The 129,925-nt window shown below is 42.5% G+C and overlaps 2 protein-coding genes across 6 annotated transcripts; both read left to right on the top strand.

The window, feature by feature from the left end:
* Positions 1-37,374: 37,374 nt before the first annotated feature.
* LOC132369563 (uncharacterized) lies at positions 37,375-105,807 on the top strand. 4 transcript variants are annotated; one of them, XM_059929265.1, is made up of 5 exons: positions 37,375-37,633; positions 99,282-99,417; positions 99,535-99,579; positions 101,316-101,407; positions 105,589-105,807. In XM_059929265.1, exon 5 carries the CDS (start codon positions 105,601-105,603, stop codon positions 105,805-105,807), a length of 207 nt encoding a protein of 68 aa, XP_059785248.1. In that variant the 5' UTR covers positions 37,375-37,633; positions 99,282-99,417; positions 99,535-99,579; positions 101,316-101,407; positions 105,589-105,600. The 4 variants fall into 4 exon arrangements, with proteins under 4 accessions (XP_059785248.1, XP_059785225.1, XP_059785244.1 ...); XM_059929242.1 differs by lacking the exon at positions 99,535-99,579; XM_059929261.1 differs by lacking the exons at positions 37,375-37,633; positions 99,535-99,579 and adding an exon at positions 69,834-69,854.
* A 10-nt stretch (positions 105,808-105,817) lies between these two features.
* On the top strand, positions 105,818-120,750 carry BCL9 (BCL9 transcription coactivator). 2 transcript variants are annotated; one of them, XM_059929230.1, is made up of 7 exons: positions 105,818-105,901; positions 106,870-107,186; positions 108,390-108,579; positions 109,478-109,577; positions 113,360-115,601; positions 116,786-117,046; positions 118,383-120,750. In XM_059929230.1, the coding sequence occupies exons 1-7, from the start codon at positions 105,849-105,851 to the stop codon at positions 119,498-119,500; spliced, it is 4,281 nt and encodes a 1,426-aa protein (XP_059785213.1). In that variant the 5' UTR covers positions 105,818-105,848; the 3' UTR covers positions 119,501-120,750. The 2 variants fall into 2 exon arrangements, with proteins under 2 accessions (XP_059785213.1, XP_059785218.1); XM_059929235.1 differs by having other exon boundaries at positions 106,870-106,964.
* Positions 120,751-129,925: the final 9,175 nt, after the last annotated feature.

Consider the following 129,925-nt stretch of genomic DNA (forward strand, 5'->3'; position numbering starts at 1 on the left):
TTCTCAAAAAACCATTTTACCTGCCTGGGATGGGGGTGGGGACTGTGGAGGGCCAGCTTCCCCTCTACAGCTAATACTTATCAAGGCCTCTAAATGTGCCAGGCACTGGACAGAAATGATCTCAGTCTTTGCAAGAGCCCTAGGAGAAGGGTACCAGTTATCACCTCATTTTATTGGTGGTAAAGCAGAAGCTTAGAGATCTAGGTCAGTGCACTCATTCAAGCCAGGTGCGTCCAACTACAAAGGTGACCACTCTCAACCACCCGCTCTGTCCCGTCTCTCTAGGCTTAGGGCTATCTAAGAAGCTGGCATTATCTGGACTTGGACCACCTTCTCCCCTCTATAGCACTGGAGACTTCTGATTGATTTTTGCTTACATGTTCCCTTTTGCGGTCTCTATGTAAGCCACCTATCTGGCTGCATTTGACGTTTATATTTTTGTTTTAAACTCTGTGGTAATTAGAAAAAGAATTAAAAGTCAAGCCAGAAAAAATACATATATATTAAAAAGAAGTTGGGGAATGCTAGTAGAAGGGTGGGGAGGGAAGAACACAAATATGCAGATACTACATTCTTTCATTTGACAACAAATCTGTGCTGAATACCTACTGGGTGCCAGCTACTGAGTGCTTAGAGCTGACAATAAAAAGAAGAACAGGACTAGGCTATGTCCTCGAGCTTCCCACAGTGTAGTAGGAGTGGGAGTGGGAACCGGTAATGATCCAATGTTCAGGGTATCTGGAAGCCAAGGAAAATACATGATCTGACCTTGCCAAAGTCTCTGGGTGGAAAAGAGGGCTGAGAAGCCTTCATAGTGCTTTATAAATTATATAAAATATCTTCTATTAATTCACTGATAGCATCATAAGATCAATTGAAGTTCCTTTTTTAAGTCCATGTTCAGGACAAAAACATCTTAATATGACAAATATCTAGAAATACTGGCTTAATAAATAAATAATGAAATATGCTGAAGTGGAATTAAAAATAATAATAATAAACAAGCATTTATTAATTCGGGTACTAATCTAAGCTCTTTACATGTATTAACTCATTTAGTTCTCACTAGAACTGTAAGAGGTAAGTAGCAATACTATTCCCATTTTACAGACTAAAAAACTGAGTCACAGAATAATACAGATGTCCAAGTAATACTTATTATCTATGATGTACCTGGTACTAAGGTTAAAGCAAGGAGAAGAGGGAGAAGAATAAGTTTTAATTAGAACAAGACTCAGCCACATACTAGCTCTGCAGACTTGGGTCTTCATGGGTAAAGTGAATGGGTTGGTAGATAATTTCTGAGAGCCTTTCAAAGTCACACCCTGAAAATCCTTCTTAACTTTGTTTCCTATGGAGTAAAGTAAGGAAAGGCAAGAGATGCGAAAAGGAGGAAAGTAGACTAAGGCCACCAGGAAGATGTCGCTGCAACTCCAACAGTTAATACCATAGAACCTGCACCCCGGAGGTAATCAAGAAATATTTGTTGAACGAATAAGTGTATACAGAAATAATTTGTAGGGGAAAGATAAAATGCTCACTCAGAGATGGAAAAAGATTGAGCAGAAAAGAAAGTATTGAACAAAAGCAGGTTCACGAATGGCCAGTGGCAGTGCTGGGGAGGAAGTGTGATATACAGACATCGATAGAGAGGCTTCATGGTAGGGTTGTCAGGAGTACCAGTTCCGATATTAGACTACTTCAAGTTCAAATCCAAGCTCTGCCACTCCGAAGTGTGACTTTGGGCAGCTCCCCCAACCTCTCTGTGCCTGGTTTTTCTTGTCTATAATTTGGGGATAATATTGGTACCTTCCTCATAGAGTTGCTGAAAGTTAAAATGAGATAATACATGTGTAGCCCTGGCAGATGGTCAAGTGCTCTATGAATTTAGCCATTGTTATTAATCCTAAATTGGTGTGAACAAGACAGACGAGTAGCATTCCAGTTTTTTCATCATATCCAGCCTGATTATTCCTTGAGTTGTGATGTAAATAGCCAGTTAGTACGATCCCTGGCAAACCCAAAAGGAACTGAGACTAGCTGTCAAGGAGAAGACGAGGTCACAGCATGAGTCATTACACATATACGTGCATAAGGAGGGTCCTTAAAACATGCCAACAAATGTACCATTCCATCTCGTCTGAGGACGGATTCAGAGGAAATGAGCTTGCTTCATATAGGAGGGAAGAATTTCCTGATAAGGGATGAGGTATTGAGTTCTAAGGGAGCAGGAGGGGTTCCTGTTTCCTACTTTTTAGAGGTTTAAATTGTAGAGAGATACGTCCCCTGCTCAAGTGGGGACTTAACCAAGGCCCAGGGGTGACTAGAAGATGATTCATTCCAAGTCTCAGGCCTAAGAATCTAGCATTTGACCCATTCTCCTGGTTGCTTTGGCTCTGTTTTTTCACATTTGACCACTACTTGCTGAGCACCTACTGTTTGCCAAACCCCCCTGAAGGTCCCACACTTCATTGCTGTTCTAGGCCTCTCCTCCCTGCCAGGCCTTTCTAAAGCGCCACAATTGTGCACGTGTGCGTGCAGGTCCCATTCAACCTCAATTCTTGGGCATTCTCCAGGAGCCTATTTCTGACACACACGCTCAAGTCAGCCATGACGACGATGTGCCTCCCTGGAGCGTGCGTCTGAGGATGGGCTGGAGGAGGCGGCGTGGCGCTGGTTCAGACGCCGAGAGCCTCCTGGGCTCCGGCTCTCCGCAAGCGCACCTAGCAACCAGGGCCTTAGAAATCATTAGCGCGATGCACTGACTTCTCTTGATTTCTAGGGTGCTGAGTAATGGGGGTAAATTAAAGAGAAGGACCATATAAATAGACCACTTTAACAAGTGATCATATTCACACATAGGAACCGCAGTGGCAGATCGCAACAACAGGGAAACACAGTGCGCTAATGAGAACGGAAGGCTGTTTTAGTTTCTGCGCTCTGCTCTCCTGTGTTTTGAAACTCAGCTGCAGGAATGTCCTGGGGGAGAAAATTCCACCAGGACAGACTATTATCAAGCTGTCGTGGAGGAGATGGGAAAAGCTTGCCAAAGAGAAACCGATTCGCAGACTGCTCTCCAAAGGAGCCGATGCTGGGTCTGATCAGAGCTCATTCTCTTAATGCTGCCTGATTTTTTGAGAAATAAATGCCCAGGGTTACACTGCATCCTTGCAAACTCCCCAGCCAGCCAGCTCCAGTCACGGCTAGTGGTAGGGCCGGGTTAGAGAGTGTAATCTGACCCCACCACCTGCTGGCTGGCTGGAGGGCTGGCTGGAGGGGAGTAGGGAAGGAAGGCGGGCTTCAGGAATCTTTGTTGAGGGCTTTGCTTCCTCCTCCTCCTTTCCCCATCCTCCCACAGAATTGCTTATTCCTCTGGCAAAACTCTGATTCTCAGAGCCAAGGTTCTCCATGCATAAAGGAGAGATGATAACATTTGTTATCCACTTTTCCAGGGTCTTAGGAGGCTTCCTATTCTAATATTTATAAAGCATCTCGAACTTCTTCAGCAAAAGGTGACCATCTGTAATCACCTTGAACTGTCATTGGCAACTGATATTTATGGAGCATTGACTTTGGATCAGACTGCGTGTTGGATATTATGTATGTATTATCTCATTCAGGCCTCACAACAGGCTGGCGAAGAAGGTATTGCTAGCCCTGGCTTTCTGGCAAAGAAAAGGAAGCCCAGAAAATTAAATAAACTTGTCTAAATGTATACAGATGAAGAGTTAGGTTTGAGTCTGACTTCGAAGTTTTCCCAGTATGTGGCTCAGCCTTTCCCATATGCTGTGGATTGTGTCTCCTTGGATTTTCTGTTCATTTATGCAATGAGTACCGACTATGTGCTGGGTATTCTTCTTCATTCTTTTTTTTTTTTTTTTTTTGATATATTCTTCTCTATATCTCTGTGTCTGTTTTTCTGTGTCTCTCTGTCTCTTAGTTTCCCTCTGCTGTCCCTCCACCCACCACCTCCCAAGCCAGGTGGAGAACAGCACTCTCATCTACAACCTAATTATGGACCAGTAGTTCTGGGCCTTACCCCACAAAGACTTGTTTCCCTGCACTCCTCTCCGCAGCCCCATTCTTATCACATAATTCCCAGAAACCTCAGTACCTGTCCCCTGCTGACAGGGGGCCAGTACATCTAGGTGAAACTGGCAATTTGGAACTCTGCCTTCACTGGGTGAGCCTTCCTTGGAAAGGTCTGAAGAAGTTTGTTCATTCACGGAATGCTACAGTTCATTTGACAATAAATCACATATTGCTTGGGGACGGTTCTTCTATTGTTGCCTTTAACAACTGGTTTAGCCCTTACATCTTTCACATGTTTATGTCTTGTTCCTGGAAGCGGGAGTCATGTCTTATGTCTTTTTTTCATCAACAGTCCTCACATGTTTAACACATGATAGGCATTCAATAAATATTTGTTGATTTCATAACCCCTTCCTGGGAATGGGTCTGCCTAATTACCCCTCTTGACACATTCTGTCCCTTGATGGATACTCCCATCACCCCCTCTCCCATCTTTTCTTTTTTTTTTTATTTTTTTATTTTTTTTTAATGCTATTCTTGTCTGCCTACATTCTTTTTATGTATGCATGTATGTATGTATGTATGGCTGTGTTGGGTCTTCGTTTCTGTGCGAGGGCTTTCTCTACTTGTGGCAAGCGGGGGCCACTCTTCATCGCGGTGCGCGGGCCTCTCACTATCGCGGCCTCTCTTGTTGCGGAGCACAGGCTCCAGACGCGCAGGCTCAGTAATTGTGGCTCACGGGCCGAGTTGCTCCGCGGCATGTGGGATCTTCCCAGACCAGGGCTCGAACCCGCATCCCCTGCATTGGCAGGCAGATTCTCAACCACTGCGCCACCAAGGAAGCCCTCCCATCTTTTCTTATTTTTTCATTCCTTCCCTTCCTCAGTTAACTCAGCACAAGTCATGGAGTCATGTTTACTTACTAAATCACCTTCTTTGAGTAATACAGGTGGAAAGCAAACCAAATTTGGAGTCTCATGATCTAAGCTTTGGTCATTATATGACAATGGGGTTTACTGGCTGCATGATCTCGGCTAAGCCACCAGACCCTTCTGAGGATCCGTTTTTCCCCCAGTCATTGTCTCCAGGTCTTTCCCCTCTCATACCATGCCACTGAAACATATTGCAAAGGTCATCAATGTCTTACCTACAGCTAAATACAGTAGACCTTTTTCAGCCTTTTAGTTTTGACCTCTCATCACATTTGTCCCTATTGACCAGTTTTTCCTAAACACTCTTCCCTCAGCTTTTATGATATCACCTTCATCTGATACTCTTCTGACTTCTGTAGCTGCTGCTTCCTCTCATTGTTATCTTTCTTATTTTTCTTATTAAAATAGTTAAAATAATTGCTAGCATTAATTGATGCTTACTGTGTGCCAAGATTATGCTAAACTTCCTAGATGCTGTTCCATAAGGGTGGTACTATTATTACCCAATTAAAAAGGAAGAGATCAAGGCTCAGAGAGGTAACATAACTTGCCCAGAGACATATGGCCAGAGTTGTCTGATTCCAAATCATATTCTCTCAACAAAAACAATATGCTTCTCACTCTCCTTTATAGGCTCTCTTCCTCTACCCATCTCTTTACTTTTAGAGTTCCAAGGAGCTCTATGCTGGACCTGTTTCTCCTCTTTCTGTCAACTCTCCCTGGATAATCTCACCCACTTCTTTGTCTTTAATAACCATCTATGAAGAAATACTACTATACTGCTATCTTCAGCCTATGGTCCTCTCCTGAGCTCCAGACCTTTTTCTCCAACCGCCCAAGGCACAGTGACATATGATGTCTCAAACATGACGTGTCATCTTTCCCTCAAGACCTGGTCTTCCTCCCAGACTTCCTATCTCAGTAAAATCACACAACTATCCACCAATTGTCCAAATCAGAAAACTCAGTGTCATCTTTTTCACTTCTCATTTATCCTCCTTAACACGGCTTCCAAGACCCTTCAAGACTTGGTTCCTGCCTCTCTTTCCAGCTCTGTTTCTCCCATCCCCTGACATTCTTCACCTTGCTGTGATCACACCTTTGCAGTTCCTAGAATGAACCAGCTCATTTGCTTTCTCTGTCTTTCCTGTCTCTGAGTTTGTTTGTTTTCAATCGTACTTCTAACTGCAATATTTTCCATCCCTTGCCCTGCATCTAGCTCAACCTTGCTTACCTACCATTCAGTTCTCATCTTAAATGTCACTTCTTTTGAGAATACTTCCCTAGACCAGATTAAATCTTCCTGCTGGCACTCTTATTTTCCCCAAACATAATCTAACACTTCACTGCAATTACTTTTCAACTGTAGATGTAGTCTTGTCTGTTGTAGTATCTTGAATATCTAGCACAGCGCCTTCTGTATAAAAGACTCTCCAAGTATATTGAATGAATGAATGAGCCACAAAATAGAGTCAATTATAACTACTTCTCAGGTATATTGGGTAATTGTGGAAATTGCATGAGACGGTTTTTGTGATTATACTTTGTAAGCTGTGAAATTGTAGAACAAACCCCCACAAGAATAAAAAATTATGCATGGTTGATCTCCCCTGCTTTTCCAGATTCCTCAACCTCTTTCTGGACCCACCATCTCCTCAACAGTTGAGAGGTCATGATGTATCAGAGTCCCATCAGCTGAGACTTGTCCTGCGCTTTCTCACTTGGGCGTTCCTTTCTGATCCAGGAGCTGCTCAGGTTGTCTTCCATATCATCTCTGTCAGTTCCATCTCCAGCTTGGTTCAATCAGCAGCTGGGCCAAAGCCTTACACTCACCCCTGCAAACCTATAGCTCCATGCTGGTCTAATCCAATTCAGTTCTTTAGGCTGATTCTCCCCACCCTTGGGAGTCTTAGTGATTGCCTTTGCACTAAGGATAAGTATCTCTGTTCCTAACCACTCTAACAATCCCTCTTGCTTTCACTCACTCCAGAAACTGTTGGAAAGGGGATATTATAACCCGAGGTCATCCTGGCCACTGGAGAAGTTGATGTGGAGAGGAATAGAATGCTGAAAGAGTTTTAAAGCAAACTCTCAATCCATGGATTACAGGGGAGAGAGATTGGAAATGATATGAGAAAAGGAAGAAAGAGAAACAAGGAGTATATGTGAGGGTAGAAGAGTTGTTGGGTGAACAGCATAGTAAATCCATCCTCCCTGGTCATACACTGTTCCCTTGACAACAGCCCATCTCACCAAAGCAGGATAATGTCTCTGGCTAGCTCCAAACAGAGGTGGGTGTCCCATTCTCATCTAGTGCTACCCAACACAGGACGTACATTTGATCTCTTATGATTTAATCTGGAAGCAGAGTTGCTTATTCAGAACAATTCCTGAGCTTAGAGGCCAAAAATCAGAGATAATGTCAAGTGATTTTTTTTTTTTAAATCACCACCAGGTGTATGTTGTGGGAAAGTCAATCACTGTATCAGTTGGCAGTTTCAAATTATAAAAACAATTACAATAGCCAAAACCCTATTGCTTCATTCACATAAGAAGAGGTTATAGAAGTAAGTGCCTTCTTCTCCACGTCAACACCCCCTCCTTAGACTAACACCCTTTGTGACTTCTTGAAAACTACCCTGGATATTGATTAACCTGACTTTACCTGTAGAAATGTGTGAGGAGAAAGCAGTTAACATGATCTCCCTGCACCATCCATATCAGGAATGGACAAGCTTTTGCTACCACAGATGATTGTTTATCTGGCAGTCTAAACACTGGAAGCATCCAAACACTGTACATATGCTAAATGTCTTTTTTTTTAAAGGTTATATTCATTTGAAATTAACATATCTAAACTCCACACACAGTACCAGTTGGATGCTCCAGGTGAACACTCCTCTCCTATATTCACATGAATGCAGGCACCTTCCCTCAGTCCCTTTATGTCTCTCTTCCCCCGCTCCCCTCTGGCTTCCCTGTGCAGAACCTCTGTCCACCCCCGAACCCCATCCTGGGCCCAGGAGCAGCATTGCTTGTATAACACTCAGAGTGCTAAGCTTACCTTCACCTTTTTCTGTTTTTACCCTGTAATTTGGGGAAGTGACAGAACTGTCATAATGTGTATGTTTAAGTCTCTGAGTTTTAAATTCAACAGAGAAGAAAAGGAGGGGGCTCGTGAAGATGAGAAGGGGAGCAGGTGCATTTTACAATTTTTCAAGATATTCGTCCCAGAGCCTCATTTTTTCACCCCCGCCCCCCAAAATCCCTGCATAACAACTAGATAGAATGATAAGCAGTGACAACTTGGAAGGCAGCCAGTCTAACAGTATTAGAGAGAGAATATAATTTTAGAACTGAAGCGGGCCTCAGACCTGATTTAGTCCGATGCTCTCATGTTAAGATAAGGACAGTGAGACCCAGGGAGGTGTTGTGACTTGCTCAAGGTCACATAGGGAGTTTGGTCTATTACCAGCCCTCTGGACAGCCAAGGCCACACTATCCACACTCAGGTGGGACTTGAGTAGCAACAGCAGCGTCTGTGCAGAGGGCTGGAAGGAGGCAATGGTAAAAGAAGTGAGGGTGCAGGGTACTGGAAGAAAAGAAGCCAGGAAAGGTTGCAGGGGAAGATGCTAGAGAAGCACAATTTCAAACCGAATGGTCAAGCTTGAGACATCTGGGCATGAGAGGTACCAGATGGGCCTGGAATGGGCAGCAATCAGGCACTGGGAAATTCACTGGGAGTCAAGGCAACCGGAAGAAGCTGAGTCAAAGAGGCTGATTTGCAAACAGCATAGGGCTCTGCATACAGAAGCTGCAGCTGCAACTCAAGGACAGCATTTAGATTTATGGAGTGTAGATAGGACTTTTGGTCAGCATCAGTCACCTCAGCCGGGCCTGTGAATCACAGCCAAATCTAGATGAGTTGTATAATTGACCATGATAATGGGAGGATGAATGGTGGCTGTGATTGCCTGTACCGCAATCAACCCTTAAGATGGCTAGAAATTTTGATCTGGCATCCCTTGGCCCAGATAACGATGTCCCAGAGACACAATGATCACCGTGAATGGAAGCAGCTTCAAAGACAAAGGCCACGATGCACAGCCCTGTGATGGAGGAGCCCACTTTGTCATGGGTCAGAGACCAGGTTAACACAGACCTTAGTTGGGAAGGGGTAGGCAGAATGAGGAGAGCAAAGACCTGGAGAATGAAGAGAACTGAATTGACTGTTTTCATCTCACGGATGCAGAAGCTATCGGTAGGGCAGTAGCAAAACATTGGTGCTACAGATACTAAAACGGCAAACCTCTAAACAATTTTACTGCCAGTATATTCAGAAGATTTTGTCACAGGTCTTGAGAAAGTCACTTAACTTTGCTATGTGTCAGGCTAAATCAACACAATGCAAAAACATCTGGATGAAAATGAAATGCCTCTGTCAGTTGTCTGGGTGTTTTGTCTACCTGACGTCAAACAGCTGGATTCTTGTAGACATTTGGATGACGCACTGAATTTTTCATTTTTCATTCAGATCACAAAATCATAAACTCTCCAGCTTGGCAGGAACTTAAAGGTCATCTAATCCCCGATATTTGGCATAGCCTCAAATGACCTGTTTTGTATTATTGTGCACATCAAACACTAAGATATGGGGACGTGTTATGTCTAATTATACATATTGTATTTTATTTAAACACATGTTTATTTTAACATTTTGTTCTCCTTGGCTGTTTAATTGAATTGCAAATGAATCATTTACAGAGTAAACTAGATTATTATATGTATGAAAATACAATGAAATTCTGTAATTAGCCCAGACTTGATTAAAAAAAAAAAAAAAAGCTGCAGGTGTGCGTAAATGTGCGTGAACCTGGGTGCCACACTCAGCACAGAGCCAGGAGGCTGCCTGAGTTACCTTCCCTCCTAGAGCTCCCTGCTTAGTTTCAGAAGGAGAGTGGTTTGCAGAGAAGTTTGCTTCACCTCTGTTTCACTTCCTTACTTACTCCTGCCACTTAACGAGCTCAAACCAGGTGTCTGTTCCTAGACTGAGACTGAAAGCAAAGTGAGGGCAAAGGACTGTGAAGTTCATTAACTCCAGAGATCTGTTTCAGTGTCTGAATCTTTCTCATCCAGATGGCCAAGGCTTCATCCCACCCCACCCCCCCTCCATATTCAGAACATTCCTTTGAAAACATTCACCCAAATACAGCTTTACAGAAGAGCTAAGCAAGCTTTCCCTCTCATAGATTCAGCTTATGGTCTAAAGTATGTGTTTAATTTCCCTGACAGTCTGCATGGAGCTTTCCATTTTTTACAAGTGGCTCTTGGAGCCATTGTCTCATTTATACAGTTAGGCTCCATAGAAATGGGTACAGCCAAATTAAGACACAGGAGCAAATGGGAAACATTTTCCACAACTAAATAATGTGTTCATTGACTTAAAATGATAGTCTGGGGAGAAAAATGAAGTTAGAAGGTCCAGGAAAAGGAAGAAAGGGTGAAATGAGATGGTGAGTCAATGAGGCAGGGAGATCTAGGAAGACTGTTCTGGATGGCAGGAGATGTAGATAAGGAGGTTCTTCTATTTGCAGTGATGAAAGCTTATAATGGGCTGGAGGGGAGGTGACAGCAAATCACTCAGTCAGCCCGCCAGCAGCCTTTGCTGGGTACCCACTGTGCACAGAGCATTCTTGGTACTAATAAGTGCAGGGAGTTAGCCAGACTGTAAAAGACCTTCTAAGATGAGCTTGAATACTGGTGGAAGAGACCACCGCAGAAAAACAACAGCTCTGTGAATGTGAGAGCAGAATCATATTGAATAGTGAAGATAGCTGTAATCTAAGCAGGCAGCAATACAACCACATGCACAAAAAATAACTCAAGCAATCTAGATAGTATAGGTTTAATATCTATGTATGTCAGAGTTAACGTATATTGAGTGCTTGCTATGTGGCAGATATAGTATTAAGCACTTTATACACGTTACATCTTATATATGAGAAATACGGACACGCCGAAGAAATCTAAACATCAAGTAATATGCCTGTTCATTTGGTATGAAATGAAGTAAATGCAAGGATATGGATTTGAGGTATAAGAACTTCAGCATTCAAGGATTTGACATAACCAGTTGTGACTATTCATGAGCAGCCCTTGAAGTGGAGGACATGGATTAATTTGTAATTTACTCAGATACCAGAATGACTTATGCTGGGCAATGATTCTCAGCTTTTGACAGACAATTGTTCACTGCCCACTGTCTACATCTCAGTACAACTTGGTTGTTCTATATGTTTCATTGAGTTTGTCATCATTCTTTTGAAATGATGCTTTACTGCATTTTATGGGGGGATAGTATAAACTATTGTTTTAACTGAGAGCTTGAAGACTTGCAAATATCTTAAGAAGTATAGTTCACAAAGGCAAAGGGTTTCCCGATTTTAAAGAGATGTGGAAATACCCCACAAGTATAGATAAATTCTCCAAAGTCTTTTTATTATCTAATTCTAGGGTAGGATGGTGATGGAGTCAGAAGGGCCTGTATGTGCAGTTATTTTAGAGCAGCTGCTGCAACAGCTTTGCCCTTCTTAAGTCTCCGGGGGGAGTAACATCTCAGTATTATTCAGAGTTTGGAATGGAGAATTATAAAATATATTTTGGATGGGTCAATTTTTTCTTCAAAGGACAACTGGCTTCATCCTTCCATTCCTGGCTGTGCTGAAGGAAGAAGGCCCTGGCTGTGCCTTGAATGAGGATGGCCGTGTTCTCTACCATGAGAGCCTTCTCTCTGCCCTCTGATCGAATGCAGAGTTGACTCCTGATATAAAGTCAGGCAATCTGAATTTTGTCAAGTAACCCCAGTAGTACACGAAGTTCTGCAGCAACAGGAATGATGATTAAATAGGGCAGTAAAGTTCTTTCAGGAATTTGAACTGGGAAACTCCCCCCAAAATCAATCAGTACCATGAGATGCATCAGATGAACACAGAATGAACACAGAAGAGCCGCTGGAGAGAACAGCCTGGTCATGCTTGTGGTGAACAGTACAGAGATGAAGGACCACCTCTTGGGTTAGTCCTCCCACTGCCCATATGGCATTTCACTCACTGTTGCCAGATGCTCCTATGATGTGTCTCTCTTCTTATGGCCACAGGTATGCCTCAATAATCTCCCACTGACTGAGGTATGCTAAGCGAGTGCTGGTTCCTGGAAAACAAAAAATCCCAAGGCTGTCAGAGCTGGTTAGGAATCACCTAGTCAGTGCTACTCAAAGTGTGGTCCAAGGACCAGGGGAATCCACCACCATTCCAGTGTGTGGGAACTAGGAATAGAAACTGAGTAAGCATTTGAAAACTTTAATAGCAATTTGACCTTGCCCCAACATCCAATTTTATGTCTGTTGAATCTAATAATAAAAATTTGAGCTTGCATTTTGTAAATCTGTGGGGATTTTTTCCAGTTCATTTTTCTAGTAATTTACTTTTCTTGTGTTTTACAAAATTATCAGTGTAATTGACCTTTGAGCAACAGGAGTTTGAACTGCGTGGATCCACTTATATGCTGATTTTTTTCAGTAAATACGACGACAGTACTACACGATTTGGTTGGTTGAATCCTCAGATGCAGAACCACAGGTAGGGTGGGCTGGCTATAAAGTTATACCTGGATTTCAACTGCGTTGAGTTGGCAACTTTAACCTGGACATTGCTCAAGGGTCAACTGTATATGAAGGACTGGAAATTGTAAAAAGAAAAAAAATTCAAAATGAGTTCTTCACAACAGATAGTTTGAGGAGCACTGATCTGGTCCCCTGTTTTCAAACTGTGAATCTTTGATTCATGAGTGGGTAGCAACCCATTGATGAGTCATGAAATTAATTTGTGTAGGTACCAGCATTAACATGAGAATAGAAAATATCAGGATGCATTGCACGTAGTAAGGCTAAGTATTTACTTAAACATTTTGTTAAACTTTTATTTATATGTAAACACACGTGCACGTGTGTGTGTATATATATGTATGTGTATATATATATATATATGTATACATATATATATGCAACAGGGAAAGGATCCTGGGATCCCCATGTTTGTTTGTGAAATGTGTCTCTGCTTTCCTCATAGGTGTAGGAAAAATTTTTCGCATCACTGGAAAACTGTATGTTGTCTACAGCACACCATTTTATGTTATCTGATTTTGATTCAATGGAAGCTGTATGTTATACAACTCTGTACATTATAGATAACTGATAGCATTGCAAATATAATTCTTGTCTATAGACATGCAAATTTCCATCACTTCTGGTAGAGGTTCAAATGACTCCCATGCCCCCTGAGGAAGAAGCTAGTTTTGTTTCTTTTTACACATTCATGTCAATATGCCTGATCTAGAAATGGGTCTGTTCCCTTTCAGATTCTTTTTTGAACCAGTTGTAACATCTACCTAGTTCCCTCACTGATTGAATTAAATAAAATCTCTAATGAGTGTTCATTCTAAATCTGTTAAGAGTCATGATTCTACCTTTCCTTGAGAATCATGTTTTAAACAGAGGACATAGTAGACCTTTCATACCACCATCAGGCTGTGGTATTTGTTCAAATTTAGGTCATTTCTAATGAAATGGGATCCCTTGACAGGAAGGAATGTCTGGGTCCTAAGCAAGGCTGAGGGCCTTTCACCTGGGTTAAGTTTCTGCTGCTGCCCTGATAGGAATCGAAAGGGGTTTCAGCTGTGAAATGTCTTTCACTGTGAACGACCACGTGCCATCAATGATTTTGATTGCTACACCACAAAAATATTCCTCCCATGCGGTATTCCTGTGATATTTTAAAGTACACACCTCTTTTACTACAGTTCAGAAAAATCTAAAGGTACAGTTTGATGCGGACTGGGCACATTAGAAGTACAAGGTTTCAGATACAGCAAGAAAGAACACTAGCTTGAGAATCAAGAATCTAGATTCTAAGCCCGGCTTGACCCCTAATTAGCTGTATGATCTTAAGCAAATTCATCTCTCTGGCCTCGGATTCCTTATCTGTATATTGACCTAAGTCAACAGCTTTTTGCTTTGTTTGTTTGTTTGTTTGTTTGATACAACAGTTTTTTCCAAAGAAAGCTTGCACACAATGTCCCAATTTCCAAACCAATGACGGACACTCTGTTCAATAGAGGGTGTCTGCTTGGTTTCAGTTCCCCACACTGTGGTGGCCTCTATTTACGAGGGCCCCTCAGAACTCTGAGAGGCACGGAACTCAAGAGCACTAAAATTCTTTCTGATGTTGTGACGATGTTACAGTCAATTATTTCGTCTCTGAGTTAAGTGTATTAAAAAATACCTTCCAAGCTGTTCCACCCTTTCCTTCCTTGCCCCGCCTCCAACCCCTTGACTGTCTCCAGTTTTAGTTCTGACCTTTGGAGTCATCTCCCATCCTCAGTTCCTTCATCCCCTGGGATCCACCCCATAGCTTCAGTTCAAAAATATATCCATTGTATTGTAATAACGTTTAATTATCTGCTTCCCCCACCAGACTGTGAGTTCCCTGAGCTGCAAGTCATGTGTCCTCACCTTTGCTCTTGGGTCCAGCACAGTGCCCGACCCTCTCTTCTGTCCTCAGTACACACTCTACCCACCACTGCATCTCCTGTTCAGAGCTCTCTCCTGAACTAGACAACTACTTGCCAGACATTTCCACTTTGGGTATCTCACAGACTCCTCAAAATCAACACGCCCAGAACTAGCCTTAGCTTCCATTCAGAATCCTTACCTCCTCCTGAAAAGTCTCATCTCTATGAAGGATGCTGCAGTCTGCTGCCCAAACCAGAAATCCTCAACACCTTTCTTTACTTGATTTCCACATCCAAACAGTCACATGTCCCTTCAATTCCTCCTCCTCCCACAATTTTTAACTCCATCTACTTCTCTCTATTCCCACTGCTTCTGCCCTAGGTCAGACCACATGGATAATAAGAGATAGTTTTGATGGTGTTTTCATGGTGCCAAGCGTTATAAAAAAAATAATAAAATCCTCTTCATACATTAGATCCCTCAATGTTCATGCCTACTCTGAAAGTTTAGTACTGTTAATAGTCCCATTTTACAGTTAAGGAGATTGAAGCTCAGGGAGAATAAATAACTTGCCCAAGCTGGGAAGTTTTGGCACTGGAATTTAAACCCCTACCTCTCTAATGCGAATGCTCTAGCCCGTAACCATTACGTTAAAACTGCGATATTGACTGGTGTTGCGTCCCTACCATTAGCCTGGCCCTTTTAAGTTCTTTCTCCATTCTACAGCCCAGGAATTTTTTTTAAAAAAATGGAAGTCTTATCATGGTGTATCCTCTGCTTAAAACACCTCATTGTTTTTCCTTTGCCTGGGTACAGTACAGACTTGTTAGTAGCTCACCAGGCCCTTCATAATCTGGACCCCCTTAACCTCTTGGGTCTCTTTTCTTGCCTCGGCTTCAGTCATGCTGAATCCTTTGCAATCGTGAGGCTGAACCTTGCAGTGTCTCCCATTTGTACCTCCATGCCTCCTTTTTCTTTTCCCTGGCAAATTCTTTTTCCCACCTCTTTACCCAGCCAGCTCAGAGTCACACTCCAGTTCTCAGCTTAGAAATTTTCAACTCTCAGAAGCCCTCTGTGAGCACCTGTATTCCCAGAACACTGTGTATTTTCTGACGATATCACCGTTACTCTACACTGGTAGTACCTTTGTCGGTATCCTCTAGCGAAACAAGCTCCCGGAGTGTGGAGACTGCTGCCGATCTATTCAGTGTTGCTGTTTGCCTTCGGTCGGGTTCCTTAGAAGCACAGTCTGAGACGAAGATTCTTATGCAAGTGATTTATTGAGGGAGTACTTTCAGGTGAGACCGTGGAATGAGGGTAACAGAATAGGGCAGGGGGAGATCGGCTGTGGGCTCAGCTGAAGTCTAGCTTAAGTCTGATGGGGGGAGGGGGGATGGGGTTCTGGGTCTTGAATAACAACACAGAGTTGTCCCACCTTGAGGCAAGGGGGTGAGTTTTCACTACTCCCTCCCAAACATCAGTCATTTCATCATCTGCAGGCTGCCCGCTGAGTATGTGTAGGTGGGGGTGGGAATGAGGGGGCATAACCTCCCAGGTATCACTGCGGGCAGTGCTTTCCACCTACGGTCTCCAGTAAAGGGTGCAGCTGTGGGTCCTCAGTGGCTGGCAGATGGGTACACCCTCCAGGTGACGAGGATCTACTACCCACCCCAGCAGCTAGAACATATCCTGCCCCATCACACTCAGTAAATGTCAAAGGAGTAAATGATGGGACTTTCTCATTCATCTCTCAATTTTTTCATTTATTCCTGGCTTCATGATTTTTCTAATGAATTAAATCCCCTAATCTTCCCAGTCTTGATTTTTTTTAAAGGTCTCCATTTCTTTTTTTGTCAAACTTCTCTGAACTCTAATTACTTTACAGGGTTCCCAAACTTGGATAACTCTAGTTTCTCACTTAATGAGTTTTGTTACATATTAGCCAAACGTGTTCATGACTGCATATTTCTACAACTTAATTAGTTGTAAAAGGTCTGACTGGTCCCCAGTCAGAATGTACATATCTTCTCAAATCAAGTAGGATTTGTGGGGAGAAAGTTTCAGTCATACCAGCAAATTTGATTTTTAAACCATTTGTCTAGAACAGTTTGCTCCAAAATATCTACATATATCCTATTTGGGGGCTACCCAAATATATCTGTCAATTCTGCATAAGTTGTATACACATTATCGAGGTTTGGGGTCCCTCACCTAGTGGTTAGCTGCTGCCCATTCAGATGGCCTAACATGGGCAGCCCCCTCCCTGGCTAGGAAGCTAGAGAGACCCCCATGGAGGGAAGAAGAATTATTCCACAAGAAGGTTTGCTTCTGCTCAAGTGGGCTGGGGCCCTGACTTTGTTCCTCAAGGACATTTTTCTCTCTGGGAGAAATTTAGCCCCATCGGGCTCAGCCAAAAATTTAAGAGCCTTAAAGGTAGAGACTGGGTCTTGTTCATCTTTACATAAAAACTAATAATACTTCAGACTCAACTGTTTAAAAGTACTTTCATATATAATATCTCACAAAAATCCCAGTGAACAAAAAATTATTGTCCCCATTTTACCCACGAGAAAACTAAGACATTTGGAGGTCAAATGACTCACCTAAGGGCACGTAGATATTAAGTGGCAGAGCCACCATTCAAACCCAGGAATTCTGATACCAAATATGATGGTCTTTTCAGAGCACCTTCCTGTATAACACAAGGCCTGGCACGCCATACGGTCTCATTAGCTGTTTGTTGAGTTGAATTACCTATGACTTCTATTATTCATGTCCAGGGCTCCCCTTCTTTAGTATAGATAACAAGGAGTGTATGATGGACTAGCCTGTGTCAACTAAGGCATTGTGCCAATGAGGTCAAGGTCATTGGTTCAATTCTCAAAAGACCAGTTACCTTTGTCTCAAGAAGTAGCAATCTTAGTTCCAGTGATACAGGCCACTCCCCTAATCTGCTATTTTGCCCACTAGTGCCTTGGTCAACAGCAAGGAATGGGCAAAAGAATTTGAGTAGAGCAGAGCAAATCCTTCACTAATTCTAATTCTAGGAAGCATGGGGAAGAAAATCTTGTTATTTTTATTTTTTTCCCAGGAGAAGGGACAGAGAATCCATGGAGTTACCTATAGAAGGCTCTGGGTCAATATTCAGGGACTTGAGTAGATCTAGCCCCAAAAAGGCTTTCCGAAGGAGGGAGGGAGGGAGGGAGCCATGCTGAAGTGATAGCAAGGGCACAGGAAGAAATGACCAGCTGGGACATTCAGTCCAGCACATGTCATGTCTTCAAAGAGGAGGTCACAGGGTACATTTTCTGCTAGAGATAAAGAATTTGAGGAGTAGAAAAGTGTCACGGTTCCAGTGGCTAAGTTTATAATCTAGAGCCCTAAACAAAACCTTCACCCACATTCACCTCCTCCATCCCTACAGCTTAGTCTATGATGCCAACAAAAAGCAAACGCTTTTAAACAGATGCTTGAAAACTGCAGAGCTCTTATTGCTAATAATGTTTATACCATTCAATTCAACGGACACTGATTGACAGGCCTGTTTTACATCTACTACTCTAAAGGCCCTAGGAGTGGGGTGAATTAAGTCTCTGCGTTCAAGTTATAATCCAAGGAGTGAAAGCTTTATAGTATATAACATAAATCAAGCAAAAAAAAAAAAAAAAATGCTAATTAAGTGACTGTGCTCCGGGAGATTAAGGAGAAAAGTTGGCTATGATGAGATTCCTTTGGAAAATCTTCATGGGAGAGGACTGAACCGAACTTTGAAGGATTTGGGGGATCTGAATCTGAAGGCAGAGGGAGTGGAAAGAGAATTCCTCCTCTGAATTCAGTGCCCCCACCTCCATTTCTGGACCCACCTTACTATTTCAGCCATCGCTGCAGCAACCAGCTGCAAGCCAGAGCAATCTGGCAGTGTTGTAGCTTCGGGTGCCCTGAGCAGCACTGGCTTTCTCTTCCTGGCTTCTCTGCTCCCGCCGCCCACAGGAACCTGCTCAGCCATTCTGATACACAGGCAAACCTGGAAGTGTGTGGATGTTAACACCAAAAGAACAACACTTGATCAACAGGGAGCAGAAGCTTGTGGTCTAATACTTCCTTCTTCCACCCTGCAGGCTGCCAACTCTGAGAGTCATTGTGCAAGGGCTCTTCAGAGGGTCCTATGTAGGACTGAGCTCTGGTTGCCCACAGTGATGATCAGATAACAAAAGTCTCCATGGATTGGCTTCTCTTTCTTCCCTGTTTCGATCTTCACAGACCTCCCTATCCCCCAACCCCCAATCCTATTCCTTAGCATCACGTCCCCTAATTAACCACCAGTACACAAGCCCTGGTCTTGGAGGGAATCTGGACTAAGAGTGAACTCGGTGCTATTTTCTGTATATCCCTGCAAAGTAGCTGTTTCAGAGACAGGAGTAAGTCACACAATATGACACAGGGAGGGGGCGTGGATTCTCTCTACCACACCTATCAGGCCTCTGACCGACTTCCTCTTTTGCGTTAGTCCTACAGGTACTTGACTTAGAGTCACCAGGGATCTTCAGAGAGCTCCCTGAGACCCGAGTAATGGGGAATACCACATCTGTGGCATACAGGACACTTCACTGAGGGCAAAGCAGCCAAGCCCTGTTCCCTCCCCTCTCCCCAGATGTCTGTGAAAGCTGAAAGGGGTTCTTGTATTCCCAGGCCCAGGATTGCAGGGAGGAGTAAAGCTGAACCTCAGCCTGCCTGCAGTACCCTTTGTGGGACTCCTGTACATCCCTCCTTCCCTCTCCAAGTCTCCAGATCTCAGCACTCAGGAAGGAAGGCTGAGATCGCTCCAGGACCCTCAGCCCATCCTCAGATCAGCACTCGCTCGGGCTACAGACAGCCAGGCTTCCCAGACCCCTGAGCCCTATAGCATCCTCACCAGAACGTGTGCTCAGAAGGGCCATCAGACCAGCTTCCTCTGCTCTTGGCAATAGGCCCGATTCTTCCTGAATGCAGACCATGTTGAGTTTTGTGCCTCACAAGTGAAGCGTGATAATAGGAACTTGGAGCGGATGTCACAGGGATAGGAGTTTGAGAAACAGATCTAGGCTGGATGCCTAGAGGAGCAGGAGTGATTCAACTTAGTGAAAAGGAAAGATGCGCAGGGACACCAGCTGTCCCAGTGACTCAGGCAGACTGACTTAGACCAGCGGAATGGGACAGCGTATGAGAGACTGAGGTCGGATGGAACTTCTCCCTTGTAAGGACCATGAAGGTCTTGAATTTGGTGGGGAGGTGGGGGTGGGAAGATTGTCAGGAAGACTGAAGAGAGGAAGATTACTAAATAGTGTTTCTGGTCATATTAAAAAGAGAAAAGATAGTTTAAAGGTGAGAAAAGCAATACCCAGAGTCAGCAGTGGTGCTGGGCTTCTTCTCCTCAGCAATCTCTCTGGCCCTGAGTGCCTCCATCAGAGGTAAATTCTACCTTTGTGCACTTGAAGGTGCAGGAAAGTGATAAGGAGAAGGAGGAAGGAGAGAGGACAGTGGGAAAGGAAAGGTGAAAGTGATCGCTGTGGGTACAGCTCAGTGTCACCACCCATTGCCACCTCCAGTAATCCTTACAAGGTCCTCCGGGCCATTTGATATGGACTCTGTTCAGAAAAGCAGTGTTGTCTAATGTTAAGATCATTGGCCTTAGAGTCAGACCCAAGGGTCCCAGCACTGTTGTATTCAGCCTGAACAGCAGTACTCGCTCGGCAAGTGCTTCCCAGCCTCAGTTTCCTCATCTAGAATGGAAGCCCCATGAAGACAGGGACTTGGCCTCATTCACTGTAATATCCCTAGAGCCTGTTAGGACACCTAGGAATACCTATTTGCTGAATGAATAAATAAACCTATAAAATGAGAATATTAGCACTACTCCATAGTCAATAAACATAGTAATGAAGAACACGGACAGTAGAGCCAGACTCCCTTAACCTGAATTCAAACTCAGCCACTTCCACCACTGTAACTTCAGCAGGCTAGTAAATCTCTCTATGCCGCTCTGTACCGGTTTCCTCATCTGTAAAGTGAGGATAATAATAGGACATCTACCTCAACAGATTATGGTGTGGCTTAAAATAAGTTAATATATGTGAAATGTACAAAATAGTGCCTGGCTATTTATTAGTTAGCTATTATGATTGTTAGGAGAATTACTTGATAAAATCCAGAAAAAATGCTCAGCATTTGATCTTTTTTTTAATTAAAAAAAATTTTTTTAATTGAAGTATAGTTGATTTACAATGTTGTATTAGTTTCTGGTGTACAGCAAAGTGATTCAGTTATACATATAAATATATATATTCTTTTTTAGATTCTTTTCCATTATAGTTTATTACAAGATATTGAATATAGTTCCCTGTGCTATACAGAAAGTCCTTGTTGTTTAGCATTTGGTGTTTTATTCTATATACTCCTAAACGACACAACTCTCTTATGATGAAATAGAATCAGATATTATTATTAAATATTTTTAAATATAAAAATATTTTAAGCAGTTAGCTCATCACCTGTCATGTCATATCGCAAGCTCTCACTAAACGGTAGCTATTATTATTGTTGTTGCTACTGTTTTTGTTATAAGAAAATCATTCTGATCTCACCAGGCCTGCAGGCTGATGATAAGGCCACAGGTTCATCTTCAGGGTTGACTTTGAATAGGAGCAGGCAATGGCAGGCATTAACTGAGGAAGGATCCCCAGGAAAACTGCTATCCGGTATTGAATAGGGCGAGAGTAGTAGGAACCAAGCTGGTTGTAATGTTTAGCCGCAGGCTAGAGAAACAGACTTGAACAAGAGTGGAACAGGAGAGAAACAGTGATGTGAAGAAGCATGACACTGGGTAGAACATGTTGTAATACACCAGACCAATTTCTCCTTCTGTACAGTCTGTTACTTCCATTACCAGTCAGAGGGGCTGATTCAATTCCTCAAGAAGTATTTACGAAATTTGTACCATTTTTTTTTCAGCACAGTGATCAGGGTTACGGGAAACAGAAAAGCAGTGTAAAGCAGTGTGAGTCTTGGGCTTACAATCTCTTGCAGAGAGAATACATGAGATCATGTATGAATATATCCCCAGATGTTTCAAAACAGGTAACTGCTACAATATGTTAAGACAGGGGAGACATTAATTCATTTGTTCCTCCTTGCATACATTCATTTACTGACTCATTATTTCATGGACACTGAACACCCCTTGTGCTGAAGGCCATAAAGGATAAGGAGCTCAGGAAGCTAAATGCTGCCCTCAAAGAACCGATACTTTAATAAAGAATTGGTGGTGATCTGTATGAGAATGGCTCCAATACAGGGCAGAACACGGTCATGCCCAAGAGGCCTGCTTGGTGTTAACCAAGGGGTCTAGTTGAATAGTCTCATGTGGCTTTCTGAGGATGGTGAGACTTGATTTGATTTGAAGGCTTAGTATCATCTAAACAGATGGGGGTACGGGGTGGTGTGCCAAGCAGGAAGTCGCTAGGAGGAAACTCACGTTAGCAGGGATGAACACGGCTTTTATTTTGTTGATTCATCAATTCATAGAACAAAACTTTTTGGAAATATCCATTATGGGTCTGAAAGATGAATAGGACATTATTCCTTCCCTCAAGCAGTTTCTGGTCTAATGGGGGAGGCCCACACATGAAGAACAAAAGTATATTAGAGTGTGATGAGTGTAACGATAGAGGTCTATGTAAAGTAGGTGCAGAAGGATGTCATCCTCCTGGGGAATGAGGTGGGGGCTCAGTGGGTCACAGGGGAGCCAAGGCCCTGCATCCACGAGGGACAGCATGTAAAGGCTCTTTAGGAAGGACATTGGAGGCCAGGGTGGAGGGCGGATAATGACTGATGACAAACAAGGTAGTCAGACGGGTAGAGATCAGATCTTGAGGCATTTAGAGGACATTCTATGGAATTGGGGCTTTATTCAGAGGATGAGGCAATCAGTGAAAGATTTCAGAGGAGATGACATACCACATTTGCACTTTGGAAAGATAATGAGAACAATGTCTCACAGTATTTAGGGCCAACTGCGGTTTATAAACCTCAACCTCACGATGACCTTTATCACCTCCAGAGGTGGGTACAAACTTGCTCAAAGTCACTCAAGCAGTAGGAGCAGTAAGACGATTTTTGGTTTCCAAGACCAAACTCTTAAACCCTACGCTCTGCTACCTCTCTGTCTGCGGGGTGGGAGGGCTGGGGAGGGGGGGGGGGAGGAGGGGAGGAGCCAGAGTCATAGTCAGAATAAAAGATAATGCGGCCAGAGCTTAAGCGGTGGGGGTGGGAATGGAGAGAAAGAAACAGAGTCCAAAACCATTGAGGAAATAGGTCCTACTGGGTGTTGTGATTAATTTGATGTGTAGATAGATTAAAGACGAGAGAGAACTAGCATGACTCCCAGAGCTCTGCTCCTATAGCTGTATTTCTTGTGGGGCCATCAGCAGTGACAGGACCCAGAAGAAGGAAAGGAGGAGTGTATGAGATAATGCATTGAGGACATCGGGGTGGAGACCCTAGTGGGTAGTGGCTAGACTCAGCAGGAGCTCAGGAGCCAGGTCTGGGCTGGAGGAAATCTGACGGACTGGCTAGGATGCGTAAAGGGCTGATTAGACAGTAGAGAGCCTAGATGACAGGATGACATATGGACTTGAGTGTGAAGAGAGTAAGAAGTTACTGAGGCCCTTTGATTAGGGAAACAACATGGTCAGCAACAGCTTTTTTTTTTTTTTTTTAATATTTATTTATTTATTTTTGGCTGCGTTTGGTCTTCATTTCTGTGCGAGGGCTTTCTCTAGTTGCGGCGAGTGGGGGCCAGTCTTCATCGTGGTGCGCGGGCCTCTCACTGTCGCGGCCTCTCTTGTTGCGGAGCACAGGCTCCAGACGTGCAGGCTCAGTAGTTGTGGCTCACGGGCCCAGTTGCTCCGCGGCACGTGGGATCTTCCCAGACCAGGGCTCGAACCCGTGTCCCCTGCATTGGCAGGCAGATTCTCAACCACTGAGCCACCAGGGAAGCCCAGCAACAGCTTTTTAAATGTCAAGCATCAAACTAAAATATCCAAGAACCAAAACAGAACTTTTATTTCCAGCCCCCCGTTCCACCCTGTGGTGCAAATAACACCTCAGCAAGGATGGGCCAGCACGGCCATGCGCAGGGTGGAGACCAAGTTCTGTGAGGCTTAGCAAGCCCTGGGGATGGCAGCTGATCCTCGGCTGTTGTTACTCTCCATGCTGGGGCCGCTGACACATCTCCATTCCTGAGGTGTGCAGGCCCGCTCCACGAGGCGCCCGGCCACATGCTCCTTGTCAAGGCTGTGATGTGTGTCCAGGTTTGGAGATGGTGAAAGGCTAGAGGAGTCCCAGCTTGTCTCTGTTTTTTCTTGTTCCTCATACCACTTAGTGACTGAAAGGTAAAGGATGAAAAGAAATATTGGGAGACGAAATGGAGTAGGAGAGATAATATCTTGAAATATTACCCTGCCACATAATAAAAATCACATTTTGGGAAAACCAGTTCACAACAGTGGACAACATCTAATGGAGTGTGGAGAGGATGGAAGAACAGGGGACCGATCCAGAGGCCACCACAGCACCGGGTGTCATACGGGCTGGTGTCATTTACAATGCACTCTTACCTCTCATTTGATCTGCATGGTGACTCTGTCAGGTAGTATTCATTATCCCCATTTTACAGATAAGGCACCCAAGAGAAGATAATCGCATTATACCAAATCACCTAGCTAGCAGACAGAAGAGCTCAAACTTAAAACCTCAGTCTTCTGGGAATTCCCTGGCGGTCCAGTGGTTCGGACTCGGCGCTTTCACTGCTGAGGGCCCAGGTTCAATCCCTGGTAGGGGAACTAAGATCCCACAAGGCTTGAAGCCAAAAACAAACAAGCAAACAAAACCTTGGCCTTCTGATGAAAACTTCTAAGACAGAAGGAATCCCTTGCGCATTCATCACTCACTGCACATCGCATAACGTCAAATTGCTTCTCCAGGAATAAGGTGCTCTAAACATCAGAGCCTAAAGGTGCGTTTGGAGGGTCTGTCTTGAGAGAAGGTCCCGCTGGGAAACAAGGACACACGGCCTTACAGCATTCCTCTGGGCTTCGGGAGGGACTTCCCACAGAGAGCTGCTTCCAACCACACCGTCAGCCTTCCGCGGGGCCCTGTAGAACCTAACTGTGAGGCTCAGTGAAAAGCCGGCTCCGACGACCGTCCTCTGATTCATGCTAAATGAATCCCTGGTTCGCACTATCAGAATCTAAGAGGCAGGTGTAGCTCCCCTGACGCTTTCAATAGGAACTTGTTCAAATCATGGAGCCTCTTTAGGAACATTTTTTCAAAGGAGTGGTTTATAATTTCTCATCTGTAGCAGGAGTGAGGGGGCGGATTCGGAGGAGGAAAGAGGAAGTACTGATGGGGAGGCCGGGAAAGAGACCATTCTGGATCAGAGCAGCGAAGATCAAAGGAGGGGGGCGAGTCTCTCTTCTGGAGATGAGACGCTGGGAGAGAATGCCTGTGAAGGTAAAGGGGAGAAAGAAATGGGATGTGGGAGGTGGAGCCCTGTCTATAGAGAGAGCCAGAAGAGGTTTCTATTTCCCCACAGGAGAGCTGTGTTTAAGGCTCCCTGGCCCCGCCCTCATCCTCTTCAGGGACCTCCCCTGCGGCCCGCCCCCACCTTCCTCTTCCACCATACCCTCTCCCTCCAGCCTTTATGTAGTTTATGTATTCCAACCCCTATACTTTCACTCACCCGGTTCATCCTTCCTGGATCACCCTCTACCCTTCGCTCTGTCTCATTGAATCAGATTGAAGTACCCAATGCCCCATGAGTCTGACCTGATCCTCCAGACCCAGGGGTCCCTGTTGCCTACACCACTGGGTCTCTAGACTCTGCATCAGGATCTCCTGGAGGGCATTTTATTAATTATTAATTAATTAATTAATTAATCTCTAACCTGTTGGTTCCATTTGGCTTAAACTCAGGTCCCACTTACTGTTGGACAAAATTCGAGCTATTACAGAGTGGCAGCTCCTGCTCCCACACCAGTCATCGTGTACCCGTGTCACACACTAGTTTATGAGTATTGTTAACAATCAAGTTCCCAATTCAATTCAGATCCTTCCTGCTCTTCAACCAGCAGAGAAGTACGATTAAGTTTGGAAAGGATCTGAAATTGTCTACTGGTTTACTGGAGAGCATTTTAAAACACAGATTGCTGGGATCCCCAGTCTCTGGCTCAGTAGGCCTGGAGTGGAGCCTGAGAATTTACCTTACTAACAAATTCCAAAGTGATGCTGATGCTGTGGTCTGAGGACCACGAATTTATATCATTCGTTCAGCCTTAATCACGCACTGCTGGTATTGATACCTTCATTGAGTGTGTATATCCTGCCTCCCAGATGAAACTGTGAACAATCCAAAGGCAGTGATGTGGTAAGTATTACTAGACGGTATCCCCGTCCTGTACCTAGGTGGCATACTCAGAAAAGGTGCCCAGACCACTATAACTTGTTTGTTGGTGTGAAGGGTTAGCATTGATTTTAGGTAAAAGTATGGAATAGGCAGTTTGCCCACAGGGACCTCCCACTTTCCTCTCCTCCTTTCCTCAGCCTATTTCTGTGCCACTTACTCTTCCTGCTCCAGGATGAACCAGGTCCCCCAAAACATATGCCTGCCCTAAAAACCTGGAGTTCTGTGGTCTGCCCCTTAGAATTTATAGACAATTCTCATAAGAAGTTTGGCTGAGAAGGAAAGAAGCGAGGTAAGGCAGTAGTAGTTAAGAGGGGTATGAGGCCCAGGAGGCTTTTTATTTCATTTTATTTTTTAAAATGAGGGAGACCTGAGCTTATTTAAATACTGATGGAAAGAAGCCAGCAGAGGGGGAGGGGTGGCGGTATGGAAAGGGAAGGTGTAACGGATAAAGGGAGGTCTTTGAGAAGGAGGGTGGGTGGGATTCAGAGTACAGGGAGAAGGATTAGCTTAGACAGGAGCAGGGACACCTCTCCCATTGTAGAGGGAAAAAGAAAAGAATGGGTTTAGAGGTAGGAACAATGAGGCTTTAGACCCTACGAGGCTCCTAGCTCTAACATCTTATGATTCCATGAAATTAAATCGCTACGGTGTCAGTGGCTTAATGTGTCACCTCTCCTTGGCAAAGCTTTAACCCAAAGGAATGAATCTTTCATGAGAGATTCTCAGGCTATGGGAGGCCTGCCAGTAGGGCAGCAGGACCTTCCCCAGCGGCCTCGAACACCTACCATCCTGCTACACAAGGGGGAATTGGAAAAACAGGACAAATATGCCCAACTGTGACAATGTAAGGCCTAGAACAAGATCACAGAGCTGAAAAGTAGATGCTGGAATCAGACTAGAACACTTCTTCACTGGACCCCAGCTGCCATTTGGTCCACCTGTATATACCTGTTCATTCCCAGGCCACTTAAAATGGCAAGGAAATGGGGGAGGTATTAAGAACAGCTTCTCCCTAGCCCTTGGAATGGAGACTTGTGATGTCACGCTCCATCCCAGACCCACACAGCCCCAGCCCATCTCTGGGGCTCTGAGAAACACCTGGTGGTGATAGGAATAACAAATTATCAAATACCTCCTCAATTAAATTAGCATACAAAGTGCCTGGTACATTGTACCAGAACCTGGATCATAGGAAGAGGTCAATAAATGTAAGTTATCATCATCATCTCCCTCCTTATCATCATCGTCATCGTCAGCAATCACTATGTGCCTAGGCACCATGCTATATATTTACATATTTATTTATAAAGTATGTGTTTTTCCTAATTACAAAAGTAATAGATGGTCAGAGTTAAAAAGATCTAACAAGAAACACATAGCAAAAGAAGTGCGAGTGTGGTGTGCTGGAAAGAGGGAAAGCACTGGATTCAGACTGCCTGTGTTTATGTTTTGGCTCTACCAATACTAACTGGGTGATCTTGGACGTGTTACTTAACTCTTCTGTGCCTCAGTTTCCTCATTTGTTAAATGAGGGCAATAATACTTCTCATAACATAGGGTTCCTGGGAAATTTAAATAAGATATTATATACATAAAGCACTGAGCACGCTGCTTGGCACACAGTAAGCAGTCACTAAAGGTGATTATTATTGATATTATTAATGTTGCTGTTTTTATAAATAAAGTTCTCCATAATTCACATCTCAGAAGTAATCAATATCGATAGCTCTTTGCATATTTTTTTCAGTTTTTTTCCTATCTATACCGATATCTCTATGTCTATGTCTGTATATAATATGGGATCCAAAATACGTAAACTATTTCACATCTCTTTATTCACTTGACAGGTATTATGGATGATTCTCAAAACAACCCTACAAAGTACATACTGATACACCATTTTGTCTATAAATGGATATTTGATGTACCCTCTCTGAAGGCTCCAACTTCACATCCCAGATGTTCAAAGGAAACCTCTGGAGGCTGAGGTATAGGACATGGGTCCACAGCCTTTTTCTGCAAACGGCCAGATAGAAATAGTTTAGGCTTTGCAGACCATATGGTTTCTCTTGCAACTACTTAACTCCGTGATCGCAGTGTGAAAGCAACTGTACACAACATGTGGAGGAATAAGGGTGGCTGTGTTCCAATAAAACTTTATTAACGGAGAACAAAATTTGAATTTCATATGATTTTCACATGTCGTGACCATTATTCTTCATTTGATTTTTTCCAACCATTAGTTTAAAAATGTAAAAATCATCCTTAGATTGCAGGCTGTACTGTACAAAAATGCAATGGGCTGGATTTGGTCCACAGGTCATAGGGAGCAAACTAGCTTGCCATTCTGGAGCCTGGTTGAAAATTAGAGAGGCAGTGAAGCGTAGAAGTAATATCTTAATACAACCTTCCTGCCTTCTCAGAAGGAAGCACCCTTTCCTCTGCTTGAAATGCATTATTCCACCACATCCACTAAAATCCTACTCAAGGTTTAGATCACGTGCTCATCCTCTGTGAAGGCGTCCCAAAATTCCCTTGAAGAAATGAATGCTGTTCCCCTCTCAGATTCTTTTAACACTTCTTTTATAGCACTACATACTGTACTTTTCCCCGCTACCAGAATCCCTACTAGGCCTCAAAGTCTTGTGAGTTCAATTTATTTGGTGTGCATCTGGAACTCGTACAGTGCTTGCCAACTGAGAAGGATTGAACCGAATTACTGAGCTTCACTCTCACTCTGTTGGGTGCAAGAAAAAGGAACTCATTAGCTCTAGTCTAGGAGGAGGGAGGGAGGGGGGTGATTTAGAATCAGGAACATCTTAAGGAACCTAAATTCAGGAAGCCGCCACCAGAGCTAAAACCATGGTTTCCAAAGCTGACAACCAGGGATCTTCTTTCTTTCTCAGGCCACATTGACTCCCATCTTTACCGTTCTGACTAGGCTGATTTCATTACTTTTCTTTTCTCAGCAGTCCTCTCAGTTCAAGAGCTCACAGATCAACTCTCTTCTGAGAGTCCTAATTTTAAATTTCTGGGGGAGAGGATCTTTTGGCTGGGGGCACTGGTTGCATGGTATAAACATAAGTGCTGAAGCTTATCTGAGTGGGTAGTCCAGGAGCTACTCGCCAAGAACGGAGGGAATGTGTTGGGCAGACACCTCAGAATGCCTGTGATGCTTGCTGACTTCATTTATCGCATGATGGCTTGTGGTTACTTGTGTGTGTGTCTCTCTTTTCCATTGTCTAGACAGCGTGCTCCTTTAGAACAGGGGCAGAGCCTCACTCATTTTGGGGTCCCCAGTTCCAGTACAGTGTTTTGCACACAACAGGTAATAGCAACTGCTATTGAATTGAATTGAAAACATCACCTTCTATTCAGTCTTTAAGCATCTTTCATCTTTATGAAAGGTACACATTCCATTGCTAGGCGAAAGACTTGTGGCGTAAAAGATAAATTTTCTTTTCCTGGCTTCTGGTTTTTTTTTTAATTAAATTGTCTTTAGCTCAGGTAATTGCATTATTTCCATCCCAGGTTTTCAGAGGTCAAACAACCTCAGGTCCAGATGTACTATGAATGCAACTGTAATAGTTTCAGAGCAATTATCTCCTTCCAGCTCTGCGGGGCGGAACAACTTGAGCGCTGGAGCCAAGGCTAGTAAGAAATCCTGTTATATGTACCCCTCTCAGAGTCAGCCCAAAGTGAACTCAAGGCCAGTTTGAGCAGAGAATTACTTAGCTGTGGCTAGTGGCCTAGGTAGCTGCTGCCTATGCTGGCTTCTAAGCAGGCCTGGGAGCAGCTGAGTGCCCCAGATCTTACCTGAATCCCTCTGCCCTTTTACTGAGGCCAGGGAAGCTCAGCCGCTGCAGCCGCCAAGGTCAATCAGGAGAGGCGGCCCTTTCCTGGCTGACTTGTAACTGCTGGAGAGTTTCTCTCCACCGTTTATTATTTCTCCTCTGATCTGCTCCCTTGGGGGAGAAGTTGGCTCATTGTTTACCAAACCCAGTTGCTCCCACCCGTAGCTCCGCTGCCTCTTTCTGCTCTGATGAGCTGCAAGCTTCACGCAGAAGCTGATCTCAGGGAAGAGGCATTACAGACACAGCCCAAGGCAAATGCACCATGTTCTAGTTTGTGCCTTCCTTGCCTTGGCTGACATTGATTCTTGAGGCCTTTCTCAGGCTCTTCTAAGCTCCCTTCTACGTCCTGATTAGAAGGGAGAGGAGACAAGACAAAATGGATTTTACGTCCCACTAAAATGCCAGTTGTATTATTACATATATACTTTGTTCATAACGGACAATTTAAGACTTTCAATGTTGGGGTACTTAATGTAGTTCAAGGCTGATCTTTCTCCCAAGAGGACTGTGTGTGAGTGTGCACATACATATGTGCCACATCTCATGAACTGCATAGAACTCAGTTTATCATTAGTTACCCCACTTAAATAACAATTATAAATAAAATCAAATACATATGAACTCAAGCAGATCTCTGACTATCCTTGATCACCTAATCAGACTCCTTTAAAAGCACCCATGGGTCTTTGGCAACAATTAAAGCTTTTACAGAAAGTTGCCTGGAGAAAAATAAAATAAAATAAAATAACTGTACTTTAAAAAAATGGGGGCTTCCCTGGTGGCGCAGTGGTTGAGAATCTGCCTGCCAATGCAGGGGACACGGGTTCGAGCCCTGGTCTGGGAAGATCCCACATGCCGCGGAGCAACTAAGCCCGTGAGCCACAATTACTGAGCCTGCGCGTCTGGAGCCTGTGCTCCGCAACAAGAGAGGCCGCGACAGTGAGAGGCCCGCGCACCGTGATGAAGAGTGGCCCCCACTTGCCACAACTGGAGAAAGCCCACGCACAGAAACGAAGACCCAACACAGCCAAAAATAAATAAATAAATAAATAAAAATTAAAAAAAAAAAAAAGTTCAAACCTTTCCTTTAAAAAAAAAAAAAAAGTTTAAAAAAAAAAAAATGGTGTTAACATCCTGATCTGATTCACAGGCCAGTTCTCATGTCTGCCCTACCACAGCCAGAGTCCTCTGAGAATGGTATAGATAATTTCTTCTGCGATTCATAGTTATTTTGAAAGGTAGTGTTTTCACAAATGTTTATATACAACCTTTGGTAACTATAGCAAATAGCATGTAAATTATGTTGTCCTTTTTGGTGTGCAACATCCTTTTTATAGTCTCAAGTATAAAATCTGGTTGTATTACTCTCCTGATTCTGACAATTAAAGTTTCTAATTCATTTAGAAGGACAAAAAAAAAATGCCGTTAAGACCTTGGGGCATTTAATCTGTTGGTCACTTCCAGAATGGTTATCCTCTCAGCGTACCCACATGTGGGTCCATTCTTCTGATTTATTGTTGTTTAAAAAGAATGAAGAAGCTATATTCATTTATTCTGAAGGAGAGAGGAATTTCTATTTCCCACTACAATGACGGTCTATTTTTACCTGCTATCTCTCTTCAGAGTTCAATAATGTGTATCTCTTGTTAATACGTGTATTTCAACTTGTGTTCCTTTAAACTTTTTTTTTTTTTTCTGGCCTGTAAAAATTGTAGTTCTCAATTTTCTACCCATCTCTTAAAGTTTGGGGGGAGGCATATTATAGTTTGTGGATTACCTGGATACCTTATTTTTCTTTCTTCTATACTGTAGCTTTTGGCCACTAAATGCTCTTTATTGACCTGAAGCTTAGCTAAGAAAAGATGATGAGGGAATTCCCTGGCAGTCCAGTGGTTAGGACTCCGCACATTCACTGCCAAGGGCCCAGGTTCAATCTCTGGTCGGGGAACTAAGATCCAGCAAGCTGCGTGGCACGGCTGGAAAAAAAAAAAAAAAAAGAAAGAAAGAAAATTTTAAACTAATAATTTTTAATTTCTAAAACATGATTTGTCACAGTACTTTTCTGAGATGCTTGAACTCTACTCTGGATTACTTTGAGGGATCTTTTCAAGTAGTATTTTTAAATGATAACATTATTTCTCTAAGATGTTCTGTCTGGAAAATATTTTCCCTGAGTGCTTATGTTTGCAGACTAATAGTTCAAGTGGGAAGCTAATAAAGGTAAAACAAATGATGATGCAATTAGTATGTCCTTTCAATTATCTGTGGTTCAAAAAAGTCGATGGTGAGAGAGACAATATAAAAGAACAGGAGCTTTGGATCAAACAGAACCACATTTTGGGCCCCTTATATTTATGAGCTGTGTGACCTTGGGCAAAGCACTTAATCTCAGCAAGTCTGTAAAATGAGAACTAATATAACATCTAACATTTGTTGATTACTTGTTATGGGCTGGGCACTGTGCTAATTATGTCACATGCATTCATTATCTCATTTCATCCTCAAAATAATCCTATGAGGAAGGTACTATTAATATCCTCATTTACAAATGAAGAAATTGAAACTCAAAAAGGTTGAGTAATTTGTCCAAAATCACAGAGTAGCAGAGTCTGTAACTCAATGCCATGTCTGGCTCTAGAGACCAAATATATAAACACCACACTATATTGTGTCCCTATCGTAGAACTCTACTCATAAAGTGAGTTATGAGGATTAAATGCGATAATGCAGGAAAAGAGCATGCCTGGCACATAGTTAGTTCTCTTATTCTTATTACATGTTATTACATATTACCAGCAAAAATTTGTATAGCACTTTACTCGTTATAAAGCTCATTGACATAGTAGATCATTACTTCATGATATCATGTGAAGTATCATAAAACTGTGGCTCAGAAAGGTTAAAAGACTTGGCCAAGGTCATTTAGCTTATAAGCACACTGATATGGGAACTCAGATCTTTTAATGCCAGAGCACAGAAACTTCACTGCCTTCTAATCATGGGGGGGGGGGTATATTTTTATATAATTAATTTAAATTATTATTAGAAGAGGTGGCTATTTCTAGATTGAGTTCTAAACTTTCCTGCCTCTAAATTGCTGCTTTATCTTAGTAAATCTTGAAACTTGTTTCTTGATTCTCTCCTTTACGTCAGACAATTCACCTTTGAGAAATGTGAAGAGAAAATCCTCTTTTTCCTGACTCCCACATTTTTTTCCCCACAGTTAAATGTATTGATAGATATCATGTAGATATCTATTATGAATCATACACATATAGATAGATATCAAATTATGAATGGGCTGGGTGTTTTAGGGTGAATTTGTAAGTTGGATGTTTGGAAAGCTGAGCATTTTTCCTTCATAAAAACCATCTTTTAGATGGAACTTAAGCCCCACAATGACCCCAGAGGAACCTATCATAAGTATGTGCCAGATGCAGGGAAAGGGGGGTAAAGAGTGTAGAGGGAGATAAAGCAAAGTCCTTCTCCCTCCTTTAACTCCAGGCTTGCCCCAGAAGTAATTTTGAAACAGACTATTTGCTTTTAGTATTTCCTCTCTTTCTCATAGTTTATGCCATCTCTTCATGCCCCTTTATCTTCTCTTGCTCTGAGCAACCTCCAGATCAGGCCTTCCTTCCACCAAGGAGTCCTCTAAATTCTAAAACTAACTACCTGCCCCTCCCCTCGTCTTTCCACTTCACCTTCCAATCTAAATGGCTGTTGGATATGAACTAGGTGTTTGGAGGAAAGCAGCCTAATGAAATAATTCACACTGAAGTATAAGAGACTGATTTTCCTTATTCCCTCTAGAGTTTTGCTTTTTAAAAAGATTATTAGTTTTAGACTCACAGACGTAGAGATCAGACTTGCGGTTGCCAAGGGGGAAGGGTGGAGGGAGAGGAATGGACTGGGAATTTGGGGTTGGTAGATGCAAACTATTACATTTAGAATGGATAAACAACAAGGTCTTACGGTATAGCACAGGGAACTATATCCAATCTCCTGGGATAAACCATAATGGAAAAGAATATTTAAAAAAGAACGTACATATGTATAAAATCGAGTCACTCTGCTGTACAGCAGGGATCGGCACAACACTGTAAATCAATTATACCTCAATTAAAAAAAAGATTATTAGTTTTGCATGTACATTTGTAATTGGTGGAAATTCTAGCAATGGAACAAAACAAAGTGAAAATAGATACTATGTAGAAGGTATTTTGGAAGTGATGTGCCATAATATGGGGAGACCAGCCCAACAAGGGTCTTTCTTGCCCTATCCTTTTATGCCACCAACCTCTCCAGTACACATACGCACACATGCACATAAACACACGTCTCATCAGCTACCTTGGCTGCTAATCTTTTCCTCATCAACTGGACAATTATTAGAATGATGGCATTTCAGTGCTGGAGAGGGTTCTAGAGCTAATGTCATTAGCTCATTTTATAATTGAGGAAACAAAGCTCAGGGACAAGGGCTTGATGAGTGGTAGAATTGGCACGAGGTCTTCTGCCCAAGAATCTAGGGTAATTTCTTCTACACTCCATGCTTAACATTCAGAAGTCTTGCAGAATAAACTTAGAAACACTCATGATTGACCTTGTTCACTTATCCACTTGGATTCTCTTTTCCCTCTTTGGAGTTGGCAGGTAGAAGCCATCACTGCTGGGGGCAAGAGAGTCTGACCTGCTCTTCCTACCAACATGCTCTGACCCAGAGGCTGGAGATTCTCTGTCCTCTGCCAAGTGGGACTGTGGAGGAATTAGAAAACTGGGGCTGTTTGGGGGCCCTGGTACATGCTTTCTTCTTCATTAGCTACTCATGGAGAACATGTGAAAATATGAGGATTATTATTGCCTCTCTCCTCTTCCTCTCACTGAGCGCTTAGATTTTCACTCTAATAATTGGAACTACTCTTTTCACTCCCTCAGCAGTACAGCAGAGTGGGGGAGAGCACGGTCTCTGGGGAGGCAGGCTGCCTGGGACCATAGCTCAGCTAGCACTTCCTGACTGAGCGAACGTAGCAGGTTACTGAACCTCTGTGCCTCAGCTTCTTCTTCTGGAAAATGGGAGCAATAATAGTTTATACTTTATGGGGTTGTTTAATATAGATACCTGCTTAATACATGTTAGCTCTCGTCATCATCGTCATTACCATCAACACCTTGTGGGTGCTCTTAGTTTGCTTTGTAAATTTTTTTAAGTAAGGGAAGCCTTTCTGGTCTTAGCTGCCTTTCTCCATTGCCTGGCAATCCGTAAATCATACAGTCATTAAAGGTCAAGTTGACCCTTTGTGCAATTCTTGACTAGGAGGCCTCATTGTATATAGTGAGTCACCACCACTTGGAAGTGGACGGTGAATCAGTAGCCCATTAAGGAGAGGTCAGAAGGTCCCCTGGCTCAAAGTGAGAGGATCCAAACCTAGCTCTGGGGTGCAGAAAGAAACCGTGCACTTATATGGCTGAGTGGACTTGGGGTGCCATGGAGAACCTGTGCTACTCAGGTCAGAGGACATAAAATGGTGGGTAAATGCTGGAGCTTTAGAATCACACAGACCTGAGTCTGATTTCAGCTCCATCTTTACCTTGCTGTGGGACCTCAGGCAAGTTATTTAACCTCTCTGTGCCTCATTTTTTATCATCTGTAGATAGAGATGGTCTTAATAGAAACGACTTCATGGTAAAAAATGCTTGGAAAATGCTGAGAATCAAGTAAATACTCAATCAAAAGGAATTATTTTCATTATCATCACCATTATTATCGTGAATATGGGTCAGAACAGATAGTTCTAGGCATCAGCCATAATGGAGAAGCAAACTAAGGGGAAAAGGTAGCAGGAACAAGGATGTGTCTGATGTGGTGAGTTTTAGGTAGTGACGAGCCATTTAGCTAGTATTAAATGTAAAAAGTCATAATTTATTCTTTATTGTACCCCAACGAAGGAATGAGTGTTGTGTGTTGACATAATTTGCATTTTGTAGAGGAAGCGTCAGAGGACTGGAATATAAATAACCTTCCTGCAAAACACAGATCTGGTAGCTCCACTTAGGAGCTGAGCTTCCATTCAGGTCTTGCTTGTAGAAGGGTAACCATCCCGGCCCAGGCGAAGAAGACCTTGTCAGGTTTATAACTCCACAACTGGCTAAAAATATGAATGTCACATAATCATCCCGTCCTTCTTCTTGATCTCGATTGGCCCTCCTGACTTCATGCCATCTGCAAATTTGCACATCCTTTGTGCTCCTTTTTGCTCACGTTTTATGCCTTCTTTTGCCATCTCATTTACTCCGCATGTTTCAATCTCTGGGCTGCCATTTTTCTTCTTCATTTTTAATGCGGTGGTTATTCTCCTCCTCTCTTTCTCTTCCCTCCTTTACACCCCCACCTTCCTCCTCCCTCCACACCAATCAAATTCCTGCTTGCTTCTTGCCATGTTCATTATCCTACCTCATTCCCCCCTCATTCCTCGAAAACTGCTCACAGAGACTCACCCTTCCCCCCTCCAACTCTCAGTGCCCACCCTCCATAAATTCCAGCAGCCTGGCAATCAGTAACTTTAGTATCACACTTCACAGCTCCCAGAGTTTATACTACTTGTTACTACTCTCCTTGCTACTGCTCTCTAGGGTTCCTGCTAAAAAAAAAAATTTTTTTTTAATTCCACTTAAAAATATCTTGGGTACAAGTTGAACCCACAGTTAAGTTTACTCACACATTTACCGCATTTCCTGGTTTTATTTTAACTAGTAGCTCAGTTCTAGACTCCATTATGCAGTGAAGAAAGACTAGATCCTTAGGGAACACATTTTTTTTTCTACTGTGAAGAAGAAAACCACCTAAACATTCAACAGAAACCCCAGCCCTGGGTCCACCCACTCTCTTATCTCCCCACTCCCCCAAGCTGCAGCTGACGGGACAAGGCTTTTTCCTTTGTGGAGTCATTGATTTCACTCTTCCTGGAGCTCAGACTGCCTCCCAGTGTGTGTCTGTGTGCACACGTGAGTGGCCTCTGCTGTTTTTGCAGAGGGCTCACCTCTCTTCTGCCATTTTACCAGGACACAGGAGGCTGCTCTCCCGCTCTCCCTCTCGCTTTCTCTCCCTGCCCCCAACTCAGCCTAGGCTTTTTCCTGTCTCTTAACTCCACCAGTGCAGCAGCAACTAGCTGAGCTGCTTGCGTGAGAGAGAGAGAGAGAGAGAGAGAAAGAGAGAGAGAGAGAGAGAGAGAGAGAGAGAGAGAGAGAGAGAGAGAGTGTGTGTGTGTGTGTGTGTGTGTGTGTGTGTGTCTGCGTGCGCAGCTAGGCCAAGCCTGCGAGCCTGCCTGTCACTGGAGAGTTTTAGTTTGCATTCAGAAGAAAGGAGGAGGGGAGACGGGGGTTGGGGGGGGGGGGGGGAGGAAAAGGTGGAGGGGGGAGGAGGGGGGGCGCGGAGAAGGGAGGGAGAATGTCTTGTTTGTGGCTTGTCAGCAATTGCTTGAGACAAGCTTCCATGTGTGAAAGCTACTTGGCATGAATGCCTGGGCCGTACCAAGTGTCACCGCAGCAAGAGGGGGAGTCAGAAGAAAAACAGATCAGACCAGAGCAGACAATAGGCCCCTAAAGTGTTCCCCCTAAGTTGCTTTGATGTTGTCCTAGTGTCTTGATACCAGGAGGCCAGGGATTGCAGGAAAAGGGTCTTTTTTGTCTTCATTCACTTTCCCCCCTCAGTTTCTGAAATGATTCTCCAGAATTTCTCCTCATAAAAAAGGTAAGAGCCCTAACAATTCCTTCTGCTGTGGCAGGCTGGTTCGCCCGTGCCTGGAAGTCGGGGTCTCATTTCTGCGCTGCTCAGGACGAGCGCTGGGGTCCTGCAATTGGAGCTCTAGCCTTGCCCCTGGAAGTCTTCGCAGGCACTCAGGGCTGGGGATGGCCCCTCTTTCTAGGGAACCCCAGTAACACGATCTGTGCCTCTGGGTTGTTGGGGGAGAAGGGGTGGATGGAGAGGGATGGGAGGAGGGTGTGAGGGTGGAGGGTGTGAGGGGGAAAAAAAGAGAGAGAGAGCAGCCTGAAAGAGAGCGAGAGAAGGGCAGAGCCCTCGTTCAGAGCAGCCCCAGCCCGGAGCCCAAGGAGGCCTCCTTGCAAGCTTGAGCTGTGCCTTCTCAGGCTGAGCAAGGGCCGTCTGAGGCTCTGCCGAGTGCCTGCAGAGATTGCACGGAGCTTTGTGTGTGCGAGTGTGCCTGTGTGCGTGTGCGTGTGTGCACTTCCCACACCCTGCCCTGGCGTGGCTCGTCGTGAAGGGGAGGTACCCCAATCCTTACCACCCGAGCCCAGACGCTCCGAGAAAGAGCGGCATGGCAGGCTAGGAGGGAGGGCAAGAGAACTCTGCCGCCAGACAATCCAGAAACTTTTCCCGTCTCAGGGATTTCTCTGGTGGTAGGGACCGTGAAGCAGCTGTGGGCTGCCCCGTGCCTCAGTTTCCCCGGCTGTAAAATCCAGAGAGCCGACTGGGGATGCTGCATGCCTCCCTGGGATTTGGTAAAACGGAACACATAACCATTCTGTCTCAAACGCGTGGAGAAAGCTTCGAGCTAGAAATGCTGTGGAATCACAAAGTAGAAGTGTTCTCATTGTTCTTGATCATCATCATCACGATAATAAAACCATCATTAAGACACCCTGAGACAAATAGACCGGGGAACACAGATCAAGTGTCTGAGCATTTCTAAGGAAACAAAAAGCCTTTTTCCACCTGTTGGCTTCTGTCCTTTTCTCTTGTGTCTTTTCGTTAGATTTATTGGCCGATTTGTACAGAGAATGGGGTGGGAGGGGTTGGGTTTTCCCCTTTCCTCCTCCTTGGTACATATTTTTTTTAAAAAGAAGGTCAATGTAAGATGCTTGAGACAGAAAATATGCCTCCCGTTATAGGAGTTTATTCAAGACCTTGTGTTTTCTGGCGCTGGCAGGGCATACAGGCACATCTATAAACTCTACCTTGGAGGTTAAAGATTTTTATTTTGGCTTTTAGAGATTAAACAAGATTTATTTACAATTGCTGTTTATCAGAGAGTAAATATCTTACTGTGTGCGTGAGGGTAAGAATGTGAAGGCTGTTTACTCGCTGGTGGTTTTGTGGATAAAACCTTTGCTTTTTAAAGTGGCATCTTGAGAGATGGGAGTAGAGGACTAAAATCGGTGCCTAATAGTCAGATAAAAAATTTTTTTAAGAAAAAAAAATGTCTGCTTATTTTCTTGAATTGTGGGTTTCCCTTCCTCAGTTCTTATAACAGTGATTGTTTCAAGGCTCTCAGTTGTAGCTCTCTTTGAATTCTCTGAAGGAATTTTGCTTTCTTACCTAATTCTAGGTTTTCTGTGACTCTGCTACTTGTCCAAAAAAAAAAAAAAAAAAAAAAATCTGTAAAAGTCTGGGAGGCTGTGCTTCCTTCCATTCTAACTGCAAATGTTTATCAGACCGACTCCCTGTGATAGCTAGAGATTGAAGCAAAGCGCCAGCCCTGGTTGAGAATATTTATGTTCTTCCCATTGAGGCCTAGAGAACCTGACTTCTGGGTGTGGGAAAGGATGAAGGGAAGGTATTAACCGGCTTGGATCTGGCAAGAAGCCACCCCTACCCCCAAAAAATGTTTCATTGAACAAGAACGGAACTTCATAGTTTAGAAATTGTTTTCTACTTTGTAAGCAGAAGGTCTTACCATGGTTTGTCTCTGGCAAGATTTCAGGGTCCAGATATCTTCCTAAATGGTTAGAATTTCAGAACTGCAAGGGAAAAGAAAGGTTATTCCTCAAGTTTTAAATGAGGGCACTAAAGCCCGGGAAAGATCAGCACCGATCTGAGGGGGCTCAATGCAGCTGTGGTTGCATCTGGATCACACCCTGGGGTTCAGAGTGCCCTGCGTGTCAGTCGTTATGCCAGCCACCCTTACCTGGCCTCCACACTTGACTTTGCCTACCCCAGCATTGGGCCAGCCAAAGATAGGCACCTTTTGGAGTTCTTTTTGCTGTGCTCTGTTATAACAGCACACTCAGCCCTGCTCAAGGCACAAACGTGGCAAACATGTGTCACAACATGAATTTGCATGAATTCATTCGTGTATTCATTTGTTTATTCAAGTAGTATTTTAGGAGCACTTGCTATGTATCAGGCACCTTGCTGAGCCCTGAGGATGTAGGAAAGAACAAGGCAGATGCACCCTTGCTCTCAGGGAGCTTGCAATCTTGGTGGTAGAATCAACGTTAACTGCATAAACAAATTAGTAGTTATAAGATTGATAATATACATTGAACAGCATGCAGATACGATAATGCAGGGCATAAAGTTGTATAAGTCATTGACCTGAAGTTTGTAACTAGGCATAAGCTAACTGTCTTTTTGCCGTTGTGGTTGAGTTCTTCTTGCCCTGGCCAACTTGCATTCCGCTGGTAACATTCCTACTCACATGGAGTCCAGTGTTTCCAAAGACAGCAGAAAATTCCCTCTCTCACTTTCCCCCCACCCTCCTCCGCACAATACAACAGAGACACAAATAACGTCTGCTAACCCTTTTACACTTGTACTATTAAACAAGTTCACACTCATTGTGAGCCAGCCTATATAACTGTCATTATCTGGGTGATTCACGTTAGCTATAGCCTCTGTGCACTGTTAAACCAGATGCGCATGGGCGGGGGACATGTGGTTAGTAAGGCTCTTGTCTCACTGTACTTGTTCCATAGTTCTTCCAGTTGATACGAAACACTTAGCTGCAGGCCACTCCACCGTTATCACTGTCATCTTGGAATTGCAAAGATAGTAGTGTAATGAAATGGCTTTGCCCATCCCTACCAACAAGGACACATATCTATAAAGGGAGAACATTTTTAAAATCTCTTCCATGGGTCGCCTTTTGGTTGGGTTATGAAAATCTTACTGGTTTTATGAGGTCAAAGGTAGGAGCACCCCGACACCCCACTTACGGTCTTGTTTGGAGAGAATATTTGATTGAAATGCCAGTTATTTCCTTGCAGGCAGATTTGTGTTAACGCTTGTATCACTATTTTCTACATCGTGTCTTTCTCAGTACTCAGAGGTGTTGTCTTCAATGTTGTCAATCCATTTTTTTTAGATTAATTTCATAGTTTAAAAGGAGGACAGATATGCACCCCCCCCCCCACATAAATCATTAGGTCTGGCGCCTATACTCTGAGACCACACACAGGTTGTGTGGTCAAGTCGTGTGAATAAGAGTCATTTCTACGCACCCAACATTGTTACGCGGTGAGGTTGCTGACCCACATTGTCGCAACTGCCCTGTCCGGCGCTTGGGGAGTCGCCTGCATTTGGCACCTGTGGCCACTGCCTTCTCCTGTGAGCTGTATGACTTCATCTGCATGTATTTGATCACTTCCGAGACACTCCCCCCAACCCCGCTTGTTACTCACTGGGGAGCTGCCTTTAGGGGAGGCGCTCCGAGTTGCCTTGGAAGAGTAATCCAAAGAGAGGGGTAATCTGGGTGGGGAGTTAAGAAGTGAAGAAAACACGAATCTGGTTGGGGAAAAGATTGAACAGAACTGGGGAACCAGGCAGGAGTGATCCCAGTCATCCGTAACTCGGGGGGAATAAGAATGAAGACTGTGATGCTATTGTAAAAGGTACAGCGTGTGGATACTTGTATAAATAAAAGTGCTAGAGCCTCTAGTCCTACTGAAGTTAAAACCAGTACAACATGGAAGACAGTACCAAAACTCCTTGGTTACAAGCACTGCTTTTGCATGTAGTTTTACTGAAGGAAATTTTGTGGCCCCGCCCACTCCCAAAGAGACATACATATAAGATGTAAAATGGAAATTTTCTACATTTCCTTTAAGTCTTGACATTTTAATGCACTTTAAAATGGTATCTGCTTAGTCCTTTCTTGTAATTAAATAACATTGTTTAGTTAAGTATATTGTTATCCTTCTGTTATATTTGAGTAAGGTTATGTGTCTCATCCAAGGACTCACAAGAACATAAGGGGCAAGATGGCCAACTGATTAAATCTCCCCATTAGGTTAAATCCCTTCAAGAGTTGAGAAGCAAAGGAGTGAGGCAGTCACCAAATCACCATGATATTCGGGTCAAAAGTATTGTGTGGACATGGCATTAAAATAATTGCTTTAGTTTTGGCCCCCTTTTTAAAGACTGAGATTTAGAATGTTGATCAGAAGAGAGGGATCCCCAATTCTTATTTAATAATTACATGTTTTCTCACAAAGTACATTGGACCAGTTTCTGGTTTTGGTTTTGCCGATCTATGACCTAGGACTCCCCGTTCTTCTCCAGACCTCTTTTAGAATGAACGGGTTGGACTAAATCCTCTCTGTTTCCTTCCAGCTGCATTATTGAGTATTTCTCTGATTCTATGCATAGGATCTTCCATGAATCTGGTCTTTTGGTCACCTTACACAAGGCCCAGTTCAAGAACTATGGTTACTAAAGGGGAAATGTGACTTTTGTGGATATATGGGATTAATTCCTCTACACCCAAACTATGTTGACATTTTGAAGTGAAAAGCACAATAGGAAAAAGTGGGATTTTAACTTATGGATTTTAAGAGAATTTGCCAGTCAGCATGCAGGCACATGTGCAAGGAGACTTAAGAACCAATTTCAAAAGAATCAACGATTTTGAATGCATGTCTTCCTGTATAATAAGTATGAATTTAAAATGGACGGGCACTGGGTACATCTCTTAGCTTCACCATTCTCACAGCTTTTTCACAGAAATTGTGCTGTTCCTTTTTGCATTATGCTTACATGTTGTTTTGAGGATGCAAGGGACCAGTTTAAGCAATTATAGTGTTTATGATACATGCTGTATGTTTAATGTTATGCTTTTGGGGATGACAGGACTGTTGATGATCTTTATGATATGCAACTCCTGAAGGATATTGCTGAAGACTTGCTGATAGAATGATAAATAAATAAATAAATGTATGTGTGCATATATATATATATATATATATATATATATATATATATATATATAATGCCTTTAGGATGTGAGTAATAAATTGCTTCTGAAATGTGGCCAAGAGTGGGACAAAGAGCATTGAGAGTGAATGACATTTTTATTAAGCATGTTTTCTATGCGTAATTCCAAGCACTATTCATTTGAAATTGGCTAAAGCTTTGAAAAGATATAATTTAAAAATTTTACATGGTAGCTTTTAATGCAATTTTTAGAACCCCAGAGTAAATTCTTCTGCCGTGTTTTAGAAATATCATCTTCCTTGTAGCAAGGGGGATCAGTTCAAGGCTGCTTTGACAATTAGTAAATCACTGACTCTCTTTGAATTGGTCTTATTTCTATCTGGAAAAAAATAGTATATAATATATAATTACTTTCTAACTAGGGAAGAGAATTTTGAAAACCACATATAATAATTTTTTCACTTATATTGTTCTTTTATTCTTGATAGCTTAAAATTTCTGACATTGGATATCTTACTTAACCTTATATAACAATCCTTGGAAGGAGATACATAAGAGAAAGACATTATTGACTTTAAAGATGGGAAACAGGAATAGGTTTGTGAAATAGTATACCGGCACGCTTTTTAGAATGTAAGAATATACTCTCTAGAAATATGTGTAGTGTTTGGTTATTGATAAATGATAAACTATGATGGAAAGTAATACTCTACGTATTATTGCTGTCAATCTAATTTTTAATGATATAAATAATTATCAAAAGCATTTTTATGCTATTCACTTAAAGATTCAACATGCCTCTAATCTAAAGCTCTGGAGAACTGAAATGATTTCCATGAAAACCAGAATCACTCTTTTTCTTGAAAAATAAATTCACAAACTCAAAATTAACAGTAATGGTGGTTGAAAGAAGCCAAGCCATCATTTGCTCAGAAGAGAAACTTGTGAATCTTGAGGTAGCTTTATCTTGCCTAATACTAGATATATTGGACTGTCTATTACCCTTGGGGCTTGTGTAGTCAGTATATGTTTGAGGAGGAAAATTTCACTGAGGGTCTGTGGACAAGGGACTTTTTGAATGCAGGTCAAGGGCACACTTGCTCTGAGGAGTGGTGATTTATTGTATAGAAATCCATGACATACTGGGCTGTTTAAGGCAACCATACTCTAAAGAATGCAGGATTTTAGCTCTTGTGCCGGTGCCCAGGCACCTCTGCCTGCAACATTCTTCTGCCTTGTCTTTTCCAAGCCAACTCCCGCTACTCCTTTAAAACTGATCCTGGGCATTTCTTCTGGAAAGCTCCTTAGACCCAAACCACCCTACCTCTGCTCCACTGTTCCTGGGCTAAGCATTCACTTATGTGGCCCTTATCACGCTGCACTGGAATCATCTGGCTCCCACTCTGGTCTGTGGCCCCATCAAGGATTGGGGCTGTCTTTGGCTTTTGTACCCCTAATGCCTAGCATAGGGTGAAACAGAGCAGGTGATCAATAAATGTTGTTGAATGAATAAACAGTTTATATTGAAATATAGCTTCTTAATAAATTTAAATACAAAAAGAATGACAGGTAAAAATCTTAAATTATACAATCTTATGTCCCACATTTTAAAAAATGGAAACTTCTTATATTAGGGTATTCACTCTTCTCCCCCTTTGCAAAGAATAAGTTACACATTCATAACGAAGTATTTTTATACCCTTGAATCCTCCTTTTTCTGATGTCCAGTTTTTCTCCCCTACAGCTTATTTGTCATGTTTCCCATTCTTGGATCTTGTGCTTCCCTTACCTAAGAGTTTATTTTTTGTTTCAGAGAATCAGGTGATAAATGAGTTGGTGAAATTTGTCTTGATATTTAGGTAGTAGCTGAAGACAACTTTCTTCTATCTCAGAACAGGGAAAATATAGAAATATTTTGAGGAAGTCAGGAAAATCAGGATAGTAAGGTGAGTGACTGACTTCTAGGAATCCGCAACTGTGACCCATCTGAAACAAAGAAGGGGAACAGTACAACTTAACTTTCATCTTCTAAAAAAGGTTTTAAGTGCTGAACCCTCTAGAAAAGGCATGCTGGTTGCAAAGAACTGACTCACTGAAATTTCTTCAAGAAAAGGGGCGTTCATTGTGAGGATGCTCACAGATGGAACCTGGAATCAGAATTAGAAATCTTTCAGCTACTGAAGCAGCTCTAGGGACAACTTTCTGTCTTCTATCCATCCCGTCCTCTCACTGTGTGTCTGCTTTACTTGGGCTCCTTTTGCTACCTGCTGGTTTGGTCTTCTAGCTTTATTCTGAGTAACCGCTCTCAATCTCATAGCTTTTGCTTACAAAGAATTGTTGCTTCTTTGACTTGCCAAGATCCCCCATGTCCAAAACCCTACCATCTCTACCTTACTTCCTTCCTGGCTTCTTCCTCATAGCTTCTGTCCTTATATTCTTTCATTTGTAGTATTTCCTGTTAATTGCTTCATTCTCTCAGAATTCCCTAATTCAGATTCCCAAGAAAGAATCCAACTTATCTTTCCATTGTCCTTCCTTACAGGACTTTAACCAGCCTGTGATTGGAGTTGCCCAAGGGTCAGAACTACATCTCTAGTCCAGGGTGTTATAGCAAAGGGAGGTGGGTGGGAACGGAGGATTGTCGTTCGGTACAAAACTGGATTGCCTTTTAGTAGGAACTATGGAAGGGCCATCTTCCCTTCCATGTAGCTGTCAACAAATGTACTTGACATGTCTATTATGAGTCCATTATGGAAGTCTAAGAAATTAAGGATAACCAGATTATTAAAAATTAAAATGTTTCATGGATGATGATTATTATAACGGAAATAAGAAGACCGTGGGAACAAATAGCAAATTTATAACCAGGAAAGAAATTGAGAGAGGGAAGTGTATTAGAGTTAGTTCTTAATGAGTGACATCATTTCATATATTTATTAAAAACGAAAGTAGGTGAATAGTGAAAGGGAGACTATATTGGTATGGATCCCAGAGGCTAGTTTAAAAAGCAAGCATCAGGACTTCCCTGGCAGTCCAGTGGTTAGGGCTCCATGTTTCCACTGCAGGGGGCACAGTTTCCATCCCTGGTCCAGGAACCAAGATCCCGCATCCTGCATGCTGCAAGGCATGGAAAAAAAAAAGCAAGCATCATCCTGGAATTGGGGGCTAGACGACAAATAGGAATACTAAGGTTAAGGAGTTTCTGCCTATATTCTCTTCCTGTATTTTCTTCCTCTACTTCTCTGTTCTGTACTTGATTCCTCTTATCTTTAGCTTCTTCTGGAATAATCTGTCATCAACTAGTGATGTGACCTTGGGCTGGTTATTTATTCTCTCTGAAACTCAATTTACTCATCTGTAAAATAGGGCTAATGATTATTATTTCAATAGCTTATTATATGAATTAAATTAGATGGCATAATATATTTAAAGTGACTGGTACACATTACCTAGAATGTAATAGGTGCTCAGTCAATTGTAGCAATTATTCTAGCACACAGGAAGGAAGGAAACATTGACTAAACAATGTGCTGGGCAAAATTTTGCTTGTCATATCATTTATTCCTTATAGCAGTCCTGCAGGTCTTGTATTATTATTTCTATTTTTTATTGAGGTACAGGTACAGTATTATATAAGTTTCAGGTGTTATTTCTACTTTATGAATGAGGATACAATAATAATACTTAATGGAGTATTTGCTATGTGTAAAGCACTGAGCTAAACTCTTCCATGTGTTGTCATATTTAAACCAAGATAGGTGCTATTCATGTCTTCATCTCATAGTAGAGGAAACTAAGGTCTAGAGAGTTTGACTTGCCCAAAGTCATACAACTAGTAAGTGACAAATCAGAGCTTGTGTGTAAGTCTATCTGAACTTAGGTCAGTCTGACTCTAAAGTTTTCCAAAATCACAGAGTTGATGAATGTGAGTGTGACTAAGTCAAGATTCAGGTCTGGTTTAGGGCAATAATTATGCAGTTCAGTACCAGAGAAACATGCTGATTGATGAAGAATAGTGGTAGCCATACACACACTTATGCTGCATCTGAATCTGAGTGCCGTGATTAGACAGCAAGGGCAAATTTTGGAAAGGGTTCAAAGGGAGAATTTTTTTAATAATTAGAATATGTCAAAATAAGGTCTCTCAGACCTGGTGAAATGATTTAACAAACATGTGTTGAATGTCTATTGTGGGTCAGGCAGTGAAAAATAGTCTTAACACTGTGGGAATGCAAAATGCATAAGGCTGAATCCCTCTCTTTAAGGTGCTTTCATTCTGGTGGAGGGAGATAGATCCTCACGCAACAAATGATAAAGCATATAGCAATGGATCGAAGGACTGTGGAATCAAGAGAGAGAACATTAATTTGGTGGTGAAGGGAATGGTGGTAGAAGGAACTTGGGAAGGCTTCATGATGGAGATGGCATTTGCAATGGTCTGTGAGGCGACGAAGTACTAGATCAAAGTACTAGAAGGCTTCTATAGCTTCCTTTTTCTTCACGTCAAGGGTTTTATAAAGGGTGGTATAAAGTAGCTAACTACTGTGGTAATATATTGTCAGACAATAGAGTTTTCAAAGATTAGGCTCTTTGACTAAAAGTGGAGAAACATTTACTCTGATTAATCATAGAGAATAAACAACAAGGTCCTACTGTATAGCACAGGGAACTATATTCAGTACTCTGTGATAAACCATAATGGAAAAGAATATGAAAAAGAATGTATCAATATATATATGTATAACTGAATCACTTTGCTGTACAGCAGAAACTAACACAACATTGTAAATCAACTAAACTTCAATTAAAAAATGTTTTAAAAATTTAAAAAATTAAAGGAAAAAATCAGAGGCATATTGGCATTTTTGTGGTCTATACTTATCTATATTTTTATTGAAGGAATCATAAAATGGAATCCTCTATTCTGTGCATCCTCAGTTGGGGATCTGTAGTTGTCCAGCAAACCAACAAGGGCCTGCAAATCCCTCCAATGGCCAAATGGTACACCAGTATCAGTTCTCAGCTGTACTGAGTGGTATTAAGTAGTACTAAGGTACCGGCAGATAGGTCATTTATCCATCTACACTTTGATTGGAGATTTTTCTCTGTAATTGGGACTTCCCAATTTTCCTTACGTACAATACCAGGGTTTCTGGAATTTTTTTGAGACATCCTAATTTAAAACATTCTGTCTTGTCTCCATAAGTATATTCATGATTGGTAGTCTATGTGTTCTGATTGTTATTTCAGGTTGTTAATTAAATGGAGTTTCCCCATCTTAATCCTGTTTATAGAGGCCAAGTAGACATCTTCTGCATACGTACCTTATCCACTTGCAGTGAGAATGTCCATACTTGTCTTTACTCTGTGAGGTAGAAACCCAGCTAAGATCTATTGTTTTGATTTATTTTGGTTCTTTGCTCAAGTCCCTCTTTTCCCAAGCTCTGTCAATGGACTTTATGCTCATCCTTTTTTCAAGGCCTGGCTCAAATGTCACCTTCCTCACAAAGTCTTTCTCAATTCCTAGAGCCTGAGAAATCTCTCCAGCTCCATGGTGTCCATGTTACTTGTACTTTTCTTGGAATGATCATAATAGCTATACATATGTGTTCACTATCACAAATCCCTTAACAGGTAATAAACAAGAGGACAGGGCCTTAGGTTCTATTCACCGATGTGTCCCTCAAAATACCCAACAGGGTCCCTGCCTTACAAGTGGTTGGTGCTCAGAGGTGTTTATTGAACTGAACTGAGTCGAATTCTTGGCTTCGTTGGATTGGCTTTGGGTATGGTTAACATTGATGTCCGAGCCCCAGTTCCCTTTTAGAAAAGAAATGTTGCTTTAAAAAAAAGTATCATCTTACTGATTTTAGAATGAAAGAAACCATGTAATGTAAACAGTTATTGTAATTATTATTAATAAGCATTATTAAAATAGCATGAACTGATAGGATTACTTCCTTCAGGCTTGGTAAACAAACTGGTCTTTTCCATCTCCAGTATCTGTGATTCTTTGAAATTTTATGTAGACAAGTACACGCTAATGTACACTGGAAGGAACAATTGAAACAGCTCATACTCACTGATGGGCTCTGAATTACTCTACTTGTAAGTGCTCAGGAAAAAGATCTCGGATTCATTGTGGATTGCTCAATGGAGACATCTGCTTGCTGTGCAGCCGTAGTCAGAAGAATGAATGAGATATAATAGGCTGTATTAACTTTGAGAATGGGATAAAGAATAATGCAGAAAATAATATAGTGCACATAATTTGGCATTGACTATTTCTGTAATTACAATAAAACACTTTAATGATATACATTGATGTTATGACTTCACCTTAAAATCAGGATTCGGCATTGGGTCCTTTCATTTCAAAGAAAACAAAGCAGAAATACAAAGGATCCAGAGAAAAACAACAGACTGTCTCCAAGACATACAAGGGATTTGCCTGTAATGAGAAACTGAAAAGACAAGGACATTTTAATTTGGATAAAGGGGGGAAAATGACATTGTATAAATTTATTTAAAATTAATGAAAGTTTCAGAAAATTGCTAGAGCTAGCTTCTGATTATCCCTGGTAATGGAGGTCAGAGATAGGCAGGATAATTGAAATCCTTGATAATCTCCAACCCTCATTTTAGCTATTAGTTGCAGCATCCTGTCCTATGAAAAGTTTTAACAGATGAATAAATACAAGACATAGCAGCCCATGGTTTGTCAACTAAATGGCTCATGAGAAAGACAGTCTGGGGTGTTGGGAAGCACACAGAATTTGGAATAAGGTGAGCAGGGTTCTATTTTATCATTTCTGTTTATCATCTGTACAACCTTGAGTGATATGCTTAACTTCTATGAGACCCAGTTAGTTCCCTCATCTGTAAAATGAAGGATCTGTAAAATTACGGGTTTGTTGGGAGAACTAAACAAGCTAGTGGAAGTGGTTGGTGAGCGGTAATGTATGAATTTGAGAGCTGGTTGTCAAGTGCTCCTGCTTTCCTACTTGTCTTGCCCATCTCAAGAGCAGACATGGCTCCCAGCACCTGGGGGCTTACACCACACCTTCCCTTCTCTTGAATCTTCTACTGCTTGTGCTCGTGGCAGGAGATTTTAGAAGAGGTATGCAACATTTCCATCATATCCAGAATCATCTGCAGCATGCCTAGTCCCTTGCTCCCAGAAAACCTTAAGATAATTTTGCATCTGTTTTTATTAATGCCTGATTATTTAAAGGTCATCTCCGGTAATTTTCTCAATAGCCCTTTGAGGTGCATACTGCAATTATCCTCACCTTCCAGATGCAGACGCTGAGGCACAGACAGCTTGCTTAGAGACAGATAATAATGACAGAGTAAAGAATCAAACCTATGCTAACTTGCCTCTGGGTTGATTTTAAAAGTCTAAAAATAGACTCATGTGACAGTATCTGCCCTGGAGAGTGACTGGCTTTTCCTTATTTCCCTAGGAACTCCTACTCTATCCTCGGGCACACAGTTCAGTACTCACCTCCGTCATAAAGCCCATCCTAAGCCCTCTCCTCCCTTGGAAGAAGTCATCTTGTCTACCTGCACACCCTGTATTATAGCTCTTAACAGGCTGTTATGTTAACAACAGAGGAAACCCTTATACCCTATTCAGTTAATAGTTGCTGACTTAGCTGAACAAGTTAGTTAAAGCAAGAATCATACAAAATGATGGAATCATTCCTTAAGCCTTTATTTCAACTTAAAACATCCCTCAAGTTTTTGATGTAGGGCCAAGGCCTGTCTTTTGAGTTTAGGGCCTCCCATTAGTGCTTTGCATCCTACTTCTCGTATAAGCCACACCTCCGAGGCTTTCACAATCATTTTGTCTCAGTTTCTTTAAAGTGGAGCGAGATCTTAAAGACGTTTTGTGAGACAATCCGATTTTTCCAGATTTAATGATGTTTTACAGTTGGCTCTCCCACGTCTAAGTTGAGAGTACATTTTCAGTAACTCACCTTTTATGTGCCTTTCCCAAACATTCAACTTGGATCTTATAGAAACAACTTATCTCTTTGGCACTCATATTTCATTACTTTAAGTAACTTTAATTAAATTGTGTTAATTATGATAATAGGAAGAACTAGCATAAACAACTTTGGGAACAAACAGATTGGCTTCTGGTGAGCAGACAACTCCACAGGTGGGAGTAGCAGGGTGCAGGCCTGCTAGAGTAGCCACTACTGGCTGTGATCACGCAGCATGTCGTGGGCCTTGTCTTTACATTTGCAGAGGGAATGGAGACCACAGATTAGTCAGTTCAGTGTCAGCCACTTAAGAGAGCCCTGGCTCAGTATGGCTTCTGTTCCATGTCTGGCCTAGAGGATGAATACCTTGAAGGTCTAGCTTTTATCTTTCTGGTTAGTTCCAGAACCTAGCACAGTGGTGGGTGTATAGTGGGCCCTCAATAAATGTTGATAAACTAGCTAACTGACTATACCATCAAAAACAAAACTCAGCTTTGCCACTGCACATCTTCTGGTGAGGGTCCTAAGCACCAATCCACTGGGCAGAAGTTGGATTAGAGAGAAAGAGCTAGCAAATGAATTCCTAATATTGCTGTAAGATGAGATGATATATCACCATTAAGTAGTAAAATGGAAGGCAGCTATAAAGAAGTGAATTTTGTGTAATACGTAATTAACCCAGGTAACTCACTAACACAAAATAATAGTGAGACAATACACTTGATAACATCTTATAAAGGATTAGATAATATTCTTATATGAGGAAAAATCCACATTTACAACCACAGTATTTGACTATAAAAACCTCTCTGATGATTATGTTCTGGACCAGCTGGGTCAAGAAAAAATTTCCCTGACTGATGTATCCTTGCAGCACTGAGTTTATTATATGCTTCTTGTGACAAAGTAAAGCATCTTGAATTGAGCACCAGAAGAGGAAAGAAGTCAGAGCTGAAGGATATTAAACTTGATGGTAGGTTTTGGAGAAGCGGGTAGAGTGTTGGTGATGGCAGGGATATCCTCTTTCCTAAGATAAAGTGGGCAAAAACATTTAGCCTTACGCTCAAAAAATGTGTGAAACAAAATAAACTGAACAAGCACAGTTGGAAAAGTACAGAAAGTTTATATGACAAGGAAATGGGATGAGAAAGAGTATATATATACATATATAGTATATGTGTATGTGTGTAGAGTAGAAATAACCCTCCATAGGATCTGGTGTAAACCTTCTCATTAATTCTTTTAAATTAATTTTTAATTAATTAATTTATTTTTGGCTGCGTTGGGTCTTCGTTGCTGCATGCGGGCTTTCTTTAGTTGCGGCGAGCAGGGGCTACTCTTCATTTCGGTGCCTGGGCTTCTCATTTCAGTGGCTTCTCTTGTTGCGGAGCACGGGCTCTAGGTGCCCGGGCTTCAGTAGTTGCGGCACATGGGCTCAGTAGTCGTGGCTCGCGGGCTCTAGAGCACGGGCTCAGTAGTTGTGGTGCACAGGCTTAGTTGCTCTGCAGCATGTGGGATCTGCCCGGACCAGGGCTTGAACCCGTGTTCCCTGCATTGGCAGGCAGATTCTTAACCCCACTGCGCCACCAGGGAAGTCCCAGTATATATTATATGTGTGTGTGTGTAGAGTAGAAATAACCCTCCATAGGATCTGGTGTGAACCTTCTCATTAATTTTCTGTATTGAGAATCTGTAGGCCAATTCCAATAATTAATTCTTGAGGCCCTCCCTTCTCCTCAAGAGGTTTTGAAGCAGTTGTCTAGAAAAGGAAGAATGGAATTAACACTGTATTGAGCACTCATTTTATGCCAGTTATTATGCTAAGTGTTTAATATATGTGAGCATATGCCTTTGAATATAAGTTGCAATTGATTTTTGTAAGATCCACATTACTTTATGTGCCACTATGAAAGAAAAAAAAAACTTCTCCCAATTAAACCATGGTGTACCGTCAATGTTAAAATACATCTTGATTTCAGAACTGTTGAACGTGAAAAATATGCATCTTAGAATCAGTGAGATGTGGTACCTCATTCAATCCTCCCAACAACCCTTAAATTAAGTATTAATATTGCCGGATGAAGAAAGTGAGGCTCAGAGAGGTCAAGTAATTTGCCTGAAGTGAAGTAGCAGATAAGTGTTAGAGCTGGAGTTTAACCCAAATTAGTCTGTCTCCAAATCCAGTGCCCTTTCCATAGTACTATGCTGCTGATGGAAATCAGTGCTTGCCCAGGAATCAGAGATTTTAGAAAATAAATAATAAAAACAACGTATTCTAGTAAAAGCAGTTAGTTTTGGACTTGTCTCCCCAAAACCTTTTCTCAGGGGAAAACTGAGAGACCCTGGAGTCAAAGAGAGCCATGGATTTCTAAGAGTAGAAGGACAATCTGAGTTCCTCTGGTTCAGTCTCTGTCTGGTGCTTGAACCCCGAACATGACATTCCCCCAAGGAGCCCTGTGGCCTCTGAGAAGCACCAGCAGGGCAGGGCCACTTGGGCAGCTCAGTGCACCTTTTGTGAGCTTTGCTTTCATCTACTCACTGGTCCTGGTTCTATGTGTGGAGACATCTAGAGTTAGCCTCATTGTCTTAGCACCACGTGGCCCTTCCCGTATTTGAAAACAAGTATGAGGGCCCCTCCAATACTTCTTTTCTCTAAGTTGAACAATCTGAGTTCCTTATAGGACATGGTATAGAAATCTCTCTGGCCGCTATTCTGATGTCTGTATTCCTTTTAAAGAGAGGCATTCAGAGTTGATCATTTTGTTTCGTATGGAATAGAGAACTATCACCTCCCTTACTTTAGGTACAATATTTCTCTTGGTACAACCTGTGAGTACATTTGATGTTTCCAGCACCTCATCAGGGAAGTATAAACTCCTCTTTCCGCAGCCCCTTCTTCTTTACTCTCCTTCTCTATTTTTTTTTTTTTTTTAAACACCTACTGCTATGTAGGCAACCTGGACTTTAAAATTTATTTTGTTAGAGTTGACTTTCTAAGGATTTTTTACTTTGGACTTTTGTTTTGTTTTGTTGGGGTTTGTTTTTTGTTTTTTGTTTTTGCATTTGACGCTCATCTCTCCCAATTTTGTAACATCCACAAATGAGATTTTTAAAAAAGGTTTTTCAGAGCATTAACAAAAGTATTGCTATACAAATTGAGCCAGACAGAGCCAAAGACAGAGCTGGTTGGGAGGTCGTAGGAAATCTTTTAGTTGTTCACTACCAATCCACCAAATTCTTCTGTCATACCCTATATTTCTCTATCTTGTTTATAAGAATATCAGGGGCCTTACACATGCCATCCCATTTAACCTGGGTAAAACATCCATGAACCAGATATTACTGTTGCTGTTTTACAGTTAGGCAAAATGAGCCTGAGACAGGTGAAAGAGCTTGCTCAGGATCATTTGTTAGAAGCAGAACCAGGATTTGCACCCATGTTTTCACATCCCTTCTCCTCTACCCGTGGATGTACCCCTTGCAAATTACTTTGCTGAAATCCAGAAATGGCATTTTTACCTCATTTTCCTGAACTACAGGAGAGTACTTTTGACCTCAAGGAGCCAAACGTCATAAAAGAAATGCACTCTCTTCCTCCTTCCCCCGGCGAACCACAGCCAAGAGAGTGGATACCTCACTCCCCTCTAAGCATAGGTAGGACTCACACCCTTTCCTTCCTGTTGATCTCTCTTAGACACAAAAACAGCATTTGAAAAAAAAGATTCTTTCCTGGACCCTCTGGGCAATTGAACAGTAGTTGGTCCTGAAGGCCAGGAGCTAGGCCCAGAGAAAACAGAGATTTTAAGAAGCTGGTAAAAGCTAATTACCTAAATTCTTGGTAATAAAGTCAATTTCCATTCCTCAGCACATGCTATGAGGACTTCATATTTCAAAATAAATTACAGTTGTAAAGTTAAAAAAGAAAGGAAAAGAAAACAACAGAAGTGATGCACAGAAGATCCAGGGAACCAGCCATACTGCTCAGATCATGACTGGTATCCAGCTTGTTGGTAGGGAAGAAGGTGTGTGGGCACGGATGGGATTCATAAGGGGGCGCCACTCCAGCGTGAGGTGAGCCATACACTGAGGAAGTGTTGACTTCCACGTTGCTCTCTCGCTGAGGGACTGATCTTTGGTGGATTCCTTAACCTTCCAGGAGGAGTCTTTTTAACCATTAAATAGTGATAAAAACAAGGCACCATTAGTTCATGGGAGCGTCATGATTCTCAGACATAATTAATAACAGATGGTTTGCAACTAAACAATGCACTAGCAATATGTATAATTTAAATAATGGGGGCATCTGATTATCCTCCTTCATAAAGAGAGTCAAGGTCTGTGCTTGAAGCAAAAGATAGTGAATGAGGAAAGGTTGCCCTGTTGCTTCCCAAACAAGCGTTGTGCCCATTTTCTACGTAAACAGAAGCCTTTGCTCGGTGAGGAAGTTCATTCAGTACTTTTCTTCCAAAGCAACGTCGCTGAAGATAAATGAACTCACCGACACAGCTGATTGAGGTAAACCCCAACACGCTAATTCAGTCTTTCTGGAATGCTAATATAGTACAGTGAAGAATTAGGGAATTAGCTGAAACTTTTATCTTTTTTTCTAAAAAGGAACTACTCAACTCAAAATTAATTGCTAAGGGCAATGGTTCTACATTATTTCCCATAAACCTACCTTGGGGATTGAAGGACTGTGGGTAGTGGGAGCCACAGACACAGAATCTGTGTCCTAGGGCACTGTTAACACAGCGCAGGATTTTCAGGCAACTCCCAAGTGACTTTTTCTCACATCCATTCCATGTAAAACAATGGAAACCTATTTCCATGCTTATTTGTGTTTCCCGGGAGCCCTTAAATGCCATGGTGAAGATTAGAGGGCTAGGCCCTTCTTATTCCCTCTAGTGATTATTCATAATTTTCTAAAATCATCTTATTGAATGACGCCACCTAAAGATGAATTTTAGGTTTAATTGTCTATTTGTTCATTCATTCATTCAATAAATATTTATCAGGTACCTCCTGTACACTATGTTCTCTGCTAGGGACTAACAAGCATAAAAAATGAATAGGATTCAGTCATCATCCTCCAGGAGCTAATAATTTCGTACAGAGTAAGACATGGACACAGATAACTATAATACAAAGAACAATTTAATAAATGCTTTAAAAAGAGTCAGGCAAAATCCTGTGGGAGGTTCACATCTAGTCAGAAAGAGCAGAGAAAGCATCACGAAGATGGTATCATTTGACTCCAGGGATTGAACAGTATAAGGCATCTCACAGATGTAATTGGAGGAAGCATCCGTTCAGACCCAGGAAACAGCATAAATAAAAGCAAGCCATGTGCCAAGAAGAGTAAGTAGACCAGTTTAGCCAAAGCATAGGATGAATGTAGGCACGTATGGAGAGAACAGTAGCTTAGGATACATGGTGAAGGATCTTAAACACTGAGTTAGAGAATTATAATCGAGTTTCTTGGGCAGTGGAGAGCCATTGAAAGTTCTTGAACAAGAAAAGTGACATAAGCAGACCTTTACTTTTGGAAGATTTATCTGGCAGTAGTATGTGGGGTGGAAGGGTCAGTCCAGAGTCTGGAAGACCAGTTAGAGAGCTACTAGAGTAATGGCGAGAAGTGGTGAGGACTTGAATTAGGGTGACGGCGCTGGGAATGCGACGGTGGGGTTGAACTTCAGAAACACAAGAGGCCGACTTGATAGGATTTGGCAACAGATTAAATGGGGGTGGGGAGAGACTCACGCATGGCAGGTAACTGGCAAAATAATGATGCTCTTAAGAGAAACTGGATGCATGCACTTATGTACTTACATTTATGTGTTTGGGCGAGGGGATGGCAGGATTAGGAATAATCTTTTTAAAAGGCAAATCAGATCCCATTGCTCCCCTGCTTAATAATATCCAAATGGCCATCCACTGCATTTAGCATGAAATGCTAACTCCTTACCATGGCCTAGTGTAAGCTCTACATGATCTGGCCCCTGGTTCACTCTAACCTCATCTCTTGGCACCCTCTCCAGTACTTCAGCTTTAGCTACACTGGCCTTCTTTCAGTCCCTGAAATGCACCAACTTTATTCCTGCCTCAGGGCCTTTGCATTTGCTGCACCCTATGCCCAGAACACTCTGCCCTCACATAACTGGCCCTTCTTGTCAGTCAGGTCTCAGCTTAGATGTTATCTCCTCAGAGAGGCCTTTCCTAACCAATCAATTACCGTACTCTTTGCCCACAGCCACTCTTTATCACGTCATCCTGCTTTTATTCTTCACAGCATTTGCCATAATCTGAAATGATCTTGTTTGTGTACATTGTATCTGTTCCCCTCTAACAAAAGTAAGCTCCAAGACTGTGTCCATATCATCACTATATCTCAATTATTAGAATCAAGCCTAGCATATATGAGGTGCTTCATAAATAGTTGCCGAATGAATGAATGAGTGAATGAATGGATTCTCTTTGGAGAATGTTGGCTTTTTATTCAGGTGTCACTTCAGGTAGAGATGGGCAACAAAGACTTGGATATGTGGGACTAGAGCTCAAGATAGGCCCAGGTTTGACATCTGTCTTCCAGGAGATGAAAAGTCAGGAAACATATTACAACTCCAGTGCCTTTTTGAGCAAAGACATCACTTTAATGTTTCAGCCTCAATCGCTGATCCTAAAGCTACAATCTCCGACTCAACCTACATTGTCCAGGTGTGTGTATTCTGTCCTCCAGAGATTGTCTACTTGGTAGACTTTAGCAAAAATGCTACTTTGTCTGAAATAGTTTTGGAATACCTTTTTAGAGTTGACCACAGAGTCTGTAGCACCTTAATAATAATGCAAAATATTAATAACTTTCATTCACTAAGCACTTGTGCCAGGTACTGTAATAAGTATTTTCACATATTATCTCATTTAATCCACCTTAAAACCTTGTAAAGTAGGTAAAAAGGCTCCCTAATTTTGCAATTGAGGAAACCAAGACTGGAAGCATTAAAATCCTTGAAAAATGTCAAAACTAAAGTTTAAATTTAGTCTCAGTGACTCCAAAGCCTGCATGCTTACCCGCTTTGCAGGATGCTCTGTGGTGAGGTGTGTGTATGGGGAGAGTTTGTGGGAGGGTGGGAAGGGGGTGGGAATCTTTCTCTTCCTTTGAATGTGAATGTGACTTCTGAAAACAGCCAGGAGCTGTAGAACAGAATCCCGGTTGTACCACTCAATAGGCGTGTGATCTCAGACTAATAACTTTATCAACGATAAAATGCTGCTGAGAATGCTGTCTCATAGAACTTGTTCTGTCACGTACAATCTGCAAAACACTTGGCACACAGTGGGACTTAACTTTTCACTCCTTTCTTTTTCTCACAAGAGACACAACTAACTTTTGATTCTTTTAGGTTTTGATGGTCTAGTTGGTAGATTATTGAGTCCCTTGCTTTTCCTCATCTTTCCTATTATCATATTTAAGAGTATTGTATAATTTGTTACCACTTCCACAATGAAGTTAGGCAAGAGGTAGGATTGGAGGTTGTACTGTCTGTGAAAGGAACCAGAGAAATGAAGTCTGTATTGATTGATTTAAATTATTGCTTCATTACTGTTTGAAATCTGTGACCTTAGGCAAGCATCCAGGTCTCAATTTGCTCCTCTGTAAAATGAGATCATATTATTTGTCTTCTACATCACAGGGTTGTTGTGAGGACCAAATTATTGTCACGAAAGAACTCTGGAGAGCATAAAGTCATATATAATTGTAAGGTACTATTATTGCCTTCATTACAAAATGAGAGTCCATCCTTCTTTTTAGAAGGTCTAAAACAATAATAGTCCTCTGATTGTAAACTGCCTGAATTAAACTCATGCCTTCTTTTATTCTTCCATTGAAATAATCCTCAAACCACTCTCTTATTCTTTTGTTTTTATAAAGTTCTGGCTTAAATGAAGTTTACATCTGCCCTATCCAGTATGGTAGCCAATATTCACCTGTAGCCATCTACATTTGATTTAATAAAATTAAATTCAGTTCTTCAGTCACACTAGCCTCATTTCAAGCACTCAATAGCCAACGTGTAGCTAACGGCTACCAAATTTGACAGTGCAGATAGAGAACATTTCCATCTTTGCAGGAAGTTCCATTGGGTAGCACTGTTGTTGATTTTCTTGAGTTCCATTTTTCCATTCTTTCTCATAGCCCTATAGCCATGATAAAACCAAGCTAGATGTTCTTCAGATGAGGAAATTGAGACCCAATGTAATTGCAAACAACCATATGATAGAATATCAAGGATCGAAAGAATGTTGGCCATCATCTATTCCAACTTCCTAATTTTATACAATAGAAAATTTAAGCCCAAGGAAGTGAGATCACTTGCTTGAGCTCATACAACTCTTCAGTGGATTTCCACTGTTCTTTTCACAGTTTAACTGTGGACACAGAAGTAGTAGAGTAGGCTTCTTTTCCTCTTGAAGGGATGCTAATACCATCCATCTCAGAAGAAAATATGCCTGAGACAAAATTTACAAGCTGCTTGCTATTGTCATTCAGCATCCTTCTCCTGCCTGGCCAAATGCTGCTGGTGAGCCCTTCCTATGTCACAGTGAAGATATGCTGAAAGCTGGGGAGCACACCCTTCCATGACTGCCTCTGTTAAGTTACATGGGCCCTAGAAGGCTGGCTGCCTTGAGAACCAGAGTATTCTGTGATTGAGAACCAGAGTATTCTGTGATTGAGAATTTGAATAAATTCCCCAGATCAGCTCAAATTCCATGAGACTGGCCTCACTTCCTCTACACTCATTTAAATCATGAAAATATTGGATCTTTAAGCAAAGTGCAAGGGAATTTAAAATGGGGATTGTTGTTCCCAGGGTTATATGCAATATGGTTGTAAAATGGTAAACAGCTCTTGGTATATGGTAGGTGCCCAGTAGACGTTTAATTCCCTTCACTCCAGCTCCACCCACTTCTACCCCCATCCTCTTACCAGCTGCTGGCCCTTTCCTAGATAACCAACATAACACTTGCAATTTCCAAGCTGCTAGAACCCTAAACTCCTGTTTCGTTTTGTTTTTTAAATTCTTATCCCTATGATCAACCTTCTTTGAGAGCCTACAATCAAGGGTCCTGTATATGAACAGTTGTAAAGGTATGCAGGGGGGAGATAGTTTAAGAATTTATCAAGGCAAAGGATGTGGTTGGTATAAAAGCATGTCTAGAAACAAGAGGGTACATTTGAAGTAGGAAGCATACCAGAAAATCTGCGCTGTGTGTTGCCCTGCCCCTTCATGCATCTGTGTGGATTAAACAACTGTGGGTTCCATTCTTCAGGTGAAATGGCCATTGGGGCCTTATTGGGAAAGGGGTTAGCTGGGTACTTGAGAATCAAATATATGTATAGGCAGAGGTGGGTCCAGGTTTGGGGGAACTTGAAGTTTATTCAATTTGGGGGACTCTCCTGAAGAAAAGAATATTCAAAATTAATTAGGCACAGGACCCTGGAGGGGAGCTGTGAAAGTGAGGCTAAAGCTTCATTGTCTTTTGTCTTTTGTTTATAGGTTTAAGACCTAACTATGAGGGTTTCTTTATGTTTATGATATCCCATGGGGGAGGGGGAGGCGTACTGGGGATGCTGGGAGAAAGCTAATCAGAGAAGGATTCTGGATATGTGAGGTTATTGCATCAGGCATCTTTTATTAACTAATCTTGTATGGAAGCTAGAAAAAAAGGCTGAATTGGACCCTGTGGGAAATAGAGTCTGGGTGGTTAGGAAGCTGAAGGGGTGAAAAGAACATCTTTCAATGTGGGAAAGGGGCAAATACTAACATTGTCTGTTTGCAGTTGTATTTGACTCAATGAAGTGATATTGTATTCTTTTTTTCCTCTCTTGTTTTCTAAAAAAAGCAACCCCTTCCTAACCCTCCCTCACCTGACACACACACACACACACACACACACACACACAACTCCAACAAGTGGATTTTACAAACCCACTGGCTTTGATAATGAATTCTTGTAAAAGTGAATTCATTGACTGTACGGAAGCTAGGAAATCAGGGTAAGATTTTTAAAATCTCCTTAACATGTTACTATTACAATAGCAATTCTACTCTGGCCTGCTTTTCACCATCATAGATAATTTATTTCCAAAATATTCTAATTGAGTTGACATTTCACACATACTTGATATATGTCTAAGGGAAATTTAGGAGGGAAGACCAAAATGGAACCCATTCATTTTTTTTTTCATTTATTTTTGAGTCCAGTAAGAGCAAGGAGAAAATATTTTATTTTAAAAAACCAGATATGTTCAACAATTAGTGGTACAAAAATCAATATTTTTTTAAAGCATCAAACTTGGCTTGTAACTGACACTCAGTAGGGAATAATGCCTAACTCTGTTGAAAGAAAATAAGTGAGGAAATAATGAGAATATAAGAAGTGAAAGCGGGCTTCCTTGGTAGCACAGTGGTTAAGAATGCGCCTGCCAATGCAGGGGACACAGGTTCGATCCCTGGTCCGGAAGATCCCACATGCCGCGGAGCAACTAAGCCTGTGCACCACAACTACTGTGACTGTGCTCTAGAGCCCGTGAGCCACAACTGCTGAGTCCACGTGCCGCAACTACTGAAGCCTGCTTGCCTAGAGCCCGTGCTCTGCAACAAGAGTAGCCCCCACTCGTTGCAACTAGAGAGAGCCCGCGTGCAGCAACGAAGACGCAATGCAGCCAAAAATAAATAAATTAAATAAATTTATTTAAAAAAAAAAATGAAGTGAAAGCAAGTAGTGTTCCTGCATAATGAAACCTAAATCCATTCTTGTCCTACGACCTCCACCCCCACCCCAATCTCAAGAATCAATCTCTTCCTCCTCCTAATGCAGAGATACCCTTATTTACTTTGAGGGTGGCATTGCTAGTGACCCAGCAGGTCTGACTGCCTTTCTGCTCAACTGCTGGCTATCTATTTCAAATTTTATGTTTCATTTCAGCTCTAATAATCTCGCACTTTCAAATTGCATGCATACTGCTCTGTAACTCACTTGTGCACACGAACACTGGTAAACCCCATTCACTCTCCTTGATAAAGCCTGCTGTCTCCTTTCTTTTGGAAGGCCTTGCGTATCAAGCTTTTGATATGCTAATGATCCCACTGACCTCTGTAGCCAATGCCTTATCTTTTTAGACTTCCAAGGGACCCACTCATCCCAAGAAAGTTCTAGTCACGTTACTTCTCCCAATAGGGCTCTGTTTTAAGTGCTTTAGGGAAAAAATGTGGTCGAATTATCTCGTAAAAGGTGAGTTCCACAGCCTTTAGAGGCTTTATAACCTAACAGAACAAATTCTTCCTAACAAATACCCCGTTGACCATTTAACCTAGAATGCTGGACTTCATGGAATCACAAAATTTCAGAGTTGCAAGGAATCACATTTGGTCCAACATCTCACTGAATGCTTAAAACCCTTCTCTCATTAAATTTCATACCTGGGCAATGTTGAACCAGAAAGCTTGTTGGGGAAAAAAGGCAAAAACAAGCCAGTCTCTTTGTCATTTTACTTGGTTCCAAACAGAACAAAAATTAATAGTTTGTGATTTCTATACACCTATCTGAGTGGGAACCTTTTACTTTTTTTTTTTCTTTTTTTCAAATATAGAAACGGATCAGATGAAATGGGAGGGCAAATTCAAGAGGACTTTTAGCAGACTTCTTTTACTCGAAGTCCCTTTTACTTTAGCTTCCCTCTTTCCCACAGTCTTTCTAAAAGACATAGTAAGTGAAATAATTAGACTTGAGGACATCTTTGAAGAAAGGCCACCTTCTATCTAGGCCCAGAGCAGAGGTTTTCCAAGAGAAGGTACATTTCTTTATGTGTATCGTTGTATACATGCTTACATTTCTCCCACGGCTTTTTTATACGTGTGTCCCGTTTCCCATCATTCTCGTCCATTCATTCATTTATTCAGTCATTCCCTGAGTACCTACCACTGTTCCAGGTGCTAGGGATCCCTAGGAATCATAGATAAATTGTCTTCCCTTCAGGGAGAGTACTGTGTAGTGTATGAATAAACAGTCCAATATAAAGTGGCAAAAATGATAAACAGAATCCTGGAGGAGGGAAGGTGACCACCAGGCAGCTGGGGGAAGCAGGGGAAGAAGAAAACTCTTACAGTGAGCTTTACAGGTCTAGAGGAGCCTTCTGGGTGAACAAATGGGGAAGGGAGGCAAGTGGAGGAAGGGCACCCACTAAGGGGGAACAGAATGTGTGAGGTCATAAAGCCACTCGAGAACCAAGCCTTCTTAGTAAATAATTATTTTCTTAAAAAGGATTCTTTTTGGGGAGAGTAGACGGAAATGAGCAAGGGGCCAGGAGAGAAAGGATCTGTCCCACAACAAAGACTTTGAAATTTATCCTGTAAGATCATTCTGACAGCACTTTGGACCAAGGCAAGACTACAGCCAGAGATATTAAATAGCCGACTCTCACAGTGAAACTGGGGGGGAAGGGGTGAAGGTCATTGGCAGTGAGAATGAGGAGGAAGGGGTGTATTTAAAACATTTTGGAGGTAGAATCTGAAAGACAACGTGGTAGTGAGACTGTAGATCCTGGGATGACTCTGGACGCTGGTTTAGGTACCTGGGTATTAAAGGTACCATCTTCTGAATTTAAAAAAAAGAATAGGGGTTAAAAAAGGAAGATCAGCCACAGGAGAAGATTACTTCTGTTTATGCTGAATCTGAAGACTGTGGGACATCCTGATGTCCTAATGCAGCCTGCGGTTGGGAAAAGTCCGGCTAAAGATCAGTTAGTTTCCACAGACAAATGTTGATTATATACTTTCTATATGTCACCTATTGTGTTCAGAGGATGTCTGGGATAGAGATATTGGTTTGAGAACCATCTGTTTGTAAGTGGCAATTGAAGCTATGGGATATCACCCAGGAAGAGCATGTTGAATGAAAAGAGAAGTCTTGAGATGGAAGTCTGGGGATCCCTGATACTTCATGAAAAGTAGAAGAAAGCTGGGAAAAAATGGGAAGTGAGAGGAGAATTAGAAAGGTGGCATCACAGAAGCTACAGGGAGACAACTGCAAGAGGCCTTGAGGAGTCAATAGTGTGAATCAGGCAGGAGATAGGGTGGAAAGTGCCTTCTGCAGTTGACAGTTTGAAGTCATTTGTGACCTACATGAAAGCAATGGGGTAGATGGGAACTTTGCATTATCTTCTTAGGGTCAGGGATCATGTTTTCAAATTCTTATATATTTATGCTCTACGTTTGTCTCTCTTCCTCATCCTATCCCTTTGCACCCCCCTCCCCAAATACAACATTATTTTCTGATTTCCCTCCTCAATTCCAGACACATTTACAACCACCCATGGATACCACGAGCAAAACAAAATGCATGCACTTTCATCTAAAAAGCCAGAATCTCTTCCTGTATTCCCTTTCCTACTTAAATAATCCCACCTTTCATCTGGTCCCCTAAGCTAGAACTCTTGGGCTCATTGAATTCTTTCTCTTCCTCACCTTCTACTTCCAAACAGTCATGAGAATCTACTGACTCTACCTTAAAAATATATCCAAATTCAGCATTTTCTTTCTCTATCTAGCACTATGTACATATTTCTTCTAGAACTTATTTCATTTCATCATAATGTTGTATATGTTCATGTTTCTTTCTCTAAATCCTGGGATCCTTGAGAATAAGGTTGTCCACTTATTTAATCTTATAACTCTGCCCCTAGTGTAGTATCAGGCACCCGGTAGATGCTCAACACGTGTTTGTTGAATGAATGAATGGCAAGACCTTTTCATATTTGACATTTGCTTCACTGTCCAGAAGCTTATGGAACCCATCCTCTGCCTGTGGTCTGCCCTTTCTGCTCTCTGATCTGCCTGCCAACCTCCCTGTTCACTTTAGCTCCAATTGGATGACATGTGACCTTTGCCTGAAGATGATCAGATGCATTAAACCAACCAGTTAAAATTTGCCCCTCTTCACCCCTCCAACAGAGGAAAACATTTCTCAGATAAGAAGAGGGATAGATAATCTAGTCTTCAGGGGTATAGAGGTATGGGTAATTACTGGAGAGTAATGACCCCTTCATTTCAGGGATTCTGTCTTCCCAAAGTTACCCTATTTTGTGGCTCAGAATAGAAACCCAGTAAGTGCCAGGTGGATGAATGAGCAAAAGCTTGAATACAGAGAAATGTCAGTCAGACCCCCAACCTCAAAGAAGGACCACTTTCTTTCTACCAGGGAAGACTAACTTCAAGGACTTTTAAGGAAGACCCATTTTAAAGTTAGGCCTCATGGTGTGGTTCTTACTAGGGAGATTCTAGCCCTTCAGCAAGAGTGGACCATATTTTCAGGGACAGTCATAGTCATTAAAGGGGAATGGATGGACATACGTAGTCCTAAAGATACCAGCCCCATTTGGGGCTTTTCCTGGCTAAATGGGGTGAAAGAATAGACAAGACACGGTCTCACTGACACCTCTGCCTCAGGCGACTTCCCGGTACCTCTGTCGTTTGTAGGAACCAGTCTTGGGTTGCTCGGAGTCCCATATTCACTGGGCCATTTCTCTGACGCCTTTAAATGGGAGGCCTTGTTTTTTGGCAGCTTCGTTGATTTTTGTTTTCCCTTCTGTAGCAACAAATGTGAAACACTTTTGTTTTTCTTTTGCCTCAGATGAGGAAAGCTGGTATGTTTTCTCAGGCAAATATCCCAACATGCTGTCTTCAGAGGGGCATAGTTCTATGGACCTGGGCACATCATGTAAACTTTCTGATCCACAGTTTTCTTTCTTTTTTTTTTTTTATAAATTTATTTTATTTATTTATTTTTGGCTGCATTGGGTCTTTGTTGCTGTGCACGGGCTATCTCTAGTTGCGGCGAGTGGGGGCTACTCTTCGTTGCGGTGCGCGGGCTTCTCATTGTGGTGGCTTCTCTTGTTGCAAAGCACGGGCTCCAGGCACGCGGGCTTCAGTAGTTGTGGCATGTGGGCTCAGTAGTTGTGGCTCACGGGCTTAGTTGCTCCGCGGCATGTGGGATCTTCCTGGACCAGGGCTTGAACCCATGTTCCCTGCATTGGCAGGCGGATTCTTAACCCCTGTGCCACCAGGGAAGCCCCACAGTTTTCTTATCTGTCACATGAAGGGGTTGGCTGACTTACCCAAATTCTCTCTTAGACCTGCTATGCTGTGATTTGGGGATTCAGAATATTTCCCTCACCACCCTAGCCACAGAGGCCCTGGCTCTCTGTCTGGCATGCCCTAGATAGCACCAGAAGCTGAGTTATCTCAGCTGTATTAAGAAAACAAAAATGATACATTGAAACTGTATTCACACAAAAGACAAAATGAGAATCAGGAGAATGGCATGATGATTCCTCTTATAAAAGGTTTCTTCACTTTACCCAAATATTTACTTATTCATTAATATATTCATTTTTCATCCTCAAATTAATCACCTATTATGTCTTAAGGCCTGTGCTAATTTTTGCTCCCTTTCAGGATTCCTTAAAACTGTGCTCTTCTAATATGTCAAACTGGGGTTCCCTGTGACCAAGGGCCTTTCTCTAAGTCCTTCACTTGCTAGGGTTGCCCATGCTCTTAGGAATGGTAAGGAACCAATCCTTGTGACCGGTAGAAAATAAGGAAGGACTCCTTAGCTCCCATAGGTCTTCAGCCATATAAACCCATCTCCAGCAAAGTAAGAGATGGAGGCCAGGAAGGCCTTGTGTGTGCCATCAGCTGCTTAGGTGTAAATCTCTGGAAACATCCTGCCAGATGAGCAGCCAAACCAATCTCTGGCAAAGACAGACTCACACTTGGTCTCAGGGAACCTGCCTGCGCATCTCCCATCCACCAGCTATACACCATGGGGCCCACCCAGGTGTCCCTGAGGACACAGTGGGTCACAGACATTCCTAAGCAGGTCCCATTACAATTAGAGACAATTAATTAGTGGGCAAGAGGTAACAACTCACTGTTATGTGACATTTGCAGTGTGCGGTCAGTTGTAGCATTCATTACCCCTTTTGGTCCTTATAACTGAGGTGGGGAGGATTGCTTTTATCATCCCCATTTTACACAGGAAGAAAGTTAAGCTACCCCGTCTGAGACTTGAGTTTTCTGCTCCCAGCTCCATTGTTTCTTCCTTCTCTTTGTGCTTTCTGACCAACCATAACTAAGGCTCTCACCTTGCAAGTGAGGAACCAACTTGACATTGCCCCTGGGCAGTCTATTTCAGACAGAGGCAAGGGTAGTTAAGTGTTTTTCAATCTCCGAAGCGTTAGCTGCAGACAGAGACCCACTTTTCCGTCAAAGCCAAGCTCCGGGGTTGCGAAATGCTCAGTGTTCTGGGCATTCAGGCAGGGTCTACCCACCAGCCTCTGCGCAGGGTGACGTTGAGGTCCTTGGATTCTTCCTCAGCAGGTGAGAAACCATCCTCTTCCCTCATCCCATGCCATTTTCCTCCACTGAGAGACCCTGGAGCGAGGGAATCAGACCCAGGGACTGCCTTCACCACAGGATGTGGCCGTGGGCAGCTCTGCAGACATAGGAGTCAAAGAACAGCCCAGACTATTTAAGGTTACCTCCTGAGGAGATGCCAGAAGCGTGCACTAAAGGGGAGGAAAGATGCACCTTCCCAGAGCTCCACATGTCTGAAAAGGTGTAGAAGCTTCTTTGGTTTTGCCCCAAACTCCTGCACTGGAACCCAGTGCTCCACATACATTTATTGAGCATCTACTATATGCTAGTCTCTGTTCTGGGTACTGGAGATGAGTATCTACTCTATGCTAGTCTCTGTTCTGGGTACTGGAGATGAGCATCTACTATATGCTAGTCTCTGTTCTGGGTACTGGAGATGCTAGTCTCTGTTCTGGGTACTGGAGATGAAATTCTGTCCTCCTGGAGTTTACATTCTAGTGGGGTAAAGACTGGAGGCCAGGTTTAGAGCAGGCTTTTGCTGCAAAGGCCCCTAAGAGTCAGGTGGCCAATGTGTTTCCATTCCAGGCTCTTCTGGCAACAACAGAAATCACTTCCGAGATAGGCTGCAGGAAATTCTTGATCTGAGCTGACCATAGGTGACCAGCCAGCCTTTGCATTTTGATCACCTTAACACTTCTCTAGAAGAAAAGGTGCCTGGTTTGAAGGTTTCAATTCTCTCTATTATTTAAGAACAGAGGTTTGGGCTTTATTTATGGGTTTTGTTTCCCCCAATAGAACGATCCAGCAAAGATCTGTCTGTGTATACGTACTCAATATTTATGGAGTCTCTGATTAGACTCTGAGGATAAAAGAGAACCAGAGTCCCTGGTTCCACATGAATTTTTTTCTCAGAGGGAAAAAAACAAAAGCCCCAGTGGCAGAGCCCAAAGAAGATAGCATAAGTGAGGATTTTCCACAAGATGGAAGTTAGTTTCATTGTTGTGAAAAGAGTTAAGATATGTAATCCTGATAGGAGCAAACATTTGTCAAAGCACAGGAACTCTAAGGCAGGTAGTCTAATAATGAAGTTCGTCAGGTGTTTGTGTTGGGGAGGGAGCATCTTATTTTCCCTAGAATGCCGCCTATATTAGACACACAATAAAGACTTCATAATTGATTAGTATTGCTGTCTAAGAATAAGGTGGAGAGGCTCACCCCCTTGGACAGAACCACAGATTCTCAGAGAAGCCTTCTCTAGTTGCTTCAGTTACAAATGGGAAGGAAAAAAAAGGCAATTCAGTGTAACAGTGATTAAGAGGGCAGGCTCTGGAGTAAGACATGGGTTCAATTCCTGACCTTGTCATATAACAACAGTGACAGATTGTTTTTGTTTTTGAAAATTATTTATTTAGGTCTCAGATTCCTCATCTCTAAAATGAGGAGTATTGCTATAAAGGTTAAGTCAAAAAATTCATGTGAAACAGTCAATACTGGACCTGGCTCAGTACATGCAGCAAATGTCGTTATTTTCCAGGAAGGAGAAGTGACTTGCTCAAGTCACACAGCTAGTTAGAGATAAACCTGAAAATAACTAGGTTTCCTAACTCCCTGTCATGTGCTTTCTCCACCACCGCTGCACCATGCCCGAAAAGAGTAGCAAGACAGGTAACATGAGGACTTAGATCAGAAGTGAGTATTATGGTGCCTTAAAGAAAAAAAAAAGTCCTATTGCTTATTGAGGGCTACCATGTGCCAAGTACCATCCTACATTCCGTATGTGTTACCTTATTAATCCTCACAGAAATGCTTCATGGCATTATCATTAGCCCTACACTAGAGCTGTCAAACTGAGACTTAGGTAGAATAAATAAGTTACCCAAACCCATGTCATACTGTATGCTCTGAAGACTGTGGTAAGACTGTTGATTGTACATGAAATGTACGTGGAAAGAAAAAGGGACTCTGAATAAGGCTGTGAGTAGTCACCCTTTGCTACTGTCACTGATCTCAGTGGCTGCCCCTTCATGGGGAGATGACTGTCATCTGTGGGAGGACACAGCATGATGATTTGAGTGGACAGCATTTTTACAGTATTTGTTTCACTGTGTAGGAGAATCCGCGTAGACAAATGAAGAACCTGCTGCCATCTGGGACCAGAATTCCAGAGGAGTAAACTATCTGCACACCTTGGTGGCAGGGGATGGTGTTTCATTTCCAGTGTGAAATGCCAAATAGTCCAGGAATGATAAAATCACCCTAGTTTTTCTTATGAACTCCTAGAAGTCATCTTTGTTGGTATAAATGAGATCATTTAGCCTAATTAGTTCCAAGCTTAATTAGCAGTAATTATCCCAACATGGGAGTAATATCTGAGCAGGAAGTGCCGAGTCCTCGATTAGATAGATCTCTAATTGGTGTTACAATATTGTAATTAAAGCGTGTTTGTACGCCTCTGCCGCAGCACGCCATTTGTTTCATGTCTGATTAAACAGGGAGACCCAGCAGCCTTTTAGGGGGCCAGGACTTCAGATCTGACTCATATAACATGTTAACCCTGTGACAAAGAAGATTTGAGCCCCTGCCTCCACGGTCACGGTGAGTGTGCTGCCCTGAGCCTGAGGGCATTCCTGCCGAGAGGATGTGTACTTGGCCTGCTTATCCCTTCCCCTCCTGTGTAGCACGTGCAGGAGAACATAAGTATTTGGCTGAAGGTTCATTTTGTAAGTTTTACACTTTTGAGCACAGCCTCATATATAAACTGGAGAAGGCTGTACAAAATGAACAAATAATAATAGCTATCGTTTATTGAGCATTTACTATGTGCCAGATGCTGCACCAAATGCTTTAGATATCAAAACGCATTAAATCTTCAGAGAAAACCTCTGAGATAGCAGTCATAATCCCTGTTTTACAGACAAGGACCTGAAGATAAGGGAGTTGCTTCACCTGCTAACTCCAGGTCATCCTTCAGGTCTTACCTTGAACATCACTCCTCCAAAAGGCCAACTCTGACCCCTAGACTAGGTTAGCTCCTTGTCACGTTCCCTCACAAACTTTATTATAATTAAATTGTCCATCTTCCCCACCAAATGATAAACTCATTTCTCCTTTGTTCTCTGCTCTATGCCCAGTGCCCAGCACCCAGCAAAGTGCCTGCAGTATAGCAGGCATTTAACAAATAAGAGCTAAATGAATTGTCAAAGACACCCAACTAATAAGTTCGGTGATTTAGACTTAGCTCTGTGTGGTCCTGTAGTCTGTGTGTTTTCCATTGCATCATGTTTCCTTTTTTTAGTTTTTAAAATTCCAAGGTTAAGTCTCTAGGCGGTACAAGTACAACATTGGAGGGGAGGGTTAAGGGATTTTCTTTCCTCTCATTTTAAAATGCTGTATTACAATTTTGCAATAAGTCCCTTAACCATTCACCATATTTATCTATTCAATGCTTCAACCTTATCTTACAATTTAGAGATTTTTGCCCATAGTCAAATAATTGGTAATTGAATCTAATAAGCCCAAGAGAATTGGAGTAAACCAGATAAAATTTATGTGCATTTATATGCCACTGGATTCTGCAAATTTTTTAAAATGTAACTAGCACTTTCAGAATCTGTATTTCATTGATTCCTGACTATAGTTTTGGCACACTCCAAGAATGTCCAGTTATTTTGAACAGTGACACACAATTCTTGGGATTTTTTTCTTCAAGTTAACTTTGCTGGATGTTTAAAAGGAAATGTGGCACAAGAAACATTGTGGAGGAATAAGAGGCAAGCTAGATCAGAATGGAGCCAATGCCTTTAAAACTTTGGAAATCAACTGCTATTTAATCTTGGTCACAGCTGCAACATATTTGGGGATTAAGAAGCTCGACAAGAATATTTGTTTATTCATTAAAAAATTTTAAACATATTTTTCAAATGAATAGATGATACTTACCCAAAGTATAAAATTCACAAAGAGATAAAAATGAAAAGGCCCCCTTCCACCTTGTCCCATCCCCCAGCCACTTCAGAGATAACCAGTTTTCCATGTTTTTCTGGAGATAGTCGATGAATATGCAAATATATACATTTTAAAAGGTATTATTTCTTTTTTTTTTTAATTTATCTATTCACTTATTTATTTTTGGCTGCGTTGGGTCTTTGTTGCTGAGTGCAGGCTTTTCTCTAGTTGCGGCGAGTGGGGGCTGCTCTTCGTTGCGGTGCGTGGGCTTCTCATTGCGGTGGTTTCTCTTGTTGCAGAGCACGGGCTCTAGGCACGCGGGCTTCAGTAGTTGTGGCACATGGGCTCAGTAGTTGTGGCTTACGGGCTGTAGAGCTCAGTAGTTGTAGCGCATGGGCTTAGCTGCTCCGTAGCATGTGCGATCTTCCCGGACCAGGGCTTGAACTCGTGTCCCCTGCATTGGCAGGCAGGTTCTTAACTACTGCGCCACCAGGGAAGTCCTTAAAAGGTATTATTTCTTGATAAAACAGCATAGTACACACTGAATCATAAGAGTGAATTAGCTCACTTCCTAGTCAAGGCAAAAACAGGAAGTGAGAGGGAGGAATTCAATATATAGAAACCAAAAGCACAGAGCTCTGTAAGTCTATTTTCTTAGAAACTATTACTAAACATCACGGTTATTGAAATTTGAAATATGGTCCTAATGAATGAGAAATGCTGCGTGACTTAGGACAATAATGACATCATCAAGTGTGAGTCCTGCATCGGCCTGGGTGTTCTGTTCTAACTCTTAGGATGATGTTTCTATATGGCTGTTTATTCAATATCAGCATAATGAGGCAGATGCCATGGGTTCCAGTCACTTAACGTTAGCAACTTAACTTACTGCTGGTCCCTGTCTCTAGAGGAGTTAGGTGAGAAAATGAGTATGAATTCATACAAATCTATTATCATCGAAAGAGAAATGTCTATATAAAGGACATCATCATTATATATTATTTTGCAAGGACAGGGCTTGATGCATATCTTGGATGACTTATTTTAGTGCAAGAATAATCCACAAATCTTCTGGCAGTTATTACACTAATACTTGGGAATTTATTTTTGTTTTGGCTTTTGAATAATGAGAAATATCTAACCATGATATTAAAATAATTGAATTTGCATTTGTACAAGTAACAGATAAACAGGGTTAAAATTGCTGCTGTATGAGTATCTTATGATGCCCAAGGAGTGCCCTGGCCAAGGTCATCATCAGTTTACTTTAGTTTATATTTAGAATTTATTGAGCCCTGCGCATGTTAGGCTTTGCAGAAAATCTGATGCCCTGGGAACTGATACTCTTATGTTATTTATCATCTTATTTTGTTTATGAAGGACTTGCCTGTAGTCCCTCTAGCATTTCTTTTCATCAAGGGCTCACCTTGGGTGGAGACAGACTCTGTCGCTTCTCTTATGACTGTGGAAGTCTCTCATGACTCTGAGTAGTGTGTGATTCCCTTCTGAAACGTGCCTTTGGCAAACAAGAGGACCAACGCAGTGGAATGTTCTGGAAGCATCATCAAGGACCACAGTAACCTTTTGTTTTTATCTTAAATATTCTGTTCCATTAGGCCTATAAATGCTCTTGTATTTTGTGTCCCAATTTTTGGCTTCGAAAATATTAGCACTAGAGCTAGAACAAAGTGGCTCTAGTTTTGGGGCCAACCCTTTCTCGCTTTCCTTAGTGAAAAGGTAAGTTTTTGCTTTGTTTCTCTGGACCTTAATCTTTCCATTTGTAATGAGACGTTGGACCAAGTGATCTCTAAGTCCCCTTGTCTTTAGCATTTTACTAGTATGAGCTTTGGAGCAGTGCTTCCAAAGTTTTCTACCTATTGTCTCATTGTGGGTTTTAAAAAAAACGTCTCTATGATATCAATCTCTGAATGAATCTGGCTACGATCATGTGATGAATCAAGACATTATGTCTATAAGGACAAACTCCAAAATTTTTGAAATCTAAGTTAATTGATTGTTTCCCTTTTACCCAGCTTAAATTTAGAAAAACTTGCCTGTCTGTAAAACCTTAATACAATCTGAATTCTCCCTCTCACTGTATATTTCCTCATGGTTCCTGGCCAGCTTTTCTTTGCCATCACAATATTTCCAAGAATCTGCTTTTTCCTCCTGCTGTCTTATAACTGTCTGTGTAACTTACTTCAGTCATTCCCCTTTTACCATTAATAAGTTTAGTTAGTACTGCTGTCTTTTAGGGCACGCACTGTGATATTCATTTTTTGGGCTTCCTCCTCTATACGCCAAGTGCTTGGTACACATTAGGCACTCAGAAAATTGTTGTTGAATTAAACTGAATTTCTGACAATTCCTACCAAACACATCTTCAGAACTTCCTCCAAAGAAACCTTTCTGGACTAAGTCAATTCAGACTTTGCATTCCTTTAATTTGTCTTCCACAGTACTTCTGTACACATGGTTTGTATCATATTAACTTGTGTAGTTATTTGTTCTAGCTGTTCCTTTTGAAGTATCAAAAATGAACCATAAGGGAATGGTACCCAGACTTGGAGTTAGGAAACGTTGGTTCTATCTCTGCTAATTTACTGGTTGAGTGACCAAGGACAGTCAGTCAGCCTCCCTAGGTTTCAATGTTATTGTCGTTGCTTAATCTAAAAGATGGAGGGAGGGAAAAGTTGAGAATGAATCAAATGATTCCAGCCTTAGAACTCTGATATTTGGCATACTGGTTCCCTAACAAAATTATAGACTTCTCAAAGGCAAAGGATTTCCTTTTTCTACAATATGGAATAGATATACTGCCTGACATTGATGGTGCTTAATAAATTCTTCCTTAGAAAATGACCGTTATTCTACGCCTTCTGGCAAGAACGTTAAACCCGAGTGTGCCCCTCTCATATCACAGCCCATGACCTGAAAGGGCTCTCAGATCCGCTCTGGGAATTTCTATTCTGGATTCAGGACATCGGCAGCTAAGACCAGCACACGGTATTAGTCATGAAGTTAAGGGGTACACCTAACAGCTTTGCCTTTTTAAGTAAATGTGTTTATGGTTTGTGCTGCTTTCCTCAGTAAGATCATTTCCTTACAAGTAATGAGAGCTGTGTGTGATATGGTTGAAATCCCGTCCCTCGGCTGAGATGGAGAACTCACGTGATGCTGAGCGGGGCCCATTATCCCACCGGCACTCACAGGAATGCTCAGTCTGGCAAATATTAACTCAGGAGCCACAGCAGCAGTTAGGAGACAGCAGTCTGCCCACCTTCCTGAACCTACCACTTTTGGGGTATTTTTTGATTATCCTTTACTTGGCTTGAACATTGTGCTTATTTCCCCTTTCATTCATTCTTCTTTCCTCCTTAAAAAAAAAAAAAAAAGCAAAAACAAAACAAGACATTCTATTTCCTCGATTTGTCCCCAACTGAAAGCCCTGATGTCCTCATTCATTTCAGAGCAAGGCTTTTCCTCTTTTGCCTAAGTGATGTACAGTACATGTATTCACCCTCCCTGCCTCCAAGCCACAGGCCCGGGCTTTGGAAGAATTCTGGAGTCTTCCAGAGGTCTCTGGGAACAGACCGGCTCTGGATAGAATAGATGGGTTGTGAGAGCAGCTCAAAACCATTCCTGTGTGCTGGAGAAGCTTTCTTTGGAGGGAGAGAAGCATATGTTGTTTTTCCATATGGCAGGGAAGGGAATGACATATTAGGTGGAAGAAAGCTAACACACATCTGAATGTATGTAAAGAAAAGACATAACTAACAGGGAGGAGTTGTGGTTTAGGTTAAAACCACAAAGGAAGTGAAGGACGTTACCACCTTCCTCTTTGTGGGTAGAAGATTCTCCTTTGGCTCATCTCATGGGCTCTGTGAGACTGAGTCTTCCTATAGGAATATGTTTATTGCTCCTACCCTTCTAGAAAAGCACCATGCACCGTAGTTTGTGGTCTTAAAGAGTTTAGACTTGCTTTTTAAAGCATGAACCTGCCATAACGTTCTCCCATTTCCAAACCTGCTGTCCCAAACATGCTTCCCTTATCTTAAATAGAAAAGAATTAAAGCTCTCTGGGAAATGAGGGGAAGGAAAAGCCTTTTCCCAGGTTACCTTAGCAATTTCCCTACTTTACTTTAACTCTCCTTTGTTTTCCTAGAAGAAACCTTCTGATTAAGCTTTGACTTAGCAAAGGAAATTAGTAGTAGTTGTGTTCTCCTAATAGCAACCATTCATTGAGCACTTACAATGTGCTGGGTATTTTCCTTATATTGTTTCTGAACTTCCAAAAGTTTTGAGAAATAGGTTTTATCATCCCCATTTTTATAGGTGAGAAAACTGAGGCTAAGAAAAATCAACTCATACTATGATCTTGAACCTTGAACTCAGGTGTGTTTGATGGTAACACTTGAACTCTACCCTGCCTTTCCTTAAAATCTGGCTTTAGAAACATTTCAGCCACCAATGCCACAAACTTAGAAGATTTGAAACCAGGCTCTGCCCCTTATTACCTAGATGACCCTGGACAAATTATTTGATTCCTCTAGGCCTTATCTGGTAGGTCTTGACTGGTATGACAATTGCTTAGATAATGTTGGGGAAAGTCCTCCTTATTGGCTTCTTATTAGAACTAAATGAAGCAACCAACATAAAGGGGTAGAATATCAAGTGGCAAACAGTAACCTCCCCAAAAGATAGCCATACACTAATTGTGTGTAGGTCAGGTTCTGGACCAAACTGAAAGAGTTGAAGTTTGCCTGGGAACCTTCCATTTCCTGCCCTAACTCCCCACTCTCACTTTCCAGCAAAAGATGCATCCAAGTGTAAATGGCTAGTTAACACTTGGAAGAGCAAAAGCCATACCTCTTTAAAAACAAAACGAAAGAAGCAAGCTTTCCTTATAGAATTCTTTCTTTCTAAAGCTTGAGACAGGGGTTGTTTTTTGGTCTATTGTTGGCAATGGGGGGGGGGGCGGGGGGGGCGGGGCGGTTGTTGGAAGAGGAGGAAAAACAAGCATCTGAGTGCCCCCATCCACACTATGCACAAGGACAGGTCCTTTAATCTATGCTTCTTTTGGGGGATATGTTCAGTGTAGGGTCAGTCATAGATTCCAGGTCTCAGCTGCTTTCGATCAGAACTTTTTTTTTTCCTCCTGTGGTGATTTTGCTTGAGTTTTAGACCCAGGCGAATTTCAGTTGCCTGGGTCTGTTTTTCATTGCAGATTTTGTCAAGATTTTACATCTAGGTTGCATTGGAAAGGCTTTTCTCTTTTTTTCTTCTCTGACTATTCTGTGTAAACTTCAGATTCTGGATTTTTTTCCCAGTTTATTTTATTTTAAATATAATATCAGTGTCTTCCTAAGTACAAGGGTAATAACTATTTATTGTAGAGAATTACTAGAACAAAAGAATAAAGAAAAATTTAATCACTCATGAACCCAGCATCCAGGGCACTATTCACATTTTATTGCATTTCCTTCAGTCTTTTCTCTATGTACATATATATGTATATTTCTATCTATATAAATTGTATGTACATATGTTTTGCGAAATTAGGATAGGACAATGTATACATTTTATATCCAGCCTTTTTCACATAACTTTATCACGAGCATTTTTCGAATGTCATAAAATACTTTTTGCAAAAGATTTATGGCTGCATATTTCATTATGAACGTACCAAGGTTTATTTAACCATTCCCAGTCTGCTGGATGTTTAGATACTTCTTTGCATAAATTTCTGTCTGAGTTTCCTCATTTCCTTTTTCCTTATAAATAATTCCTAGAAAGGGAATTACAGGGCAATTAGGGAAAAGAGTACAAACTTTCCACTTTTCATTTTAAAAATTATTTGTACCAGATTATTTTAATACTGGCAAGCCTGTGTATGGCCTTTTTAAAGGCTCTTGATATATAGTGCCAAACTGATTTCCAGAAGTGTTGCTCTAGGACAGGGCAAACTATGACACATAAGCCAAATCTGGCCCATGGTCTGTTTTTGTACAGTCCATGAGATAAGAATGGTTTTTACATGTTTAAATGACTGGGGAAAAATCCAAAGAAGAATAATATTTCATGACATTAAAATTATTTGGAATTCTCATTTCAGTTTCCATAAATAGCATATTTTTGGAACACAGTCATGTTCATTCATTTACATATTGTCTCTGGCTGTTTTCATCCTACGATGGCAGAGCCCAATAGTTGCAACAGAGATTGTACGGCTTGCAAACCCCCAAATATTTACTGTCTGCTCTTTACAGAAACAGTTTGCTGACCCCTGCTTTCGTATGTAATCCTACAGGTTGCATGTGAGAGCACTCGTTTGACCGCACACTAAACATTGGGATTTTCTTATTTTTTGTTAATTTGAACAAGTCAACAAATATTTACCACATGTTTATCCTGTGCCAGGCCTGCATAGAAAATATGATTTATTTATTATATTACTTTTTTGAGTACTAGCTAGAATGAATTTTTTCGTAAGTTCAAGTGATTTTTTTTCTGTTAATTTTCTGTGTATATGAAGTGTTAAATTTCAACTCAGGTATTTACATTTTTCATATTGCTTTGTGTTAGTTCTTTATATACTAAGAATATTAACTTCTTTTCAGTCATATCTGTTGAAATCTTACTTGTTGGAAATATTTTGTTTTCATTAGGTTGTTTGACTTTTAGTTTTGTGATTTTTTTTAACATACAGAATTTTACATTTTTATGTAGTCAAATCTACTGAATTATTTATTTTTTTCCCTTGATTTTATTCTAAGAATATCTTTCCCTGTCCCCAAGGTGAGATAAATATTCATCTATGTTTCTTCTAGTTTTTTTAAAAAAACTAATTCATTTTTATATTTATCTCTTTAATCCCTCTGGAATTTTGTATTATATGATGTGAGATAAGGATCTGAATTTTTTTCCCCAAACAGTAGGACAATTATTTCAACATTATTTCTTGAGCAAGCCTTCCTTTTTCTACTTATCTGTGATGTCCCCTTTACTAAATTCTTATGTATCCTGAGATGTGTTTCTGGCCCACACTCTAGTTATCTTTAAGTGTGTGTGTGTGTGTGTGTCTGTATTCCTTGTGGATGTTCACTTTGTTGTTCCTGATTAAGTCTGTACAGTACACACATCCTGGCTGGATTTTTGGCTTTATATTTTTTTGTTCCTCCAGTGTTTTACTCCTTTACCATTGTAAATTTCAGTAGCATCTCCCCTTCTCGTGGTCAATTTGTCAGGAATGTGGTATAAGCTTATCTCCTAAAAGTACACAAATGGTAAGGAACCTTCCTACCAAACAAGAGATAAAGGCCAAAGCCAGGCCTTGCACCTATGTGACCCCAGAACCGTAGTACTCATTTATAACCACTCCAGGTGACAAATAGCATTTGTAACCTAGGAGGTTGAAGGTTTTCTGGCCGAGTAGTATCAACTGGCATAAAAGGAGCAAATCTCTGGAAGGGGTTCCCAGAAGAGCTGCTACATGATGCACAGTCCCTAACCTTCTGTTAACGGCTCACCCCAACCCGACCTTGGTTCACAATGGAGTTATTTCATTTACCAGGTGTGAAAATTGGATTTTATCACAGAGGAGGGGAGTTATTACCTATCAGGTCTGCTCTTTAGAGGAGCAGAGATTGTGGTGGGACTTATTAAGAGATTTGCTATGCATGGAACATATAATTAGAGATGTGTTCCTTTAAAATGGATTTCCTATCTTTGTCATTTTAGGAGTGCTGTTCTTTTCTGTCTGACAGCCTTCTTTCCCGTGTAGGTTGCGCATATCCTACCGAGGATCTGAATATTTTATACGGCACCCTTCTGCCAAGAGAGGGACCTCAGGGGTGTGACAAAGAGTACAGCTTAGGGGGCTGGTGGGGACTGCCTATAGTTTGGATGCTGATATTAGTCACATATTGATACTAAGAGTGGGAGGGGGGATGATAAAGTAATTTTCATGTTTATTCATTGCTGTCTGGTCCAGGCCTCAGTTTGATAGAGATATTAGGGTCACTCTGAGACTCTCTGATGAAGGAATTCTTGAAAATCAAGAGTTTAGATTTAATTACCTGTTGTTAGAGACAGCCTCAGATTTAGTATCTGGTTAACCATATCTGCTTTTTAGAAAGACACCTTGTTTACTATCATGACGAGGAAGTGGCTGAATTTATTATTGTTTAGCGTTTCCAGCACACTTTGTTCTTGCCGAGTGCCTTGGACTTATTTATGTATGTATATTGGTTGCTCTCCACAGCACTCCCATGAGATGAGTGGGTGATAAGTTTTATTATCATCTGCTTTTCCAACGAGGAGGAAACGGGAGCTCCTGAGAAGAGAAGGGGCTTGCCTGGGTTTACAGCTCAGATTGCCCTTCACCTTGTTAGGGGATCCTCAACAAAATGGTGATAAAGGCAGCCCTTGCAGCCTTCCTTTGCCCCATCCCAGTCTTGGTGTGCGACCTGCGCCTCATTTTGTACACCACTAACCAGTGGCTGCTCCCTTAAAAGAAATATCATCACTATTCTTGGCCCCTGACTCTGTGCCGCCGCTTTACACCTCAACACCTTGCTTCCTCACCTGCTTTATAGTAAAGGCGTCTTCCTCCCCTGCTTTGCTTTTAAAGGCCTTACTGTTTTCCTCACTGCCCAACTCAAATACCTGGAGTCCTCTGTGACTCAGCCCCTCCACCCACTTCAGTTGCCCAGTGAGCCATGTAGAGTCTGTCATCTGGACGTCTTTCCGTTTGTCCCTTCCCTCCTCTTCCCCCTGCCACTGCCATACTTCGTAATACTCCCTACCTGGGCGTCTGTAACAGCCCTTACCACTTTCCAACCTCATCTCTCCTGTCTCTAAATCTTCGTAAGCACGGCTTTGATAAATACCACTCTCCCTCTGGGTCCATTCTCCGGAGCTCCCCGCCGCCTTCCGATTTAAATGCAGATTCTTACCGTGCATTCAAAGCCTACCATCCTTTTAGCCTTCTCTCCTATTAAGTCACTAAACAACTGCGCGTCAAGATATGGGTAACCAGGCGCTTGCCGGCAGAGGTCCCGACTCGGCGGGTCTGCGTGGCGGCCGGGAACCTGAGCTGTTAACACTCATCCCCCCATCCCCCCATCCCCCCATCCCCCCACCCCCGTCAGGTGCGCCGCGTGCCGCGCGCTCTGGATCACGCGCGGCTCCAGCACCGTTCTGACCAAGCCATATGCTATCGGCCCTGTGCCTGGCTGTGCTGTTCGTTTCTCCTGAAACACTCCCCTCCCTGCCCCATCTCCACCTGTTGAAATTTTTCTCAGGCTTTCAGGCCCAGCTCAAATGTCTCCTCCTTCAAGAAGCCTTTCTGATTGTTCCAGAGGGTGAGGATGCAAACTCCTCAGCATTAAATGTAAGGTCCGGTTCACACAGTACAGCCCGGCTATACAATTCCAGTCCCCCCCTCCCCCCACCCCCTCCTGCCTGGTTCCTCCACTATCCCTAAACTCCTACTGAAAATGCATTCTCAGAACAGGCCCTTTTACACATACCTCTGCCAGGAATGCGGTGCCCCTCCCCCTCCTCCTCCCTTCCCCCATCTCTCTCTCTCTCTCTCTCTCTCTCTCTCTCTCTCCCTTTTTTTTTAAAACTTATCCTACTAGACTCAGCTCATATGTCACTTCCTCCGTGCCACATTCATCGCAACCAACAGTCTTTCTAGGCTCTCCCCGCCCCCACCGGCACTGCGTTACTCCCTCCTCTGTGCTTCCCCGGTCTTTTATACCCCACAGTGAACTCAATGCCAGTAGCTTACTTCGTGTTTTACCTGTTTAACTTAACCCTAGGCAGTGACCTTGACTAAGGTTGTATTCTGTGGATCTGGCACCGAGTGAATACTCAGTCACTCTTTCTGGAATGCAAGCATGAGGGAGTCTCTTTCCTCCCGAACCATCCCTCCCCCAGGACGATCTTTGCTCTTTGCACTTTCCGCGTAGCATTTCTCTTTCCCCTGTCTTTTCTGTACTTGTTTTATGCCTCCTACTAGATTGCTGGCACCCTTGAGGGGAGAAACCTTGCAGAGTTTCGCTTGCCATCCCCAAGCCTGGTTCCTTACCCGTTGCAGGAGCTCAATAAATGTTTGCTTAATTGAATTGTAGGGTGTTGTGCTCAGCTAGCTGCTAAACAACCCCATTTAAGGGGTTAACTAATAACACTTGGAGAAGTTCTTCTCATTTGGGGGCATTTGCAATTTAATGGGAATCTTAAAAACCCAAAGGAAATGTTCACTAATGGTGGGACCGCAGGCACAGCAGGAAGGCTCACTTTTGGTGGTGCTGGATGAGGACTGGGGAGTTTTTCCAGCCAGGGAGTCCTTCACCTTTTTTGTGACATGGACCCCTTTGGGCAGTCTGGTGAAGCCTATGGACAGAATAATGATTTTAAACACATAAAACAAAAGACATTGTGAACAAAAATAGTTATAATGAAATATCAAAATATTAAAGGCATCAAATTTGTGATATAGTATTACATGTGTTTCTTTATTAGAGCATTAATAAAAAAGGTCTACTGGCAGATCTAATAACTACTGTAATTTTGTCGTAGTGATGCATGTAAGCGATATTTAGGATATCTGCCACAGCTGTAAGATGATGTGAAAATATCTGTGATTCTATTGGTAAAAAGTCATGAATTGCTCTACCTTGATCTCTTGCTTACATTCAGAATTGAAGGAAATATCAGTTAGAAGCTAGTGAAAATAAAGGTTTATTTTCCCTCCATCTAAATTCTACCTTGGTGTCCACCTTGCACCCAGGACTGAGAACCCCTGCTGAGCTGACTCCCTCCCCCCCATATGATGTGGGTGGTAGGTGGTCCTGAAGCCAGTGTTCTTCCAACCTTGGGCTTCCTTTTCTATCTTAAGCTCCCTGACTTTTTGAATCTTTTTTTTTTATCCTTTATTTTCACAGCCAAGGTCTGTCGTCTAAGTTTGCTTCATTTACACCAGAAATGTGACAGAAGGAGAAACAAAAAGGATCGTCAGGCCTTGGGGGAGGGAAGACATCTTTGGTCCCTAGCCTGGGAGGGTCTCCTCCCCAAAGTTCTAAGCTTTGGGTAGGGATAGGGTGGGGGCAGGAGGAGGAAGGGTCCACTAATTCTGAGGTGAGAAAGCAGTTGTAGAGTTTACCTGAGTCTCTGCTGGCTCCTAAATTCAGAAGTCAATTTTGGGGCCAAAGAGTCCAATTCCAGGGGTGGTCCAGCATAATATCCATCCTTCTTGGTTGGTAGTGACTAAGTGAAATATCATTGTTCTTGAAAACTGCACTCCCTAATGCTGATGTTGCTTCTAATTTGGGTAAAAGTGTTTGTGCAGTTCTCTTTTTAACATCAAAATACAGGGAACATATTCAGTCCATTCCCAGTTATCCTTATGTATTTTAGTCACTTAGAGGCAATTTTCCCCCAGGTAGATTTACCCTACTGTTTGCCATGCTATGGGACACGTACCTTTGCTCTCAGTGGGTGTATGCTTAGAGAATACAAGTAAATCTGAATATTAGCTAGATGCGTCGCTACCAGGGTAAATACCACATTAGCCCAGATAAACCATCATCCTTGCCCCTAAATGGTAGTGACACCAAACGTTTGCCATTGGCATCTTCCTTTCTTCCTTTCGTCTTGTGTGCTTTTTTTTTTTTCTTTCGTGATCTTATCCATTTTTATTGCTTTGGCTCTCACCTCTGCACCTCTAGCCTACCCTCTTACCTGGTGGGACATCTCCACTTTAGTGTTTAATGGTCACTTATGATTCTAAAACTTAACTCTCTTTCTTCCTTCACAAACCAGCTTCATCTTTCTAAAGAACATCTTTATTGAGATATAATTTGCATACCATAATTTCACCCATTTTAAGTGTATGACTCAAAGATTTTTTGGTAAATTTACAGTGTTGTGCAGCCATCACCAAAATCCAGTTTTATAACATATGCTTCACCCCAAAAAGATTCCTCATACTCATTTGCAGTTGATCCTTATTCCCAGCCCCACTAATGTGCTTTCTGTCTTCATAGATTTGCTTTTTCTGGACATTGCATGTTAATAAACTTATACAATATATAGTCTTTTGTGTCTGGCTTCTTTCACTTAGCATAGTGATTTTGAGGTGCACCCATGTTATAGTATGTATCAGTACTTGATTATTTTTTATTGTTGAATGTATTCCATTGTATGGATATACCACATTTTTATTTATCCATTCATCAGTTGATGGATATTTGGATTGTTTCCATATTTTGGCTATTGAGAATAATGCCGCTGTAGAACATTCACATACAAGTCTTTGTGGACATATAGGAGTGAAATTGCTGGGTCATATGGTAAATTATGTTTAACTTTTTAAGAAACTACTAAACTGTTTCCAAAGGCGGCTGCACCATTTTCCCTTCCCACAGCAATGTATGAGAGTGGCAGCATCTCTCCATGGTCACAACACTTGATATTGTCTGTCTTTTTTTTTTTTTTTAATTTCTATTTATTTATTTATTTTTGGCTGTGTTGGGTCTTCGTTTCTGTGCGAGGGCTTTCTCCAGTTGTGGCAAGCGGGGGCCGCTCTTCATCGCGGTGCGCAGGTCTCACTATCGCGGCCTCTCTTGTTGCGGAGCACAGGCTCCAGACGCGCAGGCTCAGTAAGTATGGCTCACGGGCCCAGTTGCTCCGCGGCATGTGGGATCTTCCCAGACCAGGGCTCGAACCCGTGTCCCCTGCATTGGCAGGCAGATTCTCAACCACTGCGCCACCAGGAAACCCTGTCTGTCTTTTAAAAAATCCATCCTAAGTTGGTGTGTAGTGTTATCTTACCGTGGACCAGTGCCATTTTTGAACCACTCTCATTTCTGGCCACAATGCCCCTCTTTTCACCAATTTTATGGCTAGAAGCCAAACTTAAGCTATTTTTCCTTCTATATTTACATGCTGCAGAAGTGAGCTGCTATAACCTTCCTCAGATAGCCCCTGGCTTTGCCACCTCTTCATTCCCCCTCACACTATGCTACCTGGCTCTGCATCATCTCTACACACTAGTCTTCCAGCTGCTCTTCTTGCTGGTTGTAGCTCTCTCTTCAAATTATCCTTCCTGTAGCTGCAGATTCATTATTAGAATAGTAACATGAAAAGGGCGTGTGTGGATGTGGAATCTGGGGATCTGTGCTCTAGTCCAGGAATCACACTCGTTATCACATGACCTTGAATTAGTTCTGTAACTTATCTGAGCCCAGCCTCCTTCATTAAGTTACTTAACCTCTCTTAACACCAGTTAGGAGAGCCCCAGTTTCCTCATGTGCAAGGAAGGATAATAATAGAGCCTATCTTATAGAGTTGTTATGAACCAACCGTACAATCCATGTAAAGTTCTTAGCATAGTGCCAGGTGTATGGGGAACACTCAATCAGTGCTGGCTAATATTATTATTCTAATGATTATTATGACTATTATTATTATTCACTATGCTGGAGGTATCTTCCCAACCTGTCACATGGTCATCATAAGGACCAGCTGTTACTATGAATGTGAAAATGCTTTGAAAAATACCATGTATGTTGCAGTGGTGTTATTTTTACACAGTTTTTCCCTTGCTCAAGGAGAGAGGCTGTGTAGGATAGCAGCAAGGGCACAGGCGTTGCCGCCAGCCTAGCATTCAAATCTGGACTGAGCTGTTTAACTATTGTGAGGCTTGGGCAAGCCATTTAACCTCTTCATTTTGGTTTTCTCACCTGTAAAATGGGTGTAATTATAAATCACATTCAGGATGATACTGAAAGGAAGGTGCCTGTTCCACGAGCAGTGTTCAGTAAACTATGACTTTTTCTTATTAGTAAAGACTTAGAATGTTGTTTTAGCTATATAAATGCATATGTACACATGCTTTGGTTCTGTTTTGATAAATATAGGCATCTATTGCAATATTTGCTAGTATTTTCAAATACACATATCTTTGTTAAATGTCTACCAGTAAATGACATTATAAAAATTATTCATAGAAAAGCTGTAAATTTTTAAGCACGGTACTTTTCTTTTTACAATATTATTTTATTTAGAATGAACAATCTTTTGGTTGAAAGTTACTAACAGAATAAACCACGAAGAAAAAGTAAGCACGTTACTTTTATAATACTAGGGTTTTTGTTACTCTTTTTTTATTGAAGTATAGTTACTGTATAATATTATATAAGTTACAGGTGTACAATATAGTGATGCAATTATTAAAGGTTATATATACTCCATTTATAATTATTATAAAGTATTGGCTACATTCCGCTTCCGCATATTGTAGAATCTATCCTTATAGCTTACTTTATGTGGCTTTTTTTAAAACTCACAGTGTACCCTTCTTGCATGCTTTCTCTAAACTATATTTTGTGTCATGAATTCCCAACTTATTTAACCAATTGTATGCCCACTGCATCCTAATACCCGCACTGAAGAGAGGCTGTAGTGTGGGGTGGTTAAGAGCTTTCACCTCAGGTTGACTTGGGTTATAATCTCAGCCCCCACTTAGCTGCATGATTTAGGACAGTTACATACTCCTTGAAGCATCTGAGCCCTCAACTGTAAAATGAGAATAACAGATCATACCTCATGACGTTATTATGGGTATTAAGTGAGACAATATGAATGTAGTGCTCAGAATAGTGCTTGTTACAGGCACATACTAAATACTCAATAAGGGACAGCTGTCATTATGGTTTTTGGAAATGACCTTTACTGTTGTAATTTTTGGTCCACACATATGCTGTTCTCTTTTCAGTCCCTGGCTTGCTCCTTGTCTCTCTTCCTCTGGGGTCATTGTCCCCTCCTGGAACTGCCCAAATCCTGTTCTTCAAGGCCCAGTTCAACTTCTGACCCTTCAAATTATTGCTTGCTACTCCAGACTTTCCTCACTGCTTTTTTTTTTTTTTTTTTTTTCCTGCAAGTCTAGAGTTTGTGTCATGTCTGTAATACAATTTAGGAATTAATTGTTATTGAAATCTTTTTGCTTCCTCAATTGGACTGTAAGGTCCCTGAGAGGGATTATTTCTTCAGCCTCTAATGAAATTCTCACTCTACTTAATTTGGCACTAAGACAGTAGGTATTTATTAGTTACTGTATAATATTATATAAGTTACAGGTGTACAATATAGTTTTTGATCATGAAGAAAGCCAACATGTAAAAGTCATTATGAAATTTTAAAACCAGGGGTACTTGGTCCCCTGTATAGTCTCCTTCATTAATATGAATCAAGATGTATCCTGAAAAGAATGATTTATTCCAAAACACAGCACAGAGTGGAGAAAGGAGTGGTGGATGAAGAGTTCCAAAGTCAAGGTCAGCACTGTTTGTTAAGTTAGTAAAGCCTGTCTTTACTGACACAAATGACCTTGTTTTTGTTGTCCTCATTACTTCTTGTCATCTCTCTCCTACCTCACCTCTTTCTCCAATCCCAGAGGACCTACTGCCCTCAGAAAGCCCTCTGAGTATCTCCTTCTAGCTTAAGTTTCTGGGGAAGGTTCTCCAAGCTTCAGAATTAGCCTTTTCTTTCTTCTCCATAATATTTCCTCAGTACAGTTGACAGTTAAGAAAGATAGAGGTCTGGCCAGATAAATTATTAAAATAAAACAGGGCGAACGCCCTATTATGTTCCTTCCCAAGGGATTGGGGAAGTGACATCTTAAATCCAAAGGTATGAATTTCTTTCTTTCTTTCTTTGCAGAGCATGGGCTCTAGGCATGTGAGCTTCAGTAGTTGTGGCACGTGGGCTCAGTAGCTGTGGTGCACAGGCTTAGTTGCTCCGCAGCATGTGGGATCTTCCTGGACTAGGGATCGAACCCGTGTCCCCTGCATTGGCAGGCAGATTCTTAACCACTGCGCCACCAGGCAAGTCCCCCAAAGGTATGAATTTCTAATGATAGAATTTAAAGGAGTGTATTAGGAGAGTTGAAGAGATACCAGTGAGTGAGATTTGATGTGAGAATAAGCGAAGTATTGAGGAGATGGCCTTTTCAGTGCTCCTAAAATCTCTCTGAAGGCCAATCCCATTGTGAATAATCCAGAGATGAACAAATGTAATAATAATAACCAACATTTATTGGGCACTTACTGTGTGCCAGGCACTATTCCTAGACATCTACGTTAGTTATTCATTTGTTCCTCGTACTACCCTGTGAGGAAATACTATCATGACTCCATTTTATGGAAGAAAAAATTCGACCCTAGAGAAGTTAAGTAATTTTTCTAGAGTCGCACAGCCCTCTAATGGCAGAGCTGGGATTCAAAGCTAGGCAGTCTGATTGAGAGTCCCTCCACCCAGAGATGGCTTTTTTGAATCATGAGTCTCCCCTTGTAAACATTCTAGGAAGAGGGAAGAGGCAACTTCATGAGAAAAACCTAGGTATCACCATCATCATCATAATCATCACCATCATCACAGCGAACAAGGCACTGGTGCCATTGTGTACAGGGCACTGCATAGACTGCTGAGAAGGCAAAGAGGCCTCTGGCCCCACTGCACGTCTGCACCCGACCCCTGAACCCTTCAGGTTGCTTCAAATGCCTCCACTTCCACAAAGCAGTTTCTGCTCACCCATAGAACTCCCAATAATGCATCTCCTCTGACAGCCACTTTTTGCCTCTGCTCTGCCACTTATTTATTACTTTCTCTCTTGTATTGTGGTTATTTATATACACTGTCACACAGCTGAGCCTTTGCACATTGCTGAGTCCTTTGCCTGGCTGACTCCTACGCATTCTTTAAGATTCCACTCAGGTCTTATTGCATTTCCTGACTCTCCTGTCTGGATTAGATACCCCTCCTCTGTGTGCCCCAAACTCCTGGTATTTATCCATATCACAGCATTTACTATACTTGATTATAAATGTTTACTTGTTAGTATTCCTAACTAGATAGATCCCAGATCCTAACATCAGGGAACATGTCCTCTTATTTGAATCTTCAGTACTTTGCACAATACCTGGCACAAATTAGGCATTTACTAAACTTTTTTTTTTCCCAATGAATGAATCTTCCATATAAGTCTAATTATACTTTGAAGACAAAATTGGATATCTCATTCATTTTTTTTATCCCCCTCAAGATGCCCTGCACCGAGTAGATGCTCAATAAATATAGCAATGACTAAATGACTGCAAAACACAAAGAGGTGTCAGATTCTGCTCTCAGGATATAGGGGAGGACTGGCAACTACAGTAAAAGGTAGATGACATTAAAAGTTTGCGTGTCTAGGTTATGTTCTGAAATTGGTGATATAGACATCTACGACTGAAATAAATGATAAAGAAAATAACGTTTTTTCCTATTGATGTTTGAGGTTATTTGGCCAGTAAAATGCAGTCCAATATTCAAACCCAGGTCCAGGTGACTCTAAAACCAATATTGTTCCTGCAATACGACATTGTTGAGATGTTAGGGTAGAGGGGCCCTAGTTGGGCCCAGAAGAACCAGTAGGGCTAGGGTAATTAGAGACGAATAGGTACTGCACAAATGATAATATACATATTATATATATATTATGATAATTATATCACATATATAATGATATCATATATGATATATCATATATCATTATATATGATGATTATATATATATATGTGTATATATATATATACACACACACACACACACACACACACACACGTCTTTTAGGAAGCTCTATCTGGAAAGAGCATGGAGAATTGACTGATAAGGGGAAAAGCTGGAGGCAGGAATGTCTACTTGGAAATTATTACAAAAGTCTCAACTTGGGAACAGAAAACAAGAAATTGATTTAAGTGGGAATTTGTGGACATTGGTGATTGAGAAAAATACATAGACAGCTGGAAACTTTGAGTCAGGATTACTCCAAAGTTTTGAGCCTAAGTGAGAGACAGTGAATTCAGAAGTGAGACAATTTTGAAAGATGGTGAGTTTTGTTTTTTGATGTGTTAAACTGACTTCTAGATGGGCAAGCTGAGTGGATAGAAATGCAGGATTTAAGCTCAAGAGAGGCCTGAGCTAGACCTGAAGATGTGTTGATCATCTGCAAAGAGGTGATGGCTAAAGTTAGGAGAGTGAGAGAGAGAGAGATCCTAGGGAGAAGTGGAGAAAGAAAAGATCAAAGAACCAAGGAGTTTAAGGAACATTCAAGGAATGTTCAGGTCAAGGAAGTATTAAAATCAATACAGACAGACCTCTGGCTTCCCTGGTGGTGCAGTGGTTAAGAATCCGCCTGCCAATGCAGCGGACACGGGTTTGAGCCCTGGTCCGGGAGGATCCCACATGCCGCAGAGCAGCTAAGCCTGTGCGCCACAACTATTGAGCCTGTGCTCTAGAGCCCGTGAGCCACAACTACTGAGCCCACATGCCACAACTACTGAAGCCCACGTGCCTAGAGCCCAGGCTCTGCAACTAGAGAAGCCCGTTGCACCGCAACGAACAGTAGCCCCCACTCGCCGCAACTAGAGAAAGACTGCGTGCAGCAATGAAGACCCAACACAGCCAAAAATAAATTAAATAAATAAGTTTAAAAATAAAAAAAAGAAGACAGACCTCTAGTTATCTGTTCGAAGGAAATGAAATTACGATCTTGAAGAGATATCTGCACCCTCATGTTCACTGCAGCATTATTTACAACAGCCAAGACATAGGAACAACCTAAGTGCCCATCAAGAGATGAATGAATAAAGAAAATGTGGCGCATATATATATACTATATATATATACTATATATATATATTACACACAATGAAATATTATTCAACAATAGAAAAGAAGGAAATCTTGCCATTTGCCATAACTTGGATGAAACTTGAGGGCATTATCCTAAGTGAAATAAGTCAGAGAAAGGCAAATACTGTGTGATCTCACTTATATGTGAAATCTAAAAAACCCAGACTCACAGAAACAGAGAACAGATTGGTGGTTACCAGAGGCAGAGGGTAGAGGGTTGGGGGAAATGTGTGAAGGTATTCAAAAGGTAGAAACTTCCAGTTATAAGATAAATAGGTTCTGGGGATGTAATGTACAGCATGGTGACTATAGCCAACAATACTGTATTGCATATTTGAAAGTTGCTAGGAGAGTAGATCTTAAAAGTGCTCATCACACACACAAAAATTGTAACTATGTGAGATGATGGATGTTAACTAAACTTAGTGTGGTAATCATTTCACGACATATACGTATATCAAATCATCATATGTACATGTTAAACTTATACAATGTTATATGTCAATTATATCTCAATAAAGTTGGGGGGTGGGGAGGGAGACAAAACCAGAATATCATCGTATCTTGGAATTCAAACTGTAAGAGAGTAAGGAAAGGATATTCATCGGATGGATTTGGTGATTAGGTTTGGCCATACTGGAGAAAGAATTTGGTAAGTGGTTGGGTTAATTACAGAGGAAGAAAAGGAATTGTGGTAGCAGAGAATGTAGGTTACCCTTTGGATAAGTTGGGAATGAAAAGAAAGGGGAAAAAAAGAGTATTTGTGTAAGAAAGATTTTACTGAAGATACTAAAGTAAAGAGAAAGTAAATGGAAGAGAGAGAACTGAGCAAAACCCTTCTGAGGTGAGATGAGATGACAAGGTTGGTCCTGCAATGTAGGAGTAGTGGATAAAATTTGGAATATTTGCTGTGGGAAATGATATAGGAGGCAATGAGGATGCATAAAAGGATTGCCAAGTAAAAACTAATAAAGTTCAACTGAAGTTTCCATCACCTGAAATTTGCTTGAGATCCATTTTCTTGGTTTCATGGTTTTTTTCTAGTAATGTCTGCCAGCCCAGGAGTGGAAACAAATGTAGGTACATCTCAGCCTTAGGAATTTCCATTGCTGGGATGATGGGTGGTCAAGGATTCCAAAAGACAACGTGGCTAATAGGAGCAACCTGGATGCAAACCATGGAGGTGAGGTCAAAGCTGCAGTAGTTGGGTACCAATCACAGAGAGGCCGGGAAGAGATTGTGGGAAGTGGGAAGAGTTCAGCAGTGAAGGCAGAACCCAGGAAAAATAACATAGGTGTATCTGAAGGGCAAAATTCCTAGAGAAATGTCTAGTAGAATAAAATGAAATGAAGTAGTAGAAATACTTTCCCAGAATTATTCTTGGGAAAGAGGTTAAGAATAAGAAATGAAATAGTAAATTAGTGGAAACTGAAGAGGAAAGGGGACATGAGACTGTAAGGACAGATGTGAAGAACTGGCCTGAAGACCAAGAAATCTGGGGAGAAATGGTTAGAGCACGTGGAACACATAGGTTGTTAAGCCATGATGGACTATGGCTAAATTGGAAAGCTGGGGAAGGGGATCAGCATTTAATATATCAATCAATTAGGGCTCAGGAATTTGCGGGCTGAATGTCACAAAGTTTGACTTTTAGAAGGCAGGCAATGAGGGTAGGAGGCACAACCATGTAGGTTTGAGTGTGAAAATGAAGGAGAAACATTGGTGGTACCGTCTAAAGGGATCTGAGTGTCACATCACAGATCTGTCAGAGCTTTTACAGATAGGGTGCCTCTAATTCCCAGGTTGTGGAAAGCAGATATGTGGGGACACAGAACAAGACCCAAGCTCACATCAGAGTGCCAATGGCCCCAGGTGGAGCTGCAGGAAGGCAGGAGGTGGGAATTCTGATTTTTTCCTTCCAAAAGAGACACTTAGCCCTCAATTTTCCTGGCAGGTATGAAGCTCTGGGACTCCCCATTGGCTTAAATGGACTGGTGAAAGCTAGGACAGGGAGATTTTTTTCTCCTCCATGGGCAACCTAAAGAAGAAATCCCTTCCTGACTATTTTATTACAGCACTGTGAAAGTCAAGATGCCATTCCATTCTAACCCCTCATTTTCAGTCATAAATGATTATCTTGGTAGTATTCCTTTGGGGTTGAAATTTGCCAGTTTTGCTTTAGACAATGAGGTAGATGAATTGGTAAGAAATAGTATAAGCAGCAGGAAATCGTGGACAAACTAAGGGCTTTGACCAAGGCAAGGATTTATTAGGGCCTCTTATAAACCTAGCACCAGCTGGCTGAGTGGGTTCAACCCTTCTGAGTCTTGATTTCATCATTCCTAAGGTAGAATTTCATGTTCTCTCCTACAATAGTAAATATTGTTAGGAATGAATAATCCTTGGAGGTTAGAACAGTGCTGTAGAGTGCTGGACTTAAATTCTAGTCCCTAAAAATGGGCATAATTTTGGCAAGTCATTAAACTTCTACGTCTTAGATTTCTCATCTGTAAAATAGGAGGTGGTTCTTTCCAACCCTAAAATTTAAGTATACATTTATCAAGAGCTGAGAGAACAAAAGTGTTTCGAAGGTGGAGTTCACAGGTAGAAAAGACTGGCGGCACACTTAAATAACAGATGCTGTGATTACTTGAAGAACTAAGAAGCCAGACATACAATCCATGTTTGTATCACAGTGAGTGCATGTCATCATTATGAGACGCAAATTTCAGAAAGTAAAAAATCAAACCCAGATCTCTTTAGTGTTGAAAGCTTTTATTTTTAACAATATTACCATTTAGATTTAAAAAAATGATTTATCTTAGAATTTCTAGAGTGACAGAAATAGTTTGAAGCTTTTATTTATAGGATGCTTTTAACAATGATTTCATCATTATCCATTAGTATTTATGTATATACAGTGTACTAGATCCCTGTACAGCAAAATAGAATTCTTCCCCAAGTGAGATGGAAATGCATGGAAGTTAGAAAATTCAGAGGAAAAAATTCTAGTAAAAATAGATAAACTATTTCATTACAATAAATAATATTTTAAAGTGCATTTCTATCCCATGTGCAAGGTAGCTAAATTAACATGACTTACAGCTTGCTTAAATTCTCAGTATTATTGCTCTTTTAGCCTAGTGTTTCACATTTAATATTCATTTGCTTTTTTCTTCTGGTTCAATAAATAATTCCGAACTTTGACACATATAAAGTGTCAAAGTTAAGTGAGGGTGTAAGGCCTAGTAAAATGGTTAAGACTTTTTTGCATGTGTGTCATTATTATAATGAGCTTGTTTTTTGAGCTCTCTGAGCAGAGGTGATCTGGTATGGAACACCCCAGCCCAGAATTTATGTTAGTAGTGGTTTTCTCTTACAGATAAGTCTGTGAATCCCTTCTTTCCATCTACCTTAGCAATCCCAAATGCTTCTTGCATATTTCTGGATTTAGTTGTCTTTTCATATGTCCATACCTGACTTTTTCCTCCTGCCTTCTTTTTACAGAGGTCCCTACTATGTTTCATCAAATATTCTATCACCAAAACTTGACAAGAAAGCATTTTAATTATTTCCCATTTGGAATCCTTCAACTGATCCTAAATTTATATTGTTTATACCTGCTTTTGTCTTTTTTCTTTATTTATATGCTCAGTTATAACAGAAGACAAGGAGAAAAAATCTTGCTATGAAAAAACAGTTTTTCATAGAATCTAAGCTGCGGAGCCACGGTATAGAAACTTACATGACCAGCTTACAGTTTTAAATGGTTTCAAAAGCTTTATCATTTTGGGCTCTCCTGTACCATCCTTTACAACCAGCATCATTCGTTAAAAGATTGCCCTAAGGAAGGTTTCCTATTTTCTAGACAGGGAAAGTGACATAGAAATAAGTACCTGGTTAAAACCATGGTGATAGAAGCAAAAGCTGAAAAAAATTTATCTACTTCTCTTGGCCATGTTGCCTCCATCTATCTTCGGGGAGAATACGCAGTACATTATAACATAAGCAGTCTTCGCTTAACTGATTCAGAAAAGCTGCCGGGCCAGTGCATATAGTTGCAGAAACATCTTAGATCAAGACTCTACAAACACAGAGATGTAACACTGTGTTCTGGGGAGGGCTGTGGAGCAGACAGAGCTGTAATAACAGTTGGGCAGGGCAGCAACAAGGGCCACAAAGATAAAACAGGAGTAGTGGGAATCTGAGCTTTATTCAGCAACATGCGCTCACCATGATGCCATCATTTTTCCTTCTAAGAAAAAGTGCAGTCTAATGGGTTACCCTCTCACTTCACAGGGGACAGTGCCGGGATGCCCGGGCTTTGAGCTCTCCAAAGCACAGGCCTTCTAAAAATCAGGGAAGTGATGCTGCGATTAAAAAAGCGGTTGTGAAGCGATTCGAGGATCTAGGCAGAGGTCCTCAATGGGCACTAGGTAGCGATGCGTGAGCGGGGCTGGGCCAGGCCCCATAAGGAAGGGGAAACCCTGCACCAGCCAACGCATCTGCAGGACCTGGCGAGAACGTGCTTTGGAGAAGGTGGAGGAGAGTTCAACCCCAAGAGGGGCCTGCACCCTTGGGAGGGGAGAAAGCCGGCAACAGCAAAGGCAGTGCAGAGACTGAGGGGTGAAGACAAGGGACGGGAGAGGGGATGGGGCAGGGTGGAACCGCATCCTGGAGGTGTGCGGGGGTCGCCTTGAAGATTGAGGACTAGGCCGGGACCAGGACAGCAGGGAAGTGTGAGGGAAAGACCCCTTCCTTTGGCAGCTCCTAATGTATTTCTGTCAAAGATGGCCAAATTCCACGCTGCCCTTCCCCCCTCCGCGCCTTTTCCACTGGGCTGCTTCTCAATGCTGCGAGAGGCGGTGGGGAGGTCCGGGTGAGTGTGCGCGTGGGGAGGAAGGTGCGGGAAAGAAGAGACCCTCCCTGGCCGCCCCTCCCACCCCACCGGCCTTTCGGGAGGTTCTTTTAGTTGAGAAAGGGGGCTCTGCCGCTTTAAGGTGGAGAATAGGCGTCACCTCTGGCCGGGTGACGAACTGGGGCGGGGACCTGGTGGGCGTGTCCATGCAAAGCAGGAGGTGGTGCCGGCGGTGGGCGGCCCCATAGTAAAATATTGGAGGGAGGGGCGGGGTCGAGGAGGCGAGGCTACTTGGTGGGCGGGGCGCAGGGGGCGGTGCCTCTTCGGGAAGGCAGGGGAGGGGGAGGAGGAAGCGGCCGGTTGGTACCATTACGCGCGTTCCGGAAGGGGGACAAGTGACATTCCCTTGGAGGGGGGCGGGCCCTTCCCGGCGGCGGGGCCCTTGCTGAGGCGGGGAGGGGCGTTCCCCCTTCCCCCGCCGGGCGGGACGTCGGGGCCGGGGGGAGGGGGCACTTCTTCGCTTGCGTCCGAGGCGGGGCCGGCGGTACCTTTCGTGGAGCGGTGCGGCTGGGGGAGGGCCAAGGGGAGGGGGAGGGGGCGGTACCAGGAGGGGGGTGCCGGAAAGGGGGAGGCGCCGGCGGACAATGGAGCCTATGTGTGCCTGCGGGAGTGGGACGGCGCCGCCGCCGCCGCTGCTGCCGCCGGGGGGAGACGCTGCGCCGCCGCTGCCGCTGGCCCCGGCCCCGGCCCCCCGGGGCTGAGAGCCGCCCCGGACCGAAGCCCCCTCCCCTACTCTGCTCCTCCTCTCCCCTCCCCCACTCCTGCCTCGGGGGTAAGTGGCACCTCAGGGGGAGGGGGAGGGGAAGGACCGAAGCCGGGGTGGGGGGGCCGGGTCCGCGTCCGCGTGTTTTGAGCGGGTTTGAGGGCAGGGGTAGCGAAAGCCGCGAAGGGCTAGGGGGGTGGGGTGAGGGGAGAGAAGCGGTGGGGGTCGAGGTCGTAGATTTAGAGTTGAGTCTAGAGAAACCTGTGGGGGGAGATGGGGGGGCGTCCTCTGCCCACCGCTCACTGAGCGGTGGGGAGAGACGGAGGCATCTCTCGGTTTATTTTTTAGAGGTTGTGTCCCAGGCGGTGCTTGGAGAGACTAAACGAGGAGATGGGACGGTCCCAGGGTCCTGGGATGAAGGGGCATTCGAGGGGCGAGATGGAGAGCTAAATGAGGGAATTCGAGTTGAGTCTGGTGGGGTCTGTTAGACCCCGGAGATGGATAGTGAGGTACAGGGGACTTTGCAGGCCAGTGACTTGTTGGAGGGTTGGGGGGAAGTGAAAGTGAAGAAGAATGTTCTTGTAGTAAAGGGCTCCAGCAGGTGAGGTGGGGGTGTCTAGGTCACTGAGTCATTGTGGGGGTTGTGGACACACCAGTGGTTTCCAAAGTGGAGCTGTAGCCATTAACCTTTGAAAGTTGCAAAGACTATTAAGATGTCACTGGTTAGTGCTGGGCGAGCCTGGTGAAATGGAGATATCCCAAGGAAAAAACAGTGGGGTTGGTTATTATGTTCAGAGAGAAGGGCCAGAGGCCTGTAACAGTGTTGCTGGGGGCCTTATGTGAAGGCTCCCAAGCCTGAAGGAGGAGGCCTGAAATCTGTCCTCCAGAGCCCTGCCCTGTGATAGAGAGGAGTGACTTAGAGCCTAGATTGCAGACAGTTGGGGACTATTAAAGTTACTAGACAAAGTAGAGAAATGGACATAACTATGTGTTGGTAGCGAGAGACTAAGGTGGGGTAGAATTGGTGCAGAGTTAGACTGTGGTTAGGGCAGACATGGACAGATCCCTGGCAATGACTTTAGTGGGAAAATGATTGAGTGGCTGTGTAAAGAGTTACATTTTGATCAATGGTGTGTGATGGAGTATTTGTTAGCATTTGATGTATTCAAGAATTAAGTGTTTATTCTTAAGTCAGAGATCTGGACTCTTGTACACTGAGCACAAAGTGATGAATCAGAATTAGCAAGTAGGAAGGATACGTAGTTGAGAGTAAGGGGTAGGGGGTGCAAATGAATATTGATAGATAAGACTCCTGTGTAGACAAGAACTTTTCACTCTTCATGGAGATTGTACAACATGGTTGTTCTGTTGACTTTGGTTTTTGACTGGATACTAATGATATGGGAAGGTTTAACAAGGAGTTAGTGTGAACAATGTTATGGTCCTAAGTACAAATTTAAGAAGGACCTCCTTACTAACTATTGAAAAAGACCCAATCTGTAAGACACAGAAATGGGTTAATAAAAGCAGTTAGATGGCATAAGGATGCTTTGGGGAATGAGGATTCCATTAATTAGTGGTTTGGATAAGAAGAGAAAATTTAATGCAAAGTTGAGATAGGGATGACCTTTAATAGTGTTAGAATCTAGGATCTAATGGTATTGAACCATTAGAATATTATTTTGTAAGAACAGTGTTGAATGTAAGATGATAATAGTTCCTAAACATAACGGTAGATCGATAAGAAGGTCATTGACTAAAAGATGAAGGAACAATTTCCATACTGTTCTCTTCTTATAAGGCAGGTTTTATGTAGTAACTTGGCTCCTGAGCTAAGGATTCCTGACCTGGATTCTTAGATGACTAGTGTAAGTGAAAAAGCACTTACGTACTTTGGAATTTATTCTATGGGATATTTTTCCCATAGCCTTCAGAAGTGTGTCTGCTCCCGTGGATCAAAAGAAAATGCTCTCTGGCTTGTAGGGGAAAAAAGTACAGAGGTTTCACAAGCATTATAATCAACTAAATATTTGATCATGGTGATTTGGTATAGTGGTTAGAGCCTTGAACTTGGAATCAGGAAGCTGGTTTTACCATTGACTTATGTGTGACTTTAAACAAATCTCTCATATTTATTCTCCAGTTTTGCTATTTATGAAGTGGGGATACCACTGCTCTAACCACTCACAACACATTGCAGCGCTTAACAAGTTAATGCTTATCTGCACAGTGCCTTGGACACTTCTGGGAATGAAAGTTTACGTAGCCCAACTTTTTTCTCACTTGTAAAAAACTGCTATCTCTGGAACAGACCAAATTCAGCTTCTGTAACAATTACAGCAGCATGCTTGATCAAGGAACAAAAAGGAGTACCTTATACATCTGCCTTGTTCTATTGTCCAGGTTTTGGTTTTATATTAGTTTTGAAAAGTGATACCTCTTCCCCATTTAGTGGTAAAACAGGATAGTGATGACAATTGTAGAAATGTAAGCAAAGGTCCCCATGGGAGAGTGGGACTATACATGCTGTGAGTGTTAACCTAGGCTGATGCTGACTCTAAATTTGTGTGACCTTGGACATGTTACTTGGCTTCCTGGTGGCTTAATTTTTTTCAACTATGAAGTACTGCTAATGGAATGACTTACTTGTCTGTATGCCTTGGTGACTATGTTAGGGTCTATAGAAACTTTATGTGCTCTAGATCAGAAGTTCTTAATCTTCTATGTCCCATGTTTTCCTTTGGCAGTTTAACAAAACATAGGACCCCTTCTGAGAATCATGTTTTTTAAATGTATAACATAAAATATATAGAATTACAAATGACACGGAAACAGTTATCAAACTGTTAGACAATTGTAATACAGTAGTTTGTATGTTTATAACACATTAAATAACAAAATGTAGCTTCAGGTCTAATGATACTATAATTTTGAAGTAGTGATGAGTGTAAATATTATGTTGAGAGATCTGCAATAACTGTAATGTGATGTGAAGTGTTTTATGGTTCCTCTTGGTGACATAGTCACGGAATTGCTAATACTGCTGTGGGTTGTTACCTACAGCAGTAGGTAACACAGTTACTGTGTTTACAGTAGGTAAACAGTTAACTGTTTCACAGTTAAAGGTGGTGCTAACTTTTACTTGGAGGTTAGTGAGTATGAAGATCAAAATTTTCGCCAGCCAAGTCCACAGGTGCCACCCCTCCTAAGTCTCTCCAGAGACCCCTTAAGAGGTCGTGGATCCCAGGTTAAGAAAGAGGTCCTGCTCTAGACCAGCTGATTTTTGAAAGTTGAATTATCTAATGGCCACTTGCCTTTTAAGCTTTGTAATATTTTTTTGCAGCATCTTCACCATGCTAAGAACAAGGGCATAGAGAAAATATGAAATAAAAGTCTATTTTACAACCTGTGATAACTGTTCTTGGTTGGGGAGAAAGTTAAAAACAGTGATTAGAATGAGGCTTTTGTGCCTGATGGATTTTGCTTTTCTAAACTTCCCAGTCTTCAGTAGGATAGAAGTAGGCTATAGTGCTCCAGCTTCTTGCATTTTGAGTTTTAGTGGTTTTGCCTTCTTTCCCCATTTTTGACCTAATTATTTTCTTACTATTCCTTCTTCCAAATATTGTTTTGGTCACAGAGCATTGGGGAATGGGTGGTTTTCTTTGCCGATGGTGTGATGGGGTATGAACTTTTCCATTCTTCTCATTCCTGTAGGACTGAATGTGGGACTAGCTGGTGTTACTCCACTTTGACCTAAAAATTCCTTTCTGTTTGGGAGGCAGAGATCACTCTTGGAAAGTTCCTCTGCATCCCAATGTTAGAAGAGAGAGCAAATTGGACATCTTGAAAGGTAAAGAGCCCGATGATGAGCACGTAACTTCTGTGATTCAGTCTGTGCATTTTGGATTTTGTTTCTGCCTCTGTAGGGTCTCTTGTAAGTTAAAACTATATTTGTTCATTATTGTAGCAGTTCCCAAGGCAGAGGTCATCAAGTTAAATGCAAGTCATAACTGTAAGTGCAATTACCTTATACTTTCCTATGAACAGGGACTTCTGCAATAAGTTATTTCCTAGGAAAGGCAGATGGTAAGAAGTTAAACAAGTATTTATTGTGTCATCATTGATTTGTATGAATGTGCGGCAAGAGTAACAATACACAAGCCTCAAGCTCATGATAATACACGAATCAACCAGCATTTATTGAGTTTCTTTTGGGCCCTGAGATGATGACCCTTTCCTCAGGGGGTTCCCTGACTATATATAACAGGGATACAATTTTTAAAGTGTTCTAACAGTGTCATGAATGTAATGCTGTGGGGCCATGGAGGACATTCCTGGGGATAGTTTGGAATCAAGGAAAATTTCACAAAGAAGGGATATTTGTGCTGACGTTTTACTTTGGGTAGCCATTACTCTAAATGATGATAGATGACGTTCATTTTTGAATGGTTAAATTCTGTCGAAACTCTTGAGCTTGATATAAATTTATTTGCTTGCTTAAAGTTTGTTAGCTTGAAGGACAGTAGGTGAGTTTTTACCCTTCGAGTACGAAAACATATATTAGCATTTTGTTTGGACCAAAGTTTTCTATATAAGTCCATAGTATAGTTTTCTTTTCTCCACATGTTTTGGAAAGATTGGTTCTTCCTATTGTGTGCTTTTTCTGAGAGGAAGCCTTTTAGTAGTTGGCATGCCAGAAGTTAAGAATGAGCTAGGAATGGAATCCTGAGGCCTTTTAGTTCCACATTCTAAGTTTGATACTATGCCTTTTATGGTGTAGTGGTCATAGCATAGAAGTGAAATTTGTTAAACATGACATAGTTGTAATAAACTTGACTTCTTAGAGCAGGAGAGTGGAAAAGGATCATTGGAAGAGTTGAAATCGGAATTATAGAGGTGATTCTGACCTAAGTTAGACTAATTTGTGAATTTATTTACAACTTTGTGGTAACCTTATAGAGTTTCCTTTTAAAGATTCCTGAATAATTTGGCCTTAGGACAATCTGGAACTTGGTTCTTCCTTGCCATTTCAAAACTATAAATTCTGGGCAAAGGGGGAGGCTTGGTGTTATAATTCTAGTTTACAAGGACTAATGTTGGAAATTGTTCTGCCTGGTGAGTTACTTAGTGTTTTATTGAATTATCTAGCTCAAGTCAGTATAGCATTTCACACAGAGTAGGCTTTCAAGCAAAGGAAATCATATGGTCCTGTTGTTCAGTCATATGTTCCCCCAAAAGTATGTGAAAATAAATTTCCTTGCTGCATGCTTGCCCTGTAGAGTTACAGTTGAGAGTAGGGAGGAACTGTGAATGGTATGCACTTTGTGAATTCAGAAGTGTATCTGGAATTTTGAATCTTTCACCTTTACAGTCAGCTCTCAATTCTCTGTACTAATTAGGAATGGGAAGAAGCAGAAATGTGAAGGTTTTTTTCCTACTAAATGTTCAGAAAAGTAGAAAAATTGATTTTATTTGCTATTAATATTTTTCCAGTTTCTAAAAAGAAAATATGCAGTTGGGAAGGAGGGAAAGTCACAAGGCCCTTGAGATATCTACAGATTGGATAATATACCCTTTAATAATTGGAAGGTGATTCTGTTTACATGGGAGGTGATAACTTCCTCCTAAACTAATACTCTAGAATAAATAGGAAACCTGTTCTTCTCTTAAGATAGTAACAAAATGATACTATTGATTTTTTTTTTTAATCACTTAGAAACTCTTCTTCTTTATTTTATCCTCATCCAGGTGAGGGTCACCTTTGAGACAGGGGTTCCTGGACTCCGCAAGCTCCTCCCCTCCAGGATGAGCACTGCCGTATCGTGACCCTTGGGGTTTTGGTGAGTAGCCTGATGGATGATAGCACTAGAGAGCACGCCTGGCTTAGAAAGATGATCTTGGGGAAAAGCTTCAACTTTTATTCAACAGATATTTTTTGAGCAAATAGCATGTGTCAGACACTATAGTAAGTGCTAGGAATACAGGGATGAACAAATCAGTCTTGATCCCTGCCTTCACGGAGCCTAACATGAGAGATGAATGTTACGCAAATGATCACATAATCATACAACATGGGAAATGTTGTGAAGGAAAAACACAGGATGCTATGAAAAGAGTGTAATGGAGAATTTTGTCTAGATTAGTGGCTTTACAGTATCCTTTCTCTCTGAAGAAGAAACACTGAAGCTGAGCTTTTCTTCACTCAGCAAAAATATTCAACTTGATATGGAAGGTTAGGGGTGAGGGAGAGAGGTATCAAGAATGACTCCAAATTTCTGTCATGAGCAGCTGGGTGGATGAAGGTGCCATTTACTAAAACATAGAAAACTGAAGGGAAAATACTTTTGGGAGGGAGGCTATGTACAGATGAAGAATTCATCTTTGTCTTTGTTAGGTTTCAGACATCTAGGGAGATGTCAAGTTGGCAGTTGTGTATACAGGTCAGCAGAGCAGAAGCTGAGCCGGAGATGGAAATTTGGGAGTTGTTGGCATGTAAAGAACTTATAGAATAAGAAGAGAAGAAGCCCCAGGGTAGAGTCGTGAGGAACTCAAAATTGTGGAGGTTGGATAGAGAAGGGGCCAGCAAAGGAAGCAGATGAAGAGTGACTTGAAGGAGGAAGACTGGGAAGGTGTGGTATTATGGGAACCAAGAGAGGGGAGCTTCAAGAAGGAAGTGATCAACTGGCAGAGTCTACGAGATGGAGTAAGATGAGGTTAGAAAAGCGGTCAGTGGTGACCTTAACAAAAGTCATGGTTTTTGTGATCTGTGGGTAGAAGTTGGTTTAAAATGGTTAAAGGGTGAATGGCAAGTAAGGAACTGAAGACTGTGTCTTATCAACTCTGGTAGAGAATCTTGGCTCCAAAGGGGAATAGAATGCCAGAGCTGGTTTTGTTTTGCTTTAATTTTTTTTTTTTTTTAAATCTGGAAGATACTACAACATGTCTGAAAGCTGATTGGAAATATCCAGGAGATGCAGGACGTAGAGAGGTGGCCACCGGCGAGAGTGAGGGTGCTCAGTAAGCTGGAAGGGATGGGACCTAGACCACCTGTGGTAGGACTGACCTTTGGGGAGAAGTGGGCTATTTTTTTCGGTTTCATTAATAGGGAAGAAAGATGGGATAGGTACTGATTAAAAGAGATTTGCAGATTTGGTGGTGAGGAATCCTGCCTGGTGACTTCTCTTATCCCTGTTAAGTCCTGGGCAAGGCCATGCACTAGGAGAGGAGGATGATGGTTGGAGACGGCGAAGGTAAGAAATGCCATTAGGCAGGATAGATGAGTGAGCTTGCTAGAGGATGGCAGTAGTCATGGTTAACCTGAATGTTTATGTTGTGCTGCTAAGCATTTTCTATGTACTGGCTCACCTTGTCCACCAAGTCCGTGCTTAGCCAGGCACTGCAGTGATGAAGAGCATGGCCAGCGTGTCTGGCTGAATGCCAGCTCCACCACTTACTAGGGTGTGACCCAACTTACTTGGGCAAATTACTTACTGTTTCAGAGCCTCAGTTTCCTCATCTCTAAAATAGGGATAGTAGTAGGACCTGCCTTCTGTGGTTGTTGTGAATGAGTTAGTATGTACACATAGTAAAAATTTTAAGTATTATTTAAGAAGAAAAGAGAGAAAAATTATATAAGCAGATCTTAGAGTTAGGAGATTTAGTTATACTGGGGAAATATCTCACTCTGGATACAATTAACCATTCTGTGGAAGATCTTTTCTAGTCCTTAAAGGTAAACAGTTGAGCACTAACCTGAAAATGTAGGAGCTGCAAGAGTCTCATTTTATTCTTTGGGGTTGTATGATAAGATACCTGGCAGATTTCTTGCTTGGTTGTTTTTGGTGTCAGGCTAAAGCTAGGGTGACTTATTTCAACAACTCCCTTGGATTAGGGGTTAAAACACCTGGATTTTATTCCCATCACTGGGTGAGCCCACAAGCTTGTTTCAGCCTTCTGTGCTGTCTTTCCACCCATAAAGTAATGGTAAGGAGATGGCTTAGAGGAAAGAGCAGGTCAGAGAGCACTGATGCGAAACCTGGGAGAAGCCCGTTCACACCTGTGTGCTCCGTCCATTCATCTGTAAAATGCCGTTGATTATTATTATTAGAAATAATCTCTGCTACCAGCTCATCAGAAATGCCTGGCAGATTGAGGTGATTTGATATTTGTAATATGTTTAGAGTTTCTTTGGAAGGAGAGTGCAACACAAGTGCCAGGTGTTTCTGCTCTGAGAGGAGCTGGGTACATCACCAAGAGTCCAACCACATTCTTAGTACATCATACTGAGTATTACAGAAAAATCAAAGAACTTGAAAAGAAGGTTCTTGTCTTCAAAGAGCATAGTCTACGTAGGGAGATAAAAAATACACATGGGACTATTCAATTCGACATATGATTGAGTGCTAGAATGTGTGATGCAGACAGAAAGTACCAGAAGAAGTTACAGAAGGGGACCATATAGGTGATAACTTCTTTTTTTTTCCTGAGGTAAATGTTTTCTTATGGCTTTGTCCATGCAAGATTCATTTACTACTTCTGTTTTACCAGTGATTCCCGAAGTTTAGTGGGAGGTTACAATATGGTTTATGATCATATATTGTGTTGAACTTGACAACCACAATCAGGTTTATAGTCTAAACTGGAAAAAAAAAAAAAAAAGCTAAAGGTGGTGGGGGATAAACGTACAACCTTAAATATAATCAAGACCAAAATGTTTTTAGGATGCTTTCTCCCAAGGTCAGCATAGAAACATTCCATAACATTGTATTCTAGTTCTTTTTCCTGACTTCTTCATTTAAAAGAAAAAAATGTGATTGTACGCACTCAGAACTTCCATAAATTCCTTTCATGGTCTCAGGTAAAATCGCTGGGACTGCTGCAAATTTCTAAATGAAGAAATAGACGTCTAACACTTGACAATGATCATATTCAGTGCCAAGTCCCAGAATATAATGGACCCTCCCAATTTTAGTCCAGTTCTTGAGCCTCTCAAAGTGTATGTAACACCTAAGCTACTTCTAACTCCCTTTGATTCTTTAGCCACTAATCCTGCATCTAATATCCTCATTCAGTCCTATACCCCATGGGTAAAATACCAGAAGGTAGAGCGGGAGGTGCAGGGGGACAGTGGTTACCAAAAAACCACATTGGAACTGCCCTGGAAGGAGCAGTGACTGAAAGTGTATCTTGGTTTTCCCTGAACCAGTTTAGGCTTCCCTAAATAAAGGGCTTTCTCATTTGTTCTCTGGCTAGGTTTGGGAATATTTTCTTGACCTTTTATGCTTCAAATTAGCCTTGCAAATTGGCTCAAAAAATATCTTAGCCTTCAAAGATGTTCTTTTACCTTCCGCATTATGGATCATTCCCATGCTTACCCATGCCTACAACTCCTGTCATTAAGCAGTGAGAACACAGGACACATACTCAGCATAATTTAGTAGAAAGATCATAGAAATCAGGGGACAGAACTGATTGTATTTGGTATTGGCTCAATAGTTGATTTCAGAAGTACCTCCTTTAATGTCTCCCCACCCTGAGGCCCTGAGAATATAAAGAGAGAGTAATTTGTTTCATGGTTTGAAATTGGGATGGGTTGGTTAGGTTTCAGAGCCATCAGAGGTGAAACACCAGATAGTTGCTATGGATTTGGAGTACTCAGTGGTTTCAAAGCATTGTTTTGAAGAAAGAAAAACCCAGGTTTTTGAGGGTTTTGTATCTGGATGTAGAGCAATGTAAGGGAGGATATATGGCTAAAGATAAAAATGTCTTTCTCATCTGCTTACAAACGCCTGGTACACGAAGATTGGGTGGGAGGCTTGTATGCTTGGCAGAAAGTCTTAGTCACTCTTCAGCTGCTTTAGCACCAGGGCCTTTTGGCCAGAATATGCACATCTCCCTTTCCTTTAACCCTGATGGAAGCTGAGGAACCATCTAACTCTGCACCATCAAGTTGGCGGTGCTTTAGCCTCGGTCCTGCTGTAAAGGTGTTTGATGTCTCCATTTTTGCTCTTTTTGCTCCCAGTGTGCCCTGGAGATGCGAGATTTTCCTTTGGCAGCAGGAGGCACACACCCGGAGAATGCTGGAGCCGCAAGGGGACAGGACCCACTTCCACAGCGGAGAAAAACAAAGAGGAAAAAGGCGTGCAGGTGGCCAGCGCTAAGGGACTCGCCCAGCAAGCAGTGGGCCACTGCCGCTGTCCTCAGCAGCTGTTTCTGCTGCAGCCCGAGAGGAACTCGGTGAGCCCGTCCCTGTTGGTGGCTGCAAGCTCAGGATTTCAATCAATGCATTCCAGTAACCCTAAAGTGAGGAACTCTCCGTCAGGAAACACACAGAGGTGAGGGCTAGGGCCGGGCCCAGCTGCCCCTTGGGGATGTCATAGTGGACCATGAACGCTCGTTGGTGGAACAACATGTTGAATTAGAAGCGAATGGGGAAAGAAAAAAAGATAAGTAAATAATGATAGAATAGTGAATCAGAGTTTAGGTTAGAGTTTTCCTCTGTTATTATTTGTCCATTATTACCTGGCCGCTCCTATTTACCACCCATCTCCTCACCAAAACATAAAGAAAAAGACCTTAAAGACCAGCCAGTACAGTGAGCTAAACTTGGCACATGAGGAAACCGAGACCTGGAATGGTGAGGAGGCCTAAGGTCCTAGAACTAAAACACCAGCCCCTGGACTCCCACCGTGAGGCCTTTTCCTCTGTTCCGTGGAAGTTAAGCTGATGCCCTAAAAGAGTTTTTTCCTTCTCCCCTGGCGGCAGTGGTTAGTGTGTCTGCGCTGGTGTGATACTGCTTGTTCAGGGAGTAGTGTCCTGGAGGGTTTCCCTAACCTGCCAGTCATGGGCAGGTTTCCTCGCACTCTCCTGGACCTGCTCGTATTTTCCAGCAGGGAGGCTAGTCTCTTGTTACAGCTGTTCCTTGTCATCAGCCGAGGGGCGGGTGGTATTTTGATCTTAACGATGTCTGTTTGTTTACTCTGAGCTAGTCTTAGTGTGAGAGTCATTTCTCTATGTACATAGAAACCGTTGTCCTTTATTGACAGAAGCCCTAGAGATGGGTCCCCATGTGACTCTAGGGTTCCCAAGACCTGGCAGGCCACTCTGCTTGATCCTCCTCTCTGTTGAGAGCTCTGAAATGAGAGCAGGGGAGGAGGGAGCAAGCAAGTCGCTGAGGTGAAAGGTGGGGTGGTTACTTAGTGGTCCAGGTCTCCTTGACCTATGATAAAAATCAGTCCTCCCTCATTTGTGCTGCCCAGTTGTATCCGGTGTCTGATCTCCCTTTGTTATTTGTCTCTTTTAGTAGCCCTAAGTCAAAGCAGGAGGTGATGGTCCGTCCCCCTACAGTGATGTCCCCATCTGGAAACCCCCAGCTGGATTCCAAATTCTCCAATCAGGGTAAACAGGGGGGCTCAGCCAGCCAATCCCAGCCATCCCCCTGTGACTCCAAGAGTGGGGGCCATACCCCTAAAGCACTCCCTGGCCCAGGTGGGAGCATGGGGCTGAAGAATGGGGCTGGAAATGGTGCCAAGGGCAAGGGGAAAAGGGAGCGAAGTATTTCCGCCGACTCCTTTGATCAGAGAGATCCTGGGACTCCAAACGATGACTCTGACATGAAAGGTATGTCTATAAGATATTTGAGACTCAGAGGGAAGTAGGTATTCCTGAGGAAAGGCCTCTGACGTTGGTGGATGCCAGAGAGCCTAATAGCAGCCACGTGGGGAGAGTAGGCGCATCAGATTCAGGAGTTCTCGCAGTTTAAGATGGAACTCTTTCTGGTTGTTTTCCTACTGACTGAAGAATAGTTTGGAACCACCTTGTTGACTTCTTGCTCTTGAGGATGCAAGCGTTTTAGGATGTTCCACGGCCCTAGCCACGTTCTTGTGGATGTTCCTGGCCTCCATGCTCTTTGTACTTAAGTGTCAAGCCGGTAGCTCCAGTTTGTCTATGCCAGGGTCCACCCTGGAGCGGTCTTTCTGACACTCCTCCTCTTCTCCATCAAATTCATCCTTCAAGACTTGGGTTTTGTGCACTCTGGCTGCCAGAGTTGTAGGCACAAGAGGCAGCCCTGGCACTAGTCCAGGTTTGTCACAGTCAATTTCAGTGTGGCAGGAACGAGTGGCTACATGTAGTAGATACAGTAGGCACCAAAATGGAGTGAGCCAGAAAGAGTATGGGACCAATGGCTGTGGTTTTAGGCTTTTTTCCTCCTAGTATAAAATAAAAAATCTTAACTATAGGCCAGAACATGAAACTAGTATTCAAGCAGTGGAAGTGTTACTTCCCGACCCAAATTTGAAACGAGAGCCTGGGTGATCGTTCCCCTGTCTTTCCTTTCTTCTTCAGGTGTTTGTAGGAGGCCTGTTACGAGCGCCAGCACTATGCTAGGGGCTGGGGGTGCCATGGTCAGCAAAACAGAAACAGTTGCTATCCTCAAGGGTTTGAATGCACCTAGACAGCAGATCATTAAACAATTACAGTAAAATTTGATAAATGCTGAAATAAGGGGAGTTAGGGGGCTATGGGTTCGACTAGCAGGGGAAGCCAGTCCAGGAGGATCCAAAAGGGGTTTCCAGGAAGGAGGGACATTTATGCTAATATCTGAAGAATGCATAGTAGAGAAGTAAGGAGGTGGGGGGAGAGTGCTTTGTAATTAGTCATTTAGGGAGAAGTGTATTTGTGTTTTTATGAATAGAAGAGGTTTTCTCTTAGCAAGGTACTTCCTCCTTGAAATTCTCAAGGTGTTTGCATTATGATGCTGTAAATGCTGGCAGAAAAAAGAGTTTTATTCTTTCTATGACATGACTCTTTTCATTGTTTTAGAATGTAATTCTGCTGACCACATAAAGTCCCAGGAGTCCCAGCACACGCCACACTCGATGACCCCGTCGAATGCTACAGTCCCCAGGTCTTCCACCCCCTCCCATGGCCAGACTACTGCCCCAGAGCCCACACCTGCTCAGAAGACTCCCGCCAAAGTGGTGTATGTGTTTTCTACTGAGATGGCCAATAAGTAAGTTGATGGCTGTGTCTTGCTATTGGCGTGGCTTGCGTGTTTGGGCATCTAAGTTCTTATTCCCTTTGAAGGTTGATCCTTTTTTGGCCCACTTGTATTATTACTTAAAGTTAACCCTACAGAAAGAGGTAAAAGAAAATATAAAACCTCCCCACCCCTACTCCCCAGAGGCAACCACTGATGATACTTCCTTGGCTTTCCTTCCAGAAATTTTTTGTGCTTGTACAAATATACATATATATACTTTTTTAAACACAAAAGGGATTGATTGCACAATATACACTTTTCTGCAACTTAGTATTCTTTTTAAAATGACACAAGTAATGTCCATTTTGGAATAATTAGAAAATGTAAATAACTAAAAAAAAAAATCTCAGGAATTTACAGAGATAACTACTGTGAACATTTTGGTACATACGTCTCTAGTGGATGGATGGATCAATGGATATTTATTTATTTATTTAAAATGTGAATATACCCTAGTTTTTTTCATTTAAGATTTTTAAAATTAAGATATAGAATGAATCTTGACAGCCTTTAATTATTATTAGGTGTGAGAATTCATTTTACCCTTCTTGGGTTGGGATTTTGAACTACGATTCTCTATAAAACACTTACTAGAGTGGATGGCTTTGAAGGAGAAAATCCTGGGGGTTTTTAATACCTCTTTTGAGATTTGCTAATGGCTATCTTTTAATTTCAGAAGTTTGATGGTAAATGATAGACAAATAATGAAAACCTTTTTCCCTTGATTTCTTCTCATTCAACATTGCTGGTGGTTCTTTATACTTCTCCTTCCTCTCTTATACCAGTTTAATCGGGTTAAAGTGCTTTGGATTTACAGTTAGTGAAATAGGAACAAGTCCTAGTGTGTGCATCTCTTTTGTCTTTGCAGAGCTGCAGAAGCTGTATTGAAGGGCCAGGTTGAAACTATTGTCTCTTTCCACATCCAGAACATCTCTAACAGCAAGACAGAGAGAAGCACAGCCCCTCTGGTACGTCATTTTGGAAATGGAATAATGGTTTAAAGGTTCTGCAGTGACCGTAAAGGTGGGAGATGGTGAATTTCACTGATAGGGAGATAGTCTTTTTTTTCTTCTCCCAGTTTTATTGAGATACAATTGACCGACAGCACCGTATAAGTTAAAAGTGTACAGCCTACTGTGCTGTATACTGTATACTTTAACTTACATACGTGACGAAATGATTACCATCATCTCATATAGATACAAAATTAAAGACATAGAAAAAATATATATTTTTTCCTTGTGGTGAGAACTCTTAGGATGTACTTTCTTAACAACTTTTATATAGAACATATGGCAGCATTCATTACATTTATCATGTTGTACATTACATTCTTAGTACTTATTTATTCTATAACTGGAAGTTTGTGCCTTTTGACTACCCTCCTCCAATTCTCCCTCCCCCAGCCCTTCCACTTTTGGTAACCACAAATCTGATCTCTTTTTCTATGAGTTTGTTTGTTTGTTTGTGGTCATTGACCTACAACACTATGTTAGTCTGTGGTATACACATAGTGATTCGATATTTCTATACATTTCAAAATGATCACCATAAGTCTAGTTACTGTCTATCACCATACAAAGATATTACATAATCATTGACTGTATTCCCCACACTGTGCATTTCATACCCATGACTTATTTATTTTGTAACTGAAAGATTGTACCTTTTAATTTTCCTCACCTATTTGTCTCCTCTCCCCAACCCCCTCTCCTCTTTCAGCTACCTGTTTGTTCTCTGTATCTATGACTCTGTTTCTGTTTAGTTATGTTTGTTCATTTGCTTTGTTTTTTAGATTCCACATGTAGGTGAAATCATACAGTATTTGTCTTTCTCTGTCTGACTTATTTCACTTAGCCTAAACCTTCTAGGTCCATCCATGTTTTTGAAAATGGCAAGATTTCATTCTTTTTTGTGGCTAAGTAATATTCCATTGTATATATGTACCACATCTTCTTTATCTATTCATTTATTGATGGGCACTTAGGTTGTGTCCATATCTTGGCTATTGTAAATAATGCTGCAGTGAACTTAAGGGTACATGTATCTTTTCTAATCGGTGTTTTTGTTTTCTTTGGATAAATACCCAGGAGTGAAATTGCTGGATTGTATGTTAGTTGTATTTTTAATTTTTTTGTGGAATCTCCACACTGTTTTCCATAGTGGCTACACCAATTTACATTCCCACCAACAGTGTATGAAGGTTCAATGGGAGATAATCTTGATGGTATAAACTACATTCTGAGCATTTAACCTAATTGTGTGGTTTTAGGCATATCACACTGCATTGGCCTTTTCTACTAACATGCTGATACACTGATGAATTACTAGGAGAGAAGAGGTACAAAATAGAAAAGGAGATATTTAGATATCTTAGGATTTCCATCATGTAGCCATCTCTGGGAAATTATGAATTCAGACCCTCTGTACAGAGCAGGATTTTAAAAAATAGCAAACACTCTTGAGTTACTTGAAGAACAGAAAAAGAGCAGCAACAAAAACTACAGTACTGGAGTACATGCTGATGATACCATAATTAAGGTCTCAGTGACTTTCAAAATGATTCTTACTTATTTCAAAGTGAGAGAACCATTGAATGCTTTTAATTGCTTGATATTTCCAAAATTATAGTAAACGTTAGTCTGTTTCCTCTCTGGAACTTAAGCACCTACTATAAATTACATTAGAAAATGCACATAATGGTTGTTTTAATACATGTAGTGTTCCAAATTGAACCAAAAGATATTTCTTGTGTCTCACATTGTCAAGGCATTGCACCAAATGCTGTGGGGACACTAGAGGTTCAAGATACAGTCCCTGCGTTCAGGAAGCATAAAATCTAAAACTTGGATGAGTCTTAAACATGGGAAAAGTTAAATGACAATAAACGACTGAAGTGACAATTCAATACAGAATGGATGACATTTCATCCTTGTTGTATATGAACATAGAAGTCCCCCCTGTGACATAGCAGGCTTAGGCTTTCCTAGGCCTAGAAAAAAAATTTCATGTCCCTCTGCATCTCTGCTACTCAAGGGTAGACGATGGATATATATAATATTTTAAATGTATATATTTTTAAATTTATACTTTAAAAATGTTTGTTTATTTATAATTTATATTGTTTTGGAATGCACAGGGTACATTGCAACTCAAACCGACATTTTATTGACTTAATGACAGATCTTAAGTCATTAAGACAGTTTTCACCTCCACCTTCTCTGGTACTAAAATGAAATCAGAAAAGGAGTTAATAAGGAGGGAATTGGGAATAGTCCAATCACCATTGCTCCAAATCTAAAATAAAAAGGGTGGTACTAAACTGTTTCTTCTGTCACGGTCACCTTGTAGGAAATCAGTGACCACCCTTAACAACAAAACCAAACTTAAACTGGCACTGGAGAGAAAATTAAGGTGACCTCCACACCCCAGTTAAGGAGTCAGAGAGACAGAGGACACTGCAACATCCAGAGTCATCCAAGTTCAGCCAGTCTTACCCCCACCAGTCTCGGTCTGCAGACACAGATGCATGGAGAGTACCAGCAAGTGGAACACTTGCATACATACCCACGGAACGTGAACTGTTCGTGTTCAGGGATATGCATGATGATTCCTGTACAAACCTGCGCCTTGATAAACGTTCCAGAGAGTAGGTGGGGATGTAAGTAAGAGCGTTCAGGGTTTGGAAATACAGCCTTGATTAAGCAAACAAGTAGGAGCAAGTGAACATCAAAAAGGGATCACGCGGCTCACTGGAGGCTGGTGAGAGATCCCTTGATGGAGTCACTAGACTGGGCCCATCTGTTCTTCAGTACTGCCCTTCTCTAGTACCAGTACCTCCAGCAGTGCTAAGGTGTAGACCCAGAACATTACGAGTCCCTCTTCCAGACACTGACAGCGTCCGTGTCACCTATTGTAGGTGAGCGTGCCTTTACCCAGGACTTAGCATCGGTACTTAATAAATAATAATAAGGCGATCATCCAGCCTGTAGAAAGGGCCGTGTGCTGTCTGTTGGAAAGAACAGATCAAGAGACACCACGAGCTAGATAGCCTCAGATTTCTCTGCCGACCCTTCCTGCCTACAGATGATCTTACTACAGTTAATGTACAAATTCTCGTATGGAATCAGTGATCACAAACTGAAAACAGAAATCGGAGATGTCAGGCCCCTGGAAACTCAAGGAGAGGAGTACTTCACTAGTCACCGTGCCAGGGGAAACACTGAAGTGGAGCGGCCGTACCTCCCGCCTTTGATGGGCAGAGTACAGAGCTGGAAGTGACAACGACTTTCAGTTGAAAACATTAGACTTTTTGATTGACAATGAGAAGTCTACATACCCAGTTATACTTTCGGGGAAAGAAAAAGGTGTTAGGTACAGCCTCCCACATACCAAGAAACTAATCTCTCCCTGAATCAGAAACACATAGTAGACATGTGATATCAAACCTGTTCCTCGAAATAGATACTCAAATGTATTCACTTTGGCAGTGTGGCTTTCCCTTGGCATGCTTTAAAGTTATTGAAACCTAATCTTCAGCAAGGGAAAGAGGATGCCGTTTGACAGCAAAGTGTGAGAAAGAAATCAAAATGTCTGCATGTCCAGAGTGGGGTTGTACATGAGCAGTTTCTACAGCAAGTGTCAGTGTAGATTTATGTGGCTGGGACAAGTCCTTTATAACATATCTTGCTCTTTTCATTGCCCTTCTGTTCAGTTCACCAGTGATTTTTAAAATCTCATTTATCTTCAGAACACACAGATATCTGCCCTTCGGAATGATCCGAAACCTCTCCCACAACAGCCCCCCGCTCCAGCCACCCAGGACCAGACTTCTTCCCAGAACACCAGACTGCAGCCAACTCCACCCATTCCGGCACCAGCACCCAAGCCTGCCGCCCCCCCACGTCCCCTGGACCGGGAGAGTCCTGGGGTAGAAAACAAACTGATTCCTTCTGTAGGCAGCCCTGCCAGCTCCACTCCACTGCCGCCAGACGGTACCGGGCCAAACTCGACGCCCAACAACCGAGCAGTGACTCCCGTTTCCCAGGGGAGCAGTAGCTCTTCAGCAGATCCCAAAGCCCCCCCGCCTCCACCGGTGTCCAGTGGAGAGCCCCCCGCACTGGGAGAGAACCCCGACGGACTGTCTCAGGAGCAGCTGGAGCACCGGGAGCGCTCCTTACAAACGCTCAGAGATATCCAGCGTATGCTCTTCCCTGATGAGAAAGAATTCCCAGGAGGACAGAGTGGGGGACCCCAGCAGAATACTGGGGTGTTAGATGGACCTCAGAAAAAACCAGAAGGGCCAATACAGGCCATGATGGCTCAATCCCAAAGCCTAGGTAAGGGACCTGGGCCCCGGACAGACGTGGGGGCTCCCTTTGGCCCTCAGGGACACAGAGATGTGCCCTTTTCTCCAGATGAAATGGTTCCACCTTCCATGAACTCTCAGTCTGGGCCCATTGGACCCGACCACCTGGATCACATGACCCCTGAGCAGATAGCGTGGCTGAAACTGCAGCAAGAGTTCTATGAGGAGAAGAGGAGAAAGCAGGAGCAAGTGGTCGTGCAGCAGTGCTCCCTCCAGGACATGATGGTCCATCAGCACGGGCCGCGGGGCGTGGTCCGAGGGCCTCCCCCTCCGTACCAGATGACCCCCAGCGAGGCCTGGGGGCCTGGGGGTGCAGAGCCCTTTGCCGACGGGATCAACATGCCCCATTCTCTGCCCCCGAGGGCCATGGCTCCCCACCCCAACATGCCAGGGAGCCAGATGCGCCTCCCTGGATTTGCAGGAATGATGAACTCGGAAATGGAGGGGCCTAATGTCCCCAACGCGGCATCTAGACCAGGTCTTTCTGGAGTCAGCTGGCCAGACGATGTGCCAAAAATCCCAGACGGCCGAAACTTCCCGCCTGGCCAGGGCGTCTTCAGTGGTCCTGGCCGAGGGGAACGTTTCCCAAACCCCCAAGGATTGTCTGAAGAGATGTTTCAACAGCAGCTGGCAGAGAAACAGCTGGGTCTGCCGCCGGGGATGAGCATGGAAGGCATCAGGCCCGGCATGGAGATGAACAGGATGATCCCTGGCTCCCAGCGACACATGGAGCCGGGGAGTAATCCCATCTTCCCTCGAATACCAGTGGAGGGCCCGCTGAGCCCTTCTAGGGGTGACTTTCCAAAAGGAATGCCCCCACAGATGGGCCCCGGTCGGGAACTCGAGTTTGGGATGGTTCCTAGTGGGATGAAGGGAGATGTCAGTCTAAATGTCAACATGGGATCCAACTCTCAGATGATACCTCAGAAGATGAGAGAGGCTGGGGCGGGGCCCGAGGAGATGATGAAACTCCGCGCCGGCGGTGCAGACATGCTGCCTGCTCAGCAGAAGATGGTGCCCCTGCCCTTCGGCGAGCACCCTCAGCAAGAGTATGGCATGGGCCCCAGGCCGTTCCTCCCCATGTCTCAGGGTCCAGGCGGCAACAGTGGCTTGCGGAATCTCAGAGAACCAATTGGGCCCGACCAAAGGACTAACAGCCGGCTCAGTCATATGCCACCACTACCTCTCAACCCTTCTAGTAACCCCACTAGCCTCAACACGGCTCCTCCCGTTCAGCGCGGCCTGGGGCGGAAGCCCGTGGATCTCTCTGTGGCAGGCAGCCAGGTGCATTCCCCAGGCATTAACCCTCTGAAGTCTCCCACGATGCGCCAAGTCCAGTCGCCAATGCTGGGCTCGCCCTCGGGGAACCTCAAGTCCCCCCAGACTCCATCGCAGCTGGCAGGCATGCTGGCGGGCCCAGCTGCTGCTGCTTCCATTAAGTCCCCCCCTGTCTTGGGGTCTGCTGCTGCTTCGCCTGTTCACCTCAAGTCTCCATCACTTCCCGCCCCGTCACCTGGATGGACCTCCTCTCCAAAACCTCCCCTTCAGAGTCCCGGGATCCCTCCAAACCATAAAGCACCCCTCACCATGGCCTCCCCAGCCATGCTGGGAAGTGTAGAGTCAGGTCAGTATGCTTTCATCCTCACAGTTGCATCTTAAAGCCAGAGATTGCGAAAGCCTGATTTACATACTTTAAGAAAACTGGTGTCTTAACCTGATTATGCAACCAAAGGAGGTGGCTTTTGCCAAGATGGACATATTTGTGGCAGAGTGCATAATCGGGACTTCCATGGGGTTATGCTCTTAGTGCAGAATATGTTTCTCAGATAGGACTGGGAGGAAGATGGGAAATGTGCGTCATTTCACTGAATGATTTACATTTGCACAGTGAACTCACGGTGGTGGAATAGAATGTCTCAACAGTGGGTAAATGTGGCCTTAAATACTAGATCCACCCACTTCAAAGGGCTGCCTTCATCATGTCAAGAGAGTCAGAGTATCATCCCAAGCAAAGAGGGGAGGCTGCTGAGAGACTTGAGTGGTTCTCGTAAATACGTGTTGACCATAGAAACTGTTACCGAAACATTCTCCTTGGTAAACTGCTGTTCTCACAGATCAGCTACAATTTATTAGTATTTTCTTCCTAGGAGAAACTCTCACTGATGATGGTGGTTTTGTGAACGGGACCAGAGGTGGTCAGTGGAAGATGAGCACTGAGGTATAAATACTAGGTCTGTGCTGTCTCCACTTGAGAAAGAATCAGAATAAGATAGGAGATTTATCCTACCAAGCTAAAGTGTGTCTCTCCGTTGGGGAGCAGTTCACAAGAGCAGTACAGTGGAGTTGCCCCCTCAGACCTTTTCAGTTCAGACATCTTGGTGGCAGAAAATCAATCAAGAGCATGTCTAGGGCGATTCTGTTAGTACCTGGGGTGGGATTGCTAATCTGGCTTCCTAGCATACTAATGCCTGAGTTGAATTCTAAATTGTGATTGTCAAGGGAAAGAGATCCATAAGAGTTGCCTGTAACCCATGGTTTTCCCAAGTTTGAACTAATATTTCTTACGCATTCTTGGTGTGTTTGTCTTCCCATCTGCTGAGCTGTCACCTCCATCTCACACTGCAGTTTCCCTCTGCACACACACGGAGCTTGACTAGAGACTGATGATTCATGTCCTGGGTCTCATAACACTGTCCTGTTCATCTGTCTCATTCCTGGCCCTGCTAGTTCATAATGATATGCCCAGTAGCTTTCAAGAGAAATCTAATTCCCTGCCCTTTTTTGTTTTGTCTTGCTTTCTTCTCCTAGGTGGCCCCCCACCTCCTACAGCCAGCCAGTCTGCCTCTGTGAGTATCCCGGGAAGTCTTCCCTCTAGTACACCTTACACCATGCCTCCAGAGCCGACCCTTTCCCAGAACCCACTGTCTATTATGATGTCTCGAATGTCCAAGTTTGCAATGCCCAGTTCTACCCCGTTATACCACGATGCCATCAAGACCGTGGCCAGCTCAGATGACGACTCCCCTCCAGCTCGTTCTCCCAACTTGCCATCAATGAATAATATGCCAGGTAAGAAATCAGGAAGATAGGATATGGAGCTAGCTCTGGACAAAAGAAAAACTTCTTGAAGTCTTTTCTTGATGGCTGGACGTTCACCAAGTTGAAAAAGTATACCATCTGAGTTAGTTTCAGTAAAACTAAAGTGTCTTGCCTAGAGGAAGAGAATGATCACAATATTTTTTATTAGCTTAAATCAGTATTTGTTGATAAGAAAGCAGGTTTCTTTGTAGTTCTTGTCATTTTCTTATGGAAGTTTTGATGCTTCTGTGTACCTAGATGCTTTTTTTTTTTTTTTTGGTGGAGGTTGGGGAGGTCCTCCTGGCACAAAACTGAGAGCGGTATCTTTTTAACATGCTGATCGGAATGTCTTTAGTCCTCAGATATTTTCCTGGAAGGGCAGCCTCAAACCACAAGCAGCCACAGGATTTCAGACAATGGAAAGCCCCTATTTCCTAGAGAATCACTTTCTTTAGGACTAGAGGGAGAATAAAATTCCTCCCTTCCCTACTCATTCTGTTCTCCTTCACTCCTACACCTCCCGTCTCCCCAAATCTCACTAGTAGGACATGATCTGGTATGGTGAAGGTGGTCAGTAAAGAGACCATGACTTTTGAGCCATGGGTTTCTGGTTCCAGTTTCGTTCTGATTGTTAGGGATGCTCTTTATCATCAGGCAGGTGAGGGCATGCTCTGTGGGTGGCACAAGCACCATCCTTACCATTCTCAGTGGTTAACTCCATGGAGAGACCAAATATTTAAATGTCCCAGAGACCAGAGCAGAACCTGTGTGTTTTCCTTTTCCATTAAAAATTAGCTTTTCTTTACCATTTCATATAACGTAGAGTTCAAAATGCTCTCTCTGTAAGGTAATATAAAATAGTGATGCCAAGTATCAATTGAAAAAGGCCTGTTTGGTTTCCTTGTCCTTATTGCTGATTCTTAGACTCATAGGACTAATTAGTCCTCTTTCTCCAAAAAGGACCATACTGAGTCATCCAGGCAAATTGTTTTCTTCTATATTAAATGTCTCCAATGAAGAAGACTGTACTCATTTGCATATTCACTTGTAACTTTTCACACAGGAGACTTCTTCCTAGCTGTCTTCTATATACCTTTGTGTCCTACAGTTTAAGACTCAATAATACATTGTCTTGTAGAGCTGTCGGTTTGTGTGCCCTAAAATGTATTATAATCTTACTGAGGGCAGAGATTGTGCATTGTATGTTTCCCCAGCACAGTACCGTGCACACTTGATGCACAATAGTTTTTTTGTTAATTTGATTTATGATAGTTTTCCTGAGTTGCTTTTGGTTAAGTTGATTCCTTTGATATCTTTATTTTTCTAGGAATGGGCATTAATACACAGAATCCTCGAATTTCAGGTCCAAACCCCGTGGTTCCAATGCCAACCCTCAGCCCAATGGGAATGACCCAGCCACTTTCTCACTCCAATCAGATGCCCTCTCCGAATGCCATGGGACCCACCATACCTCCTCATGGGGTCCCGATGGGGCCTGGCTTGATGTCACACAATCCTATCATGGGGCATGGGTCCCAGGAGCCTCCGATGGTACCTCAAGGACGGATGGGTTTCCCCCAGGGCTTCCCTCCAGTTCAGTCTCCTCCACAGCAGGTTCCATTTCCTCACAATGGCCCCAGTGGGGGGCAGGGCAACTTCCCAGGAGGGATGGGTTTCCCAGGAGAAGGGCCCCTTGGCCGCCCCAGCAACCTGCCCCAAAGTTCAGCAGATGCAGCACTTTGCAAGCCTGGAGGCCCAGGGGGTCCTGACTCCTTCGCTGTCCTGGGGAACAGCATGCCTTCAGTGTTTACAGACCCAGATCTACAGGAGGTCATCCGACCTGGAGCCACCGGAATACCTGAGTTTGATCTGTCTCGCATTATTCCATCTGAGAAGCCTAGCCAGACACTGCAATATTTCCCTCGAGGGGAAGTCCCAGGCCGTAAACAGCCCCAGGGTCCTGGACCTGGGTTTTCGCACATGCAGGGGATGATGGGCGAACAAGCCCCCAGAATGGGACTAGCATTACCTGGCATGGGAGGTCCAGGGCCAGTGGGAACTCCGGACATCCCTCTTGGTACAGCTCCATCCATGCCAGGCCACAACCCAATGAGACCACCAGCCTTTCTCCAGCAAGGCATGATGGGACCTCACCATCGGATGATGTCACCAGCACAATCTACAATGCCCGGCCAGCCCACCCTGATGAGCAATCCAGCTGCTGCCGTGGGCATGATTCCTGGCAAGGATCGAGGGCCTGCCGGGCTCTACACCCACCCTGGGCCTGTGGGCTCTCCAGGCATGATGATGTCCATGCAGGGCATGATGGGACCCCAACAGAACATCATGATCCCCCCACAGATGAGGCCCCGGGGCATGGCCGCTGATGTGGGCATGGGTGGATTTAGCCAAGGACCTGGCAACCCAGGAAACATGATGTTTTAAGCTGCTAAGATTGGATGTGCCGATCCTTGTCAAGATGAGATTCCAGGTCCTGAGAGCTGCTTTGAGGGAGTTCCAGGAGTACTGTTGGTCATGCAATAGGAGAACAGAGACCCAAGGGCTGCTTTGGGGGAGGGGGGAATTCGAGAATGTATGGATTTATCTGAAAACAAATTATTCATTTAATCAACAGGTGTGTTTTTTTTAAGATTTATTTTTTAAAAATTATTTTTGTGGACTTGGGTATCCCATGATGGCACCTACTTTTGGGAATCTGTAGCCGTGCTTTGAGAATTGCCATGGGTCATGTGTTGCACCATTCTCTGTATGTTTACGTCCTTTGGACTGGCTTCTCCCAGGATTCTTTTCTGGTTTTGTTTTTGCTTTGGGCTTTATTTTTTTTGTGTGTACTGTACTATATTGTAAAAGGGATTTTAGCAGAGACTTTAGTCTTTGGGACAAGAGAACAGGAATGCTGGGCTGTTTACTTTAGGTGGAGAATCCATCTTCAGACCTTTGGACTATTTTCTTTCAACTCCAGTGTATAGAAAAACCAAACTACGACCTCAGAGCAGAGTATTAATGAAAAGCACAAAAAGAGGAACTAAGTTCAGCGAGGGGTGGGGGGAGGGGGGAGATTTTTCTTTTTAAAAATAATGATGCTTAGGACGTTTGTTTTTCAGTTCAAGTGCTCTTCAGCACTGTCTGTCTCTCCCAATCTGAAGACCCACCTTCACATTTTTCTCTTGTTTTCCCTCCTCTCTCCTTCCCTATCTTCTTGGTTAAGTGAGTTTCGTCCTGTTGTGTCCCCCACTGGTGACCCCCCGCTTCCCTCCTCTCTTTTTCCCTTTGGCAGCTGCAATACACGGTGTTATTTGGGGGAAATAAATCTAACGAAGCCTCGCCTTCCATGCCGAGCGTTGTCCCGGCTCTGGGAGGGAAAGGTCTGTCTTTGGGATGCTCGATGGTCTTCTTTGCCCTTCGTCTTTTCTTCCCCAGCCTACCCTTCCCTGCCCGCCTTGTTTTCTGTTCTCCTTTTACTAGGAATTCCCAAGTGAATTTTATTAATGTGGGAGTGGAACAGATGCTAAAAGCTATCCAAGATTTTGTTTTTGTTTTTAATTTTGTGTTTCCTTCCCTTTCCTCCCCGTCCCATGCGTCAAACGTTCTGTGTAACCTCCATTAAATTTGGTACAAAACCACTCACCAGAGCTGTGGTGTCAGAAAAATAAAATATATTGTTTCTTACAAAATTGAATTGCCTTTTTTGTCCATTTGGATTCCTGTTTGTTCGGTATTGGGCATATTAGTTGCCATGTGACCCAGAAGCATAGTAGCTTTGTATCAGAGTTGATCTGGGTGAAGGTTAGGGGAAGTACATAAAAGCGCTTTTGCAGATGAAGCGTATTGCTTGCTGTTGAGGCGTAACTACTCGTGTAGACTGATCCTGTGCTGTTTCTGTCCCAATCAGGAAATCCTAGCTACAGGCAGAGGAGCAGCCCTGGTCCCCATGCCCCACCTCTAGAGGCAATTCATGGTCTTACTGGGAATTTTTGTGAGAGCCAATGTAATGGTGTGAGGTAATTAAGAGGCCAAAGGTATATTTTTAGTCATTTGAAAAGCTATGAAATGTCCCTGGAGCTTGTCAAGGTGAAGTATTCTTACTGCACCCGCAATCGTGGGTCTCTGTCGTCCGTTCTGCTTCCCCACCTCGCTGCCTGCCCGCATCCCCTCTGCAGGCCCTGCTCAGTCTACACAGCTCGCTTCCACGCACACACCTTCGGCACGCCAGCGTGTGTCCCGCAAGGTACGCCTCTAAGGGACCAGCTGTTTGTGTTTCTGTGCAGTTAGGTTTGTTCTGCTGTGTGTATTTGAGTTGTAGGCGTCTTTAGCTAAGCAAGTGGGCGTCCGTGTGCGTGTCTGTTCTCAGGTGAGAGAATCTAAGCGAGGAGCAGCAGGTGCAGCGTCGTCTGCAGACAGGCTTGTAGATTGGGCTCTGCCGGTGTTCCACAGTCTGAGTTTTACCTATGACTGTTTCTCTCTCTCCCCGAGAGTGTTTTGAGAGTCACTTTCTCTTCCACCTTCAGCAGCCCTATCTTCTCAGTAACACAAGAGCCCCAGACCACAAAAGTGAGATTTAATTTGAGCACCTCCTCTACCAGTCACCTCCACTCTACTTGCGTTCCCTTGCAAATTCTTGAGGGGCCCTAGGAAGTAGGTTGTAATCATCTCATTTGCAGTTGAGAAAACTGGACTCACTGGTTTAAGAATTCTGACACAATCAGATCTTTACAGAGGGTCCTGGGCGGTGAAAATTTTACCTTGTGGAGAAATTAGGAGAGTACAACGAGCATTTTGTTTCATGAATTTAGCCCTGTTCCTAGGTTCTCTGGCTTTGAAGTAACAGAAGAGAACAGGGAAACAGCTAGGCATGGGGAGCGTGAGATGAGAGCCCTGAAAGGAAGGCTGGGACCTGGCGTTTGTCCACTGGTCTGGCTTCGTGGGCAGCCCCACTTCCTGCTGCATCTCATAGTGCTGTGGTCACTAATGCTGTGTGGTCCCTTTGCGTCTGTCCCAAGGAGGGAGCCAAAGGCAGGCAGGAGTCTTGTGGACCCTTGCTGGGAGAGGCTGGGGATGTGGCACTCTGCGCGCTGCCCCCTGCTGGAGAACTTGCAGCAGTGCAGACCAACGTACCCGTTTCAAAGAAGCTGGGTTTTGAAAAGACCCCTTCATAAATCTTCACTCATTTACATTTTCAGCATATACATTTCATCATGATGACATGTGGTAAACTAAGTTCATTTGGGGTTTAAATGTAACAATTTCTAATTTGCCACTCTTGCTATGAAATAAAATCACATTTGAGAGATTGGATGCTTTTGCATGGAGAACTAATGATGCAAGATTTTTTTAAAAATCAGCGAAGGGGTGATAAAGATGTTTCATGTTAACATAATCCCGTGAAAGCCAAGGCAGTCTCTCCCACTCCTGCCCCTGCCAAAATTTTGGGATTAAATGAAGGAGATACAATAATGATGTGTAACTTCATTTCTGGGCCAAGTGGTGAGGTGTGGATCATAGCATTATTTCTTAAGGACTAATGAAGCCTATGTGGTATTTTCCCTAAAACAATGTGAAATAAAATTACTTACTTTTTTAAAGGATCTGCACTTATAAATGAAAACAAGCAAACATAACTGGAGGGAACTTATGAAGGGTTGGGGCAAGAGAAAATAAGTTTTAAAACAATTTTACATATTTTAAAGCTGTGATCCAAAAAATTGATCCAAAATTTCTCCCAGCCTCCCTGCTCTCCTGTACTTCTTGATATTGTGATCCTGATGCAACTTCTGTCATCAGGGCAGCTTCCTGGCCATGTGACCTGTGCAGCTGCACAAGGCCCGGCTTGGTTTAATGCTCTGCTGTCACATGTGGAAATTCTTAATAATCTTTGAACAGGGTCTCCACATGTCTGTTTTGCACTGGGTCCCACAGATGAAGTAGCCGGTCCTGGCTGTTATGAAAAATTCCAGCAGCTCCACAGCAGAGCTGGGATCCTGGTCTCTGTCTTTATTCTTGCTTTCTCCTTCCCAGTGGCCAGGAGTACCCTAGACAGGGTTGGTACTGTGTTCTGTATAAACTGTCTACACTTTAGCCACTTCCTTTTCCTTTTCTGACTACTTTTAAAGTGCTGAGAGGAGAGGAAAGCTGTATTTCACCCAAAGACTCATTTATTCAGCAACCAGCAACCATTTAGAGAGTGCCTAGTGTGTGTCAAGAACTGTGCTAAGGCTGGGACCGGGAAATGCGTGTGTGAATTGACCATTCCGTGTACTAATGATCATTGCCATAGTGGAGGTGCGGACAGAGTGCCACGGGCCAGAGAAGAAGGTACGGTGAAGACTCCACGAAAGGTGGTTTTGAGTTTACTCTTGAAGGAGGGAGTACTTCCTGGTGGAGGGTGGTGGTAGGCTTTTAAACAGGAAGTGGGGGCAGCAAAGGCCTGCTTGTTGCAGCCTGCTGGGCTCTTCAAAGGGGGTGGAGAGAAGAAATTAGCCCAGAAAGAGAACAGGCCACGGGAGAACCTGGGGTAGCCCACTGAGGAGTTTGAACTTCCAAGGTTTAAGCACGGGAATCTGGTGATGAGATTGGCTCTGCAGAAAGATTACTGCCCTGGGGTGTGGAGGATAGGCTGGGGGAGGGGTGAGAGAGCCACAGGAAGATCATGTGCAAAAACTTGCTTATTCTACGAAATCTTTAAACTCACAGACTCATCTCTTTTGCTTTAAAAGACATCAAATTGCATCATATTTCTTCTGCTGCTTAAGTAAGTTGAGCCTACTGTCACTTTCTTTTCTCTAACCCAGACCAGTCATGTTTTTCAAAATCACAAACACTTATGTTTAAGAAAAGTCAAGGAATCTTAATTTGGTGGTAAAATTTTAATGACACATTTAAAGCAAACAGTTTATAGAGCCCAGAAGCCGGTTTGTGGCCCAATATTTTATATTGGAGAGAGTTAAATCATAAACTAGATTAAAAAGAAGGTATGCTATGAGGATTGTGTAAATAAAAAAGCCTCTCTCTCTCTCTCTCTCTCTCTCACGGCTTCTTATCTGGGTTACTGTAACAGACCCGATCTGTTTTCTGCCTATAGGTAACCACACTTCAACTGTTAACTTTCTGGCTCAGTGCTTAGTTGCGCTTGGCAACCAATACTGCCAGAGGAAGAAGGTGAGTATATGATCACAGAAAGAAGATAAAGAGAAGCTTCAGATATGAGTTCCTCACGTGTATTTAAAGCATGGAAAAATTCAGTTATTTCACCAAACATACAAGAACTCAGGCTTCCCTTGCAAAATCCCCCCTCAGAGCCTGAAGCAATTATGAGGGACCCCGGGGTTCCAAAGAACAGGTTAAAAAAAAAATGACAAAACCCAGCCTTAGGGAAGTGCAGGTCTTCCCCATGGCGGGGAGAGGGGGACAGGACTGGACTGGTTTGATGTGTGACTCCAGGAAGTTTGGTTCTTCATACTGTACAACCTGCTCACAGCTCTGTGCTAGACTCCCTATTTCTTTCTCCTGTGGCTGGAGGTAGGGTCAAAGGCAAAACGGACTTAGAAATCTCAGTGGTATTCACTGTCCAGCTAATTAGTGTTGAGGGTGGATTTAACTTTTCAAGTTTTTTGTTTTTTGTGTTTTTTGTCAGAGCCTAAGTTTCTTCCGTTGAAGACTCCTGGGAGCCTATGTTTATTTCTCAGTCTTTGCCAAGCTTTCAGGAGCTTTCATTTTCCCCACATAGAAACCCCACAGCTCCGCCGAGAGTTTCTTTTCCTGGAGACTCTCTCACTTCCCCATGAATCAATCTGATCTAAGCATGTGCTTTCGGCTGGGCGTTAAGATCTCTGGAGCGCTGGCCTCTGGCTGCTCAGTTCCCAGCATCAAATACAGTCCAGCCGGGCCCAGCACCTTGCTAGACACTGAGTCATCACCATTGCCTTCACTCAAAGTGTATTTGGTTACAGGGAATCATGGATTACTGTGATTTATTTTGTTCTCCAAACTGCAAAAGTTCTTCCAGGCTTTGGTGAAGTTCTCTGTTACAGCTGTCAGTAGTTGAGCTATTAAAAAATTTTATACACACACACAGATTTATTTATACAAATGTATATGTACTTTTAATATACTACAGTATGTAAATAATTAAATGCTAGTTTTGAAATGTCAGTACACTGTCGTAAAGATTAGTTTGTCTTTTCCTTGTCAATGAAGCTAGAGAATTCCTACAATCCTCTTCATTCCTATTATACTTAGTGTCTGCAAGGCCTTTAAAATATAATCATTATTAGTTAAAAGTGTAATAATACCAATAAGGAAATACAAGGATCACATCCATACAAAGTATGAACTAGGAGTCACTTGGCCCAGGAAAGAAATGGTCTTTAGCATTATATAACAGAATCCATGGTTTCAGCAAGGGCCTTATAAGAAACACTGAGCATTTATCTTATATCCTGCACTGGGCTGGGCACAGTGGAGTAAAAGGAAAGTATAACAGCTGCCTACGAGGACCCTACATCTAATTGAAGACATATATCCTAGCAATGGCTGTAAAATAGAACTACATTCTATTCTCAGCATCATCATATTCCATATTCATAGTCCGTATTGAAATAATTACTAAATTAGCCAATAAAGACAGACTAGGGCCATATAGAATGTAGTTACTGGTCTTGTGATCATCTCTCCTCTGCCTTTAGATCATTCCCATCAGCATGCAGACATGCCCTGGGATTGGCCCTAGGCCTTCTGCTTCCTGTTCTAATTCATCCAGTCACAAATCACTAAATACCATCTGTATGATCGTAAGTCTAGAATTTCTATCTCCCTCTCAGCCTATCCATAGGAGTTCTAGACTCATAGTCAACTGGCACCTTTGACACACTGCCTTGCAAGTGTCTCGCCGGCACCTCAAACTTAAGTCCCAAATTTAACTTCTGAATTTCCCCCAAGTCTAATCTCCATACCCCATTTCCCCATCCCAGTAAATGATACATGTCCATCCACCTAGTTATCATGTCAGATACACGGGAGTCATTTTTAATTCTTTACTCTTCACGTAAAACCATAAGCAAATCCTTTTACGTCTCTTTCCAGAACATATCTTAAATCTATCTACTCCTCTCCATTGCTCTAGTTGAAGTTACCATCTTTCACCTCGTCTATTACATTCATTTCTTAACTTCTACTTCCACTCTTGCTCTCCGTCAATCTATTCTCCACATAGTAGCCAGAGTTATCTTAAAAACTATAAGTCATTTACATCAATTCCTTCCTTAAAACCCTTTAATGGCTTTCTAGTATAATTCATATAAAATCCAAGATCTTTAAACAGGGCCTACCAGGCCCCAGGCATTCTCCAGTTTCACCTCATGCCCTTCTCCCCTCACTCACTATGCTCCAGCCAAACCATTCTAACTCCAGTACCTCCAACATGCCAAGCTCTTCCTGCCTCAGGACTCTTACACACACTGGTTTCTTTTTTATTTATTTATTTATTTATTTATTTATTTATTTATTTATTTATTTTTGGCTGTGTTGGGTCTTCGTTTCTGTGTGAGGGCTTTCTTTGGTTGTGGCGAGCGGGGGCCACTCTTCATCGCGGTGCGCGGGCCTCTCATTGTCGCGGCCTCTCTTGTGGAGCACAGGCTCCAGACGCGCAGGCTCAGTAGTTGTGGCTCACGGGCCCAGCTGCTCCGCGGCATGTGGGATCTTCCCAGACCAGGGCTCGAACCCGTGTCCCCTGCATTGGCAGGCAGATTCTCAACCACTGCGCCACCAGGGAAGCCCCACACACTGGTTTCTTGCACTGGCATGCTCTCGACTCTGGCCCTTCCCAATGGCTGACACCTTCACATCCTTCAGGTCTCAGCTTGATTGTTATCTCCTCAGAAAGGCCTTTTCTGATTACCCCATCAAAATATCCACCCATCCTCAGCACATGCACGCACACACACACACACACACACACACCATCATTTTGTAGCACAACATCCTATTTGTGTCCTCTGTAGCAATTGTTTATTCTATCTCACCCATTCCATGAAGTCAGGAACTGAATTTTTCTTGCTCATCACTTGTTCACCAGCATCTAGCATAGTACCTGCATTCTAAGAGCAATCAGTAAATATTTGTTCAGTGAATGAAAGAAAGGAAGGATCAGTGTGAGTTTCGGAGATTTTGTATGGTTGTGGTACATGAGGTGGTCTGTATAATAAAGTGGGGGGCGGGGGCTACACAGAAGGACAACACACATGAGGGAATGGAGTGGGAATGAACCGGTGAAGACAATCAGGCTAGCTGACATTGAAGCGAACAGCTTAACCAAAATAGGTCATTTGGGTAATAGAATGTGAGATGGAAAAGAGAGGGAAAGAAGAATGGCCCCAAAAGGCAAGAAAAGAAATTTCATTTTGATGTGGGAGGCAGTGGGAAACCACTCTTTGGTCTTGATCAGGGGAATTACATGGTAAATATTTTATAAAATGAGTCTGGCAGGGGCATGCAGAATGGATTGAAGCAAGCAGCCCCAAAGCTGGAACAGCTGACTGGCGGCATGCACAAGTCATCCAGGGTTGAGGAGGTAAGGCTGCTGGCAATGGCAGTGAAGAGTAAGGGGTAAAGCCAAGAGGGCTGTGAAGGAAGAGCCCTTAAGACCTCATTAGATATTGGGGGAAAGAAGAAGGAAGAGTCAAACAATGCCAAGACTGAGAAACTGAAAGGAAGCTAGAATCATGGTGTTGGAAAGGACCCACCTACTGCCCTACAGCGTTCCTGACAGGTGGCTACCCAGTACCGGGAGGCCATTCTATTGAATGTCATCAGTTCTAATATTTAGAAAATTCTGCCACACAAAGAATCAGGCTTCTTTTAGCTTTTTATCTATCCCAATTCTGCTCTTAAGAGTAAATACAGAATAAAGACCATCCTTATTTCACAGGCCAGCCTTTCAGATAATTGAAAACAATTATTCTGTCCCTCTTAATTTTCTTTTTCCCAGGCTAAATCCCCTTATTCATCAATCAAGAACCATGAGATCTGGTTTTGAGTTCCCTAACAGTCCTCACAGTTTTATACTGCTTTATTACAGCTTATAAACTTCTTGAATGTACAATACCGAGAACTGAAGAGAGTGGTGCCCCAGTCTTGTCTGATCAGCACTGAGCACAGTGAGACTGTTACTTCCTTTTATCTGAACATGGTTCTACTAATAGGGGAAAGTTATCTTTTAAAAGTATATATTTCTAGGCTTCCCTGGTGGCGCAGTGGTTGAGAATCTGCCTGCCAATGCAGGGGACACGGGTTCGAGTCCTGGTCTGGGAGGATCCCACATGCCGCGGAGCAACTAGGCCCGTGAGCCACAACTACTGAGCCTGCGCGTCTGGAGCCTGTGCTCCGCAACGAGAGGCCGCGATAATGAGAGGCCCGCGCACCGCGATGAAGAGCGGCCCCCGCTTGCCACAACTAGAGAAAGCCCTGGCACAGAAACGAAGACCCAACACAGCAAAAATAAATAAATAATTTTAAAAATAATTAAAATATATCATTAAAAAAAAGTAAAATAATATTTAAATATATATATATATATATTTCTGCTGTGGGGTTACTTTGGAATTTTAGGAAATGAAAACGGCAAGATCTTTTGCATGTAAAATAAGTCATTGCCCTAATCCTATATAAATTTTGCTTATTTTATATTCTGCATTCAGAATTTTACAGTTATTCCTCCTTAATTTCAATATTAATTTTAATCTATTACTCCAGAATCTTAAAATGCTTAGAAAATTGTTCTAACATTGTTTGTATTGGTTCTCTCCAAGTGATGAAAGGGCCCAGAATAAAATCCTGAAGCTCACAATTAGAGTTACTCTTTTTTTTTCACCTATTTCTTTTTATTGTGGTAAAAAAGAAATAACATAAAATTTACCATTTTAACCATTTCTAAGTGTACAATTCTGTGGTAGTAAGTATATCATCGTGGTTCAACCATCACCACCATCCCTGTCCAGGACTCTTCATCTTGCAAAACTGAAACTCTGTACCCATTAACAATAACTCCCTGTTTCCTCCTCCCTCCAGCCACTGGCACCCAACATTCTACTCTCTGTCTCTATGAATCTGACTGCTCTAGGTGCCTTGAATACGTGGAATTATCATATAATATTTGTCCTTTTGTGACTGACTTATTTCACTTAGCATAATTTCTTCAAGGTTCATCCGTGTTATAGCATGTATGAGAATTTCCCTTCTTTTTAGCACTGAGTAATATCCATTGTGTGTATATATCCCATTTTTTAAATCCATTCCTCTGTCAATGGACACTTGGGTTACTTCCATCTTTTGGCTATTGTGAATACTGCTGCTATAAACGTGGGTATACAAGTATCTGTTTGAGTCCCTGCTTTAACTTCTTTTTCTTTAATTAATTTTTAATGTAAGTCAACTTCATTAACTTATAGAAGTAGAATTTCTGGATCATATGGTAATTCTAAGCTTGACTTTTTTGAGGAATTGCCACACAGTTTTCCACAGTGGCTATACCATTTTGCATTCCCACCAGGAATGTGCAAGGCTTCCAATTTCTCTGCATCCTTGCCAACACTTGTTATTTTCTGTTCGTTTGTTGTTTTTTTTTAAATAATAGCCATCCTAATGGGTGTGAAGTGGTTTGGGTTTGCATTGTCCTGATGACTAGTGATGCTGAACATTGTTTCATGTGCTTATGGGCCATCTGTATATCTTCTTTAGGGAAATGTCTATTCAAGTCCTTTGCCCTTTTTTTTTTAACATCTTTATTGGAGTATAATTGCTTTACAATGGTGTGTTAGATTCTGCTTTATAACAAAGTGAATCAGCTATATATACACA

Source organism: Balaenoptera ricei, chromosome 1 (genome assembly GCF_028023285.1).
Source record: "Balaenoptera ricei isolate mBalRic1 chromosome 1, mBalRic1.hap2, whole genome shotgun sequence".
In the NCBI taxonomy this organism is placed as follows: domain Eukaryota; kingdom Metazoa; phylum Chordata; class Mammalia; order Artiodactyla; family Balaenopteridae; genus Balaenoptera; species Balaenoptera ricei.

Bases quoted from the DNA above. Each gene is read 5' to 3' on its own strand.
- LOC132369563 (XM_059929265.1), top strand. From the start codon at position 105,601: ATGCGAGATTTTCCTTTGGCAGCAGGAGGCACACACCCGGAGAATGCT.
- BCL9 (XM_059929230.1), top strand. From the start codon at position 105,849: ATGCATTCCAGTAACCCTAAAGTGAGGAACTCTCCGTCAGGAAACACA. The intron at 107,187-108,389 runs GTATGTCTATAA...TCATTGTTTTAG, and splicing joins CGATGACTCTGACATGAAAG to AATGTAATTCTGCTGACCAC. The intron at 117,047-118,382 runs GTAAGAAATCAG...TTATTTTTCTAG, and splicing joins ATCAATGAATAATATGCCAG to GAATGGGCATTAATACACAG.